Below are 144179 nucleotides of genomic sequence, written 5' to 3'. Positions count from 1 at the left end.
ACCGGCACAGAAGATGAGGCTTTTATTTTGAATATTTATACCGCTTTATCTGCTGTTAAAGAGCCCTTTACTTTGGAACTTCAGTTGTGAAATGTTGAACTACCATATTACTACACACAAGTGCACCTTTGGTGCACTGTATAACTCCACAGATCAGCTGTTTGAGTCAGACAGAGCTAAGCGTAGGTGTGCTTGTGCGTAAGAATACGGTAGTTCAATGGTTAAAAAAATGTAGTTCCAAAGGAAGGGCTGTTTGACGGCACGATAAAGCAGTGGAAATAAAGCAAATACTTCAGCTCATATTATTTCTTTTCTTTGGCCATAGTTTAAACAGTAAGTACCTCACTCAACCCCATGTCGAATAACCTGAACTATCCCTTTAACCAGCCAGGCCAGATCTGGAAGTGATGCAGAGATAGTCATGGGACAGTCCGGAGCGAGTTTACTGAGCTGGGAATGTGCAGGACTCTGGACAGAAGATGAAAAATGCCTTCCCATTTTAAAAAAAAAAACATAATCTGATTTGTAAACAGATTTTTTCCCACTGAAAAAAGACTAAATAAGTGAAAAGTGAAATACAAATACATTTCCTTTTCATCTACGCATTTACTATGTGATGATTAAATAAAATATATTTTATATATTTAGCTTTTTCATACTTTTTAGCATTTTGTCTTCAGTGAGTGAATGAATTGTTTTGTTGTTGAAAGAAGAATTTCCCATGTCCCGATGAAATGAATCGCAACACAGAGAAGAGATATACTACATTTCAGTGTTGTCCAGCAGAGGGCAGCAAAAATGTACCCATAATAAACACAAAGCACTGTCATTACTTTGTCATTAGTAATGGAGATGCATTGTCCATACCAAAATGAATAAACAATCAACTGTCCAATTGTTTGATTTCTTTTTTTTTTTTTGAAGTACGCACTTTAAATCTTCGACACACGTCGACAAAATGATGGAAGTTGTGCTTTAAATGAAATAAAATCCTGGACACACTGCTGAACCCACAGCAGCCACTGTGGCTCATCGCACACACAGATGACCCTTCAAAAATTAGCATTGTCAAAGAGGGGGGATTTTAGCAGTAACCAGTCCTTCGTCATCCCTCCAGACAAATCTATTCACGACTCCATCGATGAAGTTTCCACACTGCTAGTTACACAAAAACAAATAAAGTGCATCCCCAGTGCCTCAAACAAAGTGATGATTACATTGTGGCTTTGACATTTGAGGCAGCCCCTTGCCAAGTCAGCCCAAAACTCATTGCTCACCCTGTTCATTACCTCCCATAATAACCCTATTCAGAGACAGCGGGGCCCAGCCTCGGCCCAGGGACCCGGCAATAATCCCCTGCATTAATTAGATGACCCCCAGAGACGGCTGGTGCTGCAATGGTGGGCACAATGACAGGCTCTCTGCTTATTGTTTATGGCTGACTGTAAAGTATCCAGCAGTGGGAGAGATGGGAGAGATCAGGGAGAGGAGGAGAGGAAATGGGAAGAGGTGGTCGGCTGGGGGCCAATCAGGCCAGAGCGAACAGCAGTGATGCAGAGACATCTTCTCTCTCAACACAGCGTCGGTTTCTGAAGTTGTGACTGTCAGTTTTTATCTTTTCATACGAGATCTTTCTTCCATTTCCTGGCAAAAAGTCAAATCTGGCACCGCACGATGAGTGTGTTACACGATGACTAATGCAGGTTCTTTCTACATGATTTGATTATTGGCTCAGTCTTTGTTGACTCATCACACACTGAGTGTGGAACTTCATATTCACAATATGAATTAAAGTAATTCAGCAGATTTGCAACCTTGTGACTCATGGTGAATTATCACTGGAGTTTTAGCACATTTCAGCTCATCATTTCAACTCCAAGTGTTGCTCCATGTTAACTGGATGTGTGAATAGCCAACTGTTTGCTAACACCTATAGCGCATTTGGAAATCTATTGAAAAAATCCAGAAGTAATGTGTCATTTTGTTTAGCGAACCTCTGGAACATGTTACTACTTCAAAATCATGTTTATAGTCCTTACACCAAAGTTAGCAGGTATAAGCAGGTTTTTTTGAAGGAGTTTAGAGCTGCGAATTGTTTATTTGTGGTTTCCATTATAAAACTTTGTGAAATTATTTCATTTTGTGCGTTATTATCGTCCATATTTATTTTAACAATACCATGATAATACTGATAACAGTGATAATTTTGGTCAATATCATTATGGTGACAAAAAGGTCACCATAATCATGATATAAATTTCTTATACCATTTCATCTGTAATTGCATCTTATAGATAGCACATCCTATCAACAAAGATCTAAGAAGTTTTAATATAACATTTGATTGTTAATGCCTGTGTTTGTGCTTATTGTGTCTCCTCTGGTCTGATTCTCTCAGCAGAGCTCATCAGTGCGACGCTGGTCTGCAGCCACATCACAGATCTCACGACGAACATGAAAGGATCACAGGTCAGTAGCCGAGCCTTTTAAAACAGGTCCACGGTTGTTAGCATGATAGCATGACAGTGTAGAAGTGGTCTGAAATTAAATGAAAGAAACAACTGTGCGAAAGGTAGGAAACACACACTCCTTAGATCCCACAATCAAACACCTGTGTGGTCTTTAAACAAATGCAAGAAGAAAAGATTCTTAATGAATTACAGCTTTGGGCTTCACAAAACAAAACAACACATTATATAAATCTTTTTTTGTTTCTGGCGATCAGATATGGATTAAAGACCACCACTAATACCTGACATATCCTTGACGAAAGGAATATGAGAGTATGGAAATTGGTAATCGGCCTCATTGACCAGCTTTAGTTAAGAAAAGTGCCTGAGGAGGAACAAAGATAGTGGGACTTGTAAAAACGGTAATAATCCTTCTGTTTTGTCTGTACAACCCTAAGTAAAGAAAAGTCAAATACAGTTTTAAGATACAATCTGATCTTATATATGCAGTATATATAGAGAAGAGATACATATATGTATGTACATATATAGTACTGAATGAAGCCAAATGCATACCGAGTTAAACGTGCTGTGAATTTAGATTACATTGAGTTTTTACTTTGTGTTTTATTTTTGTGCTGCAGAAATATCATTTCAATTAACACAGACAGGATACAGTGGATATCAAAACACGCCAGTCTTTCAGAGCTGGTGATTTATTGCCTGGAGGTCTGAAATGAAAAAACCCATTAAAACCATTGTTCACACTTTCATTTATAACACACAGCAAAGAAAATAAATAATCTACGCTGAAGAAAAGGACACTCATTTTTTAAAGATTAAAAATGGGAAACCAAACACTTTCCTCATGTACGCACCCTCTGTAATTGTGTTTTGCTTTTGTGTTCATTTTTAAATCGTACCTGCATTTACAAGGTATTCATTCTTTCATGCAACATTACAAGCGTTCATTTACTTCTCATTAGGGATCATCAGAGTGAAACACACAGACACACAGACACACACACACACACACACACACACACACACACACACCTGCTACTCCAACATTCTCATGATTCACTACTTGTGCTATCCATCAGTGCATTATCATGATGGGTGGCAAAGACTCTCTGGAGCATTTATATGAAGCGGTGGTCTTGCGAAGCACTCAATGACATTTGATGGCGCATCCCAACATAATTGGATGTACTCAGAAATCCCTCTTCAAAGGCTAATAAAGCACAAAACAGATTTTTGACACATTTTATGATTACATTAAGTGGGGGGAAAATGCTTTATGGTTGTACCTCAGCTCAGGCTAAAGCCATTAATTGTTCAAGGTTTCACCTTCCAGTAATGAAGCAGTGCAGGGTTTAATGGGCACGGATCTGCAAATGTTACAGCAGCATAAAACTGGAACGTAATTATTTTGGCCCAATTAATATATGACATAATTATTCTGTTGAAATTAGGTAGTGATATTCTAGAGCCTGGAGAACTGTACAGCTCGATTCAGGACGGAGGATTATGACGTGACTGAGCTGAAACCAAGGTGTGTGGTTAGATAGCCGGCTCCATCCGTCCAACCACGCCCGTGTAATGAAACACAATACGAATGTCAAATTCAAATGGAATTATCCCTTTTCACTGTTTGTTTTTTTTTTTCTTTAGAATTCAAGTTAGTAAATTGTTGGGACTCATTCAAGAGACCAGACGTTTCTTTGCTCCACAGACAAAGAGACTCACTTCCCCACATTTCCCCACTGTTCACACCTGGGGACGACCCTCCCCTGTAGACCTCACTGACCAGTCAGTGTTGGTCAGTGTGTGACACGTCCCTCTCACACACACCAGGTGGTCTCAGCGGCCATTTTGAATAGTTTCTTTGTTTACCACCATCTTGTGCAGTCTCCTTTGTTCAGGTCATGTGGTCAAAGTGACCACTGTGAATCGGCCATCTTTCCTTCGTTTGTGTCCCCACAGACACACACACACACACACACACACACACACCTGTATATACTAGATTAGACATTGTGTTTTACTCTGCTCCATTGTAAATAAATGTCTCTAAGTAACTACTGGTGTGTTTAATGTTGCACAAGCGTGAATATTGCCAACCTCTACTTTGTAGAATTCCAATCCTCAACTTTAACCTACTGTTGATATGGTAATTTGGTTATAGTTAGTAAGGTAATTATAAATCAGAGTTCCAGATTAATAGTAATAATTTGAGACTGAAACAATATTGGCTATTTTGCCTATTAGTTTAGGCTGGTGCCCCGAAGACTTCAATTCATTTTAAAGTTATTATTTAATATAAATATTTTTAATATTAATATTTTCTTAATTTATGAGAATAAATAAATAAATTGATAGACAACTGAAGATCCAACATTTATGGTGTCCAGCTCATGAGGCAAAGCTCAGACCCAACATAATACTATTTGAATTTATTTGTCAAGGATAAAACTTCTTACTGCACCTTTAATAGATGAGAAACAGCTCAAGCTATTCACCAGGATAAAAAAGAAATGGATGAATTAGAATGGTAGGACTGAAAAGGTACAAGGGAAAGATGAAACAAAGAGAAATACTGAATGATACAAAATACAAGGGATTGATTTTGTACAAGGAGAAAAGTGGGTGATGAGGGGTGAGGGCGGGGGTTGTTATTAATCTTACAGCAGGTGTATTCAAAAGCTTTCCAGCAACTTTGTCATGCACTCTGAAGCTCATCAAGGACAGTTAGGGTCAAGGATGTGAAGCGCCCAGTACTCCCACAATGCCCTTCTGCAGCAGGGTGAAAACACCTCTCTTTTTGGGAACAAGCAGGAAAAAAGAAAAGTTGCAAGAAGCCCCTTTAATTCAAAAAACAGTGCATGCATGTGAGTATATCTGTAGTTTAGAAACAGTTGACTGATCATAAAGTTCTGGAACTCATGATCCATTACAGTGAATCCAAGGACTTAGTTTTATTTCCTGCTTTTCCATTTCGGTCTTTTCTATTTCTTCTTTCTCACGTCAGAAAACTTTTCATTCATTTCAGATGTCACCTTGACTTAAATTTTCTGCCCATGTTCCTAAAACCAATCAGTCCACATCATCTTTGAATATTATGTGTCTCGGTCTTCGCCACCGTGTCCTTCAGCATGATCCAGGTGTTTCTTTCATCTGCTGCCTTTACTCCACCACCACCACCAGTGTCCAGACTCTCTGAGACTTTACCTATCTCCCATCTCCATGGGTCTGTAGCACATCTGTTGTTCTACACTTTAAACCCATCTCTCTTTATTGACATAAAGTTGTTATGATCACAAATCGACCAGCACCTTAGGCCTCAAACTGAGATATGTCTTCATTTGATTGATATAAGTTATGTTTTAATTCTGCAGCATTTAAATCAGCAACTGGTGGTTGCCAGATCATCAAGTCAGGTCTCTGAAAACGCACAAACCTGCAGCTATTCAAAGATATTATCGGTAACACTGTATGGAGTTGATACGACAAGATATTTTGAAATGGGTATTCATAGGAAAAATTCAGCAGCACCCTGACACTGGTAGGGACATGTCCTTAAATCTACACCCCATTATGAGTCATGTCATCTTTTATTATTATTTCCTGAATAGACTGAACAGATTAGAGAAGTGGTTTCCAAAATTTTCAAATTCATAACCCACTTGAAAATGTTGGTGGCCAACATCTGACACCATAACAATACTGAGGCCAAATAATGTCTTCCCAGGGCACTTTTAATTTGAATGCTAATGACTGATCATTCAGAACTGAACTGAAAGCAAGGGAAACAAAAAAAAAACCCAAAACAATTAAATGAGTTTTTAAACATGTTCCCGTGTACAGGGTTTATCAAATCAGAATCTGAATCTGGTTTATTGTCAAGTAGGTTTTCACATACGACAAATTTGCTTTTACGTTTTACTGCAGAACATTAAACATGGTCAGAACAAAAATTTAAGAAAGACGTAAGTACAGCAAATCAGATAGCTTAAATATAAATAGATCAAATACCTAAAATAAGAATGTGAAAAAATGTAACAGATATAAATAGAATACAAATGATATCTCGGCCCTCTTGTGGCCACTCGTTTAGCATGAAAACATAAATACGGGCTCTCATAATGCCAGGATTGCTTCTCATACAAAATACTTCCTGTTAGCAGCGTCCTGTGCAGTACCTCTGACACTACAGGGTTAGGATAAGGGTTATGTACAAATACACAGGAGAAATTAAATACCTTCAGAATCTTCTTTCCCTCTACATCGGCAGTCTCGACAGACAATTACTGAAACTTTAGATTACATCGTTAATAATCACCAATGGCAAAAAAGGCTTGAAAACAACAAAACACTTCACTTCCCTCAAGAGCAGTTACAGTGTTTTTTTTCTTAAACTAAATGGATTTTAACAATAACTGTAATTATTTTTTAAATCTTTGCAATGCGTTTCCAATTATTAACCTTTATTGCAACACAACAATCATTATCTTCCAATTAGTAATAATTATTTGACCTTTTCTGCCCTTTTTTTCCCTGACTGCTCACAATTGTTTTGGTTTTGTAGTGTAATTGTCTAATTTTGAACTCATTTCAAGGGTGTAATTTACTGAACTGTTTACATCTGACGTCTACAGTGTTGTAATGAAATCATCACATTATTCAGGTAGTCATCCACTGCTCATGCTTATTAATGCCAGGAGACCCCTCCAGTCTGAAAGATAAAATGCCTTGCTTGATGCTTTGTGGATGGATTGAGGCGATTGTATGTGTTTAGCATGTGTTTGGTAGCATAGGTCTTTAGAAGAAGCATTCACGGCTCGGGAACATTGTTATCACAGCAGGAGGGTCAGACCTGGGATCATCCTTGTTAGAGGGTGAAAGACGAACGTGGAAAGTGAACGATTATTGTACATTATGCCACATACTGTGCATCCGCCACAGCATGAGGAACACACAGCTCAGGCCTATTTTACCTGAAAACCACCTCCATCCCATGGATCAGCCTTTTAGTGCCAATGGCACATGGCCATCAGGATAACAATGATCAATTCAGCAGCCTAACCCGATGCTGCTGGAGATGGCTTATTGATGTCCTCACATTGCGATTGACTCACTGGTTGAGGCTGGAGCCTTCCAGAATGCTAAGTGCTTTAGTTAACCTTTTCACGGCTGAAGTCCTCTGCTTCCAACGTACAAAACTCTGGAAAGAAAGTTCCAGAGGAAAAGACTCTGTGTTGATAACACAAAGAACTTTCCATTGCTACTGCAGATGATTCAGACGAGAAAGCCACTTGAAGTAATAGCAGCATGAAGGAATTAACAGATGCCGGAGTGGAATACCTCATTTGCTTTAAAGGTGGGTAAGTTGTTATTATCTTAGCTGCAATACTCTGTTATTGTCCCCTGCTGTTGTAAGGTGAGTCACTGGCTGGTGCCATGAATCATCTCAGTATGCCCACACACACACACACACACACACACACACACACACACACACACACACACACACACACACACACACACACACATACATACATATGCAGTCATCAGCTTTGGATGTTGAAGTTCCAGGGCCAGTTGTTTTAAAGTCAGCGCTGTACTCTGTGTGCTTATTATCGTGCCATCTTGCCAGCCTGTCCTCCCACTAGTTTTGCCAGCATTCAGTCAGAAAGAAAGGTCCCAATCTGCAATCTTGCAGGGCATACTTACCATGGCCACCATGACAATAAGTTCCAGATCCAGAGGCTGGGTGTGTGTCAGTGTGCGTAGGTATGTGCTGATCAGTTTCAAGGAGAAGGAGACTGCTTCTTCACTACACTTTCATTTTTAAAACAAAATAATGGGCTTATTTTAAACGTTACATCACATGATTCTACTGTTTTAGACAACCATACCACTTTACATGGTACATACACTATTTACTATTATCTACCATATGCTGTTGTGTTTAAGATCCTTTTTTTAGTTTCCTGAACCTTAATTATCTTACATGAACATGTGCCACGCATCCCTCATACAAATCATCAAATGGTCGCACCTGAGTATGACTGCCGTGTTCAGACGTGTCTGAATGAATCATCCTGAGGGAGAAAACAAAGCAGAGTCCACAGAACCGACAGTTTTCACACCAGCCGTAATGAACTGAACCAAAGGGCAAAAGTACCAGTTAGTTTGAAGTGAACTGACCAGGTGTGAAAGCTGCCAGAACCTGTCCTCAGATTATCACGGCCACAGGAAAAAAGTTTTTATGATGTCATTGTATTGAGCATGTATCGTATAGTTTTACTGCACTACGATTTTTTTGTTATATCTGCATATAATAATGTGTCAAAACTATCTGTTAAATGTCCAGGAAAGATCAAGATCAAACATCTTTGCACTGATTTTAAGTGAAATCTTGACTGAACAGAACTGCACATGTAATAACTCTAATGAGAGAGTTCTGATTTTGGTGCTTTTTGCTGATGACAGCTGAACTGGATTCGGTCTGACTGTATCCTGCATAATATTAATTAAATGATCTTAAAATAATGTCAGTGGCAGTTCAGGCTGGTCCAAATACAGGTTGTGACAAGTCAAGTCTAGAAAGGGGCTTGAATTGTATCTGGTAAGTTTTTTTAGGGTGACCTAAACTTTAACTTATTTTAAATGATTAAAAATTTAGATAAAATCTACAATTACCATCTCGTGGTTGATTCCTCCATCAACCAGTCAAGTTGCAGGAAACATGGTCACAGTTTCTCTTTCCTGAGTTACAGCATTGACTCATGGCCCAGAGGTGTTTTTGCAGAACATTATGATGTCACAGTAAAGTTGACCTTTTGGATATAAAATATCATCACTTTATTTTATCCTTATAGACATTTGAGTGAAATTGTGTCATAATTAGTGTATGATGCAAAAATTCCCTCTGGGCGTTCCTGATATATTGCATTCACAAGAACGTGAGGTCAACGTGACATTGACCTTTGACCTTTGAACACTAAAATGTAATCAGTTTATCCTTGAGTCCAAGTGAACATTTGTGCCAAATTTGAAGAATTCAAAGTCATTTAATATTGAATCAATACTTGTGACTTTATCCAGCTTAGTAACATATGATGATGCAATATGGCAGTTCAGTTTAATACAAGGTCCTTACTTCTAATTATACTGTGTGCAGAGTGTGCAAAGGTTCTTAAAGATGAAGAAATTACAAAGCAAGAAAGCTGATATTAATCCAAGATAGAAAGTCAGTGGTTGTAGCATCTAAACTATATGGTAAAAAATCATATGATAATCTTTTTGTGTATCAATCCACAATCTTGCTCATCATCTGCATTGTGTTTCTGATCAGATTTTATTCTGTAAGTCCTGAGTGGAAGTTGTGAGTCCTATCAGCTGCAGTGAAGTCACATATTCTACATTTGACTGACTGATTTACTGAACTCCTGTTATTTTTTTTCATATCACACATCGTATGTCCGCTCTGTCAGAGGTTTGTGAAGCAAGCAATAGAACCTTTGGAACGTCCTTTCAGAACTTTTCACAGTAGCTTGAAATAAAGCATCGCAAAAAATATATAAGGACTTTCTCGTGCTTTCATTTTCTAGGCAAAATGGCAGAAGAAGTGATTGTTCCTCTGTTGCTGCTCAGACAGAGATCCATTTTAACAACAAAGATCTATTTCTTTTTTAGTTTATTAAAAAAATGATATCATCAAAATAATCTGGTGGGACAGTTTTGACCCGCAGGCCGGTAGTTGCCAACCATTGCTCTATATGGACACTTACTGTTGCAGCCTATTTGTCCTACCCTGTATTATGTTAAAGATTTGGCAGGTAATTACAAGTTTTTTGTCAACCTGCCATCCTCCCTGTCCAGCCCACAACCTGACTGTGTTGTGTATTGATGAAACCATGACGCTGTCCGTGGTGCTGAAGTAACAGACGGCTTTATACAAACTCCTCATTTCATATTCAATTACCTCTAAAGCAAATATCAAGAATTCTCAGGTAATTTTAAGAGACATATTTTAGCAATGTTCAGAGTTTCCTGAAGAAGTGAAGTAGCGGTTGTAAGAGCTAAATGTTGCTTAGTGATCTTTTATTTCCATTACTATGGCAACGAGTTGGAATGTATACGAGTGCCGTAGCTGTCACTTCAACTGTTGCTGCTTAAAGTCTCTAATCTGACTTTTAGTTCCTGTAGTAGTGGAATACTATCTTTCATCTGTCCTCATAAATCTTCACATCCTTCAAAGTTTTTAACACAGATGTTCTGTTCAAAACATTTTAAGTCTCAAACCCAAGATGACACATCTTCAGGGTTATATTTTCAGATTTTTAAAAGCTCCCTCTCACCTGTTTTCATGAGCTGAGCTGCATTTGAGAATCTGTGGCTCATTTGGCAGAGTGTGCTGTTCACCTATCAGAGGTTTGCCAGTTCAATTCCCAGCTTTTGTCTGCATGCTAAAGTGTCCTTGGGCAAGACACCGAACCCCAAGATGTCTCACTTGGAAGTGGCTCTGAATAAAAGCATCTTTCAAATGAGTAAATATAATATAAAATATATTTGTTCTGATGGGTAAACTGAATTTCCTGCGTAAAATCTGTGGACTGCCCCTTTTAAAAAAGGGTGTCTTGTTTCGTCTCTTACTCTCCATCTTGCTACATTAAGGACAGCTATTTCCTGCATTGAACACATAAATAGCAAGGTGGGAAATTGTCCACTATGGATGTATATTTCCTTGGTATTCTGGGCTGTCACAGGCTTGTCAGAGAAAATCTCTCTGTAGGTCAAATATCGGTAGTTAACCAACATCAGGAGCACCACATCCTCTCCACCACTTAATGCTAAATGAAGAGATTCTGATATTGCCTAGGCAAACATAGTGATGGGCTGTTATTGACCAATCGTTAGCTTTATTGACATCACATTAGAGGCCTCAAAGTGTAGTGTCAAGTTAAAGATGTCGATAATGGACTGTTTTAGGCTTTTAGGCTTCTAATGTTTCTCTCTTACCATTTTCTAATGCAGTAGCATCATTTTGTGCAGTTTTTTTTAAGGTTCATGAGGTTCATGATCCATTACGAGCTCCTTTCAATCACCAGCTCCTGTGGAGAGGAGTTCCTGCCGGTGACAGTTATGATGCCAGAATTTAATTTGGGAAAATGGAGAAAAATGTGAATGTATGACATCTGGATTAATACTGATGGAGACTGTCCTTTTTAAAGGATGATTAAGGCCTCTTTTACAATAAAGACAAACTTGCCTGGAGTGCTTCTTTTACTTTTTGCCTGATCCACTGAATCCTGGGCTTTAATGGACAGCAGGGGAGGCCGTGTGCTCAGCCTGTAGTGCCGACAGTCCTCCATCTGTTTATCTGAAGCTGTGATAGATGGGCTGTGGAAATTTCCTCCCCCCTTGTGTAGCTGCAATCAGTCTCCCCATCACTACTGATAAGACAGCGTGCCAAAAACACAACCTCACAATGGCAGTAGGTCCTCACAACAAACTAGGTTAATGATGCAGGAGGACTGCCTGTCACCCTCTGGACTCACAGAGGTCCGGCCTCGTGTTTGTCTGTCTATCACAAGAATTTGGTTCTCCTCCCCGTTAGTCCGCTGGCCTGATAGAAGCAAACATCAGAGCTGAGCTACGATAAAGAAATGTTGTTAACTCTTTACTGGGGCATGGGCACATCTTTTCGTTTTGTAGTCTCTCATATTGAGACTCAAAAAACCTGAGAAAATGAGTGGAGAAAACAAAGCTATCGCCGTCACTGTCACCAGATCTCAACCCACAATGAATACCCTGCGTTTATTTTCTTTATTTGTCATTAAATAAAAAACCCATTCATGCCTCATATGACAACACAGAACAGAAGCACTTGCAGTGGAGAGCTGCATTCATGCACAACACTGATAACAGGAACCTTGCCACAGTTATTAAACCAGCATCATGCACCGAAGTCTCAGCTCCACACACAACACACCTCTTTGCCCATTTTTGATAAGTCGGGAGTTAGGGGCGGAGTCGGACACTGCCAACATGGTGACGGTGGTGCAGCTCACTCTAAGCTTCAAAACCGCTCTTCAAAAACCTGTCGGTGACATCACAGAGGTTACGTCCATCTTTATTTACAATCTATAATTTGCACCTCAGGTTTGGTGGAAACTGATTTTAAAAGAAAATATGTGATTGGATTTTATTTTACATTAATAAGGGCATAAATCCAGCGAGTAAGGAGGTGTTTTTTATGTTTTACACTAAAGTCGTCACCATAACCTTTTTTCTCATGGAAAATGATTGTGCTCATGCAGGTTAAACAAATTACAGCCTGTCAAGACATCAAGCCCACAGTGTTTTAAACAAGAAAGGGAACAGTGACAGCTTCAGTTTCTTTTGGGACTTCATTCAGTCATCTGTAAGAATATAATATTTATATTTTGTATAAACAAAAAAGTACTTTTTTAATTATTTCAATATTACTTGTACTGACTGTAACTTTTCAAATACCTGTGTGTTGCACTGAATGTGGTCTTTATTTGTTTTAGCAGTAGTGAGTCATTATTTTAGAGCATTAGGAAATGACTGCAGAATTCATGAGCCTTTGTTAATGATTATCACCAGCCAGAGAGATCTGTCATAATTTGGCAGCCCAAAAGTTGTTAGCATTAATGGCTTCAAACAAGTCTGTAAAGCATTAGCAAATGATTTATTAATCATTAATAAAGTCATGAGGGTAAAATATAAACCCTTTATAAGAGGCGCCTTATTCTAATTGCTGCATTTATGGGCTGGTTATGAGCTTCTACATCTATAAAAGTAAATGAACAGTGTTGAGCAGTGTTGGACTGACAGGTTCTGTTGTGTGGAAATCGAGCACAGGCGACACTCACTGAGCAAACATGCATGTGGTGAAACGGAGAACGGGGTCTTTGCATGACTTGCACCAATAATCGTTCACTTTGTCATTCAAACTCTCACTCATCCATTTATCTCAATGTCCTGAAGAGTTAATCTGCCTCATAGGTTCAAAAATACATTTAATTGCATTACATCTTCTCGTCTCCTGCCACATATTGCTCCATATTATTTCATTAAGCGCCCACAGAGCTGAGGCCTTGGGTCTAGAGCATTAAAGTGACAAAAATATAGTGAGCTTGCTGAAATCCACCACGGTGGGGCAGGTAATTAGCATTAAGTAAAAATTTGTGTCATGATTTTCACGCTGCTATTAATTACTTCATCACATGCATTGGCTGCGAGTAACATAATGCCTGAATGTGTCCCAGTAACTTTGCTGAAGAGATTATTTATCATCATGGGTTGTAATTATACCTGGGGCTCGGCGGATTCAAATGGATTTGCTGCGGAGCTGATAGCATAAATGTTTGATGAGATGATGATGTTTTCATTGATGTGTGACCGGCTCGGCATTATAGCCAGAGAAAGGCTCACAGGTTTCCCTCACTGATAGTGTTTGCCTCAATCATTGTTGATAAGATTAAGGACTTGGGGAAGGGGCTTTTCACAATATACTGATTCCACACAAATATCTCATTTGTCAGAGGTCAGGAGTGTGAAATAAGTTGCGAGCAATTACCGTCTGCAACTCCTGCATTCAGTCATACAGCCCCTGCGAGTCATTACTATGCAGCCCTGTGACAGAAAACACAATGTTCTTCTGTGACTTGAGATTTGTCGTCTGTATTGTGTGAAAAAATGCAACTTTATTATTTGACCCTTGATTTAGATAATGAAAAGTCCAAAAGACACACTGCCACTCAAAGTGCTGAAGACCCAGGAGCTGAACGCTGAGATCAGTCGCCTCAGTCAGCTGATGGTGAAGTTAACCAGCCATCAGCACTGCTTCAAAACAATATTAGTATTTGACCCTAAACAATATAAATTAGCTGAGAGAATTGTGAATGTCATGTGACTCTGTGGATTGAGTTACTGTATGTTCAGACTGAAAGCAGCGAGTGACTTCATTTTCTATATGAGCCAGGGTCTCTTGGCAGCGAGCAGCGGCATGCCTGTTCGTAGCATGTCTTAAGCGGTGTGGGCATAGAAAGTTGTCCAGGCAACTTTATGGTAATTAGCTATGACACGGTTGGGCAGCAACCAATCGGAATGGAGAAACACTGCATCAAAACACACCCATCAAACATTTGATCCCAAACACAATGGAGGAGAAGTTGATAATTGCAGTGGCACGTTTCCTCGTCCTTTACGACATGTTCCTGTTTGCTTGCAGAGACTTAAATAAAAAACAATGCTTGGACAAAGGTGTCTGACATCGTTGGTGTTCCAGGTGAGTTGGTGATGTGTAGCTTATAATTTATAGCATTCCGAACAAACTTGCTAGCTGTTTATTTATCAGCAGAGTCCTTGGCGCTCTTGGTGTGAGTGTACAGGAAGTTCAGTGAGTGGAGGAGAGCAGCAGCACATTCAATTGAACAATGATCACCCAGACAGAAATGTCATTGAGCTGTGAATGTTTCTTAATTAACAACTACCAACTAATCGCCATCATTTGTCTGTGGAACTCCCTCTCCTTTTCTTTTTTCCTCTTAAATTATTAACTTTACTAAATAAATGTAGTTTTCTCTTATGGCAGAGTATGGATCCTCTCCATTCGTGACACCTCAGTTCCACAGTCTATGCACCAGCCTTCATTAAAAGTCTTTAAAATTAGATGTAGATTGTAGATTTCTGTTTATTTTGATGACAGCAGCCCAACTGATAAAGCTATTTAGAGTAAGTTCCGTTTAGCTTGTAAGCACTTGACGGCAACACTGATAGTCTGCCATTTAACTTAACTTTAAGCCCTACATCTAAACCTTGTGTTCTGTTGACTTTACTTCCTTATTATTTGGGCGTCCCAATGCAAGCTAACTGCAAAATTATTATTACCACCTACAGTAAGCTGTAGTAACATATTCTCATTTTCTCAGGTCCTTATTACCAAATACCGACTGTTGAACTTCACACGGACACCCTTCATACAGAGGGAGAAGGTGAGAGAAATAACAGAGGCTATGAGAGGATACAGTAGTTTCCTGTAGACAGCACAGGGTGTGAGAACAAGTTATGAACAAAGATGGGAACAAATACAGGCTGAATCCTCCATTTCAGTTGGTTATATTACCAATATACTGATCACTGAGAAGTGGGGAAATTACTGCAATAATGTCTGTCCGAGTGAGAAAAGATGATCCAACAGGTCGTTAACAAGAGGAAACAACAATTTATCCATATTTATATTAGTCCATATTCAGAGGATAGGTTGCCAAAACAAAGTACTTTCACTTTTTTGTTTCCCGTTTGAAACTGACAGTCACCAGTTTAAATAAAGACACGTGTTTATGCCACTGGTACACTCTTATAGATCGCATCGGAAAAAACAATATATGTAGGTAGCAAGACTTGTTGGTACAACTCATAGACTGTAAGTAAAAATGGACATAGTCTCCATGATGTCACCCATAAATTTCTCAAGAGAAGTTTTGAAGCTCAGAGTGAGCTGCTCCACCGTCGCCATCTTGGCAGTGTCTGACTCAACCCCTAACTCCAAGCTAATCCAAAAATGGTCAAAGAGGAGGGGCGTGTGTGGAGCCTTCGGTGCATGTTGGTTTGTGGCAAGTATACGCTCACCCACCTGCCACTCAAAGAGGCCACCCCCATCATATTATGTATAACTTATAGCATTAATAAATTTAAATCAGTGAGTTATATAAAAATTCACACCCTGTACAGTTGTAATGAAGGAGGAAATTAGCTCTAGAGACCAAAACTGTTTTTGTACCAGGCTGTAAACGTGTTTATTTCTGCTGTAAAGTTGGACATTTTAACATGGGAGTCTATGGGGACTGACTCACTGTTGGAGCCAGACTCTAGTGGTCATTAGAGGAACTGCAGTTTTTAGCTGTTTCACGTGGCTTCAATTTCAATTAAGTGTATTAGGTCAAAGTTGGTTGATGAACCGGATGTTTACAAAGATCAGATCAGATAATAATTTTACTTCTCACCTTCATTTTGTCTTCCACTGCTTCTTTTTAGTGACAAATCTGAGCAGTTTTCATTCTGAACGCAATGTTATTAAGAATAGGAATTATGGTCAAAACTACAAAAGAGCCAATCTGGAATTATCCTTTAATTCTTTGAAACATTGCTGAGAAAAAAAGGTAGAGTTAATAGTAAATAGTAATTTAAGCAGAAATATTAAAAACAGATTGGGAACTGATGGTTCAGGATTACAAAACACGTCTAAGGAGGCCCATGAATTTTTCATGCAACATTCTGCAGGCCATTTATACCTAAAGACATTGCCCAGAGCACACATGCCCTGTTCTCTTCATTAATGATGATGACCCACATTATCATTTATATGTGACTGCTCTGCAGCTGCACAGATCTCAGGGAACATTATACAGGCAGGACCTCTTGTTGTTGAGGTCATCCCACTTTGCTATCATACTGTTTACTTAAGTGATCTGAGCTGTTATGTGAAGCCATGCTAAACATGCTGAGAAGGGATGCACACAGAAAAGATGTGTCCATGCATCTCCTATGTGAATTGGTTTCCAGCACTATGACATTAATTGAGGAGAGGGCAAAAAACCTTCAATCTGTCTCTGTATAAAAGCTGTAAATCTGTGTTCTTTATGTATGCATTGACATGTGTGGTGGAAACTGAAAAGACACTCACCAGGAGTTCAGATTCAGTTGTCTCAGGCAGAAATATTTATCAAAAGCTTGAGGTGAACCAAGGAAAAAAAGATGAGCAGTACAATGCCAAGTGAATCAGAGTAATGCCGCATCAATTTTTTTTTAAAGATGTCTTGTTCTTCAGGGCGTACATATATTCCTCAGTATCACACAATTAATCCTAGTGTGAAGATTCTTGTCATGGTCTCAGCCTGGAGGCTCCAGGGTTTGGGTTTTTTGGACTTTTTTGGACTTTCTTGATGATTTAGTTTTCTGTGTTTTGGGTTTCTGTTCTGGTTTGGGTATTTCTGGTTTGGGTATTTCTAGTGTCTAGTTTAGTCTTCCCTGTCTTGTGCTCTGTTTCCCCGTGCACTTCCTGTTTTATTTTGATAGTCGTGTCGCCCCGGTGTCTGAGTTCTAGTTTTGCTTCCTTTGGTTAATCATCCCTGATGTGTCCCACCTGTGTCTGCTTCCCCACCTGTTCTCCATCGTTAAAAAGCCTTTGCTCTGTCTTGTGTTTTTGGGATCACTGTTGGATTATGAGGTTTGGTGTCTTTTGTTTGAATAAATTCTTTAACACTGGTTCCTCCTCCGCGTCTGAGTCTCTCACCCTCACCCCTGCCTCATCAGATTGTGACAGTTCTATTGGTCACTGAAACTTCATCACATGTCATATGTCTTACCTACTTCCTGCTATGTATCTCATGCCCTTTACTTGACTTCACTCATCTTCATCTTCATGAATTTCCCCTAGGGGATAAATAAAGTATCTATCTGGAACTGAATTTGGGCAGATATTGGTTTCCCTAGCTACGAATGATAGGCTAGTGGTGTCTCCATGTGAACACTATCAGTCATAAATGTAGCTGAACATTGAACACTATGAGGTCTCTACGACCTGTTTTAAGTGTGAATGCGAGCCTACGAAATAAGAACAAAAACTAGATGGAAGAAAATTCCTTCACAACAGGTGACCAGTTGCCTAGTTAAGTTATGGGTTAGTTATGTGTTGCTAAAACCACATTCTATCTATGATTTTAGTAAAGGTGGCAAGGTGGTATGAATTTAAATCAACTCAAAACAAGATTTGCGGCTTTGTGACCAAAATTAGAGCTGCAACAACAATACCTTATTATCTATTAACAATGGGTGAAATGAGAATGTTTTATATGTGGATGCTCCAAACTCTGCTGTTCCCCTCACCTCTACAGAGCATTTTAGCATCTTTTACCTTGTTGCTTTTATTGTGATTAAAGTCTTAGTACTCTTGCTCTCTCCAGCAGCAGCACACAGCTGTTTCTAGAGACAGATATTTTTCCCTCAGGAGTTGGTGGAGACCAAAACACAGCAAAAAACTGAGAGAATATTAGACTAACATTCAACAGATAGACCCAGACATGACTACGTTTGTTGTAACATCTGCCAAAACAACTCTATAAGCTGATGTTGTATTTCAGCTCTGCTGCCACTTGGTGACAAAAAACAAGAAACAGTTAATGCTGCTTGCTTTACACTCTGCACAAGCCTTGCCATCACATGGTGTATTTTTATTTTTTTCCAATTATAGACCCTGGACATGAGCAGAGTTATGTAATCAGACTTTTTTCAGTTGCTCAGTTCAGTTTTCCACTTTCTTGCCATCTTACCGCCAAATGTAAAGAAACCCACTTACAGCAGCAGGGTGGTCTAGAACAGTTGAACTGATGGAGTCCTATGTTGTCTGCAAGCCCTGACTCCATCAATGTAAATCCCATCATCTCCCAGTTTGCACAGGAGACTGGTATTGATGTGTCAGGCAAGTTAAGATTTGTTATCACTGAAGCGCCACTGCTGTGAGAACAACAGCGATAAGCAGCAGCAGATTGACAGCGGTTTTAAGCTCTTGTTGAAAGAATAGTTAATTGAAAATCTACCTTGAGTATCAACACACTCACGTCCTCTAAGCTTAAGAGGTTGTTCTGGAAATTGTAAAGCACTGTACAAAAGCAGCATTTTTTTTTAACTACATCAAGGCTTTGTCAAAGTTAGAAAAGGTGAAATGCTTCATGAAGGGGCTGTGGTGATCCCACTCTCTGCCCTGCAATGCTTTCTACTGTATCCCCTCACTTACTGTGGCATCCTCTCCCCCCACAGCCCTAAAGCTAACGTCTGTGATGGAAACCATGCACAAGTAATTGACAGAATATTATGAGTATTTTGTTGTGTGTTGTGTTAAGAGCAGAAGTGTAGCTTCACAACTGTTAGAACTCTGTGAATGAATGATGTGTAGGAGGTTTTCTCCCACAAACAACTTTAGGCATGGTGTTTTTAATGGTTTGGTTTGGGCTGCAGAGGTCTGCTAAGCTCACTCCTTCACACAAACTTGTAGCCTTCAGACCCAACTGCAATTCACCAGCCATCACACAGCTCCCTCTGGAGCTACAAAAAGCTTTATACAACTTTTTTTTTTCTTCTTTCATATATAGTATTCCCCCAATGCCAGGAGACACGCTTTGACATGGAAAATATGAGGTGTTCTCCCTTCACTTTCCAGAAAAGCAGCAATTTCATCACATTTGCTCCCAGTTCTTGGCTACTTCTGTGGTGGGTGTCAACTAATGTGCGTTAAATGATGCAGCCAGTGAGTACACTGAGGACCCCAAAACATGGTCTGCAATGAACAGAGAAGCACACAGACCATACTATAACATGTCTCAGTTGTAATTTCAATAATCATTATTCCACAGAGGCGATAATACAGCTTAATGTGTTGTGTTTGTTTGATTGATGTGACAAGTTAAAAGAGAAGTCATGGTCTGTAATGAGATTAATATTATGGGAGAAGGTGAAACAGATAATGTGGTCATGAGAAACAATTCATGAGATGTGTTTAAAAATTGTTTAATAAAAAGTAGAGACTTATATTCAAAAATGGTTATTTTATTCATTCACTGTTAGTTCACTCCTTATTGTTAAAAGTTAAACTATGACAGTATTATCAGGGATCTACAAAGTGGTCTTAATCTGTCAGTGTGAGATCAATTGCTTTTGTCTCCATGATTATTTCAACCTGTTTCTCAGGTGAAGTTTTGCAGACTAAGTGAAAGTGGGTGTGTGAGCAGAGCCCCTGCTCGTTAGCTCAGTTCAACCCATAACTGCACTTTGTGCTTTTGCCATTTTGTGAATTAATCTGTACACAAATGTAAATATATTACAGACAGTTGTTTGTATTTTGTTTATTGAGTAATATTTATAGGTTTTGTGAGAGTTGCTTTCCAGTATCGGATAACATGCAATAATCACACTATTCTGACTCTCACATATCCAAATATAAAAGTTGGTCTCCAAATGGAAAACAAAAAGGTGGAGTTTGAGAATAATGATTTGATCATTTTAGAAAAGTATTTTATACATAAATGTTGTTTCTTAAAAACTATGTCTATATTGGATGCCTATTTAAATGAAATAATATTATATAAAAAATATGTGAAATGTTGTAAAATTGAAAAAGCCCTACATTTATATGATTATCTATGCACTTTGATACCAGTTTTGCCTTTTCTTATTGTTTATTTATTTATTTGTCTTTCTACTGATCTATTCTATATGTATCTTGTTTTTATTCCTGCTTGCTCAGTTGTTTCTATAATGACATGCAATTACCTTGAATGTGACTTGTGCTTTTTTGATTATATCAAAAGATTGTCCATCAAAAAAGTTTTACGGTGACACTGGAGAGAATTACTCTCTACTGTTATAATGTAACTCAGGATATGAACTCGTATTGAAACCAAGCTGTTGTGCAGATGTGTTTGTTTGTAACATATTTGATTATATACGTGAGTAAATGCTCTCACTGATGAAACATCAGCATATCACTCTGGTGATTATTTCTCCCCATTTCTCAGGAGTGTAACATTGACAGGTGGTAGCATGTTGCTGCCGTCTTAATTATCATCTGCTGATTCTAGATCATCTCCACCCTGGATCCCTCCCTCTGCAAATTTGGATTTTCTGGCTCCTGTAAAACACAGAACCAAGACCTCAAAAACATGCTTTCTACAGTTTATGGTTACACATAAATTGACTAAATAAATCCAAATATAAGTGAAATCTTTTGTAAATTAAAAACTTTATTAAAACTTCAGTAGCTTTTATCTTGTGTTACACACAGGCTCAGCTAGTTTGTCTCATAAATGACACTAAAGCGCGTCTCATGAACCTTCTCTCTCTGCTCAGACACCGACGCTGCATCGCTCTGACATCCGGCTGCTTCTGGAGGGATGCCACACTTTGCTGGGAGGTTGATGACGATAAGAAGAATTGAGAACTATCCACCTTGGAAATAAAAAAAAGAAGAAGATTAAAGCAGTGAAGCACAAAATAAGCAGTTCAGGTAAACTTAAATGAACTACTCTTTTTCATTTTTTAAATTTTAATTATATGGAAATATGTTCCTTGTGTACACCAGTTTTGTTCAATGTTGCTTGCTGGGCTTTGGGGCCTTATTGATATGCTAGTTGTTCTCCACATCCAGATATTATGACCATGAAACCTTGGAAAGCAAGATAACAAGAGATGAGACAGTTTGGAAGAAGGCATTATTATTGTGGCAGTCACATTAATGAACATTACTGAATGCAAAGGCAATTAATTACTGCTTGCATCATCACCCTGGAAAAAGTGTTTAATTATTTTTTGATGCACTCTGTTGCACTCAGCGAGCCTCGTGGAGTGTGCTCAGGCTGACAAAATGGATGCTGGCAGGGAACCAGCTAAACTGTAGTTTCACTGCCTAATGGCCATTGTACTGACAGGGCAGATGGTATTTCTTGACAGTGGAGATGCACTGATGCTGAGGGCTGCTGCAGAAGAGGTGACACTGCTTCGATATGACGTTTCTTTTTTTTTTTTTTTTATTCTAATGATCAGTGTGTCCAACAGCTGAACATCAAGTTCCCAGAACAAATACCACTGTAGATATAAATGAGAAATAGTCAGGTCAGTTGTTTAAATCACCTCTTCTTCCTGCAATGCACAAAAACGAAAATTAACGAAAATATTTATTCAGTTAATCTGTCAGTTATATCGTCTGTAAATTTTATTTTGCACTTTGGAGGGTCAAATGGGATGAAGTCCTCTGCATGCAGACAGGAAAATAAATAAAGAAATAAATAAAGGTCAAATTTAAACTGAATCTGTATCACAGTTAAATAGGCATTTAAAACTGGGAACAGCCTAGAGACATCCATTAACTCTTGGCTTTCAAATGAAGAATGTAAACTCAAGCAAAGATACCAAAAGCAGCAAATTTCCAACCAAAAGTACAAGAACACAACCTTTGTTTCCTAAATGGCCGCTGCAGCGCTGCCGCCAAACCACTCACCGCTCACGCCACATCACTAAATTTGAAGACTGTCCTTCAAGAAGAAGAGCGTCAGCTGTTTCAGCAGCCCTCTAGTGGCTGTAGGAGTAATTGTGATGGGAGCAGAGGAGGAAGTCAGGTGACCTTATTACTGTACATTCACACCTAAAGAGGTGAGAGCGAATAGAATCGCTCTGGCTGCCTGGTCAAGGATGCTGTTGAAGTTCATGGGTGCTCTGACGTAGATGATGTAGCTGGTGAGTGCTGTTTTGCATGCTATGGTGCTAGTTAGCATGCAGATTCAGAAAATATGTAATAGGCTACACTTCACCTGGAACACCTATAGTGTCAGACACCTTTGTCCAAGCATCGTTTTTTTAATATAAGTCAATGTAAGCGAACAGGGACACGTCGAGAAGGACGAGGGAACTTCTCCTTCATCGTGCCTGGGAACAAATGTTTCATGGGAACCAAAGCTTACACGGTTGTGTTCTCTAGTGTTCTCCAGAGCGGAGCACTTCTTCATTCTGATCGGTTGCCGCCGAACCACGTCGTAGCTCGTTAGTTGCCTGGAGTTCAACTTATTCTCATGCCCTCCACACCACCCAAGACGCGCCACCATCAGGCATGGCGCTGCTCGCCGCCAAGAGACACCGGGTCACGTAGAAAACGAATTCCTTTGGTTTCATTCTGAACATACAGTAACAGAGCGACAAATCTGCAGAGAGAGGAAGTGGAGGTGGAAGGGTGAGTCACCAAAACATCGAACTTCAACACAGGAAGCTGCTGTTTGTTTCCTGTGACCATGACCACAATCCGTCCATAAATTTAACCAGGTGTTTATTATTGTAACCGTGATGACGAAGCTACCCCCCCTAATCTTAACCCTCACCCCAACTCACACTTGTTTTAACCCAAACCCTCAGGGGTCCCCACATTTCCAGGTTTTCAGTGTGGTAATTATTTTGTAGTATTTTAATGAAATTCTAATTTGCTCGGGAGTACTGCATCCACCACCCACCTGCATTGTTCCTTTTTTCCTGGTTTACCTGCATTAGTCTTGTGGTCTGTGGTGCCACAAGTTAAAATCTAGTGTTATGGCCTTTTTCTTATTTAAGATTATGTTCTGCCTACATGGCATGCCTATTACATGCCTAGATACATGTGACTTCACCAGGGTCTCCTGCAGAGTTTTATAGCAGGGGGCCACTGTGCCTGAAATAGATCAGATGTGATATTTGTGATGATCAGGTTTATGAGAAAACAGGGTCAGCAGGTACCGACATTTTTTGGATGATCCAGCCTGGGGTTTTGTGGCTCTACTACAACGTCAGGGTACTTCCGCCTTTGCGCATGACAGACAAGTCATTATTCACACAGTAGCTCGAGGTGCTTTTCAGCTACATGAGCATGTGTCATATTTAAGCATTTGAACAAACAGCTGGGTTTTTTTTTTCATTGTTAAGAGAAACACAAGGATCGGAGCAGTCAAACACTAACGAGATCAGGTGCTTTACCTGGAGCACAGTGACTTTTCACTCATAATCAAACACTGAGTCGGTCTACTTAATCAAGCCAGTATGACATGCTGTATCAGAGAACTAGATACAAAATCATATTTACATGTTTCCTGGAGGAGGTTTACAGCTAATGAAATGTTACTCAGACAAAGATTCATGAAAAAAGATCCTTCTTAGTAAAATGCTCTATAAGTAATTTCAAAAACAATTACGAAAAAAAATAAAAGCTCCGTTACAACTGAGCAAACTCCATTCGCTGATGAGTACCATGAGATAATGGCTTTGTCTTATTTCATAAGATTAGGATATTGTCAGGTAAAGATTTGTTTTGACTCTAAGCAGGATTTGTTCGTCTAAATTGATTATGAGTTTTTGCAAAGATGAGGAAAGCACAATCATTCTTTGGTGTCGGACTCACTGCAGCGTTCTGACTCTAATTATACACTTAAAAATTTATACTCAGTTGAACTTTATATTCATAAATAAAACTACTGAGTCACTGAATTATTAAGTTTTATTAAGACAGAAAGCAGAGATACAATTCATCTTCAATCAGAGCTCTTCAAAAGAAAAGAATCAAAGTCTCTTTTTCTGTTCCACAACAAAAGGTTTCGTATTGAACTGATTTTATTTCATGTCTCCAGTGACTTTGTCACAATCTAAATCGTCTATATCGTTAACTCCTTACCTGACTCCAAGGTGACTCCTTTAAAGTGTCCTCGTTTCATTATGTTACGCCAGACCTCCAAGCGTAAGGACCCGAAAGCTATCAAGTGTCTCCTCAGCTCAGCTGGCTTTGACGTGACGAGCAGCAGAATCCCTCAGTGGCGGCTGGTTGCTGCTTCACACTGAGGGGCAGTGGTGGCGACCAGCTGAACACACAACCTCACAAAAAAACACTTTGCTCAAAGTTCAGACCATCTGAAGTGGAGGCAGTGAAGCGAGGAACTTTCCTTTGCATGACCTGAAATGTTAATTTGAGTCACATCGGAGCTGATAGGGAACTAATCCCCCTGAAACTGAATGCCTTCATTTTTAACCTTGATCATACTGATTTATCCATTAATAATGACGTGCAGTTCATAAGGTATTTTATTGGATTATCTGCACATTAGCACATATAGGAGTAAAAAAATATATTAAAATTTACCAAATTAATTAATTAAAGCGCCTTCATTTTCTAATTAAGTTGAAAATTCAGAAAATTTGGTTTACAAAACCTTAAATTGAAGTTTTGAATGAATTAAAAAACTATTAAAATTGACTCAATCTAATTATTTAGTTCACATGGAATTTGACATGTGACTCAAGGGGAAACCTGACTTCTTAAAATCTTAAAGCTCCATTTTTTCTTCTTCTCCTGTGTTTTATTTGAAGTGTTGATCCAGAACAAAATATATTTGTGGTTTTAAGAACCATAAAACCGGTCAGTGAGCCAATCGGAAGAGAGGAGGCTCTGAGCCTCTCTTCTGATTGAGGGTATTACCTGAAATCTGTTATATTTTTATTGGCTCACTCAGAAAACAGTCAGCCAGAGAAACCAAATCCTGCAAGGTTTGGATGGTGGGTCCAGGTGGGCGGGGCTTGGTCTCTGCTTTGTTGTGACATCACAAAGTTCCAGAAGTCCTGACGGCTGGTTTTAAAGCTCAGTTTCTGAATACAGGCTGTGTGCATTTCTCTGTGGACTGAGGCTTTGATACTTTCACAGTATTAATATAGAAGCTAGAGCTGATCTATAATCACACTACACATGGACAGAGACCTTTAGACTATATGGGACCTTTAAATAATTAACTGAGTTCAGGATTTTGAAATTAAGGGTTAGGGTTAATTTGTGCTTATCTAAAATTCTACATCCTTTGTAAAGGACAAATTAATGACATGGATAGATTTAATTAAATTAAATTAGGAACTGTTTTTTCATAGTGAGTCCATGGTCCAGTTATAGTTTTGCAAACATATGAAAAATTGTTAATTCTATTTATTAGTAATAGTAATAGTAATAATGAATGAATATAAATAATTTGTGTACAATTTACAAGCATTATTTATGTTTTTAACAGGTTCATATCAGTCAGTCTTCCCACACACAGTTGCTCCTGTTGCAGCAAATTTGAAAAAAAAAGAAAATGTTAAAAAACCATATTGTTTATGTATGATCTGGTGACACCTCCCTCCCGACACCACCACTAAGCAGCAGCGAACACGTCTCAGAGTCTGCCACAGAACAGATGGGAGGGAACCACGTTCAGCCGGAGACCTGCTGCAAACCACAGCAAAGTGTTTTCAAACTGAGCAGCTGCCAGGCTCGGTTCGAAAATCACATTTACTCCATCTCAAAACAGAGCTGTGCTGATGACATACTCATTCTTTTAAGGCCAACAGTGGACAGTCCTGTCATCCTTTTCCTGCTGCTGCATATATTTCCAATGGAGTTTATGCACTCAGATAAAGATTTTGAAATATATTTTTAAAGCTACAGTTGTTGTTTAAAAAGTGCTGTTGTTGCAGCAGCTGAGAAACTTTAGCATTAAAAAGTTGTTGAAATAAATATGCATTTCTCTCTCTGTGCTCATGGTCTTTCAGGTTGAACTTCGACAACGTTTTTTATTGATCTGCTATTTCATCTTAGCAACAAAACATGAGGCACATCAGTTTCTTATCTTTCTGAATCCACTCTCAAAATACAGCACCATCAGCATCGGGCAGAATCAAGTCTGTTCTGATTTAGTTGAATTAAATTGTTTGATTTTAGTTCCACTATTCACAATTGTAACTTTACAACGTTGTGAATCTGCTTTGAGTGGCTGTGTTTTCCTGCATCAAGGTAATTTTTTTTTCCTGAATGAGCTCTTTGTGATGAGCATTGTGGTTCTACATGAACGCATAATTTGGTTTCACATGAGTTTATGGTTTTGTCTGTGCTCCTTTCACATGGTGATGGTGGTTGTGTGCTGCTGTTTGTTTGCCTCAACCAGCCCACTGTCAATCAAACCGGATGAAAACACACCCACTCCCTTGATGAAACGGATCTGCTGTGTTTCAACCCAAAATGCAATTTCAAAACCAAATTGCTGCTTATTTAATCATGAATATTTAATATTATTACAAAAAACTTGACTTGAAAGCAAGTTTTCATTGGCTTCAATGCAACAATGCAACATGATCAATTAGCTGCTTCAAAGTACAGCCCTGAATCTGCTGTGAACTGGATGACATCCGGGACCAGAGATTATCCAGCTGACTCCAGACCAGTCTCTTTAATAACACCCGTGCCTGCAGACACTTGTGTTGATGGGAGAGTGAAGAGCTGGTCCCAGAAGGATGTGACACCTGATTGGTCTCTGAATCAATTAAGAGCAGAATATGAGGAGTGGCGCGATTTGTGCCCGTTGCAACAAAAAAGGGGGGCAGAGTGTTCAGAGTCTGCTCAGGAGACCAGTAATATTCCGGCAGGATATATTCTACCTTAATGACTCTGGACATGCCGTGCTTTGCCCTGCACTCACTGGTCCAACCCCAACCCCCACCCACCCACACCCCCTCCCCTTTTGCTCCAATCTAATGCTAAAATATTGTTTTATAGCCTCGTAGACTGGCTGTCGACACACCCACAGTGGACACGCACACTTCTTTATATTATAGACTTTTGAGCGACGGAAGTTTTCTGCATTTTAAATATATGTAATTCTAAAAAAAAAAAACGTAGAGCGCAAAAAAAGAAAAACAAGAGGAAGCTGCATCATTTCCCACATTCTACCAAAAAAAATAAACCCCCTCTTAAAGATGCAAATATCTGTGCGCGGCGCATTTTGAAAAATCCAGCGGTCAAGGTGACAGTGAGGAGCCGGGGTGAGGAGGACTAGATTTGCAGAGGTGCGGAGTGTGATCCACTAGACTGACGTCTCTCCGGTAGCGCAGACGGAGACCGCAGCCCGGCTATTTCACAGACTTCAATAGAGCCGAGCAGTCGACAGTCTCTCCTCCTGCAGAGACACAGAGAGGAGGAGGAAGAAGAAAAAAAAAAAACCTAAAGAACTTCAGCACCGACAAAGCTGTGTTTTTTTTGCAGCATGTTCCACCTTCGGCAATCTCCGTTTAAACACACTCGCTCAGCAACTGTTTGATTTTGCTGGTGTGTGAGGCTGCTTTTTTTTCTGGGGGAAAGATTCGTCTTTTTTCCTGCCTTCGGCTGATGTAAAGAAATCTCCCCTCTCTATATTGGAATGATGTGGACCTCTCATGATACTGTTGGATTTGTTTTCTTAGCTGGATTTTGCGTGCAATTGGGATTCTCCTTTGAAGGTAAGAATCGCATGTTTCCTTCAGTGTGTTTTCGGTGGCATCGTGTCGGGATTGCTGCCCTGCATGGTGGAGGCTGCTCGGTCGGAGAAAGTGTTAAAAGTGCGCAGCCTTTTCTGGAAAAGGCTCAGGACGCTGTTTGGAGGGAGACGGAGGATGTTTTAAGTCAAAGGGATTGTCAAAGAGAAAAGCAAGGTTGCGTCTTTTTCTTTTTTTTTTTTTTCTTTACTGGTGATGTCGAGAAAAAAATGCAACTGGTGATCGTTTGAAATCAAGTCATTTGGCGTCATGTGGAGGAGAGAACACAGATGTTCTTTGTTTTTTGTTTTTTTAGTTTCTTTGCATTTTCTCTCATGATATAAAAAAGGTTGAGGCCATGAAGAGAATAACTTGTGAGAAGTGGCCGATGAGCCCGTGATTTCAGCACCGCGGACGCTGCTGCATGACGCTGTCCGTGGTCCTGAAAGCGACAGTCCAGAGCATGTCTGCCCTGCTTCATCTCTGATTACTTTCTAACTGCCTCTGCGCTCCTCTTCCTCATTAAAGCTGCATTCCCAGATCGCCCATAAACGCGCACAAACCTACAAACAGTCTAAGAACGGCGGCGGTTTCTTATACAGAATGTAAATCACGGTTTGGTATCAAAGTTTGCATGCACGGATATCCTCACGCTTTTTTCCCATCGTCGCCCTCACTCTGCTTCAGGCTATATTCTCCTTTTTCTCTCCCTCAAACCAAACTCATCTGTTATTTTCCGTGTTTTTCACTTTAAGGCTCTTTGTGTTTGTTCACATTCTGCTACAGACAAGTTTATTCAGTGATTAATCCAGGTGTGAAAAATAGCTGCACAACGGCCACATAATGGCACACAACACGGAGTGATGGAGTGAAATAGAATTTAAAAAAAAAAAACCTAAAGAACTTCAGCACCGACAAAGCTGTGTTTTTTTTGCAGCATGTTCCACCTTCGGCAATCTCCGTTTAAACACACTCGCTCAGCAACTGTTTGATTTTGCTGGTGTGTGAGGCTGCTTTTTTTTCTGGGGGAAAGATTCGTCTTTTTTCCTGCCTTCGGCTGATGTAAAGAAATCTCCCCTCTCTATATTGGAATGATGTGGACCTCTCATGATACTGTTGGATTTGTTTTCTTAGCTGGATTTTGCGTGCAATTGGGATTCTCCTTTGAAGGTAAGAATCGCATGTTTCCTTCAGTGTGTTTTCGGTGGCATCGTGTCGGGATTGCTGCCCTGCATGGTGGAGGCTGCTCGGTCGGAGAAAGTGTTAAAAGTGCGCAGCCTTTTCTGGAAAAGGCTCAGGACGCTGTTTGGAAGGAGATGGAGGATGTTTTAAGTCAAAGGGATTGTCAAAGAGAAAAGCAAGGTTGCGTCTTTTTCTTTTTTTTTTTTTTCTTTACTGGTGATGTCGAGAAAAAAATGCAACTGGTGATCGTTTGAAATCAAGTCATTTGGCGTCATGTGGAGGAGAGAACACAGATGTTCTTTGTTTTTTGTTTTTTTAGTTTCTTTGCATTTTCTCTCATGATATAAAAAAGGTTGAGGCCATGAAGAGAATAACTTGTGAGAAGTGGCCGATGAGCCCGTGATTTCAGCACCGCGGACGCTGCTGCATGACGCTGTCCGTGGTCCTGAAAGCGACAGTCCAGAGCATGTCTGCCCTGCTTCATCTCTGATTACTTTCTAACTGCCTCTGCGCTCCTCTTCCTCATTAAAGCTGCATTCCCAGATCGCCCATAAACGCGCACAAACCTACAAACAGTCTAAGAACGGCGGCGGTTTCTTATACAGAATGTAAATCACGGTTTGGTATCAAAGTTTGCATGCACGGATATCCTCACGCTTTTTTCCCATCGTCGCCCTCACTCTGCTTCAGGCTATATTCTCCTTTTTCTCTCCCTCAAACCAAACTCATCTGTTATTTTCCGTGTTTTTCACTTTAAGGCTCTTTGTGTTTGTTCACATTCTGCTACAGACAAGTTTATTCAGTGATTAATCCAGGTGTGAAAAATAGCTGCACAACGGCCACATAATGGCACACAACACGGAGTGATGGAGTGAAATAGAATTTAAAAAAAAAAAACCTCCCATAAAAACATCAACCCGCTCGAAATGAGGCGTCTGAATCAAGTGGCCGTGGTGCGACTGTGCGTTATGTAAATTCCCGATGAAGACGCGTCAGTGTCTGTGACATGGGGGGAGGTGTGGGGGGAATAGGGGGGAACGGGGGGGGGGGGCGCCATCTCCTTCAATTAGAACAAGAAAGCACCTTAATCAAGCGCTTGGCTCCGGTAAAGCAGCCGCCGGTGAGGCAGCGTTACCCGCGGTCACGGTCATGACAACGGCCACAGGCGGACTAGTATAAGTGATCATTTGCAAGGAGAAATAATGCAAACTGTCCTCATCATATACACCCCCCCTCCCCCTTCCCCAATTCTCTCATCCGCAGGTCGCTTCACGGATCTGCCCTCCAACATGACGGTTAAAGAGGGACAAAACATTGAAATGGCGTGTGCTTTCCAGAGCGGAACCGCGTCTGTGTATTTGGAGATCCAATGGTGGTTCGTGAAAGCACCGGAACCCACTGACAGCGAGGAGGACGTCGATGCTGAGGAGGTACAAATGGACCCTTTTCCTTTTTTTTCCAAGAGCTGTGCGCGTTATGTTTTAAGCACACCCACTCATGGAGGGAATAAGGGCATCCAACATGTTTCCGCGCTATTACGCACGAGCACCTTATGTCGTCGGCGTCGAGCTCCTGTGGCAGCCCTGAAGACGATGTCAGGCAGTCATGCTGCAACTTTTCAGCTCACCTGCTTTCTTTCTTGCAAGGAATTAAATGTTATAACCCTTCACACATCCTCAGCTGCTGCTCAAAAACTCCATTCACAGTCAGCTGGTTGAAACTTCTCTTTTCTCAGCTTAAAATAAGATAACTGAAACCCTGTTAGAGTTTCATCCACACACACAGACTCTTTGTTTAATGAGAAATTACTCAATATCCATCAATTCTTTATCAATTTCTTTATACTTGATATGAATGTTTTGGATTCTTTCCTTCAGAAGAGTTAAAATATCCCCTCCACACACTGAGCAGGGAGCAGTGAAGAAAAAAAAGAAAAAGTAACAGGAACAGGAACATTAATCAAAAACTACTGTGAAAAAAAAGAAAAGGAAAGAAATGAGCACGTTCTGGATATTAATTATAAGATAAATGAAGTAAATGAGCCTGACTATTCATGAATGGATAAAAAAATGGGTGAATCAATGCAGCCGAAGCATATTCTTGTATCTTGCCTCATTAAACAGTGCAATGGAGGCGCTTTGGCTTTTTTTATTTTGTTTGTTATGTGTTGCCGTTGCATTACTGCTGGTTATGATGACAGCTTCCCTCGCCCCAAATAATGATCGGCTGCTTAGTGGATGAAAGTGACTAAATGTGTTTGCTGCATTCAAATGGATGGAAATGACTTGCTCGCACATTGTGTGGCAGGTAGCTGCGTGTCAAGATTTGGAAGGGCTGGTGTGTTGTCGTGACAGGCATCAAACGGTGCTCTTTCTATTTGTGTGACAAAGAGACGCGTGTGCGTGCGTGTGTGTGTGTATGCGACGGAGCGGATGGCTGGATATCCATGTGGCTTTAATTATTGTTCCATTGTTGCTCAGCTCAGCATAGTGGCATCAGCCAGGCTTTGATGTGGGTTTGATCCCACGTGACTCTTGGATGTTGGGCTGAAGTGGCCTATTGATGCAGACATCACATTGTTACCCACATTTCTTATCACGGAAGGCTGTTTGAAATGAAAGCTGTTCTGTGTGTGTGTGTGTGTGTGTGTGTGTGTGTGTGTGTGTGTGTGTGTGTTTGTCCTGCAGCGCTGCAGTTTGAATGGGAACACAGTCAAGGCTGTGTGTGAGATGCTGCTTGGGAACCAGCTGGTCTCCTGGAAATTTAGAGGAAATGATCGTGATGTCTTCGAATGCAAATATTTATGCAGATATGAGCGGCACGCATGAAAAGTGAGAGTTGTTGGATCTTTAAAAGGGCGACATGAAAAGAGGAACAGACAGCAGTTTCAGATTGAGATGGTGCAGAGGAAGAGTAAGAGTCACGTAGAATGGTGGGTGGTTACTTCAACTCTCAGTGACCCAGGATCAGTCCTCAACTTTACAAGTATTCTACTGTGACACTGTAATATTTTTTTAGTCAGAATCCTTCTTCAAAATTCAAATGTAAAACATCCGAACACAACAAAACTCTCCATGGTGACATCTAAACCCCGTACCCATCCTCATCCAAACGATAAAAACTGATACACAGCGCACAAAGAGAAGGGAAAATACAGCAATAAATAAACATTATGGCAACAGTCCAAGATGATGAGTTATCAAATTACAAGCGCCCTGCATAACATGCAGACGTTCACAGGCAACCAGTGTCCCTACAGACAGCAATACAAAAATGACGTTAAAATGTAATTTAAACTTATACAATGCTGCAAATAGAGTCAATTTTGTTGTTTTCAAGAAATAAACATTAATAAAACAACATACAATACTCACAAGTGTTGCCAGGTACAGTCAAGCAGGCAAGACAGTACATACAGTATATCTAAAAAAACTACATTTCGTCGTCCGCCCCGTTCTCCTGATCGGGATATTTCAGGAACGGCTGAAGGGAATTTTTTCAACTTCGGCACAAATGTTCATTCAGAGTCTGGATTGAAGGTCAAAGGTCAAGGTCACTCTGACTGAAGTTTTGGCCATAACTCCAGAATGAATACGCTAATTATGACACAATTTCACACCAATGTCTAATAGGATAAAATGATGACATTTTCAAACAAAAAGGTCAAAGATAAATTTCACTGTGACATCATAACGATCTGAAAATACACTTTTCCTGCCGTAAATTAAGGCTGTAACTCAGCAACAGAAGGAGAGATTGGGACCATTTGGTTGGACAGTGAACTGCTGACACTCACCTTGGTGTTCACATTGAAACTGTGGTGATTGTGTAGATCTGTGCTGCTGGGTTGAAGTTGTGCATGAAGCCTCCATTTTTAAGAATTTGTAGCTACTTTGCAGAAACATCCATATTTGAAGCGTTGTCCACTGTCATGGCAACAACTTCTTTTCAACTTGTTTCTCTAAATGAACGCTCATACAGTAGTAAACATGCAGCAGAGCAAGAACAACAACGCTTTACAAAGTCAAATTAGTTTTGTTTATATATCTGAATATCACAAAATACACACATTCCTTCAAATTCTTCACGACATATAAGAAAGGCGATGAGTGTGGACAGACTTGGATGTGAACTGTAACTTGACTGCTTGGCGGAGGCATACAGCCGCGGGGCGGTAATTCTAGGTTTCACATGCAGCAGGCTGCTTAATTCAGACAGGATTTAAACTGCTGTTTAAGGAGCCTTTATTCCACAGCATTAGAATTCATGTATTAGCTATTACCATTCCACACTGAACCGCTATGATCTCCAAATTACAATCTGCTATTTTTGGTGACCGATCTTAGATTGTAGTTCCTTGATCTGAGGTTAATTCCAATTCAAATTTAAGTCTGAGCTGAGTGAAAGAAGCAAAGACGTTATTAATATATATGTCAGCAACAGTTACAGTCCCTCGTAATGAGAAAGCATTTAATCATAGCAAAATTTTAACCCTTTAATTTCCCCCTTAATTTGAATTTTGGAATCTCTGGGATTCAGAATAGAATTCACTCTTAGTCTCTTCATTGTCTTTTTTATTGTTCATGTCTCTCAGAAAACAAACACAAAACAATGCAATACATAGAGTACAGTGAACATATGGTCATATATACACATATATGCCTATATATACTTACTTATTTCTTATATTTATTCACAAGGATGAAACAGGTTGATCGTGGCAGCGTTAGCCAGCTGCTTATTTTTCATAACTGCTTTAAAAACACGTTCAGGGAATTAAGATTAAGTGAAAAATGATAGTAACAAGGCCGTCAGAATAAAATGAGAAATAAATACTTTTATCAGACATCCTTCTAATCTCTGCTTTTTCCCTTGTGAATTACTTTATGAAAATATTCCAGTACTTTGACCAGATCTTAACCCGCAGACATAAGTACCAGACATTGCTTTGTTTTAAGGGATAATTGTGGCATTTTAAACCTTAAAAACACCTACAAGTCTAAACAAGTCTCAGTAATTCCTTAAAACAGCTGGGCACTGTAGTTTTTATCAGACATGACTCAAACAGGAAGAAATACTGCAGTTGTTAGGAACTATTTTCAGTGGCGGATTAACACACATTTGTGAGTATTTGGAGCGGCAGCACGGTGTGTGTGGGACTGAGTCTAAATAAACTACAGTGTGTGTGTTCATGGTGATGAAAGAACAGTTCAACAGTGTGACTCACTGATGTGTTTAATAACAGAGCTCTAATAATACTTAATTGACTTGTTAGTAATTCTGCTCATGGGATCTGTTGACAATTACAAAAATATATCCGTCAGTCTATCAATCTGCAGTTAATGTGATGTGGAGAGAAAACATGCAAAATCACCGGTGACTAAACCTGACTGTTTCCTACATGTACAATAGTCTGTCCAATGTTCACAAAATAATATTTGTACTGAGGAAAATAACATCCATAAGATTCATGCACTGGACATGGATTAGAGAGGAAAAAACCAAAACAAAACACAAACAAACATGTCAATAGAGAAAGCTGCTGTTTGGTTACAGCTTTCACAACAAGTGGTAAATGATTCTCCTCTCAGATTATAAATGACACGCTGCCAGTTCATAATTATGCACAAACACAGGCAGAGAGAAACAAAATATTCACACCTCCATGACAAAGAGGAGTCACGCTGCTGACGGGCTCCGCTACACTGTGATGTTGTTGATTCAAGTCAAAGAGTAAAGATACACAGAGAGGAGAGAAGGGGGGTGATGGGGGTGATGGGGGTGATGCAGAACATGAGCAGATTGCTGCCGTGGTGCCGGGTCTTGAGTCTGCTTTTTCATTTTGGATGCAGCGATTTTTTTGTGTCTGAGGCCGCGTGAGCCGTGATGATGACACGTGATGATGACACGTGATGATGACACGTGGATGATGTCGTGTAGTCTAATGTTGTTTGCATGTTCTGTTTTTGGCATTTGTGGTTACAATACACCGAGGCTGAAAGGCAACTCTAAAAGAAACAAAGAGTATGATCATGTGTGCATCACAGATTTGGTGCTATATTCGATAATATCGAATATCGCGATGTTTCCACCATATGCAATATTTTTCATCATAATTTTTCATTTTTGCAGTCTGCTCTGCTGCTGAGTCAGACCCTCATTTCACTGCTTTGTTTACTGTACGTTGATCCTCGCCTGTGTGACGACCCTCTCCATTATGTTTACCTGTTGCTTCCTGTGTGTGGCTGCTTCCTTTGCAGGTACTGGAGGTGGGTGTGGCAAAGATTACGATTACGACCTTTTAGGTGACTTATAAGATTTGTTGTGTTAAAACTTGCCGTCTTTTTTCCTCCTCTCAGAATCCTTGCTGAACATGTTTTTGCAAATTGCAATGGCGTTGACCTCCGCTGCCACCGAGAAAAACATCCAGACAGCGAAGACATGTTGGCTCTCAACTCCAGACATGAGCGCAGTACTGAGGTGCAGCAATTGACGTCATGAGCGCGACAACTTAGACTCATTTTGGTTTGGTTTAGCCACATAGTGCCACCCGCTGGCGTAGCAATGCCACTGCATTATCAGATCTATCTATCGGGTTTAAATTTCATTATTGAAGCAATAAAAAATGGCATGCTTTTGCCACAATAGAATGATAATTTATCGGGCCTGATTACTGTCGTGCATCCTTAAAAATTTGTATAGCACGTTTCAAAAATAAGTTTACAAAGTTTACCACCCTCTGTCTCAAGCTTCTCCCTTGTAGCCGAGAGCAGCAGCTGATTTGCAGATCTAAGAGAGCGAGGTTCTCGTTAGAACCCATGCTTCAGTGCTTTGAACACGTTGAAGACGGGTGATGGATTTCCTGAGAAACCCGGAAAATGAGGAATTGCAGTGATCAGTGTGGGTGGAGACAAAAGTGTGGATGAGAGTTTGAGTGTCACTGAATGAAAGAAAGGATCTGATCTTGGCAACACTCCTGGTTTGACCGATGACCTCGTGGCTGCACTGTAAACCGTGGGAAACTAAAGTTTGCTTAAAAAAAGAGTGATATCATATATCTACATTTGGGTTTGACAGTATCGAGCACCATTATTTTGTGGATCTGAGGATGAGTTTTTGAGCTATGAGCAGGAGCAGAGTTTGTTGGAGGGCTTACTGGTGTATGTATCATAGCAAAGGCATTTTTATTTCATTTTTAAATACACAATACCATTTTTTTAAATCAGCTGTCCAAGATGACAGTAATGAGCTGTTTACTACAGTGAGAGGTGTAGTGGTTCACACTGATCCCGCCTCTGCAGAACTGGGACACAGGCCGCTCGTTTTGGATGTTCTAGATGTTTTTGGTGACCCCCCCCCCCCAGGAAGACGGCAATCCAAGTTCAGTAATGCATTTCATAAGAAATAAAAACAAAAACAGTGGACAGTTTTTCTCCAGTACAACACTGGTTAGTCATCGACTGTTTTTGTCTTCTTCAGGCTACTGTCTGAGGGTGTTTCAGTTTCCTTGTACAGTCCATTGCTCAGTCATGTGATTTGTAGATCAGGGGGTCCCACTCTTCTTAGTTTGTGACCACTCAAAGTAGATGTCTCCTCGAAATTACATTAGTATTCTGCTAATTTGTTTTGTCGAATTTGCTTTGAAGGAAATGTCATTGCTGCCTACAGAGTGCTTCCACTGTGTGGGCTGGAGGTCGGGTTGACGGTGAGAATACAAAACACAGGACTGCACATGTCCAAGGGGCCGGTGACACAAAGACAGACCCTGACTGTGTCTTAGATATAACCAGTAGTCAGACACAAAGCAGTTTAGTTCTTGACTATCTTAAGATAGGTAACCCTAACCCTGGTACAATGAATTCTGGGTAAATTAAGAGGTCTTTTTTAAAACAAACAAAACTAAAATAAAAAAAAAAAAAACAGTGTTTGTCTTTCAGAAGAATTTAACAGTTACAAAGACCTTTTACTTTGGAAATTCAATAAAGAGTGAAACAATAAAAAGAAAAATCTGACAAAAACAGCTGCAGTCTCCAAACACTCTTTCCCTTCTCATCGCTCTCTCCATGATAATGTTAGCAAACCATATATGTGCCATGTTTTCCTCTTTTTTTGTTGCTGGGTGGTACTGCTCAGCGCAGATGTCATTGATTGTTACCACGGTAACATGGGTCTTAGACCTGAGTTAGTGTGGGTGCAAGATGTCTAATGTTTTTGGCTTAAAATTAGTCAATGAGTCTTAAATAACAAATATTGCCTGTAAATAACCACAAAAACATGAATGATGTCAACATTACCAAAGTTAATTCATTATCTTTCTTGAAAAAGCAAATTTGAGATAAAAAATATATGAAATATTGGTTGACAAGTTATTTCATTGGACTCATGGGAGGGTCAGGGTTCAGTAATCACTGTAGATATGAAGTATGCAAAACATTTCCATCATCTTTCCAAACGAAATATTTAGTCTCACCTAGAAGATACAAAAACAAAATGCAGACTATTACAAAAAAACATGATCAATATAAATAACTATAAAGAGAAAACATAAAACTTTTCTAAACACTCTTTACAAAATACAATATTCCCATTCATGTTTTTCATTACACAGCATTAAAGCTCTTTCAACCTCATGCTCAAAACGCTGCATACTGACATTTCTTCCATCTGTTAATACTCATGGATAAATTTACTGTAACTGATGTCAAAGTCAAACATTCAGAGTGCTTTGGTAGTGGAATAGTTCCCCCTCCTCTCTCCGCCGTGTTTCCTGTCTGCCTCTCTGCTGCTCGTCAAATAAAAGGCAAAACCCACCAAACGAAGGTCAAACAACAGTTGACCACGACATATTTTTAGTGTTGATATTGTTACACACTCTGCGGTGTCCAGGCTGTGATCTCGTCACTCCCCACAACCACAAGCAGAAGGAAACACCGTGTTCTGCACAGCAGACAGTTTCCCGAGGGGAGAGGCAGACTCTGCAGAGGCTGCAGGTGGTAGAGCTGAACGTGTTCGTGCAAAGCTCATGGTTCCTCATGGGGTGTGATCATGCTTCATGGTATTTACCATATTTTGTTTAAAGCTTTAATAAGGTCAGAAGAAAAAAAACAAAGTGGGACTATGTGCAACCTGATCTCACAGAAATCTGACCACGGCCTCTTAACACTGCATTACACGTCGGTGCCACAGAATCTGTCGAATTACGTGCTGGCGCCACGGCAACAACGCCAATGGAAAGTCAATTAGGATCCTTTGTCATGGTGGACACACAACAGCATCATGCAAGGGGCGCTGATTTCTATGCCATCAATTTGGCATTGAGAGCGTAGCAGCAGACTGTAGTTGATTGGCTGAAGCAGCTTAAAGGCTCAGTTTCGTTCATTTTACTTATTGTGATATGAAAATGCAGAATCAGTGACTTTAAACTTTGCCCCTCTGAGATGCAAAATCAATATACATTTAAATGTAAGCGTTGTCCCTAAGAACTCATGAAGTTGGTTAACCTCTGCATATTACAAGCTAGACGTAGGAATGAACTGTCTTCTTGCAGAGCAATTGAAAGGCATATATATTTTTCTTAATATATGGGATTCATTTCTCACATTGTTGGAATCAATACCTGATAACCTAACTTCTTAAATTTGGAATTTAGCAAGTGAGACTGTATTATTGTAACCATGACAAACAAGGGCTGGTACGCCTGCCACCATAGGGGGGCGCTATTTCAGGAGACACTGCCACCATTTTTAAACCTTTTTGTTTTGATTTTCTGTTCAAACACCCTGTTAGCGTAGCGCTGATCACCATGATGAAGAGCAGTTATGAGCAAAAACTGTAAATCGCCTCATGCTGGGCGTCATATCCAGATCACCACCATCTATTCAGCCACACGTGAGTCAAATCTGTAGTTAGTCTCGTAATATCATATATAAACGTCAGAGGTGAACACATAATGCGTTTTCTCTGGTGGGGGGGTAATAAATACACCAAGCGTAAATAAGTATATCCAGAGGCTGTGAATTTCAGGTGTGCTGCTTTGACCTCTATCATAGAACCAGAGAGCACAGAACAGAACAGCACACAGCCTCCTGGGCAACAGTAATACCTGAGGGGTATATGTCACACATGACGGACGAGGAGCCTCATTTCCATGTATTTCAATTTGAAAAATACATTAGTGAATTCCACTTTTGGTTTTAAACCCTAAATCCCTCTTACTCTGAAGAGGTGGATTCGATTCTTCTCCGGGTTTGATCTCTCTTTTTTATCCAGCTAATCCGCCCACTGTTGTTTGCCATAAGATCAATTTATTGAGTAAATCTTTACAACCCTGTCCACTGGTAATTCTATTTGGTGTGGGATTATGTCTGGATATAAGGGGAGAGAGAAAAATATCTGTGAAGGTAACTGTTCTGATCCTTTCAGCCAGTGCTCAGTGAGTTTGCACTTGTGTATTGATATTCCTGCTTAGGTTCAGAATAAATATATGAATAATAAAAACAGTTTAGAATCAATTTAAAGCTTTCTGTGAGCAGAAAAAAAGGTCTCTGCATGTCTGGAATAGCAGAAAGGCTCCACCTCGCCTGGATGAATTTCTAAGCTGTATCAAGCGAAAGGCAAGAGAGTCAGAATCAGAGATGGTGCTGGAGACTCGACGCAGATGTGTGCCGTTTAAAAATTCATACTGCATTTCATTCCTCAAATACCGCCCGGAGTGTATGAATGGCTAGTCTGCTGCTGAAGTCAAATGTGGATTTGCCTGACCTGGGATATGTTAAAAGGTGGTGTGATGTGTCTGTGAAAGTGAGGTGAATTTAAAAAAAAAAAAAAGGTAAGCAGACACGATGCAGGGCTTTTTTGTTAGCGAGTGAAAACAGGGATCAGCTGAGGCCTGTGGTCAGGATTCAAAATGACCATTAAAACATCCGCCGGTGCACTTTGACCGGAATGCACTCAAGCCACAGCGAGCTTTACCTCTCTTAACAAGTGAGTTTATAAATCCAGTGGGTGTAACAGCAAGGAAGCATAAAATCCATTGGCTGCCGTGCTCTATGAGTGACCTTACTGTCTGCCTCTCCGCCCCTCCATCACTGCCTGACTGCAGCTTGTGCAGCCCTCCTCCAACACTCTCACCGAGGTAACTGCACCAGGAGTCAATACGATGCACCAGGCGCAGTCCTGGTAACACGCTCTCATCAGCTCCGCCATGCACACACACACACACACACACACACACACACACAGTTCTGTAATGATTGTAATGGTTTCCAGAGCGTTTGCGGTGAACACGAGTTCTCTGCGGGAGGCTGCCGTTTTTGTGTGAGCATGCACTGACACGCGAGACAACCTGCTGCTTTCATTTTCAACTAGTGGACCACGGACTGCTTACTCAGGCTCCCATCATCAGTCATGCAAAGAGGGCTTCCTTTGAAATCACTGATAGCTGCTGCATTACTCTCACTGCTGCTTACTCGTGTTTTACCGCCCCAGTGGCACATCTCACTGTTTCTCTTTCATATTCTGAAATAAAATAAATACAACTGCCTTTAGAATCACATGGCCCTTGCTACTTTTAGCTAAAGCGTACGGCTCTGGATCAACCACTCAGTTTAATATTTAAAAATTAATAATGATAAATAAAGTAAGACAACATAAAATCATAGCAGTTATCGCACAAAAAGACTAAAACAGCATCAAGCCCATTGGTTCATACTGAAAGCATATACATGTAACATCCTTCTTGCAGTCAAAAATAATGTCATAGTTATTTCTAAATTATTTTCATTTTGTTTTATCATTGAATGGAAGAAAAAAATGGTCTGAACTGGGAGATTGAGCTGAAATGTCACTTCAGCTTCAGAGGAGACATGCCGGTGTGCACGTTTGATTGACAGCTAACAAGGGCAGGTTGACACGGTGTCAACAAACCGAGGCCGGGCGGCGCGTTATTAGCAGTGGTGCTGAAGAAAGAGAGAGCCACGATGTTTAGCAAAAAAACTAAAAACGGATCCAAACTGACCAGTTATTGACATTTGCTTTTTATAAGATTTGGTGTAAGGTGTAGTAGCTAATTAGCTGCCAAGTCTGTGAGCTAATGGGGACCATAGAGACATGTCTGCATGTTTGTGAGGTGGATGAAGGTAGAGAAAGTAGAGGCGCGACCCATTAGCCAAATGATTGTCCTTTAGCCTCTGAGTGTGTGTGTGTGTGTGTGTGTGTGTGTGTGTGTGTGTGTTTGGGGCGGGGGGCAGGGGGGGGGGGGGGGGGGGCTGCAGGTGTATGTGTTTGCTGATGTGCTAATTTAGCTAAATATATCTAACTAGAAGAAGAAAAAAACAAGCAAAAATAATTTCAGTTGGATTTTAACATATGTAGTCAAAATAAATATATAATTTCTAAGTATAGTTCAGGAAGGAATATGTGTATATTTGGGGACTATTTTCAGCAGTGGATTAATCCACAGTTGGTGCTGTAGTGAGTATTTCTGGCAGCAGGACGCTGTGGGTCTGTGTGGGATTGAGTCGAAATAAATTACAGTCTGTGTGTTCATGGTAATGAAGGATGTCACACAGAGCAACAGTGTGGCTCTCTGATGTGTTTTTAATTGTTTTTGGACAATGATGTAGCTCCGCGGCTCAGAGGAAGAGGAGGAGGAAGCTTCTGCTTTAAGATGTCGAATAATCAGTTAAAAGCACAGTTTCCTCAGTGAATGGTGACTAATGGACAAAGCCAACACTGGAGAAAGGTTGTGTCAAGGTTTTGTAGTTAGAGGGCATTTATTCTGTCGTGATGGCAGCAGAGTGAGTGTTATGGAATATGATTGACTGTTGTGGTGTCAGAGAGAGTGACAGACGGAGCGCTCTCAGTCGATTATACTAAAGAGAAAAAAAAAACATCCACAGCTATACCTCTCTCCATATTGATAAATCTGATTCCGATGCCTGTCTGCTTTTCTCTTCTTTGAAAATCAAAGCTGTGGAATGACTCATTGGTCCGTCATGCAGGACAAACATAATGCGTTTTGATATTTGAAGGTCAGAGAGAAAGATTTTCACTCTTTCACTGATTTTAACTGCGGTCGGATTTTAACACTTTTAATTTGATCTGACTTTGACGGTGAGGCAGCCCTCTACAGTTTCTTTAGTTTCTTTTGGAGTTTTTAAACAGATTGCATAAAAAAGTAATTTTTAAAAGCATGTGCTCACATTCAAGCCAGTAAATAAGGTTAATTAATAATGCTGCTGTTTTATTTTCTGTGTCTGAAAAGCATGTCACTCTCCTTTCTTGCTCTGAATGATCATTTCTGAAAAGCCAGTAAAACCCTGATGTGGAACTTTAAATGGCTCTATTGTTGGACCCAGTGCAGCTTCAGCCGTGCCGGGCCCATTCATGTGCCGTGGAAGAATGAGAGAATGAGATGACGGAGGGGGGCGAAGGAAGAAGGGATGGGCAGATGGAAAAAACATATGGGATGCAATAAGGATACAGGATATCTCTGGGGAAATATCCGGAAGAGATTCATACGTGCGCGATGAGCAAATCCTCATTTACTGTCCTGTGTGTATTTGCACAGCTCTGTGTATAGGCCAGATTGTATCACATGAACACAGCAGACTCACAAAGCAGGGACTTGATGTTTAATTGAACCAAGCTGTTCCTGCTCCTCGCCCCTGACGGATGGAGAGCTAACAGTTAACAGTGGCGAGTTACTACTATAAACTTGCAGCGTCATAAGGAAGACGCTCAAAGACAGGTTTAAAACTGACCTGAAGCAAAATGTTTTTTTCACGTGTTTCCATTATTCGTTTTTACTTTTGCAATTTCAAATTGAGCTTTAGGCAGGTTAATATAAACGCAGCCATTCACTCTCAGCAGAGATAAAAGTATAATAAGCATTCTTCAGGTGGTAGATGCTAAAGCTAAATGTGGGACTGTCAGTCCAACATTGTAGATTTAAAAGAAAATAAAGGGTTATCAAAATTGATAATCCGTCTCTATGAGTGACACCTTTAAGATTACATACGGCAATTTGATCTGGCGTTAATTAGTGCAGCTTTAAATATGACCATATCACTCAGAAAATATGAAAATCATTGTGAACTGCAACCAGTGTGGACATCTCCGAGCTGGAAATGTCAAGAACTTCACAAATCTTAACTTATAAACCCCGCTTTGAAGCAGACAGCCCGCAGACACGATCGATTTAGAAGAATCGTACAAAAGTCAGCGACATGCGCATCAGTCACCGCTGCTCTCACATGCCTATACATCCACTGCAGCCAATATATTTACCAGCAGCTTCCCCATAATCCACCATATTCCTTTTGGTGCTTTAATCAGCGGCAGATAATGACCAGTGATGGCAGAAAAAGGGCTTATATGCATCACAGTGGGACAGGAAATTAAACATGGATTAGGGAGATGGTTTATCTTTGCTGTTTGATAGTGGAGGCAGATTATAACACATGCGTAATGATGGAGGTGTTAAGGTTTGCTGTGACTTTAACACCGTGGAAATCAGCTTATACACACTGCCTATTTTCTTCATGTTGATGTCAATGCACAGGCTTTATTTTATATCTTTTATTGCTGATATGGCAGTGAGGATTAGGTTGAAAATAGGAGCTGCGTCTGCTGCTGCCTGATGTGATGCGTGTGTTTATTCAAACTAGCAGCGCTTCGCTTTTACAGTGGGCAGTGGTTTATCGCTGGTGTTTTCAGCCTCCACCTATAGGCTCTCTGTGGACTTGTTTAAAATGGATTTTTAATCCTGCTGGTGGGAAATCTGAACACACACACCTGAACCACACAAACACTCTATTCTTCCTGATTGGACACAGGCTCGTTATTTTCCATGAAGCGTGGCGTCGTATTGTTCGTCTTGCAGAATGCACACTCAACAGATATGCGGCCGTAAACAGTGAAGTCACCTTATTGCTCTGGATGTCAGGCTCGGTTGCCGCCCCGCGAGCCGATCCACGACACAGACAAGAGGGGCGGTTGATCTCGTATCGGCCTTTTTCTACAGCAGCTGCAGATAATTCAATCAGCGGATCCTTTGCTGTCACTGTTCTTCTTGACCCCTCTGTTACGCTGTCACTAAAAGGAAACTGAACCCATTTGGTGTCACAACAGCAGCTGTCAGACTCAGAGAAGTACTTTTCAAATTGAATCTGAGGCTCCTCCAAATGCCTACAGATGATGCCTTTGATGTCAGCTCTGTCGGAATACTTTTCCATTGTTGGAAACGTCGCCAAGCGTCACCACCCCTTCCTTTTCTCTGTCACTCTCTGCTGTAGTATCTGAGACAGGGATGTATTTTTGTTTATTTGTAGTCTTGTTGATCATGGTTGAGTCTAGTCAGGAAGAAAGCCGAGTCTGATTTGCATCATATCTCTGCCTCTTGGGTGATTCAAGATACATGATCAGGGCGAGAAAACAGTATTGATTTCTAACAATATGATACACTGCACGTCAAAGCCAATTTAATTTGAAAAGAACAGTATTCTATCAATATTAATTTTCATTTTATTCTTTTTTTCTTCCACTAATGGCAAACATGGGCAGATATATGCTGGGTAACTAACAAGCGGGATGTATTTTCATTGAGTATTGTTTCTCTTGCCTCTAACTGTCATCCATCAGATTTTGGTATTTAGGCTACAACAATATTAAATGGGATTCAATACTTAATAATAATAACAATAATAATAATAATAATAAAGCAGCTTGTGGCTTCAGTTAAAGGTCCCATATTCTATAAAGGTGTGTGTCCATGTGTAGTGTGATTATAGATCAGCTCTAGCTTCTATATTAATACTGTGAAAGTATCAAAGCCTCAGTCCACAGAGAAATGCACACAGCCTGTATTCAGAAACTGAGCCTTAAAACCAGCTGTCAGGACTTCTGGAACTTTGTGATGTCACAACAAAGCAGTCACCAAGCCCCGCCCACCTGGACCCACCATCCAAACCTTGCAGGATTTGGTTTCTCTGAGTGTTTTACCTGAAATCTGCTACATTTCTATTGGATCACTCAGAAAACAGTTTGACCTGTTGTTACTAGAGGAGCAGTAAAGCTTCACTGAGATGGTTGGGACATTTAATGCTTTCAACCAGGAGGAGTTCTTGATCTTGATGAGCGTGCTATGGAAGTAGCTCCAGTTTGAGCCTATAGTATAAGTCTGTAGCCTATGTACAGATCACATGGGTCATTGAGGTAACCATCAGTTCCTTGAAAAGATAATGAACCATCAATGTTTGAAAAGGGCAGTAATTAAAAATAAACACCTACCACTGTTCAGTCAGAAAAGATATTTAATCCTATCCATGAATTTATTTAATGCTGACGCACAGGTGTAGCTTCAAAGATCTTTTTTAACATTCAGCAGGCAGAATATTTTCTCAGTCAGATGGTGAGAAAAGTGTGAAAATACTTTCAGATCAGCTCCAAGTGTTTTTAAATGACCTTTGGGTTTTTTTAAAACTCACCAGTTAATTACCTTTTAGACAAACTGATGGTTACTGTTGGCTGGTAACTTTGCTGTCAACACACATCTCCTTAAATTAGTCGTGAGGTTTTTGCTGCCACTGGAATGTTTTATGACAGCACTTTACATAAATGCAATGCAAATGAAAAGTAATGATTAAACATTTCTTTTAGTGTCAAAATATTTCCAGGAAGCATATTTCTGTGTTTGCAGCTCCAAGCTCGGAGAGAAGGAAGAAGTCGTACATCGAAAGAGCTACTTAGAAAGATCATTTTTGATCACCGTATTCATTTTTATCAGAATCCACACAGAATGTGCAGCGGCGATCATATGCAGACTATTGGCAGATGCTACAATTTACAGACGTCCCCTAAATGCCTCACATGCAGGAAATGGGTAGACGCTAGCTACAGTTAGTGGGGTGTGCGGCAGCAGCAGTGCTCTGTACAGTGTCTTTATGGGAGGTTTAAGGAGGTTTATAGTTGTCATTGCAAAATGTGCCAATTTTTCCTCTTGGGGGCCTCAAACATTTGCCTGGTTTGTCTCTCCTGACAACGCACCTACGAGAATGTGGATTGGGTAATCTTAACCTCCCTTTGCTTCCTGCCATTTTATCTCGTGTCAAAGGTACAAAAAACAAATGCAGCACTGACTCATCATCGACTCACGCCATCCGTTTGTGTCACTCTCATATTTTGACAGTCAGTTTTCTTCGACAGCCCAAAAACTACCACAGTGCAAAGGAGACAGTCCAGTGTATTTTGTTTGTCCCTCCTTGGATCCAGTAGTTTCTGGTCCGCGGTGCTTTCAGATGCATTTTCATGGAATCATTTCCAACATCCTGAAGTTGAATAATTTTTATTTAATCATTATGAGCACGATTAATATTAGCTGTGATGATCTTAAGTAATATACTGATGTTTTTAATAATATACCTGCTCATTTGATGTATTTATGCTGATTATCATCAGTATCTGTTGTTTTCTCATCCTTTCTTTTTTCTTCAGCTCTATATTTTATATTTATATTTATATATATTTTCATATATAAACTCAACACACTTGTTAAAGTTTTTCCTTTTCTCAACATGTTCCTTCAGATTAAAAATAATTGTCTAATTCAATCAATATCTTAGCAGTGTGAAGATCAATTAGCTGACTCCTGATGCTCACTTGATTTATGTAATATATCAGTGTTTATCATTAAGTCCATATCATTTTATTTCAAAGTTATTATCGTTGCATGGTAATGCAGTGCAGGTTTTAATTAATTTATACTGTACTGATGATGTGAAGCTGAAGAAAGGATTATGCACACTTGATGATCATGTGATAAATTACACAGCTCAAGCTTAAGTTTCAAGACTCTGCTGATTGATTCTTTAAATGGAAATCATTGGTTGTCAGTGTGATGCAGGAAAAATACATTCAAAACATAAACCTCAATTTGTAAATCATATTTTTTTTTTTTTTGACCACTTGCTGTGGAGTAAAGTTTTCATGAGCGGATCCTCAAACTGTTTGTATCTCATGCACGTACAAGAGGATGTGCACGTAGACTCATGAGGATGCAACACACACATTCCCTCTGACGGTCTCACACTTTTCCCGCTGATCAGCAGTTGGTGGTGTTGACAGATCAGGAAACACAGCAAATGTGCGAGGAAAGGTGAGGACGAGGAAGAGGGCGAAACAATATAACAATAATATAATAAATGTAAAAGATGCAAAATATTTAAAAATGGTGGAAAATGCTTTCATCACATTTGTTTGGCCTCAGGAATACATTTAATGCATTCTGGTGGGAAACACTGAAACACATAAAGGTGAAACTTCTATGGCCTTATTAATAATAAATAACTAAGATAATAATTGTGCAATCAGAACACATGTTTGAGTAAATCCAGCTCATGGAAACACTATCATTTATACATCTGCTTCACATCGCAGTGCTTGAAATAAATGGCATTCTTAAGTATTAGATGCAGCAGCTGCATTTCGTTCATCAGTGAGGTGCACAAGGTCAGTCCTGGTTTGTATGAGTGATGTGAATCCCTCCTGTTGCATTCAGCTCTGCTTTCATAAGCATCACAGCCCTGCAAGGTGTCACGTGATTAAATATCATGCACACTGTATTATTCCAACCTCTACACTCTGAGAACGAGCATGTCAAACAGTATTTACCTGCATTTTTCCACTGCACCTTATAATCCCTCTGTGTCCTTGGTTGAATATTTAATATTTAACAAAAAGGATGCTGGAGGTTTTGTCTGTGATGCTGTTGGATCTGTTCAGTATTTGAAGATGAATAATAAATAAATTGCAATGTGAATCTCGCAGTTGAAAATGATGATAACTGAGAATTATGGGCGAAAAATAAAAAAGAATAGCTTGATGAATGACTCATGCATAAATATGCAATAAAGGCTGGTTGTTTCTGAGGTTGTGAAACTCCAAGTTGAAGTTGGAGGGCAGGACGACCGTGCTGAACGGAGCGTGAGGAGGACAGCGCTGCTTTCATTTAACCCTAGATCATAATGGTCGTGGGCTATTGCCAGAGGAAGAGCTGAGGATGATTTGTTTCAGCCTACAGGACTCGTGGCCCATAATGCTTTTCCCCGAGGAGCTTGGATCTAATGTAGTGGACTTTTATTGGCTATCATGATTAATATCTCTAATGGCTTGAGGTCCTTTTACTCACCTATCTTCACTCAGATATAGATAATTACATGCCAGCTGCCAGATTTTAAATATAGACTCTATTGTTCCGTATTTAGCAGAAAGAATTACTTTAAACCCTTTCTGCTCCATCCATATTTTTTGAGGAAAGGCCTAAAATAAAATGGCGACGGCTGCTGGATCACAGTGAATGGAGGCACAGTCAAGGTCTTGGCAGGAAACGTGCTGTTAAAGGTTTCTAAAGATTTTAAACCCAAACAAAAGTCATACAGAATTATCTTCGGCTTAGTCTGGAGAAGTCAGACACAAAGTGGAGCCAAAAAATACAATAGCTAAGTCAAATTTATAGAAAGAAGCAGAAAATAAGAGAGTCATGCTCTATTGTCTAGGTGGCTCAATGGGACCTTAAGAGATTAAAAAAAAAAAAAAACAAATTGCAGTGACAAGACGGAGTCATTACAAATCATTAACAGTAACAGGGCTGGATTAAAGCATGAGGGGAGTCGAAGCAGAAAAATGAGCTGTCAGCCCCTATTGACCGTCCAGCTCCTTCCACACTGTGTGCACTGTAGGGATGTAACAGGATATAAATACATTATTCTGACACGAGGAGATAATATGTTCTGAACAGATCTGAGCAGCATCCGCAGAGACAACTTCTGAAAATTTCCTGAAAATGCCAGTGTAATTTACAACTCATATACATGGTAGAATAAAGAAAACACAATCAGGAACATGGCGCTGTAAATTGCTTTAAGCTCCATATCTAGTTCATCAGCCGTCGTCATCCTCAAAACCTTTATACCAGGAAAACGGCCCGACTGATGCGCCGCAGTATTTCCATCTTCTGATCTGATGATGAAGCTTTCCTCTCGCTGTAACTACAACCTTCATTTGCTAGAAATGCTTTGATGGGATGTTCTTTTTCAAAACCTTCCTAACATTTTAGCAGCAACACTTCAGTTGGTTTCCTTCCATTACAACGTCCAGTTTTTCATCACGGATACAAACACAGGTAGCAGCTTTGTATAACACCCCTGTTCACTGCGTGGTAAACTCAGTGATTAGTCATTTTCTCGTGTGAACTCGAAGCAGCATCATATACTGTAAACATGATATATACAATACAGCCATCACAGTTATTAATAGGCTATACTGCACTAACTCCAGCTCATGTTATCACAAATGTATAATTATTATTATTATTATTTTAAATGGGAGCAGCACAGCTTTCAGACTTGTTGCCCAAAGATTTTTCAGACACAACTGTGAAAAAGCTCTTAATGTGAAGTCTGTGAATCATAGCTTTGGGCTGGGAACAAAGTACAAGTATAATATTCTGCGAACTACTTCCTTTGGTAGAGCTAATACATGTATGTGAGTACCTGACAGATACTGGGCAGTTTGAATCCCAAAGCCAGCTGAGAAACAAATGGTACAAATTAGTCACTGTGGTTTGTCTGGAGCCTTTTGTTACACTAAGACTGAGAATGAAAGCTGCATTTGAACTCAAACTTTATTATGAGAGACAAAGCAGCTCTGTTGGACTGTACTCAGGCACAGTGGTGCTTTGAGCTGAATGCTAATGAATGTATGCTAACACACTCAAAGTTACAGTATTAACATGCACTTAGGGTGTTTACAGATATGTGGATATTGGATAACATGATGTTTTGACCTCAGGGTGAACATGAACTCCTAAACCAAATTTGATGGAGAATCCATCCAATAGTTGCTGAGACGTTTCAGTCTGGACCAAAGCTGTGAACTGACTCCTCTTGCAGTCAGGATGACGAAGGTCCGATCCACACGTACACTTGTGTCTTTAAAGGGGAGCTTTTCCTCTGCATTTCCTCCACATACAAACTGTGTTCTAGGTCACTGAAAACTGAGTTTTAAAAAAAAAAAACCTTTCCAGACTTCGCCTTCAGTGTTGAGGTGTAGACAGGAAAACGCCATTATCTCCTTTGATTACAGGAGGTGATTTTGTGCAATTTGGCCACTCGCCTTCTGGTAAGCCGCGCTCTTCACGGTGCTTGACAGCATGTTGTTGAGTTTTCATGTGGATGGAGATTTTTTTAAAACAGTGCTTGTATAGATGAGGTTTTTTTTAAGAACGAGAAAGGAAAACCTGTTTTATTAAATACAAAACAACTAAAAAAATAACTGTATATCTTTTCATTTTAATTTAAAGGGTTGAGTTTAACCTTCATCATCTGTTTACGATTTTTCTGATTGCTATTTTATGTTTCCAGGAGATTACAAATTGTGGTGTTCCTCATCTTTTTTCCAATTAATAACAGCAGAGGAAATGCATCATTATCAAACAGAGACAGGACACCTGTAACAACAGAGCGAATCATATTGTCAGTGTGACTGTGCTGAATGTTACCAATGTCTCAGCACTGACTTTACATTCACAGGAAAAAATAAAAGCACCATGGTCATTACAGATGCTTGTGTAGTAACAATGCTCGCATGTGTGGTGGAGCTGGCAGGCTGCAGGACCCGCTGCACCTCATTAAAGCCAACCTACTGACAGTGAAGTGACAAAAAAACATGCCAGGACACCTGCGTGGAGTGTGACTTCCTCAGGCAGCTCCTCATCAGTCAGCCCTCCCTGTCTGCTGGCATTAAGCTCGCTCACAGCCCTGATGCCGACCGACTGTTTAGATGAGGCAGCGCAGGTGAACAGGACCAGTGTGTCTGATTCCTGTTACACTGAAATCTTTGAAGTAAATACAGTCATTCAAGAGGCATGAATTTATGTATATCTTTTCTCAGAGGGAGAAGTTGCAGTGGATTTTCTTTTGATTTTAATGAATAAATAGTGGATAATTTACAGAGGGATTTGTACGGATTTTCTTACAACATTCATGTAAAATACCTCATAAAATAAATATGACTAAGAATATTGAAGCGCAGAAACAAATACTAAGACTTAGCACGTCAAATATCTGCATTTCTACAAGATTATCAGGTGCTGCTGGGCCACTGCTGAGCATCTGTGGCTGATTGCTGCCTTTAGGTCTGGCAGTGCGTTTGGCATTGTCTATTTCTACAACTGGCCTCTTCTCAGTGGTTGTTTGGGCATCGCATCATGTTGAATCAACAGCAGTGAGACACAGCTGTGTGACTGGCTGTTCACACCAGAGAATCGACACACAGATTCAGTATAAAATCAGAATTAATGATTTTCCTATCGTCACCCTGTAAAATGTGGCAATAGCCGATATGATCTCGGTGGGGGTGATGGTGGTGGGGCGTTACGTCAGCCTGTGAGCGAGAGACACAGAGCGACCCAAGAGTGAGAGAGTCAAGTTTTGCTCCACATTCTCTCTCTCTCTCTCTCTCTCTCTCTCTCTCTCTCTCTCTCTCTCTCTCTCTCTCTCTCTCTCTCTCTCTCTCTCTCTCTCTCTCTCTCTCTCTCTCTCTCTCTCTCTCTCTCTCTCTCTCTCTCTCTCTCTCTCTCTCTCTCTCTCTCTCTCTCTCTCTCTCTCTCTCTCTCTCTCTCTCTCTCTCTCTCTCTCTCTCTCTCTCTCTCTCTCTCTCTCTCTCTCTCTCTCTCTCTCTCTCTCTCTCTCTCTCTCTCTCTCTCTCTCTCTCTCTCTCTCTCTCTCTCTCTCTCTCTCTCTCTCTCTCTCTCTCTCTCTCTCTCTCTCTCTCTCTCTCTCTCTCTCCTTCCCTGTTAGGGTTGAAAGTCGTATTTGCAACAATGAAAAGCACAACCGAGAGTGTGTGTGTGTTGTAGCTACAAGCGGGCGGATGCCAACTATGGCAGGGCAAATTAAATTTCTCATTAATTAATTCAAATAATAAAATTAATAAGTTAATACATTATTGGGAAACAGGCCAAATATCATCTTGACATTGGCAATAAGCTATCAGCAATTACCCTGATGAGAAGAGATCATCATCCATTGGCACAACCCTGCTCACCACAATTTTAGAAATACTAAAAATATTTTTTCCCGGTTTTTAATTATGATCTGTCTAAACTCAAATTTACACCTAATTCCAGTTTAGCACTTAGCACCAAATCAAATGAAAGTGTTGCCATTTTATTTTCCAGCCTGGGTAAATGGTGTTCCCAGAGAATTTACCAAGGACATGAGCTCAGTGTCTTCGATGGCAGCTACTTATTTGGTTGCCTGGCACATTGTGTCAGTGTTAGCCTTCAGAAGAGAGAGGAGCGAATGTAATTTTGAAAGATTTATTTGAGATCATTTTAAGCGTCCAGTTGCTCCATTGGTCAATGAAGCAAAGTATTACATGTCAAAATGAACAAATGTAGGCAAAAAAAAAAAATCATCTTCCCCGAGGTACCTGGAGAACCAGCAGAAGCCTGAGCACATTAAAGAGTGGGATTAGATAAAAGCGCTGTCACTGATGATGTGCGGCTGACATTGATGGGGTGGGATTTCAACGGCAAAAGACTGATGCTGACAGACAGGAGGACCGAACGGAGGAGAGGAAGGTAATGAAGGAAAAGAGTAAGAAAAAAGCAGGAGGGATTATTTCAGACTGAAAGACGGAGAGGATGTTGTTGTGCAGAAAAACGTGAAAGGTCGGTGTATTATGTGTGTGATAGTGCGGCGGTGTATCTACTGCAGATAGTTAAAGACAGATGAGAGAGAGTGTGTGCACCAGACAACAGGAAGAGAGAGAGAGAGAGAGAGAGAGAGAGAGAGAAGCAGAGAAATGGGACTTCACTAGGCCTCCTATATCCAGGGATAATAGAGCTGTCACAGTGTTTTGACTCAGGGCATTGATTCTGCCTTTAATTGCTTTAGGCCTCCGCTGGCTGGATAGCAGTCCGAGGATATTAAATGTAATGTATTGTTGCACTAGAACAGTTATGACACTGATCACACACTGATATGTACTCATGTGTTGTCAGTGCCAATAATCCTTTCATCGATTGGGGCCGCCTCCAAACAATTACTGCGATTGTTTGGGGGCATAACTCATAGAGAGAATCGCTCCTTTTCCATCCCGCATGGGTATTTTATTGAGCCAAACTAATGATTTCCGTCATCCCTGCCCTCCTCTGTTGTCTCTGCGCTTCTTTATCTGCAATCATTTCCAAAGGAATAGGAATAAAATTTATCTTCAGTCATACATCAGGATCAAATACCAGCAGTTAATGAGTTCAGGTTCTTCCCATTTTGACCAAGTGTATTTTCTATTCCCTATTCTATTTTCTTTCTTTTTTCAGTCAGCTCCACAATTATACTGATTTCCAAGCATCCCTTGGTCCATTTAGTGAAACAGTCTAAAAAGCCATGGGATGAATGAAACAACAAGTCAGTGTGAAGTGTCATTCAATCATGTCTGGTTAGAGTGGTTCCAAATGGCCTCTGTCGAAGGCAGCGAGTGAAACAAAGCTGCTGACTCATTGAACGGTTTTCCTCTATAAATCTTTCATCTGAAAGTTCATTTTGATGACAGCCTCAACAGTGGAGTCAGTATGTGGATATTTTAATACTAAATGTTGAATATACAGTCACAACAGTGAGAACAAGCTTCACCAAATTAAGAGTTCTGAATGGATTCAGATTAAATTCAAGCAAATGATTCAATCAATTCATCGTTTTCCATGAAACTCAACGTCTGACCAGAGGCCGCACCGTCAGGGGAGGCAAACCAGGAAAATGCTTGGGGCCCTCGAATGGAAAATGGGCCCCCAATGGCCGGATGATGTGTACTGTAGCTCGCATCTACCCTTTTCCTGCACGTGAAGCATTCAGGGGACATCTGTAAATTGTAGTGTCTATGGATAGTCTGCATGTGAGGTGTTTAGGGGACATCTGTAAACTATAGCATCTGCCGATAGTATCCATGTGGGGTGGGGGGGTTCTTTGATGGACTTCAGAGTCTAGGATCGCCACGGCCTCTGACTCACTGTTACGACGATGGTGGGACTACTCGGCCCAAAATGAATGGACAAGTATTTTCTACTGGTATTTTTGCAAGATTAATAGAAACTTAGTTTACACTGGTATGTATACTGCCTCCAGGAAATACCCATATCCTCGCACTCTTAGTCTGACAAAAGCTTTCACCTTCTCAGCTTTTATTTGTTGCCAAACTAATTCCCAGCGATGTAAATGAAGGAGTATACGAGCTGAAATCGTGCAGCTGCTGACACCAGCTGCTGTCTGGACGTTCCTCCTCTGCATCCTCTGTGTGTCCTCCTGATGTCTGCAGGGATGTCAGTTATTCAGCACAGTCGGCTGGTACCTGGTGTTGCGCAACGTTCGCATAGCTGAATGTTAGCATTCAATAAAAGGTAGCTGAATGAAAGAAGTAATTCCAGTGTGACAAATACAGACCAGAGCTCTGTTGACAAGCATGTCTAGAGACAGTGTAGCATTAATAAGTTACTAATTAAGCTTTAAACAGGTATGACAACACAAGAAGAAGAAGATAAAAAGTTGGAGAAATGGGACAAAAGCAGGAATCTGTCATATGATTCAGTTCTGTGATTGGCATATAACAGGCAATGAGAAACTGCACACAGTATATACTGTATGTATGTATCATCAATATGGCAACAGTACGGAAATGTTACCAAAAGCTCCACTGTCTAACGCCAACTTAAATTACAATCGTGTTGATTTTACATCCATATTTTACATGTCAATCAGACACAGATGCAGAACGGAGCGGCTCTGTAATTGGAGAGCCTCTCGATGCAGCCATGCTAACAGTGTCTCCTGATGCCAGGCTTAAATCTGTGTAGTGGTTGCTCTGAGATGAAAATGATATCGATCTACTCATCTGACTCTGGGTAAGATGGCAATCAATGTGTATTTCCCAAAATGTCAGGCTGTTTATTTTAACGCGGCGCTATAGCCATGTCTCACTTTAGCAGCTCCAAATGACAGCAGGAGATTGCAGCTGGTGTTTTAAAAGTGTTGATGGATTTTATTACCCAGAAGCCCTGTGAGTTTATTATATGTCCTCCTCCTCCTCCTCACAGTTTGTCTAGTGCCAATACCCAGCACCAGAGTTTTTTTTACATACACCGCATGAATCCATTGTGTAGTAGTGGGTCGGGACACTTTTCTGTATTGTAGAACCACTTTGTGATTCACACTGTTTTTATGGGAAGCTTAAAAATCACAAACATGAAATCAAGTGTTGTAGCTAACAAGCAATTTCTCACTTAAATATCCAAGAGCACACAGAGCTGCACGAGCATCCCACCGGTGTCTTTCTGTCCGTTTGAGGAGCTTTTCGCTCTGTTTGGTTTTCACAAACTCTTCAGCTTCATAGATGCTCACCAACGACTTTGACCGTTTGAAATCGGATGCTCTGATGCTTTACGGTTTAAGATTAAACTCAGTGGTGATTCTAGAGTCCGTTGGTGCCCTAGGCAAAAAAAAGAATTTAAAGAGGGTCCCTCCAATCAGTGATCATCACCATTAAATAATCTGACATCTACAGAAGATGTGCCAAATCTAAACTTTTTTTCTTTTAATTCCAAATGTTCACGTTAGCAGAATTTACAAAATATAGATACCAAAAATGTGGCAAACCTTGTAATTTTCAAAATGCAGATTATAAAGAATCATACAAACCTAAATAAACAACTAAATAACTTCAACATTGTCACATTGTAAAAAGGCCATCAACACATAAAGCCCCTTTAAGAGTGTTTCCTACTGTGTGCTGTTGGTAACTGGTGAATTTTAAAAACCCTTTAGCTACTTTCAGATGCACATTGGTGGGCTGCTTGAAGAAATGGATAATTATATAGGTAGTTACAGTCAGTTTAGTTTAATTTAATTAACTTAAGATTAAAAATAATAATGATCTTGTATGTATGTGCAGCTTTAGTGGAAATAATTTTAACACCACTTTAGAGATGTTGATGCAAATCGTCCTGGGGCCCCTTTAGGGAGGTTTCTCACTGAGATGTCACTGCAAATCGTCCATTGGTTGTTTAAGGGTGAGGGAGCCGCATTTTGAGACATTGCTGCAGAGTTAAGTGTGTCAGCTCTCCGGGGCCCCCTTACTACCCAGGGGCCCCAAGCAGTTGCCTGCCTGGCCTGTTCACAAGCTGCGTCTCTGCTTGTTTGCTGCAAAGCGCTCTCTTTAGCTGTGCTGCACTTTAGAGCTAAAATAAATAGCTAAATGTTATTCTATATAATTATCTTTTTGTTTTCTTAATTTTTACTGTAAAACCGCAAAGAGCAATGATGTCATCAACTCAACCCTCTGCATTCTTTTGTCTCCTTTCTTTTTTTTCTTTTTTGGGATAAAACTTATTCAAGTAATTCTTTATAATAATGTTGATTTAATCAGCTATTACTGTTGTCGGCCTGAATCCAAGGTGAAGCTGTATGACCGACGCGCTCTCCAGTGGTCCTCATTAATCAGCTAATTAGCGTGGAGCGTTCTGCATAGTGGCTTTACTTGAGTTTGGTTGTGTGGTTAATGTTTTGCGGCTCTTGAGCCTTGAACCTTTATCGTATATATTCTGACGCTGGTCTGACAGGACACCAAATAGCTTCTTTGCAAGACAAGGTGTTCAGCCAGAAAAACAAAAAAAACCCACATTTTGTTGTAATGTGTATTAAATTTAGGTTTTTGAATCTATGATAATGTAGAGAGTTTGGTACTGTTTCCATCATACTGCAGTGGATATTCTGCAGCTCATGATTGCTTTACACCATTAGAAGCTAATTGTTGACTGCAGTTAGAGCTAAGGTTAATGTAGCTTTTCTAAATGAAGCCTCATATTGGTCACAGCACAATATTTACATCGACTGTGCCTGTTATACAGAGGAGGCAGCAACGACAAAGAGCTAAGGGGGACGGTTAGGGGGAGAGTTTCACAAAACTGGACTATGTCCCACTTCTGCAATACAAACCAACTCAAACCAGGTTGTGAGTAGATTTACTGGCTCCAAACTGGTTGATGTTTGAGTGTGGTGTGGATGGATGCGGTTTTCCCACACAGCAATGCACAACTGCAAACGAGGCGCTACTAACAGCTGTAAGAACTTAAACCTAATTGTGGATGAGGGTAAAGGCTGGATCATCCATTCTTTGGCTGAATGTGTAATATAGTGACATTCATACAAGTATTTTCTCTGCACAGACTCAAAGAAAGACATTTATGTGTCTCTTCAAAAAACGATAATTGCAGCCTCAGATAGTTTCACAAAAATCAGTAAATGGGGAAAAAGAAATTGAAAAGATACAGTCTTTTGAAAGTTGCACGTGGGTGCAGCAGTGTTTTAGTTTTGGTCCTCATCCAAAGAAATTAGATCAATTTGTGGAGCACATCCAGTGGTGTAGAGGTTGGTGAGGGTTCTAGTCCTTGATACACCACAAGGGACTTGTACTGGTTGGCCGGCAGCACATTAATGGAAGACTAAAAAAATGACAGAATGATATATATAGTACGTCTGGAAAGATTACTTGGATTTATCTTGAAATAAAACACCAAATACATCAAACTTCAGCAGCACGGTAATGTTCCCTCTGGCCTAATTTCAGCTGGGATCATAGCCTGTAAATAAAGATGGACGGCTGGACTCCGCCCCTAACTCCTGCTAATCCAAAATTGAGCAAAGGGGGGGGGGGGGCTTTCAGTGCATGAAAAGCTTGTGGCAACAATACACTCACCCACGTGTCATTCAAAGCAGCCACACCCTCAGTTATGCAGAACTTTAAGCCTTAATAAATGTAAACAGGTGAGTTACATAAACAGGTGAGTTATATAAACAGGTGAGTTATATAAACAGGTGAGTTATATAAACAGGTGTCATGAAGGAGGAAATTATCTCTAGAGACCAAAACAGTTTTTGTACCAGGCTGTAAACATGTTTATTTCTGCTGTAAAGTTGCACATTTTAACATGGGAGTCTATGGGGACTGACTCACTGTTGGAGCCTGACTCTAGTGGTCGTTAGAGGAACTGCAGCTTCTGGTACGACAGTGTTGACTTCATTTGGGATTGGCTGCTCACTGACTTGAATGAACATTTTTACTTTTTACTGTGTGCCTGTGTCATGTGACATGGAAATGACACCGTCAACGTGTCCTCCTCCTTCGGTTGACATTTTCATAAGTTTGAAAATACGTTGTTGGTCCCTCCCCTTCCACAACGTAGCCAAAATGGCGACCATTGAGGGTGAGAAGCGTCCATAGTTTTACATTACTGTAGTTCTAGAAAAGATTAGAACTAGTACCTGAAGAAAAATAGACATAAACAAGTAAAAACTTATTAGAATAAATAAATAAATGTATGAATAGATGGAAATAAATATATGATTAAATGAATAAATAGAAATAAATAAAGTAATGATAAGAACTCACTGACAGAGAAGATATACGGGGAGAAGACTGGAGTGCTGCCAGGAGATTAAGGAAGCACCACGCAACGTCACGACGATGTTATGATCTGTGATCTGTGTGAAACTGCAGGACTGATACAGAGGCAGCCGGTAAGACGCTTGCTGGGCTCTAACAGACTCTAACATAATCTGAGAGACTGGTAGTATGTTTGATCTGGCGAAGCACACAACATTAGCATTCATTTGGTGTGAGGTTTCTGGCTACCTGGTGAATGTAAGTACAATATTCCCACTTGTTTTAGCTCTGTTTTGTTCTCCACCGTCATCTGACGGCAGTATTTGGGGTTTTTTTTGTTGCTAAATGATCCAGTATGTTCACTAGCTGTCTGCCTTAGAGTCTATCAGCTGTGTGTTGTTGTGCAGGTAGTGCACAGTGGATTTGTCAGAGCTTTTTTTCGCTGACAACAGCTGCCTGATGCTGGAGGTTGATGAGGGTGGGCGTTTATTTCTGTTTCTGAAGTATATTTTCAATTTCACTGCCCCTGAAAATGTTTGTATAGGCCGGAAACCCCAAACAACAAGCTTACATTGGCTAAATGCTGCATAGAGCTGCAGGGTGGGCTGTTATTTCCCAGTGGGTTAGAATTACTAGCATCCCTTTCACATTACACAGTCATCTGATGTGATTTTAATAACAAAATACCCCTTAACGGAGCTTGTAATGCAGACTGAATGATCCTTGACTCAGTGGGTCAAGGTCACCTCAAACACAGCCTGACTCAGATCACAGTTTTTTATACGTCGCTGTTTTCATTATGTTTGATTTGGTATTCTGGCGAGCGGGGATGAGCTCATGTGAAGCCTGTCTCATCCTGTGACACCGCCTCATCACCTGAGACTCCGCATTCATTCCACTCTAACTCCTCACACCTAATTTAAATGGCCACTTAAATCTTGACTCATCCCGTGGGTTTTACTTTCAGCATCTGATTTTTTTTTCCTGTCTCTCTCTTTTTTTTTTTCTTTTTTAACCTCTTTGTCTGAAACAATAGTGTTACCATGGCAAAATAGCTGTCAATGAAAACAGAGGGGATTGCTGTTGGTGTGGAGGGGTGGAGGAGTTGTCACAAGCTTCTACAACAGTTGGATTAACATTTAGGCAATTTTCCACAGTGTGCTTGAGATGATGAAGCTGCACCACTTTCACATTCAGCCTGAAATTACACTCCAGCGATGCTTTATTTAAGTATTATCTGTGGTCTCCCCTTACATAACCCCAGATGAGATGCCACAGCTTTGACATGAATGCTGCCAAGGTGTTATTACGGTGGGGAATGTGACTGTAAATTACACAAACCACATGCCATTTATTTTCTGTTTCCTCGCATAGAAAATTGAGGGAATAATTCAACTCAGTCAAATGAGATAATACAGTCGTGCTCTCCAGTCCTTGTTTATACAAAACTATTGTTGCAGCGAATGAGTTGTTGCTGGATTATAATAATTAAATACACCCACACTGCAGATTTTGAATTGACGGGGCTCTTTCAGTCAGTCTCAGGTCAATGGCACGTCTGAAGACCAACATATAGGTTGAAGGAAGAAAAGGGAGAAATTCACAAAGTGTGTGTGTGTGTGTGTGTGTGTGTGTGTGTGTGTGTGTGTGTGTGTGTGTGTGTGGAGAAAGCGGGGAATGCAGCAGGAATTACTGATTCAATAACCTCAGGTGGAAGCAGACAGAAAGCACTTTGGGTGAGTAAAGAAAGTCATTTCAAACTGTCGATCAAAGCGAATCACTGACATCTGCCTGAAGATGGAGGTATCAATCACCCAGAGTGCAGCGGGGTTTATACTGGTAACACAGTGACATTAAGGCCCAAACTGAGGACTGGTTACTGGAGATTACTCTCAGTCCGTTCATTGAGTCGGGAACTGTGACTCCGATTGGCTGCAGCCTGCAAACTAGGGTTTTACTTGGATGAGAATTTTCAAATCAAACCTGATCAGCCAATTCTGCTGCACACAAAGATTTGCTGCTGCTGCTGCTGCTGCTGCTGCTGGCTCCAGAAACTCTTACATATACAAATGTATACTGGAATATCACCTGGTCCCAGCTTTTCTGTGTGTCAGTTAGTTTGTGGTCATCTTTTAACAATTATCGTTATTATCTGCTGATTTTTTTTTCAATTAATTGATGTTGTTTATTCAATAGTTTTTCAGACAGTAATATTTTAACACAGGGGCCTTCAATAAAACAGGGCCACATGATAATGCAGCTAATGTAAATTAAAATCCACATTTTTGTGTGATGAAATTAGCAAAAAGCAACAGACAGACTGAACACGGGACTTTTGAGGCCCCTGGCCGTTTGGGGCCCTGGGTGAATGGGCCACTTTGCCTGGTGTGTAATCGAGTCTCGTTCCTTATTGTCAGCCAATAATAGAAATAAACTAAAGGAGCAAAACACTAGACAGTTTTAGATGAAGCAGCACATTCAGTATCAAGGTGTCAGAAACATCAGCCCTCTTTCTTTTTCCATTACAGTTCAAGTAGAACCTGCCATGATGTCATTCTGTCTTGCTGTGTATAATGACGCAGCAAGTAAAAGGAAAGTCTGGTGCTCCAGCTGCCAGTGTAAGATTTGAATTACAAATTATTATCATAAAGGTTAATGTGTATTATGGACCTGTGTCTCAGTCTGTCTAAAAAGGAAGCTGACAAAAAGGCAATTTGCTTGTAAACAGGGAATTATCTTCATTTTCTTTTTCTTTTTCTTAATTTATTTAAATAAAGGAATTGAGTAAAAATATTGTTATTATATGCAGCACAGTTACAGTGATAAAGTCGATATACAGCGATAAAATGAAATTGAAAGCACTAAAACAACAAAGACGAAAAGCATATAAATCATATATACATATAAAAAGCATATAAAAACTCTTGACGTAGCACTATGATATTTATCTAATAGCTTCAATAGAACAGAAAGGGCATTTACATATTTGAAGCTTTGCTCCGCAGCCTTTAAAGAACTCCACCAGCACCCGTTCCAAACATCCCATATGTACCTCATTATTTCCTACATGTTCCGCATTTGTTCTACACATCAGCAGTCCCAGCAGCAGCAACAAACAGACGCAGCCTTCTAACACTGGTGGAAATCTTCTAATTGGCTATGTAACAATGGTCCAGTAGAATGGTGAATACATAAATGACGGGAGAGTTGGATTTCGCCATTCGCAGGACGTCACTGTGCAACACTAAAGGCAGTGACTTCAATCACAATCCTTAACAGAACAGATTCTAATATCGCGGCACAGAGTAGACGTCTTATCCCTTTGTTTTTAAAAAGGAACGTTATCATGAAAGGCTCTATTTTCAGTTCATTGCATTAAATGACTAAGGACTTCTTTAAATTGACAAGTTCTATTTATGACTTTCAAACTCAGGAAGTGGGACAGGATCAAATCAAAAACGTCCAGAACTGAAACTCTCATCCAGAAAAAAAATGTTACCAGAATATGTAATAACATAAACAATAAGCAGAGCTGGGAGAGTCAGAACTGCAGCGAAGGGTTTTCTTCTGCTGAAGTGAATGTTAGTTAAAAAGACTGTTTCCTGTTGATGGACAGTCGGGAGATTAAGGTTCAGTTTTGTTGAGATAAGGGCAGAGGATCTGATGGCTGCTGACAACATCACTGTGCTGTTTCCAAGGACGGTGTGAAGTAGAGGGAACGACAGGAGCCACAGAAACCACAGTGTATTTCAACACAAAACTTTTCTGCCATTGTTTTTAACAAATAAACTGAACTGAACTCGTGTAACAACTTTGTCAAATCTCTTCAGGTACCAGTGTTATCCTTTGTTTATTTTGCAATGGTTAAAGGTGTCGGGGGTTATTTGAAACAGAAGGAAAAAGAAGAATGTCTCTTCTAGACGTTCACTTTATAGTCTCAAGCTCACAGGGTGTTGCTCGCTTCTCACAATCCCAGAAGCTCATGGGTGCAGTGGTGATCCTACATTCTGAATTCATTGACATCCGGATTACATTTAGCATGTAATTGACATGCTCAGCTCTTTTTGGGGCAGCGGTATTTCTCTTTTTGCCACAATACCGGCGCATGACGAGGCACTTAACTTATGTTTCCACGCTTCATTTTTACAAATCAATTCCCAGTGTCTTATTGAAGTTGTATCATAGAGAACCGGGAAGCTCTCGACTGCAACAACTGGCTTTTATTCCATTTTGCTTGATGTGCTTTTATACGTTGTTAAGTTGGAGGATAAAACAGCTGTGCTTCGGTTTCCCCCAGGAATCAAAATAACTGTGATAGGTTGTCACAAGGTTATCACTCCCAGAGTGATCACTACATGACACTGAAGTCTTGAATCGTGGTCAGTGACACCAGATGTTACGTCAAGGTTGTTGCACCTGCACACTAGTTTGAGTTCATATATGCGAACAGGGGGTTTACGAGAGCATGGCCTGACTGTGTATGTCATGTGTGGGTAAACTAATGGAAAGGGTTCATCCTTTAGGGAGCATGAATGTGCTTGGTGAATTTTGCGGCATGCTGCCCATTAGATATTAATTTTTCTTGTGCACTGCGGGGGATTTCAGCCTGATGGTGCCACTAGAGTAAAGGAAGCATTAGGATTGATCCCCTGGAGACCATGAACATCCGCAGCAAATTTTAATCAAAACCATTCATTAGATTTTGGAGTCACAATGTCAAGGACCAAAGAGTTGTCGAGAGGATGATTTTCCCTAATTGCTGTGCTACAGTCGGCCTCTGGGGACTATAGAAATTCACAACAAAGTCCATGGCAATCAATGTGGCCAATAGCTGTTGAGATATGTTTCTCTGAGGCGTTTGTCGGGCTTGTAGATTTACTGGTGGAGCTGTCTTATATAAACCCAGTTTTGCTTTTAGCTTCACAGAAAAGCACTCAGACCTCTCCTCCCTGCAACGCTACAATTAATCAGCACTTACAACATCACATCATTAAAGTCAAACCTTTCCTGTCATAACTGCAAACACAGGCAGTGCTGTTCATTTTTTCACAATTTATGTCCCTCCATCAACCCCCCCCCCCAACCACACCTCGAACGTCTCCTCTGGCTGCTGTGATGGTTTACCTCATAAAATTGATTAAGACACTAATGCCTGCCGATGAGAGACTTGAAGAACTTGTCCAAGGTTGCTCCTCAGATTGAAACGCTATCCATTATCCAGGAGCAACATGCTATTAAAGTTTACAGATAGAGCGGCGATCTGTTAGGGTGATGTGCGCGGGATTTGTGGGTCCAGGACTGGAGAGGCTCGTCCCCCGCAACAGCTGAGAAAGCTTTAATATCGGCAGTATATGAGCGCTCACTCTGATTTATGAAAATGTTTTACAAATAACGTTTTAATGATGTAATATAAGCCTGATACACTTTATCCAGGGAGTTAATTCTTGCATGAGGAATCAAGCTCAGTTTTAACAGTTTCACAATCGTTTTAAAGGAATGTGACATCTAAGCGCAATTTCTCCCCATCTATGCTTTCATTTCTGCCTTTTAACTTTGGGAAATTTTTGTGATAATTATTTTATTAGCTTCTGAAGTCAGGCATGTGAACTTCAAAGCTGATATGGATTCATGGCAAAGTATTCTGAAGAGACTCCCTCTCTCTCTCTCTGTCTCTCTCTCTCTCTCTCTCCCTCTTTCCCTCTCTCTCTCTGGCAAACTTTTTATCTGCTTAAAGAGGTCTATTGCTTATGGAATCAAAGCACCGCTGGAGCACAGCCTCTCAATAATGCAGCACACACACCTTCCCTGGCTATGGTTCACAGGAAGAAAAAGTGAAAAAGGTCTGACTCCAAACCCCAGAGCAATTGTTAAATAACAATGATTTGAAGCACCTCCAGTGTTATTATTCATTTCCCTGAGTGAAACAAAAGCAGCAATGTTTTATTTTTTACATCTCTGACACATCATCTCTACCTCCATAACTCCGAGCTTGTCACGACATTAATGTGACTCCTCCCGTCACCTTGTCTTAATCTTGCGATAAAATTCACCCTGTTTTTTGAATCATAATTAAGCCTGTGATTGAATGTAGCATCCATTAATACTGAAAATGACAAAGAATGGAACTCCTGAATATTTGACTGATTTGCCACTTAATTTCCATAAAATAAGATCATATCTTACACTGTTATTATAGTCTGCATAAGTAATAGCTATCGCGTAACTATAGCAATTAGTCAACATGGATGTGACAAAATGTCTGACACCAAAATGATTGATGGTACAAACGTTGAATTTTCATAGAAGTAGAAGTAGATCACAACAAAGGAGTGAGCCCCTGTCTTTTAAATGTGTCTTGCTGTGTCTGCAGTGAAGCCTATGGATCTAAGGGGGATTTTTGACACACCACCCCTGGCCACACACAAGCACGAACACACACACACACAGAACTGTTTCCTTCAGAGTTTACAAGTTGACCAGGAAACACAAATCTGAGAGACAGAGGCTTTCTGCTATCTGTCTCTTCACATCTTCAGTGATCTAAACTCAGTTGGTGGCTTTTCGAGCCCTGGCGAGAGGTTATGATGGAGTGAGTCAAACTTCTGAGTGATAAAACTTTTCTAAGACCCAGACTTATCATTGCAAGAAGCGAGAGAATTGCCCTGGTTGCATATGCAAGCGTCTGCTGCCTTATCCCTGATAAAGATGATAACGATGACAATTTAATTCCTAAAGCAAGTCTGCACTGTGGAGCATTTTGTTATGTTAATAATAAAGTTTGGTAGCTACTCATTTTACTTCTTCGTCGCAGTGTATATCTTGAAAATTACTTTTCCTTTCAGTCAATATTAAAGGTCTCCTGTGTGGTTTTCTGTGTCATGACACACAGTTATCTTTATATTGTGTCTCGCACCAAAACACATCAAAATCCCCCAGTTTGCCATTAAGGTCTGGAGCAGTATATGTTACACCTCTTTTTACAACAGTAAGTGAATGCATCACTGGTCATGTGGTGCCTTTTTTAATTGCCTGGTAGAACAAGTTGTGCCCATAGAACTGTAAATAAAGATGGACGTAGCCTCTGTGACATCACCCGCACGTTTCTGATGAGCGGGTTTGAAGCTCAGAGTGAGCTGCTCCGCCATTGCCATCTTGGCAGTGTCTGACTTGGCCCCTAACTCCCAGCTAATCCACAAATGGACAAAGAGGTGGGGCGTGTGTGGAGCAAAGACTGCATGCTGCTTTATTCAGCAACTTTAGTCCTTAATAAAATGTAAACAGGTGAGTTATATAAACAGGTGCCATGAAGGAGGAAATTAGCCTTAGAGACCAAAACTGTTTTTGTACCAGGCTGTAAACATGTTTATTTCTGCTGTAAAGTTGCACATTTTAACATGGGAGTCTATGGGGACTGACTCACTGTTGGAGCCAGACTCTAGTGGCCGTTAGAGGAACTGCAGGTTTTGTCACTTCTGTCTTGGCTCCATTTTTCAGCCCTGGGAGTTGCCACTTTGTTCAGTAATTAATCAGTAATCAAGCCAAATTGTGGTTTGTCTTTTGTATCCGTCTACAGTCTGTTACAGTTGTCATTTATTAGTTTACGATATCAACAGTACAGTGTTTTTGATTGCCATTTCCATTCCACTGCATCTACGATGCAATTACTACTTGTACGTGCATTAACTCCATAACCCTTATGGTGGATCTACTGTGTTGAAGTGACTTAAGACAAATGGTCAGGAATGGCTGTCATTTCACACCAATGAAATATTATTTAATACAACTGTACGTGTCAATAAATGTTGGTCAGGAAAAGCAGAACAATGTTGCATCACTTGGTAACGCTGTGGATACATTTGCTTAAGATAAACGTCAAGTAGGCTGTCTGATACAATATGATTGACAGTTGTCTCCAAATAAAACTGTTCCACGTGTGACTGGATGCATGCATTCCTGAATGAGCTATCTTTGTGTCAGATTTTCAAATTGGAAAACACATCAACTATACTGAAAAAGAAGGAAAAAAATCAATTTATTTTTAAGTATCCATCAGCGTCTGTGCCGGAATAAATTTGAAGCTAGAAATAGGTCATGCAGTTGCTGAATCGTACTTTATTTTATATCCACAGCCCACACTTGCTTGTCGATGAGGTTCAGGAGTTCTGAGATGCAACAGCTACAGCAGTTCACTGCCGGGTCCAACACATAACCAGCTGAGCTGAATCAGTTCTTCAGTGGATGGTTTCCATCATTTAACCTTAGGCGTAAATGAGCTTGCATAATGTCGATCGATAGAGGCTCACATGTGCATTCACATAATGTGCATTCACATAATGTGCACAATTTTGATCTATATTTGGAAGCACTGAGTGCATGTACAAATTTATCCAGGTGTTTCCATTATGAGGCTAATACATGAGAAGTGCATTTAAAAGCAATGCAATCTAAATTTAGCCACCAAAATCAAATTTGTTTCAAATGAAAGAGCTTAAACACCAGCCCTGTTTAGGCAAGGCCACTTCACTCAGTCCTGCATAGATTATAATGCATAAGGCGCTGAAAGAATAATGAAGCATGGATGGAAACACATTTATAACAGCGACAAAACCACGGCAAATTAAACTACTAGGGCACTGGGGCAAAAATTTGCTTTAGGTCCTTACTGAGCCCCTGTTTTGGTTCATTTTATTAAACACAATTTTTAGAGGGATATGCACCATGCAAATGTTGATGCACAGACAAATTGAAACACAATGAATATGGGGCGTTTGAAACCCCTGAGAGTCTGAGTGTTTCTCTCGCAAAGACGGAGAAATTGGTTGAAAAATTTTAGTCCCAATTTGAAACTGACCTGTGGAAAATGTACCTGAGCCAGACGTGCATAAGTTAACCAAAAATCTACCTCCACCAAAAGGGACCCCAGACTGGATCAAGCGAAAACCTCTAGAAAATTAAAAAAAATAATTGTCTGAGAATTGAATAAAAAATCTCCAAAAGGACAGGGAGTGATGCATTTAAAAATGATACTAAATTGGATTCAAGCACTGTCCATTCCAGTGGATAAACCATGTATCCTTTGTTACTCTATTTAAATCCCCTTTTAGAAAAGATTAACATAGCTAAACATGTCCTGATCCACGAGCAGCAGCCTAAACACCAGCCACAGATCCTGTAAATATGAAGTGCCCATCAGTGATGTGTGACACTCTACATATGAGAAATGGGACACAATAAACCATGAGGCCCAGTTCAAACTCACGTTTCTGGAAATGACAACTGCCAGAAAGCCTCCTCAGAGAACAGGAAATATTGAAAGAACACATTTTATGAGCAGAACAGAAAAATACAATGTATGATGCTACCTCAGAGGCAGATTTTTTTTTTCTTTTTTGGGGGGGGGGGGTGATAGATGCTCTGCCTCTCTTTTCCCTTTGGTATTATTTTGCTATAAAGCACCACGTATCAGGCTGGTTGGTAAACATGAGCAAGCTGAGTGCGGTATACTGGAGTTTTGAGTGATCAATAGTTAAATACTATCTCCTCTTAGGTGTTGAAAATGCATCTTGCAGCTTAAGTTGTCAGGATGTAAGGTAATATACCATGACAACATGCAGTGAAAGGTTCAGTTTGCTTCTTAGAAAACCAGGCACTCATCCTGTCTTCTCTCCAGTGACTATAACAGTGATACAACAGCATGTGTTATATCAGGGAGGTTGCTATAGGTAATGCTACAGGACCCTGGAGGCACACTGCTTTATGAATAGCGGCTTCGAAGAAGTCTTATGAAGAGTTATTTGTCTGAAACAAGATGGTTTGCTTTTACTTTTCAAATGTAACGGAAGATAAGATGTTACGTTTGTTATTTAGCTTTTGCAAAACTCAAAAGGTCCCATATAATAAAGCAGGTGTAGTTTCTATATTGATACTGTGAAAGTATCTGTCACGGTTTGAGGTGAGTAGGAGTAAGGGGTGGACCCAAATGCGGAGCAGGAACCAGTGTCAAGGAATTTATTAACAAAAAACCAGAATCCATACATGGGACGATGCCACTGATGAAACAAACAACACCTCTCATAACCCACAAACAAACAATGATCCCATAAGAACAAGACAGAGCAAGGGCTTCTTAAAGGAACAGAACTGATTAGTGATGAAGAACAGGTGGGGAAGCAAACACAGGTGGGACACATCAGGGAATTAACCAAAGGAAGCAAAACTACAACTCAGACACTGGGGTGACATGACTATCAAAATAAAACAGGAAGTGCATGGGGAAACACAGCACAAGACAGGGAAGACAAAACTAGACACCAGAAACACTCAAAACCCAGAAAACCAAAAACCAAGAAAGTCCAAAAAACAAAACCCTGGAGCCTCCAGGCTGAGACCATGACAGTATCAAAGCAATCAGTCCACAGAGAAATGCACACAGCCATTATTCAGTCAAGACTTTGTGATGTCACAACAGTCACCGCTCTCAGCCATTCCCCTGAGCTGTATTTTAAAAAAAATCTCTATTAAGGACTCTTATTTATCTTATATATATATATATATATATATATATCAGTATATATATATATATATATATATATATATATATATATATATATAAAAGATAAATTTAATATATTATTTATCTTATATATATATTTATCCTATATATATATATATATATATATATATATATATAAGATAAATAAGTGTAATATATATACAGGTGAAACTCAAAAAAATAGAATATTGTGCAAAAGTTCATTCAAGTCAGCAATTCAACTTCAAATGTGAAACTAACATGTGAGATAAACTCAGTACATGCAAAGTGAGATATGTCAAGGCTTTATTTGTTATAATCTTGATGATCATGGCTTACAGTTTTTGAAAACCCCAAATTCCAAATTTCAGAAAATTAGAAAAGGTTCAATACTATAGGCTCAAAGTGTCACACACTCATCAGCTAATTAATCCAAAACACCTGTGAAGGGTTCCTGAGTCTTTAAATGGTCTCTCAGTCTGGTTCAGTAGATTTCACAATCATGGGGAAGACTGCTGACCTGACAGTTGTGCAGGAAACCATCATTGACACCCTCCACAAGGAGGGAAAGCCTCAAAAATTAATTGCAAAAGAAGTTGGATGTTCTCAAAGTGCTGTATCAAAGCACATTAATAGAAATTTAGCTGGAAGGGAAAAGTGTGGAAGAAAAGGTGCACAAGCCACAGGGATGACCAGAGTCTGTGTTGGTTTGGGGAGCCATGTCATCTGCTGGTTCCTTCAGCAGACCAGCTTTATGGAGATGCTCACTTCATTTTCCAACAGGATATGGCACCTGCCCACACTGCCAAAAGTACCAAAACCTAGTTAAATAACTATCAGATAACGGTGCTTGATTGGCCAGCAAACTCGCCAGACCTGAACCCCATAGAGAATTTATGGAGCATTGCCAAGAGAAAGATGAGAGACATGAGACCGAACAATGCAGCAGAGCTGAAGGCCGCTATCAAAGCATCCTGGTCTTCCATAACACTTGAGCAGTGCCACAGGCTGATAGCATCCATGCCACGCCGCATTTAGGCAGTAATTCATGCAAAAGGGGCCCAAACCAAGTACCAAGTACATATGCAAGATTAAACCTTTCAGAGGGCCAATATTTCTCTGTTTAAAATCCCCTTTCTATTAATTGTATGTGATATTCTAATTTTTTGAGGTTTTCATAAGTTGTAAGCCATAATCATCAAAATTATATCAAATGAAGGATTGAAATATCTTGATTTGCATGTTATGAACCTATGTCATACATTAGTTTCACCTTGTAAATCTAATTGCTGGAATAAACGAACCTTTGCACGATATTCAAATTTTTTGAGTTTCACCTGTATGTTACACCTATCAGAAATGTCTTTTCTGCTAATTTGAGCGCTAACTGACCATCACCATTTGCATTGACTGGTAAGGTTTACTAGGCTATAATGCTGTGCTGCAATCCATTACCTGTGGTTGACCTGGTCACTCAGAAAACAGAGGCTCTGACCTTTTCGTCTGATTGGCCGATCAGTTCTTGCAAGAAAATCACACAGAGGTCTGAGAGAGGAGATGTAAAACTATACTTAGATGGTTTTTGGTTCTTAAAACCACAAATATATCTTATAGATATCAACTCTTTCAATAAAACACTGGAAAAAGTAAAAATATGGGACCTTTAAAAATACACATTAGCTTGAGCTGACTCACTTGTAATCTAAATTTGAGACAGAAACTCTCAAAGCTCTTTCTTCAGTCATTTATAATGTGATAATGTTATACTTTTGGTTCCTATTTAGTGATACCCAAAAAATATAATATTCTGTTTTGCTAATGCAACATTTAGTGGCTAACCTGCAGAGCTGGCATTGTTTGTTTATGCTTAGTATACATCCAAGGACATAGCACAAAAGTGAATGATTAGCTAATGTAGAATGTACAAGATGTTCAGAATATAACGCCTCTTGAGAACAACCAAACAATCTTGAGGCCAGCAATGGATTTTGTGTCCTGTTCAATGACAAAAGGCAGAATAAAGAGCCAATGTTGACCTGAGACACAATAAAAGTGAATTTGGATTGAACACAAAGCCTCATTTTATTGTGCAAAGTCATGGTAGAGACAAAATCAGCATGGTTAGGGTGTGGGGGAAGGTTATAGTTAAGGTGGAAATAACTTGCAGTTGGGGAACATTCATTGTCAAGGGTAAGATCGTTGTTATTATGGGAGACAGCATGTTGGCACCACTGTCTTGTGTTAGTCACACATTTTAATGACCCATCAATCCACTCCCTCTTCTTCTCTATGAAATTCTGTACTTCTCGTGCTAGTTTTGCTTTTGTTCTTGAACGACAAGAGCATTAATTCACAGAGCTGCTACATGTCGCTGTTGTTTATTGACAACTGAACACTTTACTCTTGCTGTTATTTCTCTTGAAACTGCATTACACTTCAAATTTGCTGAGAGTTTAGTCTAAACACACCGCAATTAGTGATTATCAAAGACTGTAGTACCCATAGCAAGCTACTGTAAGAAAGTCAAGGTTCAGCTCATCTCCAGTTTCACCATTAGGAAATAGGCTTGAGCTGATTGCAACAAAATCCAGATCCTCGTTCACCCTGTGCAGCTCTACCCTTCGCTTCCTGCTGCTGTGCTGTATTGTGTCATGGATTTGTGCTTAGTTTTGTTTTGCTTGTTGGTTTGGAGGCTTTTAAATCATCTTGTTGTTGTTGTTGTTGTTGTTGAAACCACTCTAATTATTTAGGCAGTTAAGCATAATGATAAGATCGTCATCAGGGACATTGTGTTTCTGACCTCGTACTGCCTGCTACACAAACATGAAGATCCATAACCATTTTCATCGTTTATTTCAGACTGTGTGGGTTGAAGACTTCAGTTAACATAGTTAACAAATGTGAATATTTTTTTCACACTGATGGAAGCCTATGATTGCATTCCTTGAACAAGGCTATGTGCACCTTTGCATAAGCTTGGATGGAATATGTTTCTGAAGGTGTTCCTCAGTTTCTCTGGTAACTCATGAGCTCTCAGTTTGGTTTTCTACACTGACAATGAGCATCTGTTGTTCACTGCCGTTCATCTTGGTCAGTGAGGTGGTCATGGTGTAGTTTTTCTTCAGTAAACATTTAACCTATTGTTGGTGAGAACCAGAATAAGTCTGCAGGGTTGGGTTCTGGATGGTGATTGTGTTGTTCAGGTGGCAGATCAGTGTGTATGTGTCTACAGGAAATAAAAAGGAATCATTATCATCATTAACTTGTCCCTGTGTTAACACATTGCTCTCATGCTACTGAATTCACGACAGTAGAGTACAAATGTTTAGCTGGGAGTCCTAAAGTACAACACTAGCTAATGTAAGTTGACAGATCACAGCTAACGCTACACCAACCGGCTCATATGACTCAAATAACACTCCTGTTATATAAATACATATATACATAAATACATAAATACAACCAAGGCTGCATCAATGTCCAGGTTAGTATGCTAACCTCCCAATTTACATATTGCCAACAATGAACTTGACCTAGATTAACTAACATACTGTGTTCACATTCACTTATCAGTTCAGCGCACAACACAGAACACTGGCACTTCAGGCAATACACTTCAGCAACTTCTTCTTAGAGTCATAAACGTAGAATCACGGACTGAAACGGAGCTGAACTACTACGTCATCCGACAGAGATTTTCAAACACCTATGGTGCTGAATTGAGGCAAAAACACACCTTTCTTCACAGTGTCATAAATCAGAATGGTCATATATTATATAGTGTGCATTTTGGTGGATAAGCATCTCTTCCGTTTCAAGCCAAACATCCATGTGAAAAAGAGCCAAAACGTTCAATCAGCCCAGGACAATCTGTTTTCTAGGGAACTATTCCTTCCTTCATGTGGCGTTAAAAACATATTCTGACACTGGAACAGTGGTGGCTGCCAAACTTCTTCCACTTTTCCTCTCTGCTGACACACAAACTGCTAATTGTCATTCAACTTGATTTGACTCGCTTGTGTGGCTGAATTTGTAATTGTGATCTAGTTATTTCAAAGACCTTTTTCATGTGCTGTTCCCATTATTGTACCACCCCTGTGGCTCTTTTTTAACAGGCTCACACCATCACTGTAAGCAGACTACAGCCATCTGTAGTGCTTTGAACGCACACTCTTCTTCTCCCCAAACTCTTGTGGGGAACGCTGTTTAAGTTTTTGTGAACTCATTAGGGATCTGTGCTGTACACCTCAATGGTTGGACCATATTGTGCTAAGATCATCAGTAAGTGGGTCTGAAATATAAAATTATTTTTTTTTGTGCTGACTTATAATATATCTAGAGAAAAGAGGAGACGTGAGGAGTTGATTGAATTCACTAAAGGAAGTGCAGAGTTTATTTGGGAGTCAGGAGGCTTGCCTTAAAGCTGTAACAGGCCAAACGTTGATGCAAGAGTGACCTGTCTAAACCACAAAGTGGAGCTGGACGAGAAGGGGGCTTCCCATTAATTGAGTGGCTGTACTTTGTCCCCTTTGTCCAAATTAAATGCTATTCTCTGTGTTGTCACTGCTGGGGAGAAAGCCTGCCCACAGAAAGAGAGAAATCTACACATCTCTAAAGACGTCTGCTAGTGCAGCGAGCTCAGTGATGCACAGTCCAGATAAAGTTGGACAGACCATTGGCTGTTGTCACCTTTGAGGGTTTCAGCCTAGGTTTTTTTTTTTTTTTCCAAACAGTTGTCAGTTGAAGCTGCCAATGTACAGAATAGAGTAGCTGAGCTTTAAAAACTCGACTAAAGCTGTCACAATTCGGCGTTCTCAAATGTCACCTCTCAGCCCTCATCAGGCATTCCCACTGCGAGTAGTAAGTACTTTGTCATTCTGCTAGCCGTCGACTTGAATTGACATTTCACTCAGTGTCTCTCATTTCATTCAGTATTCTTCTGTGGCTGCCTTTGCCTCTGCCCCTTTATTTCCAGCCATGCCATTTCACCTTTCTGTCTCCCTGGAAATGGATTAGCCAGCCAGCACAAAAATTAAACTGCAAAATCAATTAAGGCTCATCGAAGGTGCAGATTCATTTTCATGCTTGTTCATCATGCCCTTTTCTATGCTTGTATGTTTCCACTTGCACTCGATGCCTGCAGAGGTAGACGTTTAGAGGAAGGAGAGATGCTGTGTTTTCTTATTCTAATTCTGAACATGTGATTTTCAAGTTAGGCACAGTTCATTTTTTTTATTAAAGTCAAATTAATTAATGGAAGTTAAATTAATTGAAAACTAAGACAAAGAAAAAGACTGCTCATTTACAATCCACTCACAATGAAAGAAAAATAAGACAGACATGTTTTGAATTTTTTTCTGTGTAATATAAAAAGATAGACTTCAGTGTGTGGCATGAGAATGCTTTTATTGTCAAAACTCAAAGACAGTATCACATCACATGTTTTCCTTCCCAAGACTGATTCCAATACCTCAACTGAGGACTGGCCTGATACCATTGCATTAAAAAGACATTTTCATTTCATCTTCGACATGTGTACTACTAACCCTGTGTGGACATGATATGATTGCTGTCATTGTTATATGGCATGACTCAGTTTAACTTTGTAGAAACATTAACAGATACAAGAATGTCATAGAACCTTCTTTTATTATCTAATATCTGTCAATCCCACCCTTCCAAATGAAAGCCTTGCATACTGTCCACATTGTCTTTTTACTGGTTGGATTTTCAACCGTAAGATCAATATACCAAATTGCTGACATTTTGCTTAGAGCTAGCATTACACTAGCCTTCAGTAGCCTACACAGGAAATTACACTGTGCAGCCACTGGCAACTATTCTTTTAGAGCGGCAAAGAAAACTGATTTCCAGGAAAAATGTTGTTTCATCCAGGTGTGAAACTGTGAAGATTAATAATAAATTATGTGGTTTAGATTCACATACTCGCAGATTCATGATGTTTTTAAGGGGCATTTCCAATACAAGTATCACTATCGGAAAAACTCTAGAGTTGGATATGGGAGACTGTTGTGCATTCATCGTTTCCTAAAACAGCCAACGTTGATTTCAGTTAACCATGACAACAATCTTCCAACCACACTGTCATGATATTAAAGAATAATATCAGCAGCATGGCTCTGGGGCTGGTAATCTTGTTCAGTCCGTTCACAGTTTTGCTCCAGACTAAAGTATCTCAACAACTACTGCATGAAGTGTCATGAAATTTTGTCGAGATGTAAAATGAATAAATGTTTTTTCTCTAGCACTACCAGCAGGTTGGCATTTTTGGTCTTAAGTAAAATATCTTGAGAACTGATGAGTCGATTGCCATGAAATCTGCAACAGTTCAGTCAGCCCACAGTCAGTTTTGTTGGGCTGTGCTCTAAACAGATAATCCAATTCCTCCTCTGTTGTTGCATCTCTGACGGAGTGGGCGCTCAAGACGCTGCATCAGTATATCCATAAAGTGATCGGCAATCCTTGCACACAAATAGGTGTCACAAGTATCACTTACACTTCTGAGCCTGTCAAAGGCATGGGAGAGGGAAACGCCCAGTTATGTCCAAAGGTTAAATCATCTAAGTACTAGATGGCTTTATAGTGGAAGAGATCAAGGTTTGGTCCTCGGGGATGTAATTATGTCATCGTGGTCCAGTGTCTCTGTGATCTCTCCTTGGATCAAAGTAGTGATACACAGTTGAGATGATGGATGGCCTGTTTATAGTGGAGAAGAGCCAGTGTGTGATTGTAGCTGAATGATATGAGGGAAGTAGTCACATAATGTTCACCAGGCTTCTGCTCAACATAACTTTACCACTTTATCTGGATGAGCAACATTTTGCACGGCCTCATCAGTCACTGGCTGCGTGGTGCGGAATGACCTCGATTTGTGCTGACAAGCTGGCGCATTCACCAATGGGAGTTCACTTAGGACTGTCACCTGGACCAGATCCTGCCTCAGATGCTATGACATCAGGGACTTGGAGTATCAGGTGAGGCGGACTCAGAGTGCTGTGAGTGGGGGGGGGGCTGTGCAGCCTGGTTTGTTAGTTTGGAGTCTGGGTATAACTGGCTCACTGCTCCTCAGGTTCTCATGGTGTGACTCTTCAGAAATGATGTGTAGAGTTTTGTTGTCCGTACAGACAGAGTTTGTGGACTGTTTCTATGGGTTTGACCGAAACAGACCCGTGGTTGCTGACAGTGCGCCCTCTGCTGGCACCCTACCAGTTCAAACTTTATGTTATTGGTAATTTTTATTGATTCACTCAATAGTCAAACTAGTGCCTGTCAGTAGGGGCTGATTGCTTTGCCTGCATTAATCATCATACTCGATACTGCACTTCCTTGGGTCCTGAGAACTACACCTCCCATGACATAGTTGTGACCCCTAGCAATGCTAGAGTCAACTCAAAAGCTCACACAAACATTTTATGGCATTAATAAAGTCAAAGCGCCATTCAGTGTTTATGTATAAAACCCTAGAGTCTACATACCTCGACAGTGCGACTTAAAGTGATGTTGTTTTCTGGAGCATATGACCAAGATGGGAGACGCTGCTGCATCTCCTCAAGGTCTGGCTTTTAAACCAAAGCACAATTCCATCAGCAAGATATACATATACAACCTACATATTCATGGCCAACTACTGTTGGGTTTCAGACAAATTGATGTCACACCTTTGCATTTATCCAACCAAATAACACTTGTACACGTCACCTGTTGCCTTTGGTGTAGCTTTAGTCAGGAAACACACTGACACACTTGACACAGGGTTGTGAAGGACTTAATGCTGGGCCTTGCACCCTTGTCATAATTTTGCATCACACATTATTTTGAACCAAATACTGTTGTGATCTGGCAAACAACCAACACACACTTGCCAGGACTTGCACCTGGAATCTTCCAGCCAAGTTGCTGTTTCTATTTTACTACAAATACAGCAAATGTATTATATACAATAACTAAGACCTGATATAAGATAAACTTGTATTATTGACATAGCAGCACAAGGACTGCTGTTACAATCTAAAGATGACATTTTTGAGTACCTATACACCTATTGAAATCAGAACATAGTAATACTCATATAAACACAATAATGAATAAGATAAAAGCTGTGGGGAGTTACAGGGTATGTTTAGTACTTTCTTAGTCCTGCCTCTGAAGCACATAGCTCTGCCTCCAGATCGCAGAGTCCATGTAGTGGTCCCTGCTGCCTGGGACTGGACAGCAGAGACAGAGAGAAAGCGGCACTTCCTCTCTGTTTCTTCATCACGAGTAAGAACCTGTTTGATCTGCCAATCCAGCTGGCTGCCATGTAGAACTGACTGTGGCTGAAGATGACGCCAACGCGGTTCAGTAACTGCCCCTGACACTTATTCACGATCATGGCAAAGCTCAGTCTCGCTGGAAAGTGCCGACACCACGGACAGGGTGAATGTTGTCAGATATGTGGAATCAGGAGTTTGCATCTAGTCTGTAAATAGGGTGATGGGAGAATGTAATTTAAGATGAAGAAAAATGCAATTCTTATCACAACGTACTGATTAAAATTTCTAACAGAGGACAAAAGGCAAGTGCAGGAAAACAGCTGCTTAATTACAGTAACGAGTAATTACAGTTGCAGGCAATAATACAGTGACCAGGCTGCAGTGTAGAGTAATTTCAGTAGGAAAAAAAGGAAATATGGTGATTTAGTGGGTGGATTTGCTCACATTATTTTTAAGGACAAAAGTGTGGAGTTCAAGATTCTATTCTCTTTTGGCTTATGTGTCACATGTGAAGCTTTCAGTGCTGCAGCATGTATTGTTACCTTTTGTGTTTTCATAAAGCTCCATATTTTCTTCTTCTTCTGTGTTTTATTTGAAGTGTTTATAAGAAGATATATCTGTTGTTTTAAGAGGCAAAAACCATCTTGATGTAGTTTTACATCTCCTCTCTCAGGCTTCTCTCAGGAGCTCTAGTAACAACAGGTCGGTGAGCCAATCAGAAGAGAGGAGGCTCAGTAAAAAATACAGCAGATTTCAGCTAAAAACACTCAGAGAAACCAAATCCTGCAAGGTTGGATGGCGGTTCCAGGTGGGCGGGGCTTGGGGCGTGGCTGAGAGCAGTGACTGCTTTGTTGTGACATCACAAAGTTCCAGAAGTCCTGACGGCTGGTTTTAAGGCTCAGTTTCTGAATACAGGCTGTGTGCATTTCTCTGTGGACTGAGGCTTTGATACTTTCACAGACCTGATCTATAATCACACTACACATGGACATCTGCCTTTAGACTATATGGGACCTTTAAGATGGGATAGGCATGCTATAAACTGATACATGTACGAGACAGGAGGTGCAATAGGTTTGATGAAATGTGAACAGATGATGGAGGAGCAAAAAACACTCCAGCAGGTCTTTGAGCCCAGAAAACAAATTGACTCACTGAAGCTAACACTGTGGGATTTTGATGCTCCAACATTGATACACTTATTCACACCAAAATTAGCATGTATAAGTGTGTTTTTGAAACGTGGCGATTGACTCCTTTCACACTGCCAGACTGAGAGGACACAGACAGACAACTGAGACAGGATCAGTGTCAGCACATACACTTACAGAGACACACACACACACACACAGATGCAGATTCAGAGAGTGAGCTGTTAGCTGCCTTGCAGACTGGTAAAATGGATCCGTCGCATCTCATCCCCGGGTTGGTGCTCCTGTAAGAGGCGCTTCAGTGGGTGACTGTGTGTTTTTAAAACTTTCTTCAGGGCACCAGCAGCAGTAGGGTGTAGCCACAGTGTTTCTGGTTTAACAGCAGTGTGCCGAGGAGGTGACAGGTCTGTTGTTTGTGTGCTTTGAAAGCAATAATATGTAACAATATTTGCAGAAAGTTTGCAGAAAGGCAAACCCAAAGGCTGCAGTTTGGGGACCTACCCTAGTTTTTCACTACAGTACCACCCGGCAAACTGGATAGGATTTAGAACCAATTGGGTTTCTGTTACAGTGGCAGTGTCACAAAAAGACTTGGGTCCTAGGACTGTGGTCCTGAAAGTCCTGAAACTGCAGCCTCCAGGTCTGCAGAAACATGCTACTCTCTGAAAGACGTCACAGCACAGAAAAATGGGCGAAAGTTAGTGTGTTTACCTGATTATCATGTTTACACCACTGCTGAATAAATACCAGTGACCACTGCAGAGTTATGTGAGCCGGGAGTGAATACAGATCGTACTCTTCGACACTGAAGACAAAAGCCAGTGCGTGTTGTGTGTGTTTGTGTAAAAGGGGCGAAATAGAGTCAAGTGCAGGTCTGAGAACATCTACATGAACAAACCTTAGAGTTTTGACCTCAGTGTTTTGCACTGGGCCAGATGTATGTGACTCCATCACTAATGCTGCTGCCAAAGTACTGTATGTATGGGTGTCATAAACAGAGCTGATATAATAACACAGAAGCACTTCGTGTGGCTTTTATGGCATTTTTAGTGTTGATCCACAGAGCCATCTTCTACCTTTTGTTTCAGCTGCACTCTGAGACCGTCCCACAGTGTAAGAGCTCTCCTTTGGTCTTTAATTCCTGTAACATTGGCTTGTCAAAGGATCATTTCCCCTTCACTTGATAAAGTAATGGAGTAATTGTACACAATTCAAGTACTTTCATGTTTTCCACACGCACAATTGCAGGCTTTACATGTAATTAACATAGCTCTTGTCATAAACCAATGGGCTGTGAAGGGGATTAGTGTTTGCATGTGAATGGGACCCCTGTCAGCTGTGGAATGTAATTAGGGTTAACAACTAAGCTTAGACCCAAAACATCTTCAAGTGGGAGTCAGCGAACATTGTAATTAGGAAGCACTTTACAGGGCGCACTACTGTGCTTCATGTACTCTAACTTTACACCCACTGTGACCTCACTTTGTTCTGAGCGAAGGGGTGCTCTGCCCCGGGGGGCCGCAGCCGGAGGAGATTGGAATTGAAATGCATGCAACATTCATAACTCATTATCGGATATGATTAAGTTGTCCTGGCTCTAATGGATCTTGATGGCGCCAAAACACCAAACACATCCATCATGATTGGAGACTTGTCATTGCATATCAATACACTGTCAATTTGCAGGTGCCTTACATACGCAGCAGTTGCTCATCTATCGCTTTGTCTCTGGGGGTTTCGTAATATGTATATACAAGATGAATGATTTTCATGAAACTAAGTAAACAATCTAGTGACAGTGGTCGTGCTCATGCTGGATCGCAGCAGCTTTGAAGGGAGAGGCTGTGGTTTTGAGTCGAGGAGAGAGCGCGTTAAATCCAACTTTATACAGTTCATAGGATTTTAAATGGAATATTTCCCAGTTATTTTCAGACGGTGAAAGAAGTTCAGTTTCACAATGGCAGAACAAGTGTAGCAAACGTAAGCCTGTATAGATTTAAGAGCAGAAATGTTAAGATTCTCTTTGGTTTATATACTTTGAAATGGAAGAAACACACCCTTACCATGAATAAAGTCCAACTGAGATGAAATGCCATTTGGTTTTTCTGCTACAGCCTCTGTGGAGAAATGGTTTTATTTATTTAGCGTATTTTTTTCGTTTCATGATTGGTTTTGCATCCATTCTCCTGAATTCTGTTAGCTCTCCTCGTAACTCCCCGTTCAGCCAATCATATCTGAGGCAGACAGCAGCCTGCCACAGACTCTGAACAACACCCCCCGTTGCTGGCTTTCCTGCAGGAACAGGAACACACACCTTTGTGCTGCACCGTCGCTTGCTGAATGAGCGACTGAACAGACATTCAGCAGGGAGAAGCGCATCGCTAACGGCAGTCTGCAGACCAGATAGCTAATTAGCTGCTCAGTTTCAGCACATTAAACAGCATGTGAATGTAAGTGCAAATGCCACTTAGGTCGAGATGCTGGTTGCATGAATTTGGTGGCGTCTCTGAATGAAATCAAAAAATCAGACGACATTGTAAGAAACTTAAAAATATGCTAAACCAACTGGTTTAAATGTCTTTTAATTATTACTTCCTGTCAGTTAATCATGAGGTAATCAACTGATACAGTGGTTGTACTGCTGACCTTTTCTTACCAAAACTGATAGGTCGTTTTTGCAACAGGCTATTATGACCCATATTTATGTTTTATTGCTAAGTGACATCTAGTGGTCGTAGTAATTATGACAGGAACACATAGAAAAGTGTGGTGATGTAGTAAAAACAGCAACTTTACAAACATGGCAACCCAGGTCCGGTACGCCTGTTGAAAGAAACGAGCTGCGTTGTCGCTCAGGTTGAAGGAGTTGTTGAAACTGATTGTTGCTGCTCGTCCTCAGTAGTTGTTTTGTGAAAATTTGCCAGTAATTACATGTAAAATATTTTATTTATTGGTTGCTCTTGTGTGTGAGATGATTGAGGAAAGACAGACTTTTACTTTGAAGAAGACAGACCTTATACTATATATACTATACTGTATTCTCCTCTTCATTATCTCGACTGTTCGCTGTGTTCAGCTGGAAGAGCTGCCCAAAATAAATATAAAAAAATGGTCATTTCTATAGCTATTTTTACATTCTTTTTTTATTGGCTGAGACCATTCACATAAAACCGTCTCACTTTGATACGTTTTTATGTTATTGATCGAGAGACTGAGACGGTACATTTTAAAAGATGATGTAAGAATCGGTCTCAATTCTTGTGTTTAATCTTTCACCGTATTGGTGTCTCATGTTTGATGGTCGGCCTGCTTGTCTTCTGTCAGTTGCCATCTCCTTACAACCTTGATAGAGAGGAGAAGATTATTCTGTTTATCGTCACACTTCTTTCCATGATGTTCATTAAATCAAATAACCTTTTTCTTCATTCTGACTCCGGCTCCGGTGCCGTTAGTCGATGTGTTCTTTCAACACTGGCTGAAAAAAAAAAAAAAATCCCAACAGATAATCTTCCATTGTTAAACATCATCAATTTGTGATGTTGGATGCGTCAGAGGTTGCCTCATCCACCTCGACTCCAGCTCATAATGTCCTACATTCCTCATCAACATCTGTCAGAAAAAAGGCTGCGAACTCATCGCTTTCGATCAAAGTGGGTGCACAGGCATGAAAATCAGCTGGGGGAACATTCAGTTGTGGGTTATTTTGTCTAACGCAAAACATGTCATCATATTGTTGCACCAGATGCTGGTTTATTTCCTGCTGGTGTGGGAGGAGAAACTGTTATCATGGCTGCTTCTGTGATGGGTTTCTTCTCCTTCTATCATTATTGAGCATTAGCGAAAATGGCGGCTCTACAGAGAAAGTCTTGCTCTTTGATTATGTTAGACTGACACCGAGACGTGGTGTTTCAGATCTGCAGGACATTTTCTGCTATCAAACCTCATTGATGCCGCACTGGAGACGCCCCTGACATTATGTGACACTTTGCACATTATGCCTGTTAAAAAACAGCAGCTAATAACAAAATGGATCCAGATGTGCTGGGAACACAGCCAAGAGGTGCTAGAATGGATGTATCATGGTATTGAGGCACTGTGGATACAGAAACCTTTTCTTTTTTTTTCTTTTCCATATCTATTTATAGGTATAAATATGATGGATAGTGCAAAGAATTTAGAGTTGCATAAAACATCTAACATCAGCTTAATAATAATGCAAATGATCTCAAAGCCATACACTACAAGAAAATGCACCTGCCACAGATTGCTATGGAAATACAGAATTGTGGTACACATGCAAAAATACAATAAGAGCAGCATTACCACGTTCAAGAGTATCAGCAGGACGGCGGCTTATTTGTCAGTCGCCAAATCAAACCCTATTCCTCATGAGGCAGAGATTAGATTATGGTGGTGGAAGGTCATAGGTCAAAGTCACTGTTAAGTCACTGTTAACTCACAAAGCACATTATTGTCCATAAGGCTTCACGACATATATTAATATAAATGGTAGTAAGTCATAAATAAGATTAATGAGTAGTAAGCATTAACTTGATCTTGCCAAATAGTGAGCCTGCATTAATGTATGAAAACTGTTATAACTTGTTTATAATTGTTTATTTATGAGTTATAAAGTGTTAACAACCAAATTAATTACCTAATTATAAACCATTTCAAATCATTTATAAGGGTAGTCTTACTGTAATTTCATACATAGGTAAAATCACAACATAATGAATGACCTTTTCAGTCATAGGTTTAAATCATGTTCTGTAATAAAACATAAAAAAAAGAGTTTAGAGGTTCCTTGATTTGAGAACCACTGTTCTATGGGACACGAGTTAGAAACAGCTGAAGTTTCTAGTTTGATTTATGAATCAAAAAGATGCTGAAAGTGTAATTCAATCCATCATTTCAGGCTGACTTGATCACTGTATACAATATAATTAAGTGGGAAGAACAGTAAAAAGATATTCCAAGGTGGTTAGTGCACTAGTCCTAGTGCTAGTTCATTACCAAGAGAAACCAGGTACGAACAAAGAGTGTGTAGCTCCCATAGCATTGGCTGAATTGACAGTTTTAGTGTTAATACTTAATACTTACTGCTCATAATTGCAGTTCAAACAATACAATGTGAATACGGGATAAACCTTGGTATAAGACTGTCACCGTGAGTCAACATGTACAACACCAGGACCCTGAACCTGCAGAGGCTTAATGGTATTCAGTCATCATTCATTTTATTATCCAAACCTGTGCTTTTCCTAATGACAAAAGGTTTTATGTGAATACACATTTTATACGTGAATAACAAACACAGTATCACTTTCAATTCACTGTTAATTAAGAAAAAAAGCTTTGCTGAGCATTGCTGAGCCTCACAAAATATTTTACAATGTGTCCACCGCCTCTTTATTGCAAAATCCTATTACTGCCTGTGTAATAAAGGCTACAGCCAGCAGATGGTTAGCATAGCTTAGCACAAAGACTGGAAACGGGGGAAACATCTAACATGACTCATTCTAAAGGTAACGAAATCCACTTACCGACTTGTTTTTTTTTTTTTTTTTTTTTTAAATGTGGGGTTGGACTATTTCTTGGCCAGGAGCAATGACTTCCTGAAGTTTTGCATCATCATGCGGTTGTCGGGCAACCAGGGGAGAGCTCACAGATGGCGGGAAGTCGCCTTCTCTCCACACTAATTTGAATGTCAATCAAACATCAGATGAGACGGGTGAGAGCAGCGTTCCCTCGCTCGATCGCAGAGTGACAAAACACTGACAAACTGTTACTGAAATTGGCCATTATAACAAGATACATATAAAACAAAACACTTCAGCAATTCACAGCAAATGGGGCCATTTCTGAAATCATTTGCATGTATTTTTTACTGATTTTATACACAGAAATTTACTTAAATCCACTGTCTTAAGACTCATTTGATGCTTGAAACATCTGAGGCATTTGAGTTTTCACATATAGTTTCATGTGAAAAGAATAATTTAGAGGTCTTTTTCATGTGCATTTCAGTACCACTACTTAGCTGTCATCATATAATGGTACTGATAAGCTTTTCATTGCACAGACACATTTCCTCCACCATCATAGCTTAAGATTACAGGGTTTAATGTGTCAAATGAAGTCCATGACCTGAGTTTAACCTCCTCTCAGTGTTTGTGTTAGTAAAACCAGTGACTGCTGCACAAACTCATTTAAATATTTGGTCGTATTGATGTGTTTTTATTGCTCGTATCACCCAGGGTGAGGGCGCCCACGTTACATCTCATCCTATCACAGTAAAAGCCGTAAGGCAATCACAGAAACGCAGGTGGTCTGGTCCGTATTTCAGTTTAAATGATGACCACTTTTCTTTCATGTGATGTTAATTTAGTCTCAGCAACTCAATGAAGCTTTTTTTTTTATATGCACAATAATTGTGGAGCACATTTTACAAGAAGTCAATTTGAGATTTGCATGAAGAATAGCCGAGTGTCATGGCGGAAGGGTTTTGCAATAAAGAGACAAGCGATTGAAATTGAGATACTTGCAAGTGGCTGCGGCTTTGGCTCAGAAAGCACTCATGCGATAGAAATGAAATATAAATGGGAAAATAATGGAGGTTTCCTCCTACGGTGTCATTGAAAACTTTCACATTGCTGTCACAGGCTGGAAACTTACGTCAGGGAACATTTGTCAGGTACACATTTAGATAAGGAAAAGTCGTTCTTGATGAGTTAAAACAGTTAAACACAAAGAGAGTGATTATTCTCTATGAAAAGGTTTGACACTTTAAACTTTTTATCTGTTCCTCTTAAGGACTTACACAGCAACATCTAACTGGCAGATAAACGCCTTTTACATCAGATGATAAATGTCAAGCATCTGAATTGATATTGGACATTCATTAGGTCACAATTACCTTAATTGCACTTGTCCAGTGCTGGATGACTAATGGCTTCATAAAATACCACCTAACTTTTTTATACATTTTTTTTTTTTTGTTTAATTCCTGTGTATAAGAGTCATTTTGGATAAAATATTTTGAAATGCCTCAGATATAGAGGTGAACCTAGAAGTGCATTTATTCTTAATATGTGCACAAGGCAGGCAACAGTCATCTGACCTGGAGTCAGAGAGAAATTATCGTCACGAAAACAAAATATGATTCATATTTTCATTCCTTTTAACCCACCCTGCTGTTCCCACATACAGTACACGAGGTCATAGCTGTCGGCTCTTTAAAATACATCTGTTTGTGATTAGTCTGAGTCGTGGTGCTGCCGTCTTGGATGTTGGATGTATCTGAATGATACTGTAGCTTCATGTACGTATGTTATTTGACTTCAGTCATTGTTGACTTATGTAGATCTCTCATCACGTTTCATCTGCCTGCTGTCGGCAAACACCCGAACCCACAGTGATGGGAATCTTACTTTCAAATGTTAGTATAACCGGCTGTCTCCTTGGCACTGCCCTCTTAGTTACTGTTGCTATGACTAACTCACTTTTAGTCAACAGTATGGTGACATCTATATGTTTTGGCCTCCCACTGAATTTATTTTAGGCTTTAGAAAATTACATAAACAACTGCATCTTCACACTCATGATGCTGCACTTATAATGCAGTGTATTATATATCTATATATACCTACACATGTATATATATACACACAAATATACACACATATACATATGTATTCCCATGTGTCTTGAAAGGGGCTTCAAAATAAAATGTATTATTATTGTTATTATTATTATTATTTTAGTAATAATAATACGTTTATCCCCCAAGGCATATCTTTTTTGCCATCTTCAAAGTGTCTATGTAACATACAGTAAGTATACAAATATATATATATATATATATATATATATATATATAAATATATATATATATATATATATATATATATATATACGCTGTTGCCCATAAAGTTGGAATAATTTTGTTTTCAGACACAATCCTCAGTTTATTCCTATTTAAATGCATCAGTAATCACTTTTGACCAGGTGCAATGATTACATGATGTGTCCCAAAATATATATATATATATATATATATATATATATATATATATATATATATATATATATATATATATATTTTGGGACACATCATGTATATAGAGAGAGAGAGAGAGAGAGAGAGAGAGAGAGCCCTCTGCAGCCAGGGGAAAGATGACCATGGTTTTGTCCATGTTGGTGCTTTACTGTGATTTATGCATCCAGTGAAAGGGAAGGTGCACAGGATGAATCAGTTATAGTGTGTGAACTATGTCTCCCATGCATTATTTCCACATGCTGGATATTTAGTATCCTCTATGTACTCATTCTGTAATTACATAATTTTAAAATGTCCACTGCCCGTGTTTTTTTTTCTTTTTTTTTTTTTTTACTTGGTTACTGGAGGGAAGCCTGGCCAGAGGGTTTAGGGATGTGATGGGAGGCATCCTCAAGAGACATTTACAAAGACTAAAAAACTGATTTATATACATAGTGCAATCCAAATTAAGCTTGTAGCAAAAACGTGAAGAAAAAAACTGGGCTTAATGTAATCAGGGGTGTCTCAGTTCCTCTCTCCCCTAAATAAAATGTCACTTGTATTAGTCATCATTAGTACAAACAAGACTTTCAATATTCCTCACCATGTGCTGAGAAAGTCTAATATAAACTAATTCTAATCAACATACTAGTAACTCCTATTAGACTGATACAGGATATGAACTGGAGCTGCTGGTAAAGAAGGCAAATGTTAATTCACCCATTCAACGAATAGCGTGCCTCAACTGTTTTGCATATACTATATGTACACAGTGCTAAATACTGTGTTTTGATAGTAATGGTTGTTGATGAAACTTGAAATCCTTTGTGGGACTGTAGACTGAGTGTTTTCAACATCAGCGAGTCAGTTTCAGTTTTTTGCATTCACTGCTAAAACCTACATGTACGTCATTTACATACAATGACAGAAAGAAGAGAGGAGGAGAGAAATGAATATGTTCACTATTTGCACAAACACAGCTGCTTGGACTAGCAGCTAGCATGTTTGATGCATTCTTCTTCAGTTAGCATCAGAAGAATTTGCAATGATTAAAAGAATGATGAAATCAAAGTGACTAAAACACAGTGCAGCAGGAAGCTGCTGCCTGACAGAACACTACTCAAATATAAATTGTTAAAGAATTTATTCTACCAGGCCTTTAATCAGCCACAACAGAACAGAGCAAATTATGCTATGCTCATTTTAGAGGCCTCCTCCATGATGTCTGTGGTTGCTTTTGAAACTTACTTCACCATTTGATGAATGTTCGTAATCAGGGGTAGTAGCTCCATAATGTATTTTTGTTAGACCCTCGCTGCCTGGTAAAGCACCTGTTATTCTCCATTCATTTGTGGCATTTTCTTAAAAAATGTACTCACCAAGCACAAGGTGAGATAATCCAGATGACATCATTGGGGTTACACTATACTACACTACACTGACAAAGCTCATGCAGATACACAGAATGCATTATAGACCTGTATTTACAAGCTAGGTGCTAATCACTTTAATGGTTTCACTGATTCTGATGTGTAAAATAAATACAATTCCGCTAAACGTCCCATATTAAACACTTTTACAGGTTGGTTGAAGTGTTGATCCATAAGAAGATATATTTGTGGTGTTAAGAACCAAAAACCATCTCAATGTAGTTTTACATCTCCTCTCTCGGGCTTCTCTCTGGAGCTCTAGCAAGAGCATGGCGTTTTGTGTCAGTCTCTGAGCGTCTGTTCTGATTGGCTGACTGTTTTCTTAACAGTAGTCTCTAATATGGCTCTCCTTGGGAAGGCTGTGCAGTGATATACGGCCTTCCTGACATACGAGCATTCTGCAGCATCTGTCTTGTAGCTTGCTAGCTCAGGGATGGAATGGCCACTTGTGGTTGTGCTGTTAATAAAGTTGGGGGTCATATTCCTGACAGTAATAACAGCTACGGCCTCAGCTCTGCCCCCGAGCACGGCTGAATGCATAGCTGTTATTACGTCTATAGCTGTGGGCAGCGAATGTATAGTTGTGACATCATAAAGTGATAGAAGTCCTGACGGCTGGTTTTAAGGCTCAGTTTCTGAATACAGGCTGTGTGCATTTCTCTGTGGACTGAGGCTTTGATACGTTCACAGTATTAATATAGAACCTAAACCTAATCTATAATCAAAGGAGACCTGGAAATCTCCCTTTATACAATGTGGGACCTTTAAATAAAACAAAATTCCCAGACGATGGACAGAAACTTAGTAAGTAGCAAGTAATCAATGCAACAATCACAATGCTTGTGTTAGTGCTTTGAGAGAGGAATTTTAATTAAAACAAAGAATTAAAAGCATTTATTTTATATTACAGAAAATGCACTAATCAATTAAATGCTGGAAGCTGGAAAATAATAGAGTTCAGCTGTGCTGTGGTGAAAAGCCATTTTAATAGCCCCATAGGATTTTCAATAATGAAATGTGTGAGAGGCAATTAAACCATTTTGCTCCATCTTCTTTGTCACTGTGACTGCAGCAGTCACTATATGCAGACCAGAGCAGAGCATCTGTCCTCCACTGGAGCTCTACTTCTGTCCTCCTCAGGTGACATATATAGACTACGCACCCGGCCCTTTTAACCACTGCGAAGTTTGTAAAAGACAAGGCTGAAATTGATGGTGTGAAACGGTCCAATGCCAAGCCTGAGGACAATTAATCCTGCCTCGCCATTAAAGACGTCTCCTTGATACAATAGAGGATGCCAGGTCCATCTGTGGAGACGAGATGTAAGAGTCATGCATACGCGCAGACAGGGAAAGCTACGGCTCCTAATTCTGCTCATTAATCACCTGTCTGCCGAACATCCTCCAGAGAAAAGCGCTTGGTTCCTGCGAGGTAATTACAGTACTTGAAGGAGCGCTCTCTCCAGCAAATGTTCATAAGTAGCCATCTTATCCCTCTCCTGCCCTTCCCTTTTTTTTTGTCTCAGCCATGGAGCCAATAGCTTCTCTGTCCTCTGGAGAAACTTCCACCTCCTCCTCCTCCTCCTCCTCCATCTCTCCAGCCTTTTCTGCCGCACCACTCTTGCTCTTCTTCAGCTTTGTAGTCAGCAGACTCTTTTTCCGGGCACACATCCATTTGGCATCCGATGTGGGATAAATAAATTATAGCCTCTAAAATCGATGCCCAGTCCATGATGTAGGCTGTAGGCTTAGTGCTTGCCACCGTGCTAGAATTATGCCACTGGGGCTCAAACGGGCATTTCTCGAGCCCAGGAGGTATGATATTCTGTTTTTTGTTTTTTTGTTTTTTCTCTCCTTTGAAATTTTTTTTTTTTTACTGAAAAGCCAATTCCCGTCCTTCTGACATTTTATTATTTGTCATACGTTTTTATGGCTAATATTACTTTTACTGCGGAGACTGATGGAGGTTTTGAGGCATAATTTGTCTCAGGAAGCTGTTAGTTTGTCACACAGCATCCTGGTTTGAACCAGTTTTTTCCCCTGGATTCACTGTAGCGTTTGGAGGCTGTCTTTAATTTCTCTACAGAACCACTCAAAGAATCTAAAAATAAATCAAAAACAGAGGCAAGAGTGACATCTTTGGGCATTTATTTTTAAAGGTAGAATGGTAGCAATGCAGTCACTCAGGCTGTAAACTATGTGCTGATGTTGGAATGAAAGATTTATAACCGTCATAGGATTGATGATGCCTTCTCTCAAAGTTGTCATCGGTTTTAGGGAGTTCGTCACTAGACTTTCACAAAATACATCTTTGAACGTCTCCTCAGAGTGGCTCTGGTTTGCTAATGCTCTGTTTCTCTTGCTCTCTGTGTTCCCAGATGGAGATGATACCAGAGCCTGATCCTGACGACGAGGGGACAAAAATAAGTGTAAGTTGAAGTATGCGTCATGTATTCTGGGTCATATGGGCTCCAATTAGAGTCAAAAAAAATTTGAGCTCAGAAAGTTCAAATGTTCAAAAATAATTCAAATGTTCGTAGTTATAAATCAATCTTTGTAAACCTGTAAAATAAATGTGCATCAAGAGAAACTGTAATTGTAATTGTAAAATGTATGTAATATGAACAAGTAAAGGTTACAGAAAGACACTGAAAAAATAAAGCAGAAAACTGTGTATAAACTCAGCATTCAAAGTTCCCACACCTGTGTGTGACACTGAAGTTACAAGTACAAACTCTGACCTTGTTTTTACACCTGAATCTGATTGGACAGTGACAATCTGACCCCAAAGTAGAGTGAGAGGGCAGATGGTCCCTTCACCCTCATCTTCACCACAGGTCCTGAAAGGTTCAGTAGATATGTAGATTTTTTTCTTTTTTAGCAGAGGTTGATTCACAACTACAAACATTCAAAATTATTTCTGAACATCACTTTACAAACTCGAAATCTTTTTAAACCAAATTCTGAGCCCAGTGCTTCTCAGCCATGACCCACATTTGCAGCACGTCATTCCAGGAAAACACAACAGCAGCTGATTTCACCAAATAACATACATTCAACCAGAGAAAGGAGCTAATCAGTGAAATCAGTGGCAGTCTATTATTACTGTCAGAGTGCTTAACTTCCTGCGTTCACGGCCCAGCAACTGATCTGGCTCTCTGTGTGTGTGTGGAGGACGTTTCAACATTACTGCCCAGTCCTCTTTAGCATCACCTCACTGGAGTCCAGATATAGTCAGACGGCCATATATAGACTCATGTTACTGATCTGAGATCAAGTTGTTGTATGCATTCTTTAGAGATACATTTCAGCTTATCTTTGATAATGTTGTACCAGGAATGTGGTACCATCATTACAATAGAGTTGGAGGTGGCACAAAACACAAACAGTCAGATGATCAGAGACATCGTAACCAAGTCAACAGTCTAAAGCACTTTTTAGTTTAGATGTTAAATGCAAAGCTCATGTTAACAGGTCTCTGCAATTAACCTGAGCTGACATGAGTACAGTATTGTCATGGCTGTCAGGACTTGTGGCCAAAACGACAGTATAAGAATGATATGAGCTGTCTCCAGTGTAAACAAGAAACACCTATGTTGACTCTTGTCTCTATCCCGGCTTTTCTTCTCCTGATGTTTGCATGCTAACCAGCTAGCCCTGGCCCATTTCGGCCTGTGTCCTTTCTTTCCAATAGCGACTTACTGTAGCCTCCCATCTGCCCTGAAGCCGTAGCGCTGCTCAGACGACGTATTGTAACCTCTTGTTTTCTAAAAACAACGATGGCAAAGATCACCACCACCTGGTCCTGTCAAGAAACCATTTTCCTCAGCAGAAAAAATTTTAAACTTATCACCCCCTTTAAGATCAGAAGATTGAGTTTGGTCAATTAATTTAAACCTATTGAAATGTATTCATAATTTAAAACATAAAAGTTCTGACAGATACTAGCAGGATACCATAAAATCTAGTTGGTTTAGTTTGTCAGGTATCAGGTAGGAAACAATACTCAAGTATCTGAATCGAAAAGTTTGCTGATTTCAGAAACTTTGAGGTATCATGTTGTATGTTGGACCCACAATATAAAATTACTTTAACTGTGATAGATTTTTACATTATATCCTCAACACTCCTCTCAGTTTTCATGATAATAATGACAGTAAGTGAAAGGTTTTGGCTTCAGTGCCACAATTTAAAAATGTCAATGTCATCTCTGTTTAGGCTAAAATACACAAGTCCGACTTGCTTGTGAATGTGTTAGTATACAAGTCTCACATTAGAATCCTGCAGCATATAGTTGCATTAAGTGTCATGATATGTGATGAAACCTTGTGGTATTATACTGTATAACGCTGTCCGATGTTATGACACTGTGGTCTCTTTTAATTCCTCTAACAGACAGTGAAAGTCCAGGGCAACGACATCTCACACAAGCTGCAGATCTCCAGAGTCAGCAAGAACGACGAAGGACTGTACGAGTGCCGGGTGACACGAGCCAACTACGGAGAGATTGTGGAGTACAAAGCCCAAGCCTGGCTGAAGGTGAACACCACGGCGAGACCACGACGACCACTGCCACCCCCCAAGAAGAGCTCCCCACTGCACCTGACGGACAAGAAACCGAGAAAGTCCAGCTCAGCTCAGGGCCAGGACAGCATGAGTTCAGACCAGAGGGTGGCCTCCACCTCCACCTCTCACACATCCTCCAAACCAGCTAAACACAACCCCGGCTCAGGTGAGACCCTGGGGGAGGGTTACATAATGTGGGCACTGTGGAACACAAAGAAGACTCTTGTATTTTACTTCCAGCATTAAGTTTGGGGCAGACTGATGTAGATCAAAGCACCTGCATCACTCAGAATTATGTACACACTCCTGTGATACCTTAAATATGTGGTGGATCTGAACAGCTGAAGAGTCTCTTTGGAGAGAATTTGGTCTCACAGAACTATTAGGATGAATGCAGGTTTTGCAGAACAAGAGTTCGAGCAGGAAAATGCGATTTGAGAGAAGTAATCGATGAGTCTTTGGTATCGATTAACAAAACTATCAACATCCCTGAGAATCAAAGTATAGCATTAGTTTGCTTCACAAGCTAGCAGTAATGCATCATTGTTTAACGTCTGCCTTTTGGCAAAGCTGATAGCCCCGTCTCACTGTTGACAATCTACCATGCTAAAGACTTCCTGCCAAGATTGCGAGATGGTCTGGTTTTAAGGTGGTGGTACACAGAGTACTGTAAGCTTTTCCTGGTTGCACATTAAAGGGTCATTACAAAGTTGAATCTGACTGAACTTTGGGTACAGTTGAATCAGAATCAGAGCAACTCAGCATAATCCCCACAGCAATCCTCCCATCATCTCCTCTGTTACTGCAACAAGTTGTTGTCTTTCAGCTGCACCTTTAAGTCGGTCGCCAGAGTGGATCAGCATCCACATGTTTAACATACATTTCACCCTTCCTGACGCAGCCTGGGTTCAAGGGGGCCAGGATCAAACTGCCAGCCCACCTGAGCCGTGGCTCCAATGCACTGTCCACATCAAGTATTGTGTTCATAGTTATGCAGTACATGCTCTTGTTCTTGCAGGAGTTGCTGTTGTTGTTTGACTTTGTGGTGGATGTTGGGGGTAAATCTACAGCAGCAGAGTCACTACTGAAGGAGAAAATTGGAAAGGCAGCATGTGGCATTTGCCTAACTGATTCTTACTTTTTGAAGACCATATGCGCATGCAGAATAGACCGTTGTTATATATGTTTATATATGTATTTTCTTTTGGGGGGGGGGGGTTGTTATCCAGCTACAGTGTGAGAATCCTTAGTTGAGGGTTTAATTTGAATAAAAATTACTACACCCACCTGAAGTCCTCCAGTCCGGAGTGTGCACATTTAATTTCAGCCTTTGTTAAATCTTTGCTGAGGTCAAATGTTTGTTGATGTCGCCAGTACACATGCATTGTTTTAGTTATTTGCGTCTGTAAAAGTACGTCGGTTTTCTGATTGTTTTGGAAGGAGACAGAGAAGGAAGTGATTTGTTCAGATGTAACAGAGGCCAGCCAGTCATCAACAAGGAGATGCACTTGGTTGAAGCAACAAAAGGCCACAGTGTTTGCAGTTGCGGCATGCACCAGCTATTATGCAGTTCCAAAGGCTTATGGGTGTGCACATGGGTTTGCAGAGCCCAGCAGGAGAACCATGCAGTAGGCATCACTGCGTCGATTACACTGTTCAAGCTTCACTTAGTCCTTTCAAAACATGGCTGTGCAGAAGTACTATTCACCATAATAACAATAATTATTATTATTGATTGCCAAATGTCCAGGGTGATGCGGTCTTGTTTGCTTTGGCTGAGAATCACAGGCAAAATTTAAGATATTGAAGAAAACTTTGGATTAATTTCATCTAGCTGGACTGGAGTCTTTATTCAGGGATCAGCTACAAGTCAAGCGCCTGCCTCCAGCATGCCCAAAATGTTGCTTCAAGGCTCTCAACCAAAATGCTAAGAGATGAGAACACATTTTACTCTATCATGCCTCTCTTCACTGGCTGCCCATGAGTTTTGAAATTGATTTTTAAGACTTTACTGTTAATGTTTAAGGCACTACATGTTCATCCCCCAGCAACAGCTGAGATCCTCAGGCAGGCCTCCTCTGCTGCATCTCAAACTCACTTTAATAATTTGTTATAATCACATAAAAATGCTACACATACTGGCTTAACGTTATTATTATTTTTAGTGAACTTTAACAAATGTAATTCATGAGATTTACTGTAGTGGATCTGTATCATAGGAGCTCTAGCACATCTTTAACTGTCAGTCTATTGTAATACCCAGACTGTTATTACTTTCAGCAGATAACTAAGAATATTAATGTTACCTTTGTCCTTCATCAAACACAGTAACACAGGAATCCTTTCAGAGATGTGTGCAGTGTAATACCTACTGAGTTGTCTTGGCGAGTGCAAACACACTCAGCCCTTGAAAAAAATGGAAATTGTATGCTCCAACTTGTCGGGGATAATTAAACCCTTTCGCTGACTTTGAGGTCAGTAAAGTTCCCAGTGATTCAAATTCAGTGAATATCTCCTGTGTTCCTACTGCCCTGATGCTGTGAATGGGGACTAAACAAAGTGGCTCAGACCGAGACACACAACATTATTCCAGCCAATCAGCTTCTGGGGGCGTTCGTCTTCGTGCACAGGATGAGGGAAAGAAGAAGAGAATCTGGTACATTCTCACGGATAGTGCCAATTTAAGGATTACCAGGGGAAGGAGAAGGAGCAGTCTACTCTTTTGACGTTGCGAGACCATTTGGAGTTTTGAATTGAATCTATTGGGACAGTGGCAGCTTGCATTGCCAAGAAGGAGTGATGGCTGAGGAACAGCCAACGAGGGGAAGGTCAGAAGTTTTATAATCAGGAGGCCGAAGTGTTGCATTATCATTTGTGAGGCTTCCCAACAGTGGAGACTGCATGGTCGGACTGGGAAAGAACTTCAGCCATGGACTTATCTGTTGTTGGCCTGCACCCTGAATGACAGGCACACAGAGAGGACCAGCACAGAGACTGACAGGGCGGTAAAATCTTTAAAATCTTTATGGATGTTTTGACAGTCCACCAGCAGACTGATGTGGTGGCCCACTTGACACTTGGCAGACGACGGGGATTTGATGTGGTAGTTGCGATGGCCTCTGTGACTATGGTGGAGAGACCTCTAAGAACTGAGAGCATGAAGAGGGATTCAGAGGTTGCTCAGTTTCTGCTTGACAGGTTGGAAACATCAGCTTTGCCAATAGGTCGGTATTGTTTTGTCCCGTTTACTGTTTGTGATACCTAACCCCAACTGGTTAGTTAACAAGCAGGTACCGGTGTCACGTTTGTGTGCCCAGGTGCGTTAAATTACTTACTTACTTGTTGCTAAGATGTGTTGTATGTTGATGTTAGCTGTAGTAGCAGGAGAGTTGTGAGTATCACTGTCTGCAGGTGGTGAGCTGGCTTTGGGAAACTGCCTCGTCTATCATGTTATTTATCCGTACAACATGCAAAAGGTTTTACAGCCACAGAGACCTAAAACACAAGATTGTTGGTACAGTGGATTTATATGGTTGGATGCATAATTCAAAATGTTACACCAGGTAACTTTACCTTCTTTGTTAGCCTAGCTACAAACCTACAGTCCTCTCCTCTGTCACAGCAGTTTTGTAAAAACTAACCCTAACTAACTCTCTCTAGTTTTTATGGTGCAGATCTGTTTGGTGACGTTTTATATTATAAGGTTTGTTTTGCTTCAGCTATGAGAAAGAGTATCCACTTCCACACCATATATGATGCTCTGAATTCCACCACTGTGTCATTGCTTTGGCAATATGCGTCAATGAAGTTGAACAAAGCAGTTGGCAGTATCTGGCCTCTCATGAATCTGTAGTTCCGGAGGTGTGTTGTGTTGCGAGTGTAATGTACAGGCTCCGACTGGACAGGTGTTTTCCACCACACACACCAAGAATGTCTGTGATTATGTCATTCTTCTCTTTTTCTGTCTCAGTAACTCGTTAGAGCCATGTCATAGAAAATTGAGAAGGCAGACTGTGACAATCACCTTCACTGGCATGGTGGAGTGGTGTAGTAAACAACTCTGTGCTTCTGTTTTCGCTGGAATCAAGAGGATTGTGAGTCGCTCTTGCCTGGGTGTTGCCCGCGCTCTGTCCAAGGACATTTGCATAAAGCTGAGCCTTTCTCAACTTTCCATGTGGTGTAGCTGAGTGCTGTTTGAGTCTGTCAAGCTGAGCGAGAGACACAATGAATAACAGGTGTTTATTTGTGTGTCTGAATGGCCCATAAGAGACAGTTGCATGTGTTAATAACATTATCCGACAGTAACCACAGAAATGTGAACAAATCCAGTGAGACTTTGGATTAGCCACTTACTGAAGTCTGCATTTATGAATGAAATAATATGCAAACAATCTTCAGTCTCAGTTATTAATGATCAGCAGCAGCAACCAAGGGGGAAAGTCTAAATGTATTGGTACAAGCTGTCACCAGTTCAGATTATAATAAATCAAGAGATTCATTGCCAGAGTATCACAAGTAAAACAGATTTTATAGAACATCACAGAAAAAATGAATGGTGACCCTTTAATTTACATTATGTAGTAATTATTTGGTAATATGAAGAAATTTCAAAGAAATAACAGTCAAGTCAAATATTGGGTAATTACAGAGTAAAACTGAATCAGAATGAAGAGGGTTGGTCGGGAATTATATGGGAATAGGTTACCATTCATATCTATAGCATGAATACATTGTGAAGACAGGCTGTCAGCAGGTAATACCAAGTCTCATATTTAAACCACCAGTGTGTCAACAAAAGAAACGCAGCAGCCAGTTTCCTCCACATAGCCAACTTTCAGTGTCATGAACCTAATGTATTTCCACAGTCTTACCATTCAGTAAGCCAAGAGGAGTGGTGGCCACTGCAACAGTTGTTTACTAAAAGTGAACAGTAGATGTGGCGACTGCTGGAAACGTCACTGTAGTTAACCCACTTCTTCACTTTATACTCCTACTTAATAACTATATAATGAACAGCTGAAGGGTCACCAGATTAATATATATAATTTATATGAGAGAAAACGTGCACTAGACTGACTAAATGTGGACTAGGCTGTTCGTCACCACCTCTCAAAACATCCCATGCATTATGTGCATTTTGTGATCTGGCTCCCTCTGGTCCAGTTAACCCAGCCATCTACATTTCCTCGTTTCAGAAGAGGTAAATAATCATGATTAAAAGAAACCAACGTTGTCTGTGCTGTCAAAGTCAGACGCTTTGTGCACCCAACCACAAACACAAGGGATTGGTCGTCATAAACATGCTGCTTCATAAACCATCAATGCTGTAAAAAACTAAACCAACCATAATCACTTAGACTGATCTGAGCAATTCAACTTAAAGCTGATAAAAACAGCATTCTCATACTAAACACAGGTCTCTGTAGAAATCGGCTGCTTATACAAGTTATATATGGCGTGGGTGCACTGAGTCAAATTGATGGCTGGGAGAAAATGTTGCACTTTTACATTGTCCAGATTTTCCTTTTTTATCTTTTGGACTTCAGCATAGGAAATCAGCTGCAGCAGCCGACACGCTACCCTCAGGTGTTTTAGTTTCAATGTAAATTTACTGTCATTAACTATTGGCAATATTTTAAATTCCCTTTAAAATTATTTTATAATTGCACTGCTCCTTCTCATCTATAAATGCCATTCATTTTCCCACTGGTCAGACAGTTCAAACACAAAGTCAGCCCTGCTCTGGGCTCAGATAGCCCTCTGCACCCTGAAGCAAAACACAGAAAGATATTACTTGCCACTGAATAGAGGTAAAAAGTTGAATAATCCCCGGGGCTGCAGAGTCGGAGATTATGAGGCAGCCAAATTATGCTGACAACTGTGTTGCAGTGAGTCCTCTGTGCGGTGTGTCTGACACTGATAAATGCCTCTCCATAGCTGCTCAGGCAGCCTTGGCCACCTTCTCTGAGCAGCAGAGAGGTGTTACAGCTGAGGGCGACAGAGTTCTATTACTCCTCCGCTCAGTCTGAGGCAGATGAGCAACAATAGGTAAATGGGCTGAGATGAAATTAAACCTGGGAGTGCAGATATTCTCCTTTTCCGCATTGCTGCATCTGTAAACAATGAGGCACTTTCCAGATGGGGGGAATGTGGCTGTGACTGGTGGAGCGGCTGCAGCAGCAGAGTGGTTGTTCACAGCTACTTCCCACCAGTGTGTCAGCTGTTGTTAGATCACAGCTCGGCCTCCATCGTTCCTGGCAGTGTTGTTCTCTCAAAGCTCAGAGGTGACCGTTGCAGAATGTGGAAAAAAAAAAAAAAGGAAAGAAAAATGTCCCCTAAGCCAGACTTGTCCCCCCACCCCTGAGGCCTGCCTGGTTCCCGCATGAAAGAAAAACAAATATGGACTCGGCTTGATTGCATAAGCAGTTCATCCAAACAAAAATCACTGACCTTGTTTTTAAGAATCACCATATTTTTTTATAGTGCCTCGACTGCGTATGTCTAAGGAAGATCACCAGTGAGTCATCACTAGACTTGGTGGTTAGGAGCAGCAGGACTGCTGTTCATGGTTGCATTCATGTTGCTCAAGTAGTCGCACGCAATGTCAATGTGTCACTTCGAGTTCATGTGGATGCTTCTGTTGGTCCTGCCTTACTCAGAGTGTGTGCTTGTAAATCTGTCTTACATCTGTGAGTGCACAGCAGGGAAAAAGCCCAGCTACAAGATACAGTGAAGTCTCATGGTGGACGGTGGTCTTCATATGAAATGAGACTGAAACAGTGGCAGGAGGAGTGGAGGGAAACACAGGGACAGCTAGGGTTGCCACCTTCTATGTGAAGAAATGAGGAACAGTGCTTATGAGCCAAAATAACAGAAATATCAAGGGTAACACAAATATTGAAGCCTTATACTGATTTACAAATAGTTTTTTGATTGAGTTTCTGTGCACAACCAGCGCTGTTATAATTAACAGTGTGATTGATATGCATGGATCAACTCTGCAGCTGTTACCTGCAAAGAAAATGAGTCATTAGATTTTAGATCAGATTTGACTATTAAATACAAAGGATAATTTTATACTTTTTTCCTCAGCTAGAAATAAAAACAGGTGGATGGATCATTACCATAATCAATTTGTTGCTTATTGCCTTGTTACCTACAGTGTATTGGTTATTGTTTAGTATAGGCTACAGTTGGCAGTGAACAATGAGTGAAATAATGGACTATGTATATGAACGGCCGCTGGTCAGACTCAAACCCTGGCCACTGTGATTCGGACTGAGCCTTCATGGTATGTGTTTTTACCAGGTGAGCCACCGGAGCGCCGTACTGCTGTCTTCACCTTTAGAAGGCAGCGACACATGTATTTTCTCACAGCACACAGAGCTGGTCAGTTACTGCTCATTGATAAACGTCTCGGATCCACTTGTATGCTCTAACTGGTTGGGTGTTACTTGACATCACATTATTCACAGCATTTTGAGGACATAGTTTCTAAATGAAATGATGTGTGTCACATGTTTCCATAACTAATCTACATGACTCAAAATTAACCTGCAAAATAATCAGCATACCTGCATTTAGAAACTGGGTCCAATTTATACTCAATGCTGCTTTATACAAATGACTTTGTATATTTTAGCCCTTTATATAAAGAAGCCATTCTGTATACTGCAGCTGAACCTCTCAGAGAGTGTTTACATCATTTACATTTTCCATGCTAAAAAGGGCAGCTGCGACCGAAGCCCGCAAACGTTAAGGCCTCATTAAGAAATCGATTCCTGGCTGCTTCCTGGACTATTACACGGACAGACGAGACTGTCCTCCTTTTTAAAGTGCAGCAGGTTATTATGACCCATAGCTATGTTTTGTTGCTAGGCGACATCTAGTGGTCGTAGTAATGATGGGAGGAGCAAAGGGGAGAAGTGCGGTGGCGTAGTTTAAAGAGACCACGTCAGGAGGAGGAGGTGGTGGATGGATGAATGTGACACAGGAGAGCGGTGTTCCTATTATGTTGTTTCAGTTATTCATCAGAGTTCAACACTGTTATTATTGTAACCATGACAACAACGATCGTTTAATGTTGAGGAAGTATTATTTTAACCCAAATCACACAATCTTTTCCTCAACCTAACCAACCACCAAAGTAGGAATCAGAGGGTTGAAAAAAAACGGCCTATGGTTGTTCAGGTTGGAGGACTGGTCGCTGGTTGGGACAGACACACGGACCACTCTTCAGTTATAGTAGTAACACGTTTTACATTTACATTCCACCACTGTAACTTCCCATAGCAACAGCTAGAAACTGGATCTGGACAAAAGCTGAAAAATTTCAGAATCAGGATTTTTGTTTGAGGACAGATTCATATGAAAGTGAAATGTGTAAAACGGGCCCATAGTGGGCCCCCACATTCAGCCCTAATCAGCTGCAGGTTCCTCCTGTCAGTTACGGTTTGAAAAATGGCTGCAGTAATGTTTGCTAAAACAACACTGCTCTCAGCCTTCGTATCACACACCAGACTGTTATCACATTTAGTCTCTGCCACAGTTGAAGAGTCAAGCTACAAGGTAATGGCATCCAGTTGTATTTAACTAGTCAGTCAGCCAAAAACCCATCCAGTCATGACTCAGGCAGGCAGACAGTCAGCTAGAGAGAGTATCAGTCAACAAGCAAAACAGACGGCGAGTTTTATAACGGAGCCACCGGGCAAGTAAGGGAGCGAGTCGAAGAGACAGTCAGCTAGCCAGTCAGCCGGCCAGGGATCAGCAGCAATAGATGGAGCTGGCACTAAGCCAGTTTGAGCTCCCGGTGGAGGTGCTGTGGTGATTCACCTCCCTGCCTCACTGAACCCGACCGCCTCGCTGGCCTAGAATCGATATTCCGCATCACCATTTCACCGAGCCAAAAACATTTTGGCAAAATGCATGAGTGTTGTGTTAGGTTAAGTAGGACAAAATGAAAAGTATTCAGTGTGGGTCTTTTTTCTCCCCGGCATGCACCAAGAAAGCCTGAAAAGGTCTCTACCCGGGCTCCGGCAGATGCTCTCGCTCATTATACCTACAGATAAAGGAGTCTGCGGCCCCTCTGTCTGCAGACTGTGGAGGAAAAGCAAAGTCTAAAAAGTGGCATCATGCACAATTCAATAATCCTGAGACATCGTATAAAAGTCAGATGTCTCCAAATCATTTCTCCCATGGAAACCTTTCTCTCTCTTCATTCAGCTTCCCCCTCTGTCACTGAATAGTCAGCTGGAAAATTCATCCCAAATGACTTGTAAAGACGTAGTGACCTTGTCAAGCCAACTATGACAGGAAAAGGGAAGAAATACTTTCATGGATAAATTAAATAATGCAATCACTGCCAGCATAAAGGCTGTTTTGTTTTGGGATCCAGCTGAATAGCATGACTCTGTGTTTTCATTTTTTTTTATTTCTTTGCTCAGCAATTAAAATGCATGGTCATGTACAAAAACAACAATAATTCACAAATGTTCTTCCTTTGTTGTTTTCTAAAAATAGCATGAGAGCAAAACACAGAAGGAACCCTTACCTTTAGTATGCTTCCTGGCAAGGTTAGTTTTGAAGTGGAAAAACAGTTCTCTCTCTCTCACACACACACACACACACACACACACACACACACACACACACACACACACACACACACACAAAATAGCTAAAAGAAAGTGTGTGATTTATATGTGAGAATAATAGTTTTAGACAGTGTTGCTTTCCAGTTGTATGATGTGAATGGCTTAGATATATTTTCAGTGCCAGGGATAGAACAAGTGGGAACGTTCTCACACCAGATGCATGCTAATAGGTAGAACAAGGTGAAACAAACAATGGCTGTGGTTGAATTAAAGAGTATTTCTGTTTTCTGAGGTCAGGGTGGAGACATTAAATAAAAGTCCAACAGGACGAGCAACCAGTTCTTAAAAGTTTATGTGGAAGAGAAAATTAAGGCAAGGCAGGTTTATTTGTGCAACAACTTTCAACAAGGAAATGCAAAGTGCTGAACACAAGGTGTGAAAAAGCAAAAACACAAGGGAGAGTAAAAAGACAAAAAATAATTTTAAAATGTAGAGGAGAGAAATCAGATAAAATAGAATAAGAGAAAAGCAGCAGCACTACAGTGCAGAAGGAGATGAATCAACAGTCCTGAATTTAATTGAATAAAAGGCAACAAACAAAAAATTAAAAAGCTAAATTTGTGTTTGTTTGTTCAAATGTGTGGAGCGTACAAGCTGAATGCTGCTTCTCCATGTGTTCCATGCCTTCAGAGGTTCGGGTTATTTGATGTGAGCTAGTGCGGTGTACTGATACTGTAGATGGTCAGTATTACCTGCAGTAGATCTGGACCAGCTGGAGCACCGGTGCAGAAGCTGAGCGATGTTCTGCTGTGGATGGGGTCAGCAGCAAATACGTCTTCTAGCCACTTTAAAGAAATGCCTGTAGAAAAAAAGCTAATATCATTTTAAGTGTACACTTTATGTTGAATATTTCCTCCACTTTATCTTGCTGTCAAACGGCCCTTTACTTTGGTAGTACATTTTGTGAACTGTTGAACTGTCGTTTTCCTTTAATGTTAGCGACTGAATTTAAGCACCGACTTTCAATCATTCTTCTTTGGCTACAAAACTTTTAAACTTAAAATTGAAAGTATTTCTGTTTTAGGGGAAGACCCTGGTGGCTCACCTGGTGGCTCACCTGGTGGCTCACCTGGTGGCGCACCTGGTGGCGCACCTGTCAGGACATGTTTAGTCATAACTGCAGCGGCATGGGTTGAAATCCCTGACTTTCTTGTCTCCCTCTCACTCCAACTATCAAAATAAAGACAAAAAATAACTTAAAAACTGTTTCCTCCATCCATCGCATTTACATTTACAGATGAACCTTGACCTGTAATTCCTATAGTTGTGTGCAGTTGCGTCCCAACATTCCCAAGAGATCGCAACGTACAAACAAGTGGTTGCAAGAATATTTTGAATTTAGAGAAAAAGAAACAAGAATGTATATTTTCATTATAAAACTGTTTTAGTAACCACCAGAAATGACCAGAAATTTGCTGAATGGGTCCAACCCAGTAGTAGAGATCATGTGACAGACTGTCAGCTTGTTATCTCACTCAGCTTCAGTTATTACTTTGACTTTTATTGACAACATATCAGGCTTTGTCAGAGATGGAGATGAAAACAGAATTTTCACCGTCATCGTCGTGAGTCTGAAAACATTCATCTTTTCTATACTGGCTCTGATATTATGTTTGTGGAATTATGGGAAAAAGCAGTTGAATGCACTTTCATTTTAAATTATTCAGTACAAAGTTTTTTATATCTGACAGAACTGATTGAAAAAGCTGTGAAATAAGACCTGTATTCTCCTCTAAGTGAACTGCAGAACAATCTGATACAGAAGAGATATGACGGACTGAATGACTTGATGTTATCATGTCATTTGTCTGTCTGCAGGTAGACACTTTCATCTGAATGTAGAAAACAAAAACATCACTGACTGAGTTCGGTGAGTTTGACTACACTGGTTTGATGGTGAAGGTGATAACTGGTTTTAACTGGATTCCACAGCTGCTCTTCCTTCAGTTCTTTTTTACCTGATAAAATCAGAAACATGCACCTTCTTTTTACTGTTTGTGTTTTCTCAGACAGCAGAGCTGAAAAAATTACTTTGCAAAATGCCATATAAAACAATAGAAACCACAACAGCAGTGAATCAATAATGTATGAATGAAAACCTCCCTGCTGTGCTGCTGCAGTGGGTCTTGATCACCAGATTCTGGAGGAAGTGTCGTAATATTTAGGGTTGATTCGAAGGATTTTATGAGTGCATCTGGAAGATGTCAGAACTGACGCAGCTGTACAGCGGCCCATCGTTATGTTATAGAAGGGGGGGCGTTATCACCTGCCTCAGTGTCTTTTCTGCTGTATTTAGTTCTATCTTGAGGAAAATAGATGATTGGATTCTTTTTAAGTTCCTCCTTAGTAAAATGTTTCAGGAAAGGTTTATTATATATAAAATTCCACATTGCACCTTACACTGCTCACAGCTCTGCTGCCGTTGGATCAGGTGTAGGTCCAGCTGGTTCTCCTGCCTGCGTCTCAAAGTGTCTTTGAGCAATACACTCAACCCTATATTTGTTCCCAATTAGTGTGTGAACTTGTACAAATAGATGTCTATTTACTCATATCAAAACTACTGAAATATTTTGGTGTAAAAGAAGAATTCAGAATTTTAAACAATCAAATGAACCAAGTTTTGCTTCGTTTGAGTGAAGTGTCAGTGAATATAGTCAAAGGATAAGACTAGCATCATTATATGTGAGCAAAAACAGACCACATTCAACAATGCGTTCCCAGAGGTGCACCATCAGGAGAGGCAAACAGGGCAATTGCTTTGGGCCCCCAAAGGCAAAGGGTCCCCTGATAGCCCCTCATATTGACAACTATAAAGCCCCTTAAACCTCCCATACAGACACTGTGCAGTGCCCTGCTGCTGCCCTGAAACCTCCCTAAGTGGGTCCTGATGCTGTGTGCTGTAGCGTCTACCAATTGCCTGCATGTGGGGTGTTTAGGGGACATGTGTAAATTGTAGCGTCTGCCACTAGTCTGCACATGAGGCGTTTATGGGACATCTGTAAATTGCAGTGAATACCAATAGTCTTCATGTGAGCTGTTTAGGGAGCATCTGTAAATTGTAACGTCTACCAATAACCTGCATGTGAGGTGTTCAGGGGACATCTGTAAATTGTAGCATTTCCCACCAGTCTGCATGTTGGAGGGTTCTGCGATGGGCTTCTTTTCCTGGAGCCCCCTGAGTCTGTGTATTACTGAGTATCTCAATACTGAAGGACTGTCCATCATGTCTGGCACTCAGCACTAAGTCTGTTGGATCTTACTGGGGACAAAGGGACATACATCTATTAAAACCTAACACGTTACACACATAGTTTCTTATAAAAGGGTTTCAAATTTATTAAATCAGCTGGTCACTGTGGATTAATCCAAACTTGGTTCTTTAGTGAATATTTGGGGCAGCAGGGCGGGATAGTTGCATGTGGGATTGAGTCAAAATAAACTACCGTGTGTGTGTTTGTGTTCGTGGTAATGAAGGAACATGTCGCCCAATGCAACAGTGTGACTCACTGATGTGTTTTTAATAGTCTTTGGACAGCAATACAGTTCTATGGCTCAGAGGAATAAGATATATGAGGCTGTGGATATGCACACAGTAGTACTTGTTAGGAGGGTATTGGGATTTGATGACAATATTAAAATATGTAATATCACCAGCCTTATCTCTAAAGCATGAACTCATAAAGTTACTACCATTACCTTTCATACATAGCAATCTTTCAACACATTACAGGAGGGAGTGATGAATGTGCCAGCATCAATTTAATGTGAGTCCATCTGTGCAGGTATTGCAATTTCTTTATCATAGAACCTGCTGTGGGATTTCAGCCCATGGCTAACAGCGAATGTTAGCACTCCACCTGAACACAGTGTGCCAATAAACTGCCTAAATCTGGGATCATGCTCAAGAAACCAGTAAGAATAAATGTAAAATGTACACACACAGTGACACTGAGAAAATATTTGCTCATCTGCAGTTTAGCAAACACATTATTTGATGAAATTCACTCAGATTCTGAAGCAATTCAGTGCTTTGCCTCTGGTTCGTGAGAAAGCTTCTCTGATGCAATCTACAAAAACAGTGACGTACGCAGTAAGTGAATAAACACAGTCAGTGTTCAAACTGTGAATAACAAATGTTAGCAACCATACTTTTCATAAGCAGGCACTGATTGTCTGATATTGGTGTGTTTTGTGTACGGTAGTTATAAAAGAAAGGAATCAATTCTCGTACCTGTCCAACGCTGCTGCTGAACACTGAAGCCACAGCTGGTTAACAGAGCACAAACTGAGCCAGCAAAATAATCCAAACCTGCCTCTTTGACATGATTGGTGGTATTGGGCTTGGGCGACATCTAAAATTGAACATCTGGATACATTGGATCGGGATATATTGGTATTTTATGTTTCACGTATAAACAATGCTGCCGCTAAACAGCAGTTCAAAGTTTTGTCACATGCCAAGGTACAGTAATTTAGATTTTGCGGTTCACTAGAAAAATCTGCTGATGTGAACCATGCCTCACTAAAATCAGATCTCAGGAGACTTAATATCAAGACTTGTTGATTTAGGTGACGTTTGGAAGGGCTGCAAAGTGATTTTAAAGAGTTTAAATATTCATAAGTCCACAGTCAGACAAACTGTCTATGAATGGAGGTGATTTAGTTTTGTGGCACCCAGCTATGATGACTTCAAACACACGAGGCAGAATGATCAGTAACGTAACAAAGACGCTCAGAGTAAAACCTAAAGGCTTAAAGGAATCATTTCTATCATACACAGATCATGAAGCAGGACTGCATGGAGCATCATGTCCTGCCACGACCACCCCGCAATGAGGCCGCTGCTCTCCAAAATACATCACCACTGCACCTGAAGTTTGTCAAAGAGCAGCTTGACTCCACAGCACTGCTGGGAAAATGTTTTATGGACTGATGAGACAAATGTTTAATTGTTTGGGAAGAACATGAAAATCAGCCCTGAGGTGAAGTAGGGTGGAGAGAGCATCATGATGTTGGGCTTTGCTGCCTCTGGGCCTGGACAGCTCGAGGGGAAAATGAATTCTCTGTATGGTCCATGGTTCCTCCTGAACATCGAGCCGGTCTGAGCAACTCCCAGAACAGCTGGTTTCAGGTTATCAATGCCAAATGAGGTTAAATGGGTTATGAAATCCAAGGGGTCACTTATTCAGTGTTTGATGGGTAAAGACACAAATCTTATAATTGTGTGTGTTTGTGTGATATTAGCTTAGGGGCACTCTAGCTGTGACTCTAGGCTCTAGACGATGTGGTCTTTGAGCTGCCGTAGACCGGGAATAGATAGATAGAAATAGATGGTCTGGCCTACGGAGGATTTTCGCTGTGTGTCACCAGCTGTGCCCGTCCTTACTGTTGCATCGCAAAATGTGGCTCCTGTCTCCTAGCAACCTTGACAACACATAACTTTTAAGGCCTTTGGGTTTAACAGTTTTACCATTAGCTGTTGAAATGAGTTGAAACACAATATTTACATTTTAAAGTACAATCCTCAGGATCTCTGTTGGTGATATTTCATTTCATTACTGACGTGCAATGAATCTTGGGATAGGTTGGAAAAGAAAGATGCAATTTCAAGGAGCCCTTGAAATGGGACTAGGCTATCCCATTTCAAAGGCTCCTTGAAATTGCAATCAGTCTTCAAATGCAGGCTTTGAAGGATGCAGCCCCTGGATTGGGATACAGTTTATGTTTGTCTACATTTGTGACTTAAATGAAAATCAGATCATATTTTATAACCGATCAATGCAGAAAACCAGGTGAAAGGCTTGAACAGGGTTCACACTCCATCTTGCCGCCATATGTACGGTGCAGGGAGTAAAACTGGCCGTAGAAACACAATAACAAAGCAGTCTAGATGACTTCCAGTGAACCCAGATACAGATTTTATGTGTGGAAAACAAACACAGATGGTGGCTTTGCATTACACCCCGGCTACATGGAGACACATGATGCGACTTCATGACAAAATGGAGCAGCATGTTCCAAATGGCAAAAAATTGCTTGGCAACTGCTTAGAGTCTCACACGTTCCTGGGAACCCAGGAAAACCTGCCTGGTGTTTGTCTTCTGAGGCCGTGTGGGACAAGGACACATCCTCCATCCCCAATGTTACATCTTTGACTTTGGTTTTACCGTCACCAAGCAGATTATTGTGAAAAGCTTGATATTAGTGGATTAGTGCAGGTTTTTGTTGCACATTTTTCTGTACTGTCTCCACATTTATGCTCCGCTCTGACTCTTAGCTGGAGGCTGATTAATTATTCTCTGTGTGAAGGATGTTTTGGCCCAGAGTGATTGCTGCTCCTCTGTGGCACTCCTGTTCTGTAGATCACCTCAAGCTTAAATGAGATGTGGTGGGGGAGGGATGAAGGGTCAAAGCCCTCCGTGTCTGTCCTCCATCCCTCCATCCCTCCCTCCCTCCTTTTTTTTTTTTTTTACCATTCCTCCCCAAATCCCCAGCAGCACAGACAATCCGGAGCTGGGCCGCGAGGAACAAAGCGTTCCCCCGGACGCTCTCCGTCTCAGAACTGCATCTCGCTGTCTGACACAGGAATCTAGTAAAAGTCAATATGATTTAGAGAATATTTCACTTTTTATTTCCCAAGCACTGGCTTGTTTTCACAGCATTACAACTTCATACTTCTCTTGCTTCTCACTTCTCTCCTCTTTCACTCCGTCTTTCTTTCTTCTTTATCTAAGCACTTTCTGCTGATGGAGAAGAAACTAGTTTTTTTTCTGGTACATAGAGCTCTGCTGCGTAGGATTGTACAGTTGTCATCTGTTTCTTTGCTCTCATCATATCAGGTTCAATGCCCTCTAGGCGCAGGTGAATCAAACAATGGGCTGAGGAGGCTGTGTTCTAGTTTGCAGTTGCTAGTGGTGTCAGATGCTCAGTAAACAGTCCGAGCCGCCTGCGGTGATGATAGCAGCTTGTCAGGGCCAAGACGGCGGCGGTAGCTGCCCATGTAAATCCTCTTCAGAACAGTTCAGAGGCTGTTTACTTTACACTTGCAGTTTTCTGCGGCTGTCTTGTAAAGTTGGTGGCATCCGTGTATGAGTATGTAAGTTTGAATAAACAAACGTCCAATCATCGACCGAATCGTCGACCGACCCTGACTGTCCACAGTGGTATCAGGCTGCAGTGTGGTCTGATGATGCACGTCCATGTGAACACAGGTGATTGTTCCTAAGCAACACACTTCACTCGAACTTCTACCTTCAAACACACTGGAAGATCTGGATAATGACGACCAAGAGAAAAGGAAAATTTATTTGACTGATAAAGAGATAATAGCATTGATCATAACACCCACAGTATTTTGAAAGACTGTGTTTGCATAAAATCTGAGCACAACCAGCACCTGCAGGTGCCGATGCTGCAGCTGAGGGCGGGCTTCACACCTCTGTCTAATATAACACTAGTAAAAAACACTAAAAGTTGTTTTTCTCTGTTGAGAATTTTTTTCTTCCATTCATTACTTTCAGTGGTTTAACCCTGTGTTCCTTCTCTTCACAGGTACAAGAATATCATCCAGCTATGGACTGGCTGTCCTGCTCCTGGCGTGTGGTTTGGTGAGGGATGCCTTGTTATAATTTGAAGAACTGACATGATTTGCTCCCAGATCTCTCTCTCTCTCTATCTTTCTCTCTCTCGCTCGCTCTCTCTCTCTTTCTCTCCCTCTCTCTGTTTACTCCCAAAGTGAACGAGAAAATTGCCTGTTTTATCCCCCCCCCCCGCCCCCTCTCCCCCTCCTCCTCCCCCCACCATGCGGACAGCACAGTTGGCCTCTCATTTCCCAGCCACTACTGCTCTTGCACCCCAGCACATTGTTATTAGCCACTGTAAACACCGGTCACCTTTAAAGCAGCTGGATTACCTTTTGTACAGACGTCGACTCAACGCCACCCGAGGTGCAGCGCTCCGGTGTGGAAAACGGACTCTGTGTCTTTATTGGATAATTCTCACGGATGAATGACTTTCTTATGGTTTCGATGTTCCAGTTCATCATGTGATCATTGCTCAAAAGTGAACAAGAAAAAAGGAGAATCTATATTTGTGTAATATATATATATGATTCCAGATGTATATCTGTTTTATTTGAATCACCCAGAATTAACTGTATGTGCTGTACACATAGCTGACGCTCATCATGTTTGCTATGGAGCTTCATTGTGAATACGCTCTCTGTCCCCTCTCCAAGAAATTCAAGTACATGTTAATTCAGACTGTTAACATCAACCATCAAGTTAAAAAAGGATAAATTGCTCATTTTTCTTTCAGCTGTATTGGCCGTCAAAATGATCTAATAATGTGCATAATTTTACATCTTGTTATTGATACATATGCAGGTGTGCATGCTTTTTGGACTGAAGGCTTAAAGGAGAGGAAGTCAACACTTGGAGCTCAGTGTTACAGTGTTTAGTTTTATTTTAATGTGCTACCTTTGGTGTGAAAAAAAATGTCCCTTGTCATTTTAAATTGTATTGCATCCACAGTAGGAATAAAAAAAAAAAGGATGTGACGATTTATGAGTCATTCAAAAATCCTCATATGTGACCACGGGATGATTAATTTTAATTGACCTGCACCATTTTGTCAATGGCGTGCTGAACTGAAGCACTGGTGCATGGCTCATTATTATTACAGAGGGTGAAGGCGCGCAGTATTTACCCACTTTGGATCATAAGTAGTGCTAGTTTGTATTAGCAAAGCGCACAAACACACACACACACACACACAAACACACACACACACACACACACACACACACACACACATTGGCGCATATAACAGGCAGATGTGTTAGTGGCTGTGCAGCACAGAGAGTAGACTCGCTCATCGTCACATTGTATATGACCCACGTTTGGGAGAATGAGTAAAAAAATCTTTTCTCACAGTTATATATATTTTTAGCTTTATTTTCAGATGATATATCACTGAGATTTGTTTTTATCCGCGCAGAGCATTTATAAGCAAAACGCTTTGACAATCTGACACACGACAGGCGGAGGTGTTGTTCAGTGCAGCAGCTCCTGTATTCAGATCATCACCGCGATACACTCTAACCTCCGGAATAAATGGGATTCTTTTGTTGTTGTTAACTTTTGAGCTGAAAAAGGAAATTGTGTGCCGTCCATTAGAAATGCAGATGCTCCAATTCAAACCCAAATATCTATAAATAATAGAATAGTTTATTTATGTCTCAAGAAATCATGCTGTAAATGAATGTTACCCACCATGCAGCAGAAGGCGCCCTGCATTTTATTTTGACAGACACTGTCCCTTAAGCACATGCTATTTTTTTAAGGTGGTCAAACATGAAGCATGATTATCTAGTTCCTCATATGTCGTATGCTATAATCTAACATTCATACATTTACATACAGATGTAATTGCCAGTAATTACTGTGCTGTGTGTTTTCAGAAAGCAGAATGCTGCACCTCACTTTGTGCTTTTATTCCGCTTTGCAGACAAAGCAACTCCTCCCCCCTCCCTGTCCTCCCCTTCCCTCCCTCCCTTCCATGTATAGTTGTTCTGCATTCCCAAAGAACTGTGGTGTGGCGGGAAAACTTGTTGATTCAGCAGCGAGGTTAAATGGCTGACGGAGCGTGTCATGCTCTGGGATCAGAGCAGAGGCGTCTCCTGATCGGCAGCCTCCAGCCCGGGCGCGGGATGTGTGGGCAATAGCGGGGCAACCCTGTCTGATCCCTCAAGTTCCGGATAGCTTCAGGGTGTACTCGGGACAGTTAATCTAGCATCACTTTCATATATATATATATATATATGCCACTCTGCTGTGACGGGGGAAATAGATTGCTGCGTTTTTGAAAATGAGACATGTTACGTAATATGATCCCGAATGTTTAGTTTGCAGAAAAAAAATAGTAAAAGCTTATTTTATGGGATTTGGAGGATGATTGTATTGAGTAGAGTGTGCACAGTTTGAGTGGACATGTTGACTGTGTCCAACCCTCATGTAAAAATTTACAGATCTGTACAACTTGTAAATGAAATAATCAGCATGTTAACAATTGTTTTTTTTGTTTGTTTTTTTTTTTTTAATCAGTTTAAAAAGGCAGAGGCCAGTGATGTTCTGTACTTGTAACAATGGTGTCATGTACTCATATTCAAGTGTTAACAAGTCCAAAGTGGGTTTTCATCGCTTCAAAATGAACTTGGGTAAAAATGTATTTGACAAAAAAATATATATCTATATATATATATATTAGAAACATCTCCTTTATAAAGCTTTCATCCTGATCCAGGGGACCCACTTGACTGTGGGTCTTTGCAACACATTGAATGACAGAGAATGAACAATTGGAGCGATGGTTTATTTGATATTGTGATCAGACTGATGCAAAAATGATACTTAGTAAAAAAAAAACAAAAAAAAAACTGAGTGGTGGGATTGGGTTTCGATGGAGGCTGAAGAGCTCACGGGCAACGAGGTCTCTGTTACCAAAGAGGAGAAGAGTTCACAGTGACGGCGAGAGCAGCAGTTCCTTCATCCAGGGATGTTATTTCAGAAACATCGCACAGCCATTTTCCTGTTCTGTTTTATATGCCACGCTCCTCATCCACTCTAGATGTATTTGTTTCCTCTAATGTATTTCATTTCAATGCGGTCCTGTCTGTTTGTTGAGCTGTCGAAAATTCTGATGAATTATAATTCTCTTTTCTTTGGTATTGTGTGAGGCTTCTGTACTGGAACATTGCAACGAGTTTGTATTATAATGACAATATCAGAATAATATTTAAATAAATCATTTTCACAGATGAAATTCAAACACTGAAGGATTCCATCTGTTTGGTGGGTAACACACTGAGCCGTAGAGCGGGTGAACTGGAGAGAGTGCTGACGCTGCCGAAAACTGGCCCAGTTTCCAACTCAGGAGAAAAGTTACTTTTGTGTGAGCTTAATCACTTTTCATTTGCTGGTACTGCTAATGTTACTCAAATTCATTTACACAACCACACAGAGAAAAACAAACTGAATGAGAAAACAGTCATACCAAACTAGAGAAGCATTTCCTAAAGTAAAGGTGTAACGACTGTGTGCTTTGCTGCAGATTTGCATGACTTTTTGATGACTTAATAATCATAAGAAAACAAACTGACTTTAATGTATTGACTGAGCTACTGCTGCTGTGGGAATGAATGGGAGCTTTAACATTAGATTTTAATATATTACACTATATAAGTCAGACTGCACTGGTTATTATATTATGACATAATGCAATTTCAAATTAAAAGTACTGTAGACATGTCATGAGTAACAGTATAAATGCATTGAAGCTGAATGTACGGTGGTCCTGAGAAGTCAACACACTGCAGCTTAAGAAAAACACATGCAAAGAGACAAAAGTAAATTCAGAAACGCGCTGCAAGAAGTGCAGACGACAGCGGAAGTGTTTCCAGGGGACACTAAAAAGTGATGAACCCGGCTTCATAACTTCAAAACGCACAAAGCATTGAACAACAACGCCCGATCCCAATGTCCACCCTCACGGACTCACAGACTTTGAGCATGAGGACTCCCTAACGGACATGTTGAGCGCTTTAAGCACACTCTCGTAAGTCTGCAGCCACAGAACATTAAAAAAGGAAGTAAACAAGAGGAACGGTTAACAAATGAGCATGAAAGGAACGAACCCAACAAGTTTATGTGAGTATAATTTGTTCTGGCTTTCCATTGTATAAACACAGAGCTCACTGGTGATTCAGAGCCAGGACTGTGTGTAGTTATTTGTCCTACGATGGCACGATGATGAATTCAAAATATGTTTTTATCAGCTCTTATCCAACATAAATTTTTGTTTACAAACAGGAAGTGAAGGGAGGGGGAAAAATGCAAAAGTCCCAAACCCATAATTGAATGAAATATTCTGGTGTCGTTAAGGTAGCTTAATCTGTCACAAAGTGCTGTCCCATTCCTTTGTGCCATTTTGAGCCGTTGCAGCTTCTTACATTCATTTACTTACTAGGTGACATCAAGGGGGGGCATTGGGCCCAAGTGCGTCCCAACCGGGTTTATCACTTTTTTAGTGTCCCCTGGAAACAGGGCATTTCTGTATTTGGTTGTTTTGTGAGTATTTGCATGTGTTTTCTTAAGTTGCAGTGCATTGACCTCTAAGGGCCACCGTATAAATGCAAATTTCAACACACTTAATACAGGTGCTGTAGTATTAATACAATAAGACCTTAATGCATGACATAACTCATGTGACTTAAAGTTCAAATATCATCAGAATTACACTATTTATTTATTTATATTGTTTATAGTTGATCAGTGTGCAACACAAAGCACGAATGTCTATGGAGATGGTATTAAATATAAGTATAACTTAGATTATTAATAAGAAAAGTCACAGCACTCATACAGAGAATTATGCAGAAGTGACATATGAAAAGTCTTATGCAACTTTAATGAAAAAGGTGCTGCATCGAATGACATGTTTATTGATATATGAATGGTGCAGTATATGCAGTTTTGATGAGCTACAAGTAAACATGAAAAAGGCACTAACGTTTCCTAAAACAAAACAACTACTGCGTATTTCTAAGCATAGGTTTTGACTGTGATAGTTTCCTGAACACAGTTCAATCCTGTCCCCTCACAAACAATCCCCGTGATGTTTAAGGTGAGGGGGGAGAAATAAAAGAGAAGCAGTTTGCAGGTGATACTGCAAATTGGTTTTACTTCAGGTCTCTTGGTTTTGGCAGTCAGCCTTCATCAGCGTAAACCTCGGAAACAGGAAACTACCTCTCTGTTGGTAAAAATGGGCCTGTCAAATCGCATCATCCATTCATCTGTTTGAAAGACAAGATAGAGGAATGGAAAATGAGGAGTGAGAGAGAGAAAGAAAAAAGATCCTCTTTGGAACTGAGGGGTGTATTTGGCAGTGGCAGCTCGACTAATCAGGTTTACTTAATCAGTGAACTCAGAATGCAAAGCAGGCACTGTGGCAAAGAGGGAGCGAAGGCAGGAGAGAAAGACAAGCAACAATACAAAATTAACCCTTGCCCCGTGTTTGTTAATTCAGCAATGACACAGTTATTTATGTGGAGGCAAAGACAGAGCAAAGCTCCAGCCTGCCTCTGGCACTCCAATCAGGGTCCTTCTGCTGCACAAAGAAAGAAGGGATGTGGACATTATCGTATGACTAAGCTCGTCTACATCTTGCATATTCAAATATGTTTCGTTGCGGAGCGGTCGATGGCCAAGATCTGTTCGTCTTTTCATGTGCTTCCATCGAGGAATAGAAAAAAAACAAAAAAACACAGCGAGATAACTGAAGTTTACATTTTCATAGGCTCATGAAATATACATACATACATAGTAGAGACAGGATCCACACTGAGCCACGGAGCTGCTGTGATCCTAGCTTTAATGCAAAGCACCCCACTGGTAACACTGTGTGTGCACGGCAATGTGTTCTCAACTGCTTCCTCACACCGCAAGGACAACATTTTATGTCGGATAAAATGGGGAACATCTAACCATAAGAACGCCGTGGGAATGCAGTGGCCTAAAGGTTAGAAAAGTGGATTCAACTTGAAGTTTCTGGGCAAGTGAAACAGGAGGCGAGACATGCTGTTCCTTCCCCTGAAGCAACCCAAAAAAAGCAATGACTTGGTCTTCCTAAAAGGCGAAAGCCTCACATGTGGCTGCTCGAGGCTGCAATGCTGATGATGCTTTGCATACTACCTGACAAGCTTGTTCATTTTGTAAAGTTTGATTTCAGGAAATGGAATTCCCAAACTCATAAGGCTTTTTGGTATTTTCTTAAAAGTGTGATGCCATGGCAATCAGCCTGCTACAATTTAAATTAGCCTGTATTCAGTCCAAGTCTAGATTGTGGCATGGCCAATGGCATGGAGGCTTTGAATGACCAAAACAAATAAATAGGTTTTAGTCTAGTCTATCAAAGCGCTGACATACATACAGAAACAATACAGAAACATACAACCAGTGACGCTCATGTTCACACCCATGGGCACTTTAGAATTGCCAATTAACCCTCTAATCTGCATGTCTTTGGACTGTGGGAGGAAGCCACACCTGTACACCCACACACAGGGAGAACAGGTTAGAACCCAAAACCAAGGGCGTAGGTTTGGTCTCAACATTGGTAGGGAAGCAACAACCCCGCCACCCCTCCAAAACAAAGAGATTGACTTTTTAATGCCGTAGACCGGTAATCAACATATAAAATAGGAATTTACATTCAGGAATACCCATATGCAAATTTAATATACAGTATGTACTTGTGGTGAATTTCCATATATGAAATATATGTACACATGAAGTAAAATCATAGAAGTATAGCCTGTATATGTAAAGATTAAATATGAAATCTGTTATAAAATATAATTTTCTGTCTATTTATATTATGAACATATGTTAGTATGTTGTTATTATAGAGTATTCCATATATGTTATGAACTTATAACTTCATATATCCAGAGGCTGTGTATATGTCATAATAACATAGAAGAAGTGTGAAGTCATACTGTACTAAGGAATGAAAATGTAAAAAAGGCATACTATAGTAAGACATAAAAAAGTCATTGTATAAGAAGGCATAAATAAAGTCATAGTGTACTTAGGAATGAAAATGTAAAAAAAGAGTCATAGTATAGTAAGACATAAAAAGGTCATAGTATAGGGTGGCATGTTGATGCCTTCCTATACTGACTTTTTTATGCCTGACTATACTAAGACGTTTATTGGCATTTTCATGCCATACTCTAATATGTCGTTTTATTTCTTACCATACTATGATGTTTTTATAAGATTTTATGCCCTGCTGAACCATGATGTTTTTGGACGTTTTCATGCCATACAATGCTATGATGTGTTTATGACCCTTCATGTTTATTGGCATTTTTATGCTTTACTATACTATTTCATTTGATGCCTTACCCTACTATGATGTTTTAATGACCTGTTATGCCTTAATATACTGTGATATTTTTTGATGTTTTTCTGACCTTTTATGCCATATTATACTATGATGTTTTTTTATATTTTTATGCCACACTATACTATAATGTTTTTTGGCATTTCTATTCCTTACAATATTGTTTCATTTGATGCCTTACCCATATATGACATTTTTTTTTACATTTTTAAGAGATACTATACTATGACTTTTTCATGCATTACCACACTATGAAGATTATTGGAATATTAATGGCTTACTTTACTATGTCGTTTTATTCCTCACCATATTATGACATTTTTATTTTAGTCTTTTTGGCATTTTTAAATGACTATTTCACTTCATGCCTTCTATAGGCATAAAAAGTCATACTATAGTAAGGCATAAAAATGTCATAGTACAGTAAGGAAAAAAAAACGTATTAAGTCATCAAAATATAATTGTACAGTGAGGCATAAAAAGTCATAGAATATTAAGGCATATAATGTCATAGTATAATAACGCATACAAAAAAGTCATAATATAGCTCGACATTAAAGTCATAGTATAGCTAGGTGGAAAACCTTCACAGTATATTAAGGCATGAAAAAGTCATGTATAGTAAAGCATACAAAGTCATAGTTTAGTAGTAGTATTCATAGTGATATTTTCATGGGATTTTTCGTTGGGTACCCCTGTGATATTCTCACATAATGCGAGCCTTCAGATCAATCAATCAAATGGTCACATGCCTAATATTGGTTGTCTTGGAGACGTAGCTTCTTCCAGGGCACATTGGAATGATCTAATATGACTTCACTACAAACATAGTATGAACGACTTCACTCACATATTGGTAAGGACAATTCTGTCCTCCCAAAAAACAACCCCTTTGCCTCTGCTCTAGATATGGTATATTGTGGTAACCCAGATGGCAAAATAAATCTGGCCCTGTATTAACCCAGTTCCACAGCCCAAATCTGACCCTTACACTACTTACATATCTGGACCAATTCTTGCACACACACAGAAAATCTTCTGGCTGTCAGCCAATATTGAAGGATAACAACCACATCTGCCCAGATGTGGAAGCATATGGGCCAGACTCGGGCCGAGGAGCCAAGCCTATATTGGGCCAGAAGTTTCATTTAGCTTTTTGGGATGGTTACATAGTTAACACAAGCTAATTGTGGGATATTTTGTAGTCCCATGTTCTCCAATAAAATTCCCACAAACCAATTACCAAACAAATGATCTCGAGCTTTGGGTCCCCAAGGAGTCAGTTGCCTGCTTTGCCCGTCTGGTAATCCCACCTTGGTCAGTGCCTTCCATAACTGTTACAAATGACCATTACAGAAGTGAGTCTTGTGAACCTCCTCCCTACAAGATTTTTGCAGTAGTACAACAGCGTCACCCTGATTCTGTCTTGCCTTCTGTGAGACAGCAGTCATTACTCACACGGTCTCAAAAAGTCCTTGTTACATGGGTTGTTTTAGAAAGAAAGCTAAGAAACGCCGAGGCGAGTCTCAAATGAGTGAGACGCGTCTCCTGAGGAAGTATGAATATCCATAACCAATTATCAGGCAGAGATATGGGAAGAAATGGACCATTTATAGCAAATTGTTATTCAGATGAAAAAGGCTGTGCTCATTGAGGGAGCCCTCAAAGACTGTTGGCACGAGTGTATCAGCAGTGTAGTGTCAGGTTATAATGGCCACACAGTGAACCTACTGTACATGGACATGACTGTCAGCTTGTGGCCAACAGCTGATGAATGAGGCAGTGACCTGAACTAACACTGTGCTCCATTCATAGATAAGGGGCCGTTATTGCAAAGATAAACTTTGACCGACTATTTGTTATATCTCAAACACAGACTTCAGATAGACGTCTGAATTCATCCGTTGCACAAAGCAGTTTATTTCGTGACTAACTGAGTGTGGTACAATGAATTCTGGATACATTAAGACTTTTTTCTAAATAAAAAAAAAATGGCAGACTGAGGAACCACATACAACCATTGAGCTCCATTTACCTCAGCAGCAAATGTTTGTCTTTTGGGAAAATTCAATGGTTACAAGAACGTTTTACTTTCAGCAAAGAATGAAATAATAAAAGGAAAAATCTCTAGAAACTCTTTCCCCACTCATCACTCTGTCCATAACCATGTTAACACACCACAAATTATGAGCCAAGTTTACCTGTCTTTTGTTGTTGCGTCCCACTACTCAGTGCAGGTGTCATTGATTGTTACCATGGTAACATTGGTCTTAGGCCGGGGGAAAGCCTAGCGGTAGAATGTCCAATTTTCTTGGCTTAAAAGTCAGTCTTTATTTTTCTGAAACAGTCTGACTTGCTTTAGATGAGTCTATGAGCCAAATTAAGACGAGACCAACACTATAGTCTTAAATATCTTTGTGAAATCAGACCATGGTCTTTGTGAGGAAGCAAAGTGATGGTCGAGTGAAAGCTTTCAACTGATTTTGACACTGACACCAAATTTAATAGAAATCTAACCAGTGGTTGTTGTGATAAATTACTTTTAGTCAAAAGTGTGGTACAGATGAATGGGTCCTAGTTGTACCAGTCAGAAACCTGGTGTGAATGTGTCCCTCTGTATGTTGCACATGATCTTTCCTCAGCAACAGCTGAAAAAGTTGTGCTAACTGGGCTAATTTGGATTCTCCAGAAATGAATATAACTCTTCCACATGCTTTCACAAATGCGGACTGGTACCTCTGAGTTAGCAGGATGAGGATCCTCCGACATCATCTTATTGGTGCGATCAGGATCTGGTTTCTGGCAAAGTGCTAACAAGCAAATCCACTCAAAGGCATTTTTACAAAGGCAAAGGAACTGAAGGGCATTAAACTAAAGTTTCTGTTGCTTGTGTGTGTGTGTGTATCTGTGTGTGTGTGTGTGAACAGTCCTGCATTATTTATTTGCACTCATTAAAAGTAATCAATTGAAACTGGCATTGATGTAAGGGTCTTTTATTGGGCTTTCAGGAATCCGTCACTGTAATGTACCGTGTGACTTTCTAACCCTGCTTGATTGTTTTGTTCAACGAAATGCCCACAGGGATGGAAATCTGTTTGTGTGGACCCATCAATGCTAAGCATCCCTCAGTGCTGTGGGATTTACCAACCCCAAAGGATTTGGGAGAAAATCATATTAGCATATCAGCCTACAGAACACTGTGGCAGGTAGAGGGTGGATCTCGATGACTGAGTACGACAACGACGGCCATGTCACCTCCACGTGTGCGAGTTTAAAACCCAACAGCAGAGACAGATGAGGCAGTATGAAGGCAGTTATGGAAATGTGCTGCAATGCTATAAGTGAGTGGGTGTGTTGATTAAAACAGAGAACCCAAGAGAATTGAGTGTTGAATGTGTCTTGACAGAATATGAAGCCTCATTAAACTATAGAACCGGGAACAGGCATGTACTGTTCTCCTGTGTGTGTGCGTGCGTGTGCATGTGTCTTTGTATCCAGCATACACAAGTAATGCAGCCATGCCGTTCCAAATCTAAGTGCCATGCAATATGGAAGACCCTTCCAGCAAAAATCCTCCTCTTTCTTCTTTAAATCCTCGCAGGTTGCCATAGGGACCTGAGAGAAGGAAGCGAACTGCATACACAGGAGGATGTGAGAGTGAAACCCTCTTGTCAAATCAATTCAAGGTTGTTCAAGTAGAGGACCTTCACATTGTTTGGTCACCCAGTGAAACTAAATCCAGTCTAAGTTACAGTGACACAACTGCAACGATTTTGAATGTGACAAATGTTGACATAGATCTTTGTCAGATACTCGGTCATTTTAGAAAATACACTACAGGATTTCATTCATGTAACCAGAAATAAATGCTGCTGTGGAGGAGAACCCACAGAGGCCTTCAGGTGACATAAAAACACCAAAGGCCCTCTCAAGAGCCACAATTTGTCTATTCTGGGCTACTGTAGAAACATGGTGGTGCAAGATGGTTGATGATGAAGATGATTATACATGAATATTCTATTCAATTTCTGCCAATAAATCCTTTGTGTGTCGGCAAGTATCTTGTTGGTTGGAGGTGCACATTGTTCATCACTGAAACTCACTAAAAGATGATTCAGCATTGCACTTCCATAACATGGTCAGACTCATGAAAAATTATTTTTATTATTATTATTCCATGCATCACCCACAATGCAACTTGACTGCTGAGAGAAATTTGGGTGTGTTTTGCTAGTAGAGGCTAATATAGCCTGGAGCCTTTAGCCTCAAGCCAAGATGAGGAGTGGGCTACAGAGATTTGGTGAGCTCACTTCTTTCTACCACCACACCCCCTGATTTTTTCCATTTTCAGACTTGTAGTCTGCAGCCCCAGCTCACTTGGAGAGACTTCACACACCTCCCCCTGCTTGGACACACTATCCAGAGGTGGACAAAGTACACAACTCCATTACTTGAGTCACAGTATAGATCAAATATTATTCCAGTTCAAGTTGTTCAGTAGCATTTTTACTTGAGTTAAATTAGAGTTCGCTGTGATTGTTTTTTCTCCTGTTATGAACACAATGTATTGTCTATCATATTTTCAAAATAAAATAAAATTCATTCCACAGACAAGAAACTGCTTCTGTCACAGTGCGGGTAAGGCTTGACCCAAACGCAGCCAACACAGGGGAATGAGGTGTTTATTAACTGAAGAACTTAAAGGGTGAACCAACAGAACAGGAAACTGAAGCACGAGGGCACACAAAGACCAACCGGAGACACGGGTTACCACAGCCGACATGAACAGGCAACATGAACAGATCGAGGACAGACCAGACATGAACAGACGAACCGACACAGACAAAGGAGAGCACAAAGACTGTATCGACACAACGGAGGCAAGGGTGATTGAACACAGGTGAAACACATTAGGGTGGGGCAGACAATCACCACACAGAGAAACAAGACCAAGACATGAAGTAAAAACATTGAGACACACAAGGAAACCAATTCAAAATAAAACTGGAAGTGACAAAAGTCCAAACAAACTCATCCAAAAAGTGTCTGCCATGGCAAACCATGACAGTTTCAAAGTAAGAGTACTTCATAGAAATGTAGCAATGTAAAATAGTCAAATGTATAATATTTGTCTTTAATTTGTAGTAAAAGTCAGAAGTTTCCAAAAGAAATAATACTCAAGTATAATACAGATACTTGGATAAAAATATACTTATGTACAGTACTCAAATTGTCACTGTCCACTTCTGATTATATCAGATTGTGATCAGCTGTAAAGGCAATTATAATTTAGAATAGGGGTAATCCCTGCACCTGTAAACAGCCCAAATTACACCTGTTTTCACTCTGTGTAAAACATTAACTATGGTCTCCCCATTATATGAAAGGGTTATCTGTCGTTTACTTTCAGCTTTCACACTGATGGAGAGTGGATCAGGTAGCAAGAAAACAACAAGAGTAACAAATCAGGACAAAAACACCTCTTATGCACCTGCGTCAGATAGTAAACCACGTCTCTCTGTACCTAAATCCCTCTCAAGCGTCATCCTAAGAAACATCCGTTACTGATGACGCCTGTGCAGCTGGATCACCTGCCGTGGGCCTGAACTACTCTCAAGCAGCTTGTTGCCACTGACTCATTGTCTGTACAGATCATGTGATATTTTTTCAATACAGGGCAGCAGAATGTTAAACCACGAGTCTGTGTTCATTCATCAACATACATCCAGTTTGAGCACATTAAATTATTACTGGTTTTTGCTGGTACAGCTTACTGCTGCAGGTGAAGATAATAATAATTCAACAATAAATGTTGCTCATGTAGAAACCTGCTTTAAAATGTAATTGTTAAAAGGACCAGACGAGACTGAGCTGTGACGACAGACAAAAATCTAACAAAAAGCCAAATACAGTTGCAGGGTAATTAGTTTGTTATATAAGTGAGCTTCTATTATAAAACCAAAATAGCCTGAAATAAAAATTAAACTGAAAATCCCAGCCTTGGGCTAAAAGTAGTTAATCACAGATTCTCCTGTACCTGACTGACTGTGTGCCAGGACGCACATTTAAAAGGGAGAAGAAGAAATAAGAGTATGTATGAAGCCTTTTAATGGAGACACATTACACGAGTGTGAAAAATTCAGACCTGCATTTAGCACAGGGCCAATCATTTTAATTAGATGAAGAAGAAAACAGATAGTTGGAGGAATTACAGCTGCGTTGGTGCTGCTGCTTGTCTATCCTGATTTGAAACCAACTGTAGTGTCATGATGCTGAAGTTTCAATGCTGTGTCAAATCAATTGCAGTGTGTCATGGTTTTTCCTCCATACATACCTGCCTGCAGTAGTTTTTCACTCACTACTCCCTTGCTCACCCCAGCTGCCAACCACACCCACCTCGTCAGTCACTCCATTCACCTGTTCACTCAGCTGCAGCTCATCAGCAATCAAGCCTGGTTAAAAGCTCCACTCTCCTCCACACTCACTGCCAGATTGTTCTTTGTCCCCACGCAAGACTCTCCAGCGATTACCCTTCGCCTGAACTCCCGGTTCCGACCCTGCCCGCTCCCGACCTACCCGCCTTGTCTCTGCCCTGGTCAATACTTCAGCCCTTCTGTTTTTGACCACGAATCTGCCTTGCCCCTTCCTGGTCTTCGTCTGCCTGTTCTCGGGGCTGCTCTGAGTCCTCCGCCTCCACTGCTGCAGCGTGTGAACTTTCCTGCTGGTTCTTCGGTCCTCTGCCTCGTACGGCTGCCTCATCAACAGCTTCATTCCGGGCCCTCGGATTTTCCCCCAGTCCCTCAAAGACTGCCATTCCCCTTTGAACTGAACTGTGCTTATTTACCTGCTTCTGCTGACAATAAAAGTGATTACCAATACATCGGTTCTTGTCGGTGCTGCTTTTGGGTCCAAACCTCACCCGTTACACAGTGTCCAATCAATAGATTTCCAATGAAAAGGTGGAAGTGTTCAGTCAAAGAAATCCCTATAGAAGGCTCTTATTAATCCAAACCAGGATTGTCAGAAAAATAAAAAAATGAATAGAAACTAGAAAGTTGTTTCCTCCTCCATCCAACCAAGTTACAGGAAATATGGTCACAGTCTCTCCTTCCTGAGTTACAGTGTTGAATAAGAAGTGTTTTTCAGAACATTATGATGTCACAGTGAAATTGACCTTTGAACTTTTGAATATAAAATTACATCACTTAATTTTATCTTTATAAACATTTCACAATGTGACAGAAGTAAAGAAAATCCCTCTGGGCCTTCTAGATATATCACATTCACAACAACATGAGATCACCGTGACCTTTGACCACTAAAACTGAATAAGTTCATCCTTCAGTCCAAGTGAATGTTATTTCAGGGCGTTACTGAGATATCGCGTTCACAGCTCCGACGGTCTCCGGCACGGAGGCATAAAACTCAAATTACCTGGTGCCACAGGCCAGGTTATTCTATTATAGATGGGCCCCTATAAAATAAAACAACAAGGTAGAAGAAATGTATTATACAAAATACTATATATATATATATATATATATTATATATATATATATATATTATATATATATATATATATATATATATATAATATATATATATATAATAATGAAAATACCTTGAATACTGTCAAGTAGAGTAATACCCTTTGATGCAATGCTAGCTTAGTAAAATCATAATTTAAGGGCACAGTCATTATCAGTGTTTAGTGAAATTACATATTTCCATTCAGTCCTGCTGAGTAGGGTATAATACACCTCCTGCTGCCTTCATGACAGAAATATAACACATCTGAAACTAAGTCCATACTTAGTTTATTTCAATGTGCCAAAGAAATCATAGCTGATAATAAGGCTGAAGATGTTAAGATTTAAGGATACCAAATAAAATACCAATATCAGTAGCTAACCTACAGTAGCTGGGAAACTGGGCTACTCTTTATTTACACTCTATTTTCCTATCTCTTACCCACTGCTGGCTGTTTGCATTCATCATTGCAGATGACATCTGAAGGCACAAATTGTTCGTCAGGTCATCTAACAGCAACAGCAACCTTCTATAACTTTCCAGAACAGTCTGTCGGAAGGTGTCCGCCGTTCTCCCCATTTGCACTGGTCACATTTAAAGGCTCTCTGTGCCAGAATGTGTATTTAGATGTATTTACCGGTCACTCCAGGTTGTCGAGTCATCTTAGTGAGAGTTTGTGAGGAGTGTCTCTCTCCTCACTGCATATCAGAACAAGGGAAGACCTCACACCTAATGCATGGAGACATTTTGACAGTCTGATTTACAGTATATACTCTGCTGGCTGAGAGTCAAGCAATTTGCAGAGGTCAGAAAATTCTATAGTGCAGATGGAATTTACTGGAAGAAGAAGTGGTGGGGGTGTGTGTGTGTGTGTGTGTGTGTGTGTGTGTGTGTGTGGTGTGTGTGTGTGTGTGTGTGTGTGTGGGGAGAAGAACTTGTGACTTAACCTTGATTCTACAGATATTCTCAGTGACATTAGAAACTATACTGAGCAATCTGATGGCAAAAAGATCCAGAGAGCTGCAACATGGCAGTTATATAAAAATAAAAACACTAATAAAAGTATACACCCATAACCATAATCCATTAAAGAAAAATAGAACAGTAATTATTAATGAAGTATTATTTATATTTATCTATTTTATATGAGACAGAGGGTAGGGAGAGGTTAGGGAGCTTGTGTTCACCAAACCTGACAGCTGTTAGAAAATCACCACAGGCTGCAATGCACCATTCTGTCTTTTGATAATAAATTCATACTGCATTTGACTGTGTTTACCTAAAACTTTCACTTTAGAATTGACTTCCTTTTCAGCATTTGTTCATCATCGCACATTTCATGCAATATAAATTAGTTCAAAAAATAAATAAAGCCCAGTATGCTAACGCGCTTTGTCAGCAAAACGTTACGTTAGCAGTTTTCATTTTCCCACTAGAGACTAGGCTAGGCTAACAAGCTAACGTGTCCCCTTGTACCTTTGACTCCTGTCTCATACCTGTCTGCAAACCATCAGCAGTGAACAGTTTTTACTCCAACTGAGCAGGTTACATTAGAGAGAGTGGTGCAACACAGCTGATAGGTTATCATAGCTTCCAACATGTTGGACTCAGGCTGATCGCTGAACCCATGAAGACCTCAGGCTCTCTCTAAAACCTCCGCATTGTTTGAAAACACCCTCCTAAAACCTGAGGGTTTTCTGAAAGACTTGACTTGACTTGACTTACTACAGTCTTTATTTCTCAGCCTCTGAAACAGATAGAAACATGAAGGCTTGAAAACCATTTGAGATCTTAAACCTTTGGCTTTTATTGTAAATCATTGGCTTTGCCTTGTGTTCTGGAGATGGCCGCAAAAACAAGCACATTTGTCAACATTTTCAGTTCAGTTTTTAACGCATAATGATATATATATATATATTATATATATATATATATATATATATATATATATATATGTTTTATTTTTTTAATGTTGATGAAAATTAGAGTAAAGGCAATGATTTACAATAAATGCCAAAGGTTTAAGGTCTCAAATGCTTTCTGGCTGGACCACAACGCCAAGAACAGACGTATAATCGCAAATGGTGCTGACTGACTGACTGAGTGAGTGAATGATCATATTTCCATCATTGGTCAGCCAAATGCCACATGACTGAGTAAGAGTGTACAGATTTCAAAATGAATTGGTGCACAGTTTCTATTTGGAAGGAGTTTACAGCCTTATCCAATGTATTTTGGTTCTGCCGTAGACGGATCAAATGCGTTTGCACTGGCACGCTCAAGAAATACAGACAGAACCGTGAGCAATCGTGAGCACAGAAGGTAAGAAAGAAGCAAACAGATAAAGGGCTGAAACCAGGTGACACTATGGAGAATGCAAATAGCTTACAATGCAGTCCAGCCATAGACTAGGTTTTGACCTAATCTTGTTATTTCATGCCTCTATCTGTTTCAGAGGCTGAGAAATAAAGATTTTAGTGACAGCGTTGTTTCAGGTGAATCTTTAGCTCTGGCTAGTCGTGATACTGGCTCTTACTTGCTGAAATCTTCCCTCTCTTCCCGTCTCTCACCCTGAGTCTTGGCGAGCTGGTGAAAAGTTTAAAAAAGTTGCATCTCCATCTTTTTCTTTCCACTTGTTGTAGTTACTCTGAACATTTGTGCATCTTGTTCCATCTTTTTTTTCATTTCTCATTAAGTTTGTTTGTCCCCAATGCATGAGTAGTATAACTAGTCCTACATTTTATGGGTAATAACATTTTTTTTTCTCATGTGGAGTCAAATCCCTACATCTTCATTTTGGACAAGATTACTCGGTTTTCATTGATTTTCTAAACTCATTGAAATCTGACTGTTAAACGACTGTGCGCTCCCCCTCACTCACAGGAACCATCTGAATGTCAGTCCCGTGTTCAGTCCAGGAGATGAATGTGTAACGAGCTGCTGTCTTTGTAAATCAGGAGCTAAACACACACTGTAGCGGCAAGTTCATTGAGAACTGCACATTTGCACTGTGCCATTTTCCTGGCTAATCTATCCCAAAATCCTTGGAGAGGAATGGGATGGGAGGCTTTTAACCCCACTTTAACATAGAAACAGTTTTGATTTAAGCATTAAACGGCTGAACAAAACGTGGTGCAGCCTGTTTCATTTGATGCAAACCGAGGCCATTGTTAAACTACAAGCCTGCATGTTTAAGCATGTACAAGATAGTGATTCCACTGTGAGTGGAGTGGAGTTTTCAAGTGGACATGAGGACTGTGTCACAATTATAAAGTGCCCACAGATTAGAAGCTGCCTTAATAGATGAATTTAGTAATGCATGTGAGAGCTATTCGAGATCTCTTAATTTTTGTTTGTAAGACTTAATTGGAACAGAGTGAGTAGAGTTCATTTTTCTCTGGCTTTGCTCAGCTGCCTCTGCACACACACACACACACACACACACACACACACACACACACACACACACACACACACACGGGCTGTTAGGATGTATAATTGAGGCCGTCATTTTGCGGCCGCGCAGCAAATGGTTTCTTTGAGAAGTGTTCTCACTTCCTGGCCATCGGTCCGTCACCTCGAGCGCGGCCTTTTGCTCCTCGTCTTTATTCCCTTTCGATCATTGACTTCATTTCAAAGATAGGAGAGCTGACATTGGCGGAACCTTGCGTTGCCATTCTGTGATTCTCATTGACTGGTATTGTGATGGATGTCATATGGCAGGATGGAGGACAGGCTGAATAGCTCCAGCCTGAAAGGACAGTAATGTGTTTCTGTCCTTTCTGTCTGAATGGTAGTGTGTATTATGAAGACATTTAGTCTGACATGTCTCACAGTTAACTCTTAGTGTGAGTCCTGTTTTGAAACATTGCACATGACATCATCGGCACGACTGTAATGGAGCGAAGTAACAGTTTCACCACATTCAGTAAATGAGTATTTGTATTTATATCTGTGTGAGTGGGAGTTTGGCGTGTGCCTAACTATGACTGACTGTGTTGTTATAGCATGTTGATATTGCCAGATACATGAGGCAGGTTGGTAATTTAGCAAAACAGAAGGTTGATACCACGGGAACATAATTAAGTATAATTGCAGTGTAATTCGAGTGTTTGCTCATTTTTTACAATTTACATCCATTCAGTCTCCAGCATGTGCCACATTTAAACACACTGTTTTCAAAAGTGCTTCTATGTTGATGCCCATTCAATTCTCAACTGTATGAAACTACTTTCAAAATGGCTCATTTACATGGTATCAGCTCTCCAGCATCAGCTGATCTGTGACTAATATGAGGAACAGGAGAGGGGTCGGTTCTGCAGACTTCGAGAGAGGACCCTAACTGTGAGTGGGCGTAACTGCAAGTTGTCCAAATCACACAGAACCACACGAGATGTCAAAAAGAGATGTTGTCAGTAAGATGGCAGATCGTATGAAGACAACAGTGGCTGGACACACGAGGACAAAAAGTCTGTTAAAAACTGTTTTAAGCCTGTTTCTTACGGTGGCCGACAAGAGCAAATGAGCAGCAACGGCCCAAAAAACACAAACGAAAATACAAAACAAATAAAGGAATGGAAATGTGCTGGAAATGGAAAAAAACATGCTGCAGAGAGACAAAACAAAAACATGAACAGCAAACACACCGCAAAAACAAACGATCAAAAAAATGAACCTCCAAAACAAATGCAACAGAAGAAAAGCTGCATATCCAGACAACGCAACGGAAGTGCTCCAGGCCTCTAGGGGGAGCTCTAAGTGGAACACCCACTGACTGGATATAAGCATGCTAATGCTAGCTACGTTATCTGTTGCTCTTGTAGAATATTGTACAAACAACGGCTAAATGCGATAAAGGACACACACCTTTTTATGTCGCCTCTTCTTTCTTCCCTCATACTCTCTCGTTTGGTCCAAGGTCAAAGGTCAAAGGTACGGTCGTAGGTCTGGCCTTCTCGATTTTTATATAACTAAACTGAAAAGGAAAATGTGTTTTGAATGAATCAAAATTGTGACCAAATTTCTCTAAATGTAGATTCTTCCAGTTAAATCCATTTTTACATTTTTTACGTGCTGTCAGTGTCAGTGTTGCAAGTGAACAAAAATTGCGAATGTATATTTGTTGCAGATGAACAGAATTTCAAGTCAGCGTGTTGTAAAAAAGTAGAATTACCTCCTTGTGGTTGTCTGCTTCTGCCACTCAGACTAGTTTCAGATTAAATCCGTTTATCCTGAAAGTCTGTCATAATTGCTGTTCAAAGTCGTGGCTAAAAAGTGTTTTGTGTGGCCACAATGACTTTGACCTTTGACCACCCAAATCTAATCATTTCACTCTTGAGTCCAAGTGAATGTTTTTGCCAAATTTGAAGACAGGAGACTCTGGCTGTCGCCGGCACAGACGCGTAGAAATGTCAGTTTTGTTCTACAGTGCAATGAACACGTATCACAGAATCAGTGTATGAAAACACTTTGCCCCCCTCACTATCAAATCATAGTATAATCAGGTATAATACAGTGCATGCAATTATTCTCCTCTGTAAAGAATTGCCCTTAATTATAGTGAGCCACACATTACCATTTTTCTGTTTAACTGCTCAAATCTCAGATATGAGACGACCTGAAAGCTTCTTCTCTGCTGTTTAATGGCATTTGTGGTGTCCACGGGAGGTTGGATGGAGTGACCTGAAAAAAAGGAGCACGGCAAGTCTGGGTCTGGCTTCAGGGACAGTCTAATTAACATTTTAATTAACACAAAATATTGCTAACTCGGGGCCATCCTCAGAGCCATGTCTGGGACAGACTCATTACATTCGGTGTTAGCCTCTCGCCTGCTGCCCTTCGACGTGCTACCTGCTAAAATGTCATTCTCCAGAAGAGCGAGCAGATTCTGATGGATTAAATATCCCGGCTGTGTCTCTTCTTTAAACTGAAATACAGTATGTGGGATAGTTACAGTCAACAGCAGTTTGGAGTTTGTCCACAACCAAACACACGTTGGATTTACATTTTTAAAAAAGTACATTTTACTCACAGCTGGTGAACTCGTGGACAACATTAAACTGTCAAGTACAATTATCCAACGCATGAGCATTCAAGCCATTCTATATAAAAAGAACATGTGCAACTGTCTGACATGTAGATTGACTCAAGTTGACAGCATGCCAGGAGGGTGACAGGGTTCAGAAAAGGCTCCGTGAAATTCATGACTGTTATTTTTATCCTCAGGAGAAAAAAAAAAACTGCATCTGACAAATATTTTGAAATATTTGACAAATACGAAGGATTGTGATTGCATTACTTATGTGAAGACTGCTGCTACTGAAGCAATGAGGCGTGTAGCAGAGAAGATGGCGTCTGTATTCATTTGTAATATTCACTGTTTGATATATGATGCTTAATCCTAAAATCCTTAACATTTGCTGCAATTATCATTAAAGGCACAGTTCACCCATCAAACACAATAAAACTCATTTTCCCTCCATCCATCCTGACAAACGGTGAAGCTGTGGATTACTGAGGCTTTGAGACACGAGCTCAGTGAAATCACTACATCAACATTTACTTTGTTTGACAAACAGGATCCTTTCACAAAAAAGGAGACAAATTATCAGGCCAAAGTTGTCACTAATGACTGTTATTAACGGTTGGCAAATCATTCATCACAACCTTATACCAGGGTGGAGTGGGACACCAGTTTGACCCTGGACTGGTTTCCAGTCTGTCGCAGGTTTAACACATTTAGACAAGACGCCTCCGAGCTGCTTCCAACGCGCCTGACGTGCATGTGTTTGGACTGAGGGAGGAAAGTCACAGAAACATCAAACCCAGGATCTTCTTCCTGTAACGCGACAGAAACCCTCCAGGCTCATTTTGCTTCATTTCTGCCAACTTTCAACACAGTCATTTTCTGTCTTTGTTAAGCTCTTTCTAAGCTATCGTTCGTTCAGCACAAACTCAGATGTGAGTCGACTTCTCATAATTTTTTTTTTTCCAGAAAGAACAAAGAACAGAAAAGTATAAATCTGCCAAGAGCCCAAAAGACTGGAAAAATGACAGTAAAATAATAAAACTGTAAAAATCTGCAGTGATGATCATTCAGAATATTATTACAGAACGGACGAAGGTTCTAACAAATATTGTTTCACAGTTTTTACAGTGTAAGAAATAAAACTATAATGTTCCTCATGTCTGCATTTTTTCACTGGTTTTCTCAGTTTGTCTCTAATGTAACTGTATTCATTCATCATGTAGTGTAAATGACATGCTCAGTACATTTGCAGATGACAAGATGTTTTTTATTTGAACAGACTTATTTTTTCCACTTTTCCTGCCTGTCAGTCTCCTTTATTTTGGCAATAACAATATGATAATATGGGTCAAATGACATTTAATAATCCTCAATGCAATTCCACATATTGCACTTTTGCATCACTTATAACTCTTAGCACTTGTATGTCTTTCTCCTGTTTGTGTGTTTCGGTGCAGTTCCAGCGCGTTTGCTGTTAATGTCTTTGTTTTTTCATTTGCAGCACGTTTCTGTTGTTGTATTTGTTTTGCATTTTCGTATATGTGTTTTTGAATCTGCATCGTTTATGAATTTGCAGCTTGTTTCTCCTATTGGAAGTGTTTTGGGGCGTTGAAGCATGTTAGCCCTCGTCGGCCACCGTTCTGAACACAGCAAAATAAGCAGAAAATAAGAAAACACAGGCAGAGGGCAGGATGATAAATACACTGCCACGCACGAGGGATTACTTTAGTAGAAGTCTATACATTGTTTTTTTTACGAAAATTCTGCATATTACCTTTGCTGTAACCATGACAATGAAGGTCCTCTAACCTTGAGTACTTATTTTAACTCAAACCATCATGGTTCCCAAACCTAACCAAGTTCTTTTTGTGCCCAAACCTAACTCATCCATGATTGTTACTATGACAACGAAGGTCTGGTATGCAGCTGCAGGTACCCTCCGCATGTTCCACATAGTCCGGTAGGGGGCGCTATTTCAGGACACACTTCTATGGAGCATAGCAGAGGTGACGAGGACTAGTTGAAAACCAGAACTTGTGGAGCACCTTAGCTTAAACACTGCTTGGACTGAACCATTAACCTCAGCTACAGGGAAGATTCAAACAACAAAAATCAAGTGTTAAATGGTCATTTTCACTTCATTATTACTGTCTCTCATTACATTTCTCCTGGAACTTAACAGTCCATTAACTAAAAGTAAAGCCCTAATGACAGGGGAGACCACAATGAAAAGAAAACAAACATCCATTGTAACCCGCTTCCAGTTAATTCATTCATTTTTCTCTACTCCGTCCTGGTGAGATCAGGCCTTAAGGCTGATGAATCTGTCACACGTGGCACTGCACCTTAAAACAGCACACAGGGGCTATGAAAGTGCTGCAAACCTGATGAAAGCTATAAAATAAATTACTCCACAGAAATGTTGATTTTTACAGGCGAGAATAACGCAAATGAAAATGGGACTGTCAAATCTAACGCCCACAGGAAACAGAAAATGTAGTGAAAGTGTAGCAGCTATTCAGCTCACAGAGATTGGAAGTGATTGTTCGCCCTCGGAGACGGACCGAGCTTCTACAAATGTACCTAACACACCAGAAACCGTGTGTAATCCTCCAGGTACACAGAGCACAGTGCTGGAACAATGCTGCTCACATCACGGATGCCTGTAAAGATATACGTGTGTGTGTGTGTGTGTGTGTGTGCAGGTATAAAGTATGTCACAAGCCTAACATGGTAAATGGAAGGAATCTCGTGTCTAATCATGAGTCTTATTAGTCTCTTTCAATCTCCTGCAGACAAAATGGCAACAGCATTACAGTGTGTTACAGAAGCTTTGGCGAGAAGCAAAACTGAATCATTATGTAACCACCGGAAAAAACCCCTGAGCAGCAGCAGCAGCAGCAGCAGCAGCAGCCTGAGGAGCTCGACAGCGAGTCCTATATGAGGCAGCATGTTTACTCAAGGTGATCTGGAAACAGAAGGCGGCAAATGATCCCAAATAAAGGTTGTTTATTTCCATCATTGATAAATCAGCTCGTTATCTGTACGAAAAAGAAATGTATTGTTTTATATAAAATGCCTAAAAATAGTGAAAATAAATATACAATAAATAACAATTTCCCAAAGTCTGACCAACATTCGTTGTATTAAATATATTAAATTTACCGTGTTTTGTTTTTCTTATATTATCATATTTTCTGTCCATTTATGACAAGTCATTTAACCTTTGTGCGGCACTTTGGTCAATAACAAGCTTTCTAAACTAAAAACAAACTTGATTTGAATTGAGATATATATATACAGTATGTAAACAATAGTTTTTTTTCCTATCTGCTCCATTTGTATGATTTCTATATTTGATTCATTTTTAATTCTTTTTTAAATTATTATTATTATATTCACCATTGAGTGCATACATGTAGTGCACACATATCTGGACAGTGTGGACATAAACATATTAACAAGTGATGACACAGACAGGTAACAGGGGACAGCATCTGTTTTAAAAGTTAATTATCTGCACATTACTTATTTAAGAGGTTGGACTGTGACAATCACTGGTGGTGGGGGGGTTAAAAAAAAAGTCAAATTAGTCGAGCTGAAGAGACATCGTCTCTACATCCACCCCTTGACAAGTCATTTCTCCACGTTTGTCCTTAGAAATTATCAGACAAAACATTTTATATTATCGAATAAAAGATAATGGGCCGAATAAAAAGAACAGAGTGGTTCAGAGGGGGCAGTCTGTTCAAAATAACTGAGCTGATGTTAAATTAAATGAACAAAAACCAGAAGCTGCCACTGTCCAAACAGAGTAAAAGTAAGAAGATGGGTAGAAATGTTATCACTGCGGGTCGCTGCTGGGGTCAGAAGAGTCGTCTGTGGGTAAATACAACGCTGCGGTTTGTGGAAACATCATCACCACCGGTGGAAATGTCATTTCTGTGGATATAGAATCTGGTAGAAATGTCACTGCCATGCTTAGAACAGTTATCACCCCCATCACCAGCACCTGTTTATTCAGGTCAGGCTGGACACTTGAGTTGAAAAGACGACACCTCATGTCCCAGCTGTGCCGGGAGCAGCAGCAGCAGCACAGTGATGGTCTGAGGCAGCGGGGGGGGGGCGGCTGGAAGATGAATAATTCCTGATCTTGGCTCTGGTCCGTCGTACTTTCTCAGATTGCTCAGAGAAGGTTCATGGCAGCTGCAGCAGCAGCAGATAATCGAACAAACAATAAAAATACAGTCAGAGACTTGGATGACAATTCAAGGGAGTGAGGGAGCTCAGTGTAGCACTTTGTACAACAGTAATTAAAGTGAAATGAAATCTGAATTCTTTCCACCTTTTGTGTGATTTAATACTTTAATGATACTGCAGTTATTATTTATCCAATCCAAGGACGATAAAGCAGCTGTTTGACATACTCATTAATACATTTCAAGACTGTAGGTGGGACTTTCCCATGACAACATTTAACTGACATCTTCCAGCACAGTCTGGTGTGTCTCAAGTCGGGGGCCTCATCCTTCCAAGGCTGCATTTGAAGACTGAACGCAGCCCACCAAAGCTCTCCCATATCAAAGGCTCCTTTAAATGCAGTGGAGAAGTGCATCCTTCATTTCCCAGGCAACAAAGAATGAAACGGATGGATCCCGAGATTTATTACGCACCACTGATGAATCACTTTTCAGTTCGGCTTTTACAGCCTATGAGATCTTGGGTGGCCATGCCTTCGTAGACCAAGTCATTCAAAGTCAAGTCATCCTGAATTGGGACGCATCTAATGTCTATGCACGTCCGACTGGAGAACATCATACTGTATATTCTATATACACGGATACAAGGCACTGTTTCCCATTTGTCAACAAGCCCACAGTCCTAGCAGTGAAGTTGAAGTTGTCCGTCCCTCACGACATTTAACAGTTGGACTCATTCTGCAGCTGAGTTTACAAGTTTATAATCATTCATTAAGTGAAGGCTAGTTTACATTTGTGTCATCGTCAATCCCATAAGGTCATTTTTCCAACCCCCTGATACGATCCATAGGAGCCAAGCATACCGGACCTTGGTTGTCATAGTAACTGAAATCCTTTTCTTTAAACTATTATTAAATCAATTAATTATTTAATCAATTTAATAAATTATTATCATTATTATTTAGTAACTTCCTTTGAAATTCTAGAATGACATTACACTCATGAATCCCAGAATTGTTTCGTTACTGCGACGTCGTCGTGTTTGAGCAGGAGTTTGATTTCACTTTCTTTTTGTGTTCAGTCAACAAACGGTCTGAGACGTCACTGAGTAATTAATAAAAGCTATTTGAATTCAATTTCTTCTTTTTAATTATAACAATTTTGACCAACTTTGTACAGGAATCAAAACAACCACCAAACTGATTTGAAATGAAATAAAAAATTTACATACATTTGAATATCATTTCAACTTAAAACAAGCATGAGGAATTAACAAGATGAAATATTACATTTTCTAATTCTTCAAACACCAGTCATGAGTTTTGTGTCTTTCAACGATTTCCAGATTTTTATTAGAAAGCATTTTCACTGCCCCTTGAAGAATGAAATTAATTGCATGCCTACCCTGTTGTCTCTTGAAGGAAAGCTTTAAATAAGATGAAAAGCAAGGCCCAGCAAATGACTGCGCAGTTTGAAGTCACAGTTTTCCTTTTGTGGTGTGAAAAAAAGATGTTTCCTAAAATCACGCAGCGGCTTTCGTGTGTAAGATTTAGTTATTTGTTTCTCTGCGCTCTGAGATGTCACTTCCAGATACTTAGATACAAGGGGCCACGGTGAAAAGTGATGATGATATGGCTTCGAAACAAGCTCCTCCAACTGCGGCCGCCTCTTCTGACACGCACAATGAACGGATCACCTCCCCGCACATAGAAAAAGAATGTAATCCGCCCAATAAAGATGTGTTTACAACGGCACAGTGAGACAACATGCTATTTTCTCTTATTCAGACGCCTCTTATTCATTCTGCCCTACATTCTTAAACTGTGACGAGAAGTGCTGAAAACAAGCTGGTGTCATTTTCCACATGCCGCTCGCCTGAGGCGGTGACTTCAGGGACGGGCTTTGCAACTACTATTATGTGCAAAATTTAGTCCACATTCAGCACACAGTGTAACCCCTCATTAGTATTCTCTTCACTGGTTGGAGAATACAGCAGCTGACTGTTGATTTCCTGTGGTTAATAGACAGAAAGGGTTTGGGCTGATATCTAATCACCAAGAATAACTGCTGCCTTTTATGTTTTATTTTTACTTTTTCTTCATGTCTGCAGCACAGTTTAGAATTTTTCATTCTTTCTCTGCAAATACATTTAGTTGTATAAAAGACGAAGGCTGAGGTCTCGGAGGAAATAAAGAAGAGGGTCATGAGGAAACTCAGGACCACATTAATACATTTCAAGACTGTAGGTGGGACTTTCCCATGACAACATTTAACTGACATCTTCCAGCACAGTCTGGTGTGTCTCAAGTCGGGGGCCTCATCCTTCCAAGGCTGCATTTGAAGACTGAACGCAGCCCACCAAAGCTCTCCCATATCAAAGGCTCCTTTAAATGCAGTGGAGAAGTGCATCCTTCATTTCCCGGGCAACAAAGAATGAAACGGATGGATCCCGAGATTTATTACGCACCACTGATGAATCACTTTTCAGTTCGGCTTTTACAGCCTATGAGATCTTGGGTGGCCATGCCTTCGTAGACCAAGTCATTCAAAGTCAAGTCATCCTGAATTGGGACGCATCTAATGTCTATGCACGTCCGACTGGAGAACATCATACTGTATATTCTATATACACGGATACAAGGCACTGTTTCCCATTTGTCAACAAGCCCACAGTCCTAGCAGTGAAGTTGAAGTTGTCCGTCCCTCACGACATTTAACAGTTGGACTCATTCTGCAGCTGAGTTTACAAGTTTATAATCATTCATTAAGTGAAGGCTAGTTTACATTTGTGTCATCGTCAATCCCATAAGGTCATTTTTCCAACCCCCTGATACGATCCATAGGAGCCAAGCATACCGGACCTTGGTTGTCATAGTAACTGAAATCCTTTTCTTTAATCTATTATTAAATCAATTAATTATTTAATCAATTTAATAAATTATTATCATTATTATTTAGTAACTTCCTTTGAAATTCTAGAATGACATTACACTCATAAATCCCAGAATTGTTTCGTTACTGCGACGTCGTCGTGTTTGAGCAGGAGTTTGATTTCACTTTCTTTTTGTGTTCAGTCAACAAACCGTCTGAGACGTCACTGAGTAATTAATAAAAGCTATTTGAATTCAATTTCTTCTTTTTAATTATAACAATTTTGACCAACTTTGTACAGGAATCAAAACAACCACCAAACTGATTTGAAATGAAATAAAAAATTTACATACATTTGAATATCATTTCAACTTAAAACAAGCATGAGGAATTAACAAGATGAAATATTACATTTTCTAATTCTTCAAACACCAGTCATGAGTTTTGTGTCTTTCAACGATTTCCAGATTTTTATTAGAAAGCATTTTCACTGCCCCTTGAAGAATGAAATTAATTGCATGCCTACCCTGTTGTCTCTTGAAGGAAAGCTTTAAATAAGATGAAAAGCAAGGCCCAGCAAATGACTGCGCAGTTTGAAGTCACAGTTTTCCTTTTGTGGTGTGAAAAAAAGATGTTTCCTAAAATCACGCAGCGGCTTTCGTGTGTAAGATTTAGTTATTTGTTTCTCTGCGCTCTGAGATGTCACTTCCAGATACTTAGATACAAGGGGCCACGGTGAAAAGTGATGATGATATGGCTTCGAAACAAGCTCCTCCAACTGCGGCCGCCTCTTCTGACACGCACAATGAACGGATCACCTCCCCGCACATAGAAAAAGAATGTAATCCGCCCAATAAAGATGTGTTTACAACGGCACAGTGAGACAACATGCTATTTTCTCTTATTCAGACGCCTCTTATTCATTCTGCCCTACATTCTTAAACTGTGACGAGAAGTGCTGAAAACAAGCTGGTGTCATTTTCCACATGCCGCTCGCCTGAGGCGGTGACTTCAGGGACGGGCTTTGCAACTACTATTATGTGCAAAATTTAGTCCACATTCAGCACACAGTGTAACCCCTCATTAGTATTCTCTTCACTGGTTGGAGAATACAGCAGCTGACTGTTGATTTCCTGTGGTTAATAGACAGAAAGGGTTTGGGCTGATATCTAATCACCAAGAATAACTGCTGCCTTTTATGTTTTATTTTTACTTTTTCTTCATGTCTGCAGCACAGTTTAGAATTTTTCATTCTTTCTCTGCAAATACATTTAGTTGTATAAAAGACGAAGGCTGAGGTCTCGGAGGAAATAAAGAAGAGGGTCATGAGGAAACTCAGGACCACATTAAAAAGCCTCACTGAGGCCTCCATTCACATGCACAGGGATCCCAGGGGACGGTGACAGCCACGCCACTGGGGAGGCGTCCTGTACTTTTGCTCCGGTTATGAAATAGAAAGGAAGAAAGTACTCAGAGCCATGGAGACTCTGTGGATTTTTTAATTCCTCTCAGAGTTTATAAAAGGTATTCAAACAGAAACAACCACAACATATCCTCTGGGCAGAAAAGGCAGTGATGGCTAAAAGCTGCTGAAGCACTTTGCTGTTCATTTGCAATCACTTTGTTTGTTCCCATTTCAGACGTATTGAGGCTTGTAAAGAATCAACGTGACAATTTACCAGCCCACCATGTGTATTCATGTCTATACTCAGAGAGAGAGTGAGAGTATGCAGCTCAGCGCAGACAGAAATGAAAAGGCGAACACAATGGGACAATTGATCTTTAGAAATGTTACGATAAAACCAATTAATTTCAGTCATTTAAAAACACGAGGCATATTTCAATTAATCTTATTATTGACAGTTGTTGTTTGAAATCCCACCTTTCTTCACACATTCTCTTTCCTCCGTCCGTGCTGAGGTGACAATTCATGGACTTGTGGATCCGAGTTTATGCTGTGCATGCATTTTATTTTGATAGGTTGCACTTTGTTTTAGGTTGTAAGCTTCCAAACCATGGCTCAGGCCTGCAGCAGCTTAGTTTATACTAAAGGACACCATTTTTATTTCAGTTGCTGTCATGCCCTCTGCCCCTGCTCCCTAGTTGTGTGTTTTAATCTGATTGCAGATGGGAGACTGCTGTGTTGGAGTTGGGGTCTCTCAGCTGCTGCTCATCAGGTCATCAACCACACTACTTAAGATCTTGGGCCACAGTCAGTCAGCGCTGGATTATAGACACTGCTACCAGTTAGTAACGTCACCAGCTCGCCGCATATCTTTTCAGCACTGTCATTGGCCAAGTGGTTCACATAGTTCTTCCAACCCGCACTGTAAATGTTTGAATGATGAATTAATTACTGACAACAATGACACAATGATTTGTCATTAGCTAAAAGAGGTCGTGTTTTATACATAAATATAGATTATTTCAATCACTTCACTCGCCCTTTCCTGCCACCATTATGCTATGCATAATGTTCTGTTTCCTCTTGTTGTCCTACAGTTTTCTTCAGCAAATAATCCAGTCCATCAGTCAGCACAATCCATATTTACCGCAGCATATTTAAACTGGGACTCCTAGACACTCAGTTGATGGCTTCAATTGACAATTATCCTCACAGATTTGATAGGTGAGTCTGGCAGGCTCAGTGGAGAATTTTAAACTTCTCTGGAGAGCGGGTATCTAAATTGCTTTCTGTTAAAGACATCCTTCATGTAGACCTTTTATCATTACCTGTGAAGTCGAATCAGAGAGACGGATAAGCTAAATTATAGGGAAAACTTTTGTGATTGTCACTGATCTCTTGTATGTCTTCTGACTGTAAACATTTCAAAAGATTCATTTACCCTTTGGGTTTTCAGCTGTTTTCTCTCCGAGTGTACAATTCCTAATAATCTGATGCTATGTGCGGATGACTGAGAGGACGCAGCAGCTCCTCTGCAGATATTTGATCATCATTCATGCAGTGCTGTTTACCACTTTTCACAGAACAATGAAATAATGAAATGTGGCGAGGCTCCACTAGAAAAGGCAGAGAATCAAATGTTCTCATGAGCAAGATGAGAGGAGATACACATCTGCAAGTAGATGGAAGCAAAAGCAAGTCAAGCCCTCAGTTCTGCGGCTGTCAAAAACAGCCAGGATAATTACTGTTGCAGAGAATACCTAATTATCCTTCTATTCAGGACCCAACCTTTTCCCTCTCATTTTATAGTTCCTTTGAAAACGAGGTCTCTTATGTCTTAAAATAACCTGAACCTGAGAACTAAGCTGTATCTCTACTTCTAACTTGGACTCCAGCTGCGCTGCTGAAAGGATTAGCATAGTGTGTTAATATAATGCTCAGTCACTGGTTGTGTGTGTCAGTGCTCCTCCTCCCGCCTTCACGTTGCTTCAAATCAAAGCTTCGCTCAGTATTTATGCTGAGATGTCAGAATCACATTCAGGTGCATTGAAGCCAACTTTATCTGCCCGGTCAATATCAGGTTATTGATCTTAAGAAGTGCTAAATTGAGGGGTATAAGGCACTTTTCTGCTTGAGACTTTAGGACCTTCATTACCAGAGGGGATTATGTGTGTGGAAACTGAGGAGACAGCAAAACCCATCTGCAAGTTTAAACTGCATGTGGATATAAAGCTTTGGACAGTAATCATCAGTCTCAACTAATCTGCCCAACATGGCTCCCACAGTTTGAGGATTTATGGGTGAAAAAACGTTTTTTTGGTTACTAAGTTTGGACTATATCCAATATTTAGTATCCAAATACAGTCTAGTGAACACCTCAAAATATATGATATTATCATGTAAGGTTTTAATATAATGATATTATTGTTTTTAATGTTTCATTTATTTTTTATACATAACTATATTATTATATTTTTATTTTTCCAGGTGTTTTTTTTTTTTATAATATATGATAATATTATTGTATTTTTTATGTTTTAGTATAAGTGCTGCCACTAACCAGCAGCTCAAAGTCTTATTTATCACAGGCCAAGGTACAATGAAATGAGCAGCAGGCTGAGCAGCGGGGCAGAATGTGCAAAACTGGACAAAAAACATATATATATATATATATATATATATATATATATATATATATATATTATGAAAAATATCACATATGCTGGGAAATATTGTGATACTGAATGTTTTCCAAATGAATCAGAGCAGTGGGACGTGAGGATTTCTGACTTTGTCATTGCTCAGCTTTTGAGGACACAGAACTCTCTGATGCTCTGAGCTGTAACAGACTCAAGTGCATTATTACAGACAAAGCCTACATTTAAGTCTTTTGACACTTAATAGTGGGTTGGATGTGACATTTCTTCTAACACTGATCTCTCTTTCTCTTATTCTTTTCCTGTTATGACACTGCAAATCATAAAAAGAATCAGATGCAACATGTTTGACATGAATCAAACACATTTTTTCCCCCAGCCTTGACCAAACCTCCAACTATCATAACATCAGCTGAGCTGGCAGGAAACCAGAGTGAGGCATGAACAACGGCTAAAACTGCGTAATTGCACATCAATAGCTACAACGAACCCATTCACTTTGAAACCCGTATTACCTGTACACAATGTCCGACCATCGGGTCAGATGTCTTTTTGTTTGTCTCTTTCAAACAGACAGAGGAGGGAAGTGTTGCACATAACTGTGACCCTGTTAACAATGTGGACTGTGTTGTGTCTGCCAGTTCATAACAAACGTGGGTAATTGCAGATGATGGCTTTATGAAAAGTCGAAGAGATAAATCTGGGCACATAAGGTGAAGACGGGAGGCATACACACCCTCTCACTCTCATTTCCACCCACACACACAGTCTACTCACAAGGCGCCCTGTTATTGCCGAGGCCTGTCAAGCTCAGGGACTGTGGAATATCCATCGTTCGCTTTGTTTTGGCGAGATCCGTCTGAGGTAATAGTAGCATGTGTTCCGTCTTTTCCTCTGCACACATCTGTCTGAGGAGGGGTGTCGATATGATGTATGAAGCTGTTTGCCAAGGCTGAGCTAAGAAGAATGGAACCCTGCATCACTTAGCATCCCATTGCCAGACACAGCCCCGCCATTACACCTCCCAGAAGTATCAGGCACACCCTCGCTTGAGTAATTTTGCCATCTGTTGACAATGTTTACACGGCGGGTGATTTGTCATCACAAACAGCGGGGCAAAAATTAACAAGCTTATTTATGATCCGTGTTGCATTTGCACAATGAAAATGCCATTGGTCATGTAAAGCAGTCAGAATTCCATTACAGGTCTGAGTGAGGCAGCAGTGGAGATGCATTATATCCTAATGCTATACAGGCCACTATCTAATACCTGTAAATAATAGCTATATTTCCAAGGCATCAAAAATATGACACCATTGATGGGATATACTTGTTGGAAGAATTGAGATGGACTTTTCCTTCAGCGAAGCTTCAGCGCCAAGAATTAAAGCCCTGGGAGCACAATGCTATTTGCACTCTACCAAAGAATGTAGCTGAGAAAAGGTCAAACAACAAATTGAAATCTTGGCCCAATATTAGATGTAGAGTGAGAGCTGAAGTGTGGAATGACTATGAAAAAAACGGCGAGGCAGAAGAATGGGGGAGGGAAAAGAAGTAGAAAGAAATCATGCACAGTATGTCTCAATGGGCATTTGAAAATCTTTACAGCGCTGGAAAGTGTCTTCTAAGTTACGAGATTGCTCTCAAATGGTACATTCCTGAAGGGAAAGAATCTCATTTTGTATGTATAACTTTGAAAAGGTCACAAGAAGATCAGACAGGCATGAGAGAACTTGTAAACCATCAAGAGACAAGAGGTCTGAAGAGAAGATCAGAAAGAGGCTTGTTCCGATACTCTGATATTCTCTTAACACCTTAAGTGCCTGGAGACACTGTTTATTGTGTGAGCCT

At 40.2% G+C, this 144179-nt stretch overlaps 1 protein-coding gene across 1 annotated transcript; it reads left to right on the top strand.

Annotated features, from left to right (window-relative positions):
• The first annotated feature begins 29236 nt into the window (after positions 1-29236).
• On the top strand, positions 29237-113501 carry vstm2a (V-set and transmembrane domain containing 2A). Its single transcript, XM_056364925.1, has 5 exons — positions 29237-29525; positions 30801-30967; positions 90834-90884; positions 92851-93187; positions 110226-113501. Exons 1-5 carry the CDS (start codon positions 29447-29449, stop codon positions 110300-110302), a joined length of 711 nt encoding a protein of 236 aa, XP_056220900.1. The 5' UTR covers positions 29237-29446; the 3' UTR covers positions 110303-113501.
• The last annotated feature ends 30678 nt before the right edge of the window (positions 113502-144179 follow it).

The sequence above is a fragment of the Seriola aureovittata genome, chromosome 20, assembly GCF_021018895.1.
Source record: "Seriola aureovittata isolate HTS-2021-v1 ecotype China chromosome 20, ASM2101889v1, whole genome shotgun sequence".
NCBI lineage: Eukaryota > Metazoa > Chordata > Actinopteri > Carangiformes > Carangidae > Seriola > Seriola aureovittata.
Note: the sequence above shows the minus strand (reverse complement) of the source record. Positions and strands in the feature narration are given on the sequence as shown.

Coding starts and splice junctions, on each gene's coding strand:
- vstm2a (XM_056364925.1), top strand. CDS start 29,447: ATGATGTGGACCTCTCATGATACTGTTGGATTTGTTTTCTTAGCTGGA. Junction 29,526..30,800: donor ATTGGGATTCTCCTTTGAAG/GTAAGAATCGCA, acceptor TCTCATCCGCAG/GTCGCTTCACGGATCTGCCC. Junction 90,885..92,850: donor ACGAGGGGACAAAAATAAGT/GTAAGTTGAAGT, acceptor TTCCTCTAACAG/ACAGTGAAAGTCCAGGGCAA.